Source organism: Thalassophryne amazonica, chromosome 5 (genome assembly GCF_902500255.1).
Source record: "Thalassophryne amazonica chromosome 5, fThaAma1.1, whole genome shotgun sequence".
Classification (NCBI taxonomy): Eukaryota; Metazoa; Chordata; class Actinopteri; order Batrachoidiformes; family Batrachoididae; genus Thalassophryne; species Thalassophryne amazonica.
The window spans coordinates 102,669,946-102,797,927 of NC_047107.1; the positions used below are offsets into that span (position 1 = coordinate 102,669,946).

The 127,982-nt window shown below is 40.0% G+C and overlaps 2 protein-coding genes and 1 long non-coding RNA gene across 4 annotated transcripts; 1 reads left to right on the forward strand and 2 right to left on the reverse strand.

The window, feature by feature from the left end:
- The first annotated feature begins 8,674 nt into the window (after window positions 1-8,674).
- oclnb (occludin b) lies at window positions 8,675-37,450 on the forward strand. Of its 2 annotated transcripts, none has more exons than XM_034171000.1 (9): window positions 8,675-8,767; window positions 14,214-14,278; window positions 19,367-20,066; window positions 25,715-25,876; window positions 33,081-33,196; window positions 33,765-33,860; window positions 34,910-35,081; window positions 36,532-36,571; window positions 36,694-37,450. In XM_034171000.1, the coding sequence occupies exons 2-9, from the start codon at window positions 14,226-14,228 to the stop codon at window positions 36,792-36,794; spliced, it is 1,440 nt and encodes a 479-aa protein (XP_034026891.1). In that variant the 5' UTR covers window positions 8,675-8,767; window positions 14,214-14,225; the 3' UTR covers window positions 36,795-37,450. The 2 variants fall into 2 exon arrangements, with proteins under 2 accessions (XP_034026891.1, XP_034026893.1); XM_034171002.1 differs by having other exon boundaries at window positions 8,682-8,767; window positions 19,370-20,066.
- Window positions 37,451-38,256: 806 nt separating this feature from the next.
- Window positions 38,257-39,218, reverse strand: LOC117509855. The gene is made up of 2 exons (XR_004560567.1): window positions 39,156-39,218; window positions 38,257-39,118 (listed from the first exon to the last, which is right to left on the reverse strand). It is a non-coding gene; the product is annotated as an uncharacterized LOC117509855 (long non-coding RNA).
- Window positions 39,219-48,491: 9,273 nt separating this feature from the next.
- zgc:162952 (PKc_LIMK_like_unk domain-containing protein) lies at window positions 48,492-111,468 on the reverse strand. Its single transcript, XM_034171003.1, has 9 exons — window positions 111,403-111,468; window positions 77,422-77,615; window positions 75,121-75,242; window positions 67,475-67,523; window positions 65,563-65,712; window positions 53,299-53,466; window positions 52,953-53,036; window positions 52,698-52,784; window positions 48,492-48,772 (listed from the first exon to the last, which is right to left on the reverse strand). The coding sequence occupies exons 1-9, from the start codon at window positions 111,431-111,433 to the stop codon at window positions 48,674-48,676; spliced, it is 984 nt and encodes a 327-aa protein (XP_034026894.1). The 5' UTR covers window positions 111,434-111,468; the 3' UTR covers window positions 48,492-48,673.
- Window positions 111,469-127,982: the final 16,514 nt, after the last annotated feature.

The window sequence follows — 127,982 nt, forward strand, 5'->3', positions numbered from 1 at the left end:
TTTACGCAATATCTCTAAAATCAGAAAGGTCTTGTCTCAGAGTGATGCTGAAAAACTAATTCATGCATTTATTTCCTCTAGGCTGGACTATTGTAATTCATTATTATCAGGTTGTCCTAAAAGTTCCCTAAAAAGCCTTCAGTTAATTCAAAATGCTGCAGCTAGAGTACTGACGGGGACTAGAAGGAGAGAGCATATCTCACCCATATTGGCCTCTCTTCATTGGCTTCCTGTTAATTCTAGAATAGAATTTAAAATTCTTCTTCTTACTTATAAGGTTTTGAATAATCAGGTCCCATCTTATCTTAGGGACCTCGTAGTACCATATCACCCCAATAGAGCGCTTCGCTCTCAGACTGCAGGCTTACTTGTAGTTCCTAGGGTTTGTAAGAGTAGAATGGGAGGCAGAGCCTTCAGCTTTCAGGCTCCTCTCCTGTGGAACCAGCTCCCAATTCAGATCAGGGAGACAGACACCCTCTCTACTTTTAAGATTAGGCTTAAAACTTTCCTTTTTGCTAAAGCTTATAGTTAGGGCTGGATCAGGTGACCCTGAACCATCCCTTAGTTATGCTGCTATAGACGTAGACTGCTGGGGGGTTCCCATGATGCACTGTTTCTTTCTCTTTTTGCTCTGTATGCACCACTCTGCATTTAATCATTAGTGATCGATCTCTGCTCCCCTCCACAGCATGTCTTTTTCTTGGTTCTCTCCCTCAGCCCCAACCAGTCCCAGCAGAAGACTGCCCCTCCCTGAGCCTGGTTCTGCTGGAGGTTTCTTCCTGTTAAAAGGGAGTTTTTCCTTCCCACTGTAGCCAAGTGCTTGCTCACAGGGGGTCGTTTTGACCGTTGGGGTTTTACATAATTGTTGTATGGCCTTGCCTTACAATATAAGGCGCCTTGGGGCAACTGTTTGTTGTGATTTGGCGCTATATAAAAAAATTGATTGATTGATTGATTTCTGCTTCTCTGTTTTTTTTTTTAAATGAATGAAATAAATATTGGAAAAAAAAAAGTTAGATGGTGATTGAACTTACAATGCATCCAAAAAGAATTCACAGTGCTTCACTTTTTTCAACAGCTTATGCGAGATTAAATAAAGTTGAGGCTGTGGCCTGCTCCATTTCCTAATTAAATGAATTTTAAAGAGTAAAAAGCATAGCAACATACTATGCCAGTATGCTAGCCATACGAAAGGGAAAATAAGCGCGTATTGTCTGGACTTGAAAGTCTCTGCAGACTCTGGCTGTTTTATTGATGCAGGGAGATTATTCCACAGAACAGGGGCACAATAAGAAAAAGCTCTATGACCTGCAGACTTCTTATTCACCCTAGGGACAGAAAGTAATCCTGCACCCTGAGAACGCAAATCCCGAGCCAGTACGTAAGGTTTAATTAGGTCAGCAAGGTAGGGAGGTGCCAGTCCATGAACAATTTTATAGTAGCAGACTAGCAGCAGAACCTTAAAACCTGATCTCACTGGGACAGGAAACCAGTGAAGAAATGCCAAAATTGGTGTAATGTGGTCGAACTTTCTGCTTTGTGTCAAAAGTCTGGCTGCAGCATTTTGAACCAATTGGAGAGCCCTAATGCTAGACTGCGGTAAACCAGAAAATAGAACACTGCAGTCCAATCTAGAAGAGATAAACGCATGGATCAGGGTCTCAGCACCAGCCATAGACAGGATGGGATGAATCTTCGCTATATTTCGCAGGTGGAAGAAAGCAGTCCTCATAATATTTATAATGTGGAGGTCAAAAGACAATGTAGGATCAAAAATTACTCCAAGGTTCCTCACTTTGTCAGTGTGATGGATGACACATGAGCCTAGGGCTGAGCGTTAACTGGTCAAATTGATGCCGATGTCTCACTGGACCAAGAACCATCATTTCAGTCTTATCAGAGTTTAAAAGTAGGAAGTTTCTATATATCCAACTTCTCACTGCTGCAAGGCAATCTTCTAAGGATTTATGTGAACGAGATTACCAGCAGTTATCGGCATGTATAACTGAGTATCATCTGCATAGCAGTGAAAGGTAATCCCAAAACGTCGCAATATGTGCCCAAGGGGTGCTATATAGAGGGAGAAAAGTAGGGGGCCTAAGACGGACCCCTGTGGAACCCCAATTTCATGTCACCAAGGTTAGAGGTAGTGTTTCTGTACAAAACAGTGAGAACGACTGGTTAAGTTTGACATCAGCCACGCAGGGGCATTCCCACTAATCCCAAAATGATTTTCCAGGCTATCAAGTAGAATATAATGATCCATGGTATTAAATGCAGCACTGAGATCTAACAGCAACAGAAGGTGACCAAGAACCTGATGGTCACTCTGTCGCTGCTCCAGCATTCCACTGTGGAGAGAGGAGAACCTTCCAGAAGGACAACCATCTCTGCAGCAATTCACCAATCAGGCCTGTATGGTAGAGTGGCCAGGTGGAAGCCACTCCTTAGTAAAAGGCACATGGCAGCCCACCTGGAGTTTGCCAAACAGCACCTGAAGGACTCTCAGACCATGAGAAACAAAATTCTCTGGTCTGATGAGACAAAGGTTGAACTCTTTGGCATGAATGCCAGGTGTCATGTTTGGAGGAAAGAGGTACCATCCATACAGTGAAGCATGGTGGTGGGAGCATCATGCTGTAGGGATGTTTTTCAGAGGCAAGAACTGGGAGACTAGTCAAGATTGAGGGAAAGATGAATGCAGCAATGTACAGAGACATTCTGGATGAAAACCTGCTCCAGAGAGCTCTTGACCTCAGACTGGGGCGAAGGTTCATTTTTCAGCAGGACAATGACCCTAAACACACAGCCAAGATATCAAAGAATTGGCTTCAGGACAACACTGTGAATGTCCTTGAGTGGCCCAGCCAGAGCCCAGGCCTGAATCTGATTGAACATTTTTGGAGAGATCTGAAAATGACTGTGCACCGACGCTCCCCATCCAACCTGATGGACCTTGAGAGATGCTGCAGAGATTAATGGACAAAACCTACCAAAGATAGGTGCACCAAGCTTGTGGCATCATATTCAAGAAGACTTGAGACCGTAATTGCTACCAAAGGTGTATCAACAAAGTATTGAGCAAAGGGTATGAATATTTATGGACGTGTGATTTGTTAGTTTTTTATTTTAATAAATTTGCACAATTAAAAAAAAAACATGTTCTCATTATGGGGTGTTGTGAGTAGAATTTTGAGGGGGAAAATATGAATTTGCTCCATTTGCAATAAGGCTGTAAAATAACAAAAAAGTGGAAAAAGTGAAGCACTGTGAATACTTTCTGGATGCACTGTATGTGCCTCAAACATTTATGAAAGGAAAAATAACCAAGTGCAATCCCCTCCCCTCCTTTTAGAAACATCTTGTAGTTTTCTCATTAAAAAAAATCAAACAAATTCAAAAAAAATTTTTCTTCTTCTTTAATGATTCATGCCATTACAAGTGTCATACTGCACAAAATACATTTTCTCTACTTCTAGCCATTTTGCTGTTTCCATAGAGGTGCAGGACCTGCAGGTGCAGTGAAAAATGACCTCACAAACCATAAAAATGTGACAATAAAAAACCTAGAAAACTGCTACAATGATTTTTTTTTTTTTTTTTTTTTTTTTTTTTTTTTTTTTTTTCTGTGCCACTGGTACAGCATTTACATTAAAATGTCTTTATAAAGGAAGATGAGTTGGCAGCATTAGCTTTACACATTAAGCTTCACTATACGTTCAGCAACAGAAACAGGCAGAGCAGTGTTCCCTTAATTTTCATCATTTACAGCATACTCTCCAAAGAGTTCATACCTGGCGAGCCTCCGGCTGTGCACCTATGACCCGCTGTGCTTGTATAATGGGAGTGGAAACCTTGCATCGAGTGCCACAACAAGCGTCTGATGAATGAGAACTAGTACATGTTGAAAGGCACAAGAACACCTCTTGTTGTCTTCCAAATTAAAGTAGCCAAACCCACGCACACACAGACACACACACGTCCTTTTGACCACAGATAATCTTTGTTACAGTGTGCAAAATCTGCTCTCATGTGTACCATTCATATAACAAAAAGAAGACGACATCCATCTCCTGATCTACGCCACATTCCTCCTCTGCACAATCTGCATTTTTAACGTCATACTTCTCCTTTTTTCCTCTAGTATCATGGTACTACTTGACTGTTATAGAAGATTATTTTTCTGTGTTGCAACGAAGCATCTTGTAACTTTGTGTTGAAAAGGTATTCTCAGCAGTTGTAGTAGGAGTAGCAGTCGTAGTACTGGTAAATAAAGGTGGAATGTCAGCTTTCCTCTGCCCTTACTGGGTGTGGCTTCCTCTTCCTGCTGACAGTGAAACTCTGTAAGCAAATAAAATATTTTAGTGTTTAAACACAGTTAAAATGAAGGACGACTGGACTGGCTGTACGTGTCCTGTTCTGGCTCCATGTCAATGAAACACTCTGTCGCCCTCGTGAAATGGCGGCCACGGTGTCACTCCAGACTGGTTTTGTCAGTTTTTCTTTTTTCCTCCCCCACAAACTCACACCTGTCCCTGGTGTCAGGTTTTATGACGCTGCAGGGAATCTGCTGTTCATTTAAGCATCATATGACCAGGAAGCCTGCGAGGCATCAGGTTACATTTTATTGACACAAAGACCTTTGCAAATTCATCCTGATTTTGAACATTTCATTATCTCCGCCAAGGAGGTTATGTTTTCGGTCGCGTGCGTTTGTTGGTTGGTTGGTTGGTTGGTTGGTTGGTTGGTTAGCAGGATTACTCAAAAAATCCTCAAGGAATTTTAATGAAATTTTTACCAGGGGTGTATCTTGGCCTAACTTAGAAGTCATTAAATTTTGGTAATGATCCGGAACATGATCCGGATCCAGTAATTTTTTTTAAAGGATTTTTTATCATTGCAGGATAGGACCATTTTCAATATTTTTGCATCTAACTTCATGAAGACGGGTCACAAAGGATGAACAAAAATTAAGTTATGACACAACAATAATTTAGCATTTGTTTCTCCTCATTGAATAAACTTATTAGAAAATTTAAAAAAAACTTGTGTAGTTCATGCAGTTTCTCTTTATAAATACATTTGCTGAAGATTTAAGGGTTTAACCACTGAATCTGAAACATGACGGTAGATTCGTGAAACGATGGAATAAGTCTCTTTGCCAAAGGGTATTCCATGTGACGTCAGTGACCCTATGGCCTTGGCGGAGGTTTGCGCTATCCGAGTGCTTCAGGTTCAAAATAAATGGGAACAGTAAATTGTAGACAACAATAACTTGAAGAAAACTATTTTAATGTTTGGAACATTTAGTTAATTAACTCAATAATGGGAAATAATGTTTGCTAATAATAGTTTTACACAAACCCTCTTTTAAAAACCTGAATTTAGTCAAAGGAGTTTATCTGCCCTGGAATACAAAACTATTATAAATAATAGTTTTGTAATTAGATACTACAAGATATTTTTTCTAACAGACTGATTTGCATCGACTATTTAGGGAATAACCCTGTTGTGTCTGATGATTTGCGGACGTTCATGCTGGAATTTTCGCAAATTGAGTTTTACGGTAAAACGGATATTTGCGACCATAATCCAGCATGAACGTTCGCAAATCATCAGACACAACAGGGTTATTCCCATTCTAATGCAATTCCATCTTTTGCACGATTTATTTTTCTGTAAGTAATTTGGTCGGCGAAGCTTACTGTAGCAACAGCATCTTCATGCCAAACTGGAAATTCTGTGAACAGACCACAGATTTTTCCATCTTGTCAGCTGCATTGAGTTAAATCCACACTAAATCCATCAATCAATCCAGTTAAATCCATTAAATCCAATTATTTCGGCGTCGTTGCTCCACCAGTTTCTGTCGCTCTCAGCTGAAAGCGGCATTATTGACACCTGCACAGCAACGCAGTCAGGGCACGGAGTTATACATCAAATGTGAAACGGTCGAATATTTTGCCCCCGTCTACTCGATATTTTATGTTCTGAAATCTCACACGATTAACCAATCAGATTTGCAGAACAAATGTAATTGGATTAGAATTAGCAATATTGATTGAACTGGGCCACAATGGAAACAAGCATTTTTGTGCGTTTTTGTGTTACCCTGTATTTTATTGTATTTATGTGTTTACTTAATACATTCTTGTAATATTTTATGCATGTTTACATTTTATATGAATTAAAATCAGTCAATCTATCAACTGCAGTAAAGTGAATTTTTTGTGATTTGTTTTTTTTTGGGGGGGGGGGGGGCAGGTAAAATAAATTCTTATGTGGATTAACTTCCTGAAGGATTACAATATCACACAAGGATCGTGGTCAGCTAACGATTAATAGCTGATGAAGAGGAAATCAAGTTCATCGAGCTGGGGACCCTAACCTCAAAAACCTCCTTCCCTCACTCCTAGAAAAAAATTGTTAAGAAGTCAATCCAGTCCCAGTCAAAGTAAGATCAGTCAGAATTATTGAATTAAAAACAAAAATCTCTGCCAATCATTATTCTAATTATATTTGAATTACTATTGTGAAATTATCACCATATAATCTATGTCGATTATCTTATTGGCACTTGCAAAACCTGCAATAAATTTCCAAGCATGCAGTTAAAGTGTTAAGGCTCGGATATTGGATTATTGATGCTTCTTCAGGTGTAAAAGTTAAAGTTTATTGGGTGTACAACATCAAAAGGCTCTAAAAGGTTAGTCTGGTTTTTTAATGAAAATAACACATCCTGGGGACTCGCTGTACGAGTCACTAAATTTAAAATCTAGCAACATTCCAAGAGCCCTGATCCATAAGAGGAGAGCTGCCGTTAATGGGCGTGGCCGGTTCGTATCCTGGTTCCTGAGAAGGCTATTCGACCAGGGTGCGAGATCAGCTTCAGCGGGGTGGACGTCCGGATGGAGACAGTGAGCAGCTAGACGAATCTCCTCGCCACCAGCTTGAACAGCCTTTGTGCAGCCCTGCCGGGTAATACCCGTGGAGACACGAAGGTCGGACCCCAGAGACGCAGAGCTGGTTTTGTACACAAACACACTCATCGGAGGGTGAGCGTGTGCCGCGTATCTAAAAAGCGGGATCTGACAGGGGCATACAAACTATAAATTCTATTTATTTTTTATTTATTATGTAGTTGTTGTAAAAGTTAATGTTAATGCTCTGTCAAATATATTTACCGATTATAATTGTCTTAGTAATTGATTGAACAATGGCATGGAAGAGGAAGTGTACAAAGGGCACAGATAAGATTGATAAGGTGAGACATTAGTTCATCAGTGCATGGTCAACAAGAAGGAAAGGACTATTCGTCTGATTGTTTTATGCTATGTGATGAGATGGGACATTATTTCATCAATGTATGATACATGATCGATCGGGAACGGACTTTGAGACTGACTGTCTTATACTATCAAATGATTTAATTGAATGGACTTTGGAACATCGTGGGACTGTATATAAGTGGCATGAAAACTGAATGTACTTGTATTTTGTCTTCAGACCTACACTCTGTATGACATGTACCTTTAAAGCTTTAAATGAAAAAAGATCTTAAAAACTGAAACCTGTTTCCTCTGGTGTCTCATTTGTTGTCTGTGTCAGAGAGTTTTTTTAAGTGATTTTCCTAAAGTGGTCTATGTTAGTTATTTAGTAGTATTTTTTTAAAGCCAAAAACCAAATAAAATCACCCTTAAAACACAGTTAGAGGTCATTTAAAGATAAAGATATACTTTACTGATCTCACAGAGGAGAAATTCACGTTATGTCAGCTCTTAAAAAACACACAAGATGGGTGCAAGTAGAGGAAAATGTTCATCAAACAGCATGTGCAAGGATAAGCAATAATAATAATAATACTTGTAACAGTACAAGACATAAGAAATGAGGTAGAAATAGAATATGCATGTATATATATACATACACACATACATACATACATACACACATATACACACACACCCACGTGCATACTTATATATATATATATATATATATATATATATATATATATATATATATATATATATATATATATATATATATATAAACAAGTGTCATTCTTAAAATGCAAATTAATAGAACTGACTGTCACCCATAATTATTTACAAAGCTGATTTTTTATAGAAATAATAAAGAAAAAATTGTAATCGCTATTATGTATATGCATGTATATGTTATGTTATGCATGTATATCAGTGTAATGTTTCATTATTTTTCTTCAGTCATTTTCTGTTTCAGTAAAGTAACTTACCAAGAATCAGGTTACAAACCTCCTCACTGACGAATGAAAACAAAGTCATTGATATAATGCATGTGTGCATATGCATGGCAGAAAAAAAAAACTACACACACTTGCTGATGAGATGAACAAAGTCAGTGTGAAACGTCAATGAAATATAAGCAGGTTTTCTGCTAAATTGCAGGAGACGACTTAAAACAAATTTGATCAAAGTCGCCTCACATATTATATTTTCGTGACAGTATCATGAATCGTAGATTAAAGTGGATTGTATCACAAACACAGTGTGCGTGTGCACGCGCGTTCTTGTCTGTACAGCCAGCCAGAAGAGAAAGAGGGAGAAAGAGAAATAGAGAGGAGGGAGGAAGGGAGGAGCTCACCTGGCCTGGACACACCTGTAGGTGCGTCTTGGCGGCGCGCCGCGCATTCCCGGGCTGGCGGAGGCGCGCCCGGGTGATGTTTTTCTGGTCACCTCATTAGTCGGTACGAGCTTCACCAGGATCACACGGATAATTCATCAAGGTGAGTCCATGTGAGATTTAAGTCCGGGTTTTGAGAGCAAAATTGATTTAGAAATAAAACTAAGCGTTTCTGTTTAATTACACTGTTGAATTTTAAATTTATGGGAAATGGATTTTTGTATTAATAAATGGTCGAACAAAAAACCCAAACAAACAGTTTTCTCCCCAAGGCTTATTATATTGAATACCATAAAACAAATTATATGATTGATTGAGTTTGTTGAGTAGGTTTATAAGCATTTATTTTAAAGACTGAAATAATAAGAGATGACAAGATGATTACGTCAGTTTCGACGAAACGTTTCCCCTGGTTGTGAAACGTGCTTCATGAAACTTAAGGTGAACCTCCACATTAAAAGGTGTGCCGTGTGTTGAAAGTGACGTAGACAGATGGAAGAGACAAGTTTACTGAGAGAAACGAGCTCAGCAGCCACCTGTCAGCTTGTCTCCACCCACAGCTGCTTTTTTTCAGACAAACAAACCTGTTGTCGTTTCACTTTGTCCTCTTGAATGTCACCTTTTACTTTGCTGCTCTCTGGTTAGTTCTGCCACTTTTTCGTTTCGGTGACTGCCCTTGTTTAGCTATTCTTGGGGATCTTGTGAAGCTGTCCACTTGGCCGTTCTTTTACTTTGTTGTTCATTCTACACTTCTTTAGCATATTTTGAGAGTTCACCACAGCCGGCCTGGCAAACAGGCTTAATATATAATTGTTTAGGGCCCGTAGCCTGGGCCGTGACCCCAAGGTTTCATTTCAAGGTGCCGCTCACGTAGGCCTGGGCGATTTGGCCTAAAAATAAAATCTCTGATTTTTTTTTTTTTTCCACAAAAAATTCCACTTTTGATTTTTTTTTTTTTTTTTTTTTTTTTTTTTACGATCCCCCTACCTTTTTTTTTTTTTTTTTTTTTTAAAGAAAACATTTAGTACAAATGACAGAGATAACTCAGAACAAGTTTTGCTTTTATTTTATCAAAAACAGGCCATACTAAAATGCGAAATGGGGACTGATAATCACGAAATGGGGGTAAAATGTAACGAAATGCAGCAGAGTGAACCAGACTAACTCCAAATAATTACTTTTATTTAATTGTTTAGCTTTTGTTTTTTGTGAGATGTGCTCAGTCCATGTAGTAGGTAGGGGCAGGTGCGCCATCTGGCATTCAACAGATGAAACTTCAATTAATGGGTCAGTCTTCTCCATTTCGTTAAGTTTTACCCCCATTTCATTATTATCAGTCCCCATTTCGTCCCATTTAGCTAAAAACAAACTTAATAAAAGTACTTAATTGAATCATATTTGGAGTCAGTCTGCTCCATTTTGTTACGTTTTACTCCCGTTTCGTTATTAAAAGTCCCCATTTTGCTCCATTTCGCTTAAAAATAATTAAATAAAAGTAATTAATTGAATCATATTTGGAGTCGGTTCATGATTATTAGGCTCCATTTCGTATTTTAGTATGGCTGCAATTGGGCAAATGATTCCATCAGAGTAAGCTGCTTTTTAGCAGAAGTTTGCACTCTTGTTCCCCTCATAAAATGGTATTTCTCCCAGGCAGCTGGATGCCTCTGTTTTAGATGCTGGAATAAGTTTATTGTGCGGCTGCGTTTTGTTGCAATGGGCTTTAGACAAACTTTGCAGCGTGCAGTCACTTGTTCCATGTCTGTCGCAGCAAACCAAACCACTGACGAAACTCGCTCTCCATTAGCGGTTAGCCATGTTTGTTATTGTGTGAAGGAAACGGGATGGGGAGCGGGGGGCTACAGAAGGTCCTGGGGACAAAAAGGTGCACCGCACCAAGAAGAGAAAAACTCAATTTTTTTTTTTTTTTTTAAATCGTCCGCAACAAAAAACTTGAATTAATCGATAAAATCGATATATCGCCCAGGCCTACGCTCACATTACACGCTATGGCTAGTACAACAGGATTGTCTAATGCAGTGGTTATTAAATAACCAGAGGCATTGTGGGGGACGTGGTAGGGCAAACAAACAATTTGTTGCTGTAGGATTTCTATGTATGCTACAGTTGCATTGTTTTTTTTATGATGCACTAAGTATACAAGACAGTAAAAATAAATAATTAACTAAGGCTCACTATAATGCAGTTAATGCATTCACTCCTTCATGGGGAGCCTTAGAACTTTTCAGCCTACCCTCGTATTTGTATAAGGTCATCCTTATTTTGCAATGTTTGAAATTTAATGCTCTGGCCCCCTGAATAGGTTCCAGTGAATGAGAAAACATGCTGTGTAAAATTTTGTTTGGATACATATTTAGAGGTAGCTCTAAAGCATTGAAATTTTGCTATTTTTATGCTATATAACACTGTACAAACTGAAGCTTGAAAATCACCTGTGGAAGCCATCTTGAGTGCCAGGAGGATTCATCAGGACCTTTTTGATATGTTGTTTAGGATGGGTTGGGCCACCATTTAGTTTGTATAGCATTATATAGCAGAAAATGTCAATGCTTTTGAGCTACCTCTAAAAATTAGTTTATACAAACTTTTGCACAGCATGTTTTTCATCAATTGGAACCTATTCAGGGGGTCAGAGTATTAAATTTCAAACCTTTGCCAAATAAGGACCACACTAATGTATAGTTGTATAGTTTTGTGTGAGGTTTGTCAATTTTTGAATAGGTTTTGAGCTGGAAACCATCAGCTATATCTGGCAACACTGATGATGCTCATGAACAAGTTTGTAAAAAATAAGATGCATTTTATATATATATATATATATATATATATATATATATATATATATATATATATATATATATATGAGTGCCTATCACGTCCACATCATGAACTAAAATAAGTTGTAGCGACTGCATACAGATTGGCCACGAATAAAGCGTTTGCATGACGTCTGCTTTGCATCCGATTTGCTGGCAATTTGCGAATGCATAACAAACACTTCACGTAAACCCAAAGTACTATATAAATGTGGCAGAAATCGACATACTTACCAGTCATTGCCAGTCCAGCTGTGGAGACGTACAGATGTAGTTATGGATCCCCAAAGACGTAGTGTGATAGTTGCTGCCATCCAACAACATACCAATCAACTTATCCAAGTCCAGCAATTGCTCCAGAGGTTGTGGTGTTGGTGTGAATAGTGATGCCGAAAGGCCCGAGTGCGCTTCTTTTATGACCGCAATGCAGATGCCGCGCACGCGCAATACAACCGCTGTTTCCGCAACGTGCGCAATGCATTCTCAATACATCCATAATACTTCCGTGATAATCGCAATGCATCTGATCCGTTTCCTCAATACATGCGTGATACATCCATGTTTGTTCATCATATATTAATATATCCGAACATCTGAAATTTGTATACTCAATTCATGCGCAGTTAATCCTCTCCCCAGTGGGACCAGGCCTTTAACGGTTCTTGTGTCTGCATTCTTGGCTGTCCATTTAGTTTTTCTCTTCACTCTTCTTTTACCTGCTTTCTTTAGTGTCCAGCTGCTGTCTTACTTGGCTCCTCTTGCCTGTTTTCATGGCTATGAACTCAGCTGTTCTCTTAAAATTTCTTTCACTTGCTTTCTTGGCTCTCCGTTTAGCTGTTCTTTCTCAGCTGCACACTTTCTTTTACCTGCTTTCTGAGCTCTCCACTCATCTCTTACTTAGCCATTCACTTAGTTGTTCCTTTGCCTCTTTTCGTCACTGTCTCTTCTGTTAGCTTTCCGTTTATGGCCATGTACGCTTGGCTGTTCTTTAGCTCTCATTCACCTGCTCTCTCACTTAGATTTCCTTTTTAGCTTTTTTTCTTGGCTGTTCACTTATTTATTTTTGGCAAAGGCTATACGCCCGACCATTGGGCAGATAAATATGTCTTATTCGCCCAACTGTGATCGTGTATTTGACATGTTTTGTGCATCTAAACTAAGTTTTTTACACCACGTTTTAAGGCTCTGTTGTGGCGTATGTTTGACACTGTCTTTAATTACTGCGAAAACACCGCAATGGATGAAAGCAGACAAACTTCATAAGCATTTTGAACGGAAGCCTGTTAACGATGATGAAACAGTTTTTGAACAAAATGCTGCTTGTTGGCTGTAAGATGGTGTTAGTTTGATACAGTTCCCTGGGTGTGATGAGCCAAACAGAACTACTTTAGATCACAGCCCCTCCTCGGGTTGCGAACCCTCCTGCAGCCGGCGAAAAAATATCCGCCTTTTTTCCCTCCCGCGTTGAAACTGAAGTGAGCTTACAAGCGCCCTCATTGGTCGGTTGTGGTTGGGCGTATATGCTCACATATTTACTTATTGAACCAACTGTTGGGCGTATAGCCACTCCGTTTATTTTTAGATACCGACATCTTTTTTTAACCTATCCTCTTCTTTTGCTGTCCTTTAGCCTTTTATGTAGCTGTTTACTTATTTGGCATGTTAATAACTTGACATCTGTGTTTTCTTTTGTACACACTGTTGTCATACAGTAAAAACACAGTGACTCATAATATAACACATCGCTGCTAACGTATTCTGAAGCATAAATCTGCAAACAGAAATCTAATCTACTATTTTCATATTTAATGTTTTACACAAAATAATGAATAACTCAAAATCAGAAGGGCTCTTCAGCATTTCGGTTTCATGACTCACAGGAAAACGATACAGGCCTTGATACTGGGCTTCCGCAGACATGCACCGAGGGCCCTCGGTACCAAACAGATCATCACTACCTCTTGCTTCGAAGCAAGAGTGTTAACCACAGAAATGCCCCAGTTTGAAACATCTTTACTCCAGAAACACAGGAATATATGTCAGAACTGTAATGTGCACTTGGAGAATATTCCTACACGTCGGTAATAATAGTGATAGAATAACTTGAAAACTTGCCACAGAGTAATAAAGAAAAAACTTGAGGGACATTTTTGTATCGCCACTAAACTTTGCTCAGGTCTTCCTTGAGCCAAGGAGCACCTATTAGATTTTAGCATCTACAGTGTTTTCGACATACAGATGAATGTGACTAAATGTCTAAACTAGTCTGTCAGTTGGTGAAGGTAACTAGGCAAACAGTTATCATTAAAATATTATTTTCTCTGACAAACGGTATTTCTACCAAGTAAGGTTGGCCAGTATCTCCTTAACTGGAAAATCATGATGTTTGCAGTAAATCATTGGGATGGGTGATGACAGTACAGATGTTGTACTTTGTACATACTTTATTTTGTGGTCTTTAACATTTCTACTCATAAATTAATTTATTTGCTAGTACTAATTTAGTTTAAGAAGCCCAGTCACAGTGGACCTCAGCTGATTTACCCCCCATCCTAAAAAGTTCCATTGCATGTCACACAAAAAAGCTAACCCCCTTGCTGGAAGTAGCAGTACTGATAGATGTGATAGTCACTGTGATGGTTATGATCTTAACTGTTTATCGTATTCAAAGGTCAGTTATGTTTTCCTAAAAAGTTTTTGTATTTGTTCCAGTTGGATTTCAACATGCCGCTCCATAATGACAGATATCCTAAATACCATCCAGATAGCAGCAAACCGTAAGTTCATCCACTTGTTTGTGTTTTAACGATTGATCTGATTGAGTCTGTGGAGCTTTGATGGAGTATTTTTCCTATTAAGGCTCCAGTTAGTTCTCACCAAAAGCATAAGTCTTACATTTCATGTTCCTTTTATACAACTTGTTGTTTCCTGTCAGCATTCGGTTTGATTTGAGTAAGACAGCAGAAGAGCTCAAAAAAAGATCAGCTGATGGACCTCGGTACCACCAGCTGAGAACATGTCCATCCATAATCTTCTATGACTTAAAAGTTGTGGGCATCTATCCCAGCATGCACTGGGTAGAGGACAGGTCATCAGTCCATCACAGTGCTAAGAACCATTCATTTGCACATTCACAAATTGTCATCTATTACCATAACCAACATTTTCATCCGCAAATGCCGTCTTATTTTTCTCTTCAGTTAACTCTTAGAATAACTTTTTACCTATAAACCAGGAACTGAATCTTGGATAAATATGATTTTCTTCATGTGAACATCAGGACACATTATGGTCAGATCATGAAGGCAGTTCATTTTATGTTTGATTCTCTGACCAATAAACTTATGAACACTTCCACTTTTGATTTACAGTGAAAAAAGTAGAGTACCATGTGCGCTTACAGAGCGCAAACCTCCACCAACACTAGTTTCCAATTTCACAAATTTTTACCTTGAAAAAAATTGTCAAGGCTAAAGTCCTATTAGAAGTGGCTTTTCATGAGCTAAAATATAATACAAAATATAGATCAAAAGGGCTTTTCAATGTTAAAATCAAATATCTGCTAAATCCACAATATGGATCAGATGCAGATCAAACTTAGTCCATTCACTGAGAGTGCCAGTTGTACCTCATCAAAAGTAAAAGTTTACATACCTTGGCAGATTTTTTTTATTTTTTGGGCCATTTTTCAGAGAATATGAATAACACAAAACTTTTTTCCCCACTCATGGCTAGCCATTTATTGTGAAACAACTGTGTTTTCTCTCTTTAAATCATAATGACATGAGAAACTAACCAAATGACCCCACTCAAAACTTTACATACCTTGGTGATTTTGGCCTGATAACATGCACACAAGTTGACACAAGTGGGTTTCAATGGCTACAAAAGGTAACCATCCTCACCTGTGATCTGTTTGTAATCAATACATGTGTATAAAAGGTCAGTGAGTTTCTGTGCTCCTGACAGACCCTTGGATCTTTCATCCAGTGCTTCAATGACGTTTCTGGTGTCTGAGTCATAGGAAAAGCAAAAGAATTGTCAAAGAAAAGGTAATTGAACTGTATTAAACAGAAAACTGATAGAACGAGATATCCAAGGGACTGAGAATGCCAATCAGCAGTGCTCAAACTCTAATTAAGAAGCGGAAAATGAGGGATTCTGTTGGAACCAAACCACAGGTAGACCAACAAAACATCTCAGCAACAACTACCAGAAAAAGTGTTTGGGATGCAAAGAAAACCCACAAATAACTTCAGCTCAAATACAGGACTCTCTGAAAAAAGTGGTGTGGCTGTTTCAAGATGTACAATAAGCATACACTTGAAGAAAAATGGGCTACATGGTTGACTCACCGGAAGAAAGTCATTATTGCGCAAATGCCACAAAGTATCCCGCTCACAATATGCCAAACAGCACAGAGAACAAAGTCATTTGGAGTGATGAGACCAAAAATGAACTTTTTGGCCACAACCATAAATATTACATTTGGAGAGGAGTCAACAAGGCCTATGATGAAAGGTACATCCTTCCTACTGTGAAACACGGAGGTGGATCGCTGATGTTTTGGAAATGTGTGCACTCCAAAGGCACAGGAAACTTGGTCAACATTGATGGCAGGATGAATGCAGTATGTTATCAGAAAATACTGGAGGAAATTTGCACTCATCAGCCCGCAAACTGCGCGTGGGACATACTTGGACGTTCCAACATGACAACAGTCCAAAACACAAGGCCAAGTTGACCTGTCATTGGCTACAGCAGAATAAAGTGAATGTTCTGTGGCCATCTCAGTCTCCTGACCTCAATATCATTGAGCCACTCTGGGGAGATCTCAAACTTGCAGTTCATGCAAGACAGCACAAGAATTTACAGGAACTGGAGGCTTTTTGCCACCTTTACCATCAGAGAAATAAAGAGCCTCAAAAGACTCCAAGCTGTCACTGATGTTAAAGGGGGCAATACATGTTATTAAGAACTGGTGTATGTAAACGTTTGATCAGGGTCATTTGGGTAGTTTCTGTTGTCATTATCATTTAAAAAGAGTAAACAGTTATTTGTCAATAAATGGCTCCACACAACCACTAACCATGAGTAAAAAAAAAAATAAAAATTTTGTGTTATCACTCATATTCTCTTGAAAAATGGCCAAAAAAAAAAAAATCAAAAATTCTGCCAGGGTATGTAAACTTTTGAGCACAACTGTATCTGAAACTGAGTTCAAATGCATGTACAGTTACATTTTTGCCAAAGTTCATACATTGTTTAAAAAATAACAATAACTAGCATGTTGCCCACGGGGCTCTACGGGTTCTCGATTGGGTAGTTTTTATGAAATAAGTAGCTGACATTTTTCAAGGGGAGTAATAAAGTATGCAAAGTTTCTATAATGATTTTAAATTCATTTGAAATTAAAATGAGAAACATTTGTGGATAATTGTATTTATTATTTGGTACATTTAGTTGATGTCATGCTTGCAGCCAACAAGAGCTTGTCTGGTTACCAGGAACTGATTACTGGTGATATCAACGTCCATTGTTCACTATTGTTACCTAATATCCCTATTTTCTCCAAAAATATTTTCACAGCCTTCATCCTTGACTCAAAATACATAAGCATACCAAACGGCAAATGTCAGCTCTCTCCAGTTCCTCTGTGGTTGAAGCCATACACGGACACAGACGCCACTTTGCTTTTAATATATAGATTATTAAAATTTGATTTGGATCCACATCTAGTTCAGAGTGTATTCAAGTCTTCACTGATCCAAGGCTAACGTCTCCCATAAATTTCACTAAAGTCTAAAGACTGTTATCTTGCATTGGGAATGCATGTCGCTGCATTCAGCACACTACAGAACCGGCTCAGGTCCTGGATGGTAACCACACAGCCAGACAACCAGTCTATCCCCAATTCTTGAAACTATGGATCTGCCACAACCAGGTGAAATGTGGGAATCCCCTTTGTCTTCTCCAGCCATTAGGGTCTTCTACAATGAGGCACCTGTGGGCTACATCATGTCCAGAAAAAGATGCCACATAGTCCAAATGTCACAGCTGATGTTCCTTCATGATGCAGTGATGTTCCTCATCTGAGGCTCCCTAAATAATACTTTGATTGGCACAAAGTCATTCCAGCAGTACCCAAGGATACTCTGAAGCAACCTTGTAGCAAATTCATTCAGTCATCCCCTTAGGTCACTGGTTGGCTCGAATTTTCAGAACTGTACAGTAAGACAGGAAGCACTAGGACCCTAAAGACTTGGACCTTTGTTCTTTTGCAAAGGTATTAGCAACTGTCTAGTGACCTCATGACTCCAAAGCACAAATGTCACTCCTGTACAAGTTCAACACTTTCATCCTAATCTGTAGTTCTCATAGTTTTGGTCCTTTGAACTCTCATGGCCCTTGCTTGAAGCAGTCGACATGGGCATAACTGGACTGCATAGTACACCTCCACTATATAAATCCAAATGTAATGTGACTTGTCAGTATAAAAGGTAAACGTTATTGTAAGGTATAACCATGTATTTTAGACTTGTCAGCTGTGTTTGACACAGCTGACCACACAACTCTTTTAAATTGCTTAGAAAACTGTGTAGGGGTTAGGGGGTCTGCCCTGGAGTGGTTCAGGTCTTATCTCAGTGGGAGGAGCTGCTCTGTCAAATTGGGGGATTTCACCTCTTCCTCTGCGTCTCTAAATTATGGAGTACCGCAGGGGTCAATCCTAGCGCCTGTTCTTTTTGCCCTCTACCTCCTCCCACTGAGTCAAATCTTTAAAAATCATGGCTTACAATATAATTTTTACGCAGATGACTGCCAGATTTACCTGCCACTCAAAAAACTTGCTTCTGCCCCTTTGGCGCCTCTTTTGAATTGTTTGAGTGATGTCAAGGCTTGGTTGGCCACAACTTTTTAAGTCTAAATGAGGATAAAACAGAGGTCATTTTATTTGGAAAGATTGACCCCCTCTTGGACCTGGGCCCTCTTACACAGTACATGAAACAGTCTGTCACCAACCTCGGCGTCATTATTGACAAAGATTTTAAATTTGACAAGCAGGTAAACGCCGTTGTCAAATCTGGATTTTGTCATTTGCGTCTTTTATCCAAAGTTAAACCTTTTTTTATCTTTTAATGCCTTTGAACAAGTCGTGCACGCTTTTGTGTCCTCTCGTTTAGACTACTGTAATGCACTTTTTATCGGCATCAGCCAAAATGCACTTTCTCGCTTACAGTTGGTCCAGAATTATGCTGCGCGTCTCTTAACTGGGAGCAGAAGGTGAGAGCACATTACTCCAGTTCTGGCGTCTCTGCACTGGCTTCCAGTTCGTTTTAGAGTTGATTTTAAGATTTTATTGTTTGTTTTTAAAGCTTTGAATGGACTGGCCCCAACGTACATTTCGGACCTCATCCAAATTTATCAGCCTCCCCGTGTTTTGCAGTCTGAGGGCCAGTTCCAGCTTGTGGTGCCTGTGACGAGACTTAAAACCAGGGGAGACAGGGCTTTTTCTGTGGTGGGCCCTCAGCTGTGGAATGATTTGCCCCTTAATATCCGAACAGCCCCCACTGTAGAGTTTTTTAAGTCTCGTCTAAAGACCCATTTTTATGCTTTGGGTTTTAGCACCGTGTGAGTGTGTGGTCCTCTGTGTTTTTTTTTTGTTTGTTTGTTTGTTTTGTGTGTGTGTACAGCACTTTGGAAACTGTGTTTGTGAAATGTGCTAGATAAATAAAGGGTATGGTATGGTATGTATGAACAAAATGTGGCCTTGCATGCTTTCCAGATGATATATGTAGGACACTCACCAGAATCCTTTAGGAAATGGATTAATCCATCCCAATCTTTTTTTTGTCTTTCATCCACAGCAGTCGACATAAACACAGTGAGCACATATCCAACCCGACGTTTTCCTACTACCCAGGAGACCAGATGCTTCACTTCTATCGCTGGACCTCACCACCAGGTGTCATGAAGATACTGTGCATCATCATCATTATCATGTGCGTGGCTGTGTTTGCCTGTGTGGCATCCACACTCGCCTGGGACTATGATATGAGCCTCATGGGTCTTGGCGGTGGTGGTTTGCTACCAGGTGTTGGTGGCTATGGAGGAACATATGGCGGCGCAATCGGGGGCGCATATGGCAGCTCTTTGAGTGGCGGTGGCATTTATGGAGGAGGCCTTGGTGGTTCCTATGGTGGTTACGGTTATGGTGACGGACAGTACATGGATCCTCGTGTGGGCAAAGGATTCATCATCGCCATTGCTGCCATTACCTTCTTAACTGTCCTCATCATTTTTGTGTTGGTTGTGTCAAGACAAAATGCTGCCCGCTCGCCGAAATTCTACCTAGCAGCTACCATCATTTGTGCAATTTTGGCATTTCTGATGCTCATTGCCACGATTGTGTACCTGGTATCAGTGAACCCAACAGCCCAAACTTCAGGATCTATGCTTTACAACCAAGTCCTCCAGCTGTGTGCCCAGTACCAGAATCAGAACCAAGCCCAGGGTATCTTCCTCAACCAGTATCTCTACCATTACTGTGTGGTTGAACCACAAGAGGTATGAATTTTGGTGATATTTGTGTGTGTTATCGGGCTTATTTCTGGAGTGCAAGTTTGGGGTATAAGTGCATCCTTAACTAAGAATATTCCAGTAACTGGTTTATATCATAGATATAATATTCAGTTTGCAGTGGTGGGCACAGTTCATCTAATTAGCATGTACGTCAGTGGGTTAGCTTTTTGGCTAACTTTTAAAATAATTAGTGGACCACCTGGCTTCCACTAAATTTAGTTCTGCTAACTTTAAGTCTGCAAATGTGTTTTTTCTTTCAAGTTTAATGGTCAAAAACATTTGTGAACTCTAAAATCAAATGGATGCATTTATATAGTACTTTTCCATCTGCATCAGAAGCTCAAAGTGCTTTACAATGATGCCTCACATTCACCCATTCACACTCATACATGTGAGAGTGCTGCCACGCAAGGTGCTCACTACACACCAGGAGCAACTAGGGGATTAAGAACCTTAGTGAGTTTCCAGTCTGGCTGGGTTTTGAACCAAAGATCCTCTGGTCTGAAGCCCAACACTTAACCACAAACCCATCACCTCCCAAACCATCAAACATGTTTATTCCTGTTGGAGCTTATACACTAATCAAATAACCAAAATTCATGCATTGCGTAAAATGCATAATACTTTATGTACTGAGAAAAAAATGAGATGGGCTTCATAAATAATTGGCAAAGCTTCTGGGGAAAACCTGGTCTTGTTAGGAGAGACGGCATCCATCCCACTTTGGATGGAGCAGCTCTCATTTCTATAAATCTGGCCAATTTTATTAAATCCTCCAAACCATGACTACCCAGGTTTGGGACCAGGAAGCAGAGTTGTAGTCTTACACACCTCTCTGCAGATTCTCTCCCCCTGCCATCCCCCCAATACCCCATCCCCGTAGAGACGGTGCCTGCTCCCAGACCACCAACAACCAGCAAAAATCAATTTAAGCATAAAAATTCAAAAAGAAAAAATAATATAGCACCTTCAACTGCACCACAGACTAAAACAGTTAAATGTGGTCTATTAAACATTAGATCTCTCTCTTCTAAGTCCCTGTTAGTAAATGATATAATAATTGATCAACATATTGATTTATTCTGCCTTACAGAAACCTGGTTACAGCAGGATGAATATGTAGTTTAAATGAGTCAACACCCCCGAGTCACACTAACTGCCAGAACGCTCGTAGCACGGGCCGAGGCGGAGGATTAGCAGCAATCTTCCATTCCAGCTTATTAATTAATCAAAAACCCAGACAGAGCTTTAATTCATTTGAAAGCTTGACTCTTAGTCTTGTCCATCCAAATTGGAAGTCCCAAAAAAAAAGTTTTATTTGTTATTATCTATCGTCGTCCTGGTCGTTACTGTGAGTTTCTCTGTGAATTTTTGGACCTTTTGTCTGACTTAGTGCTTAGCTCAGATAAGATAATTATAGTGGGCGATTTTAACATCCACACAGATGCTGAGAATGACAGTCTCAACACTGCATTTAATCTACTGTTAGACTCGATTGGCTTTGCTCAAAATGTAAATGAGTCCACCCACCACTTTAATCATACCTTAGATCTTGTTCTGACTTATGGTATGGAAATTTAAGACTTAACAGTATTCCCTGAAAACCCCCTTCTGTCTGATCATTTCTTAATAACATTTACATTTACTCTGATGGACTACCCAGCAGTGGGGAATAAGTTTCATTACAGTAGAAGTCTTTCAGAAAGCGCTGTAACTAGGTTTAAGGATATGATTCCTTCTTTATGTTCTCTAATGCCATATACCAACACGGTACAGAGTAGCTACCTAAACTCTGTAAGTGAGATAGAGTATCTCGTCAATAGTTTTACATCCTCATTGAGGACAACTTTTGATGCTGTAGCTCCTCTGAAAAAGAGAGCCTTAAATCAGAAGTGCCTGACTCTGTGGTATAACTCACAAACTCGCAGCTTAAAGCAGATAACCCGTAAGTTGGAGAGGAAATGGCATCTCACTAATTTAGAAGATCTTCACTTAGCCTGGAAAAAGAGTCTGTTGCTCTATAAAAAAGCCCTCTGTAAAGCTAGGACATCTTACTACTCATCACTAATTGAAGAAAATAAGAACAACCCCAGGTTTCTTTTCAGCACTGTAGCCAGGCTGACAGAGTCAGAGCTCTATTGAGCTGAGGATTCCTTTAACTTTAACTAGTAATGACTTCATGACTTTCTTTGCTAATAAAATTTGAACTATTAGAGAAAAAATTACTCAGAACCATCCCAAAGACATATCATTATCTTTGGCTGCTTTCAGTGATGCTGGTATTTGGTTAGACTCTTTCTCTCCGATTGTTCTGAGTTATTTTCATTAGTTACTTCCTCCAAACCATCAACATGTCTATTAGACCCCATTCCTACCAGGCTGCTCAAGGAAGCCCTACCATTAATTAATGCTTCGATCTTAAATATGATCAATCTATCTTTATTAGTTGGCTATGTACCACAGGCTTTTAAGGTGGCAGTAATTAAACCATTACTTAAAGCCATCACTTGACCCAGCTATCTTAGCTAATTATAGGCCAATCTCCAACCTTCCTTTTCTCTCAAAAATTCTTGAAAGGGTAGTTGTAAAACAGCTAACTGATCATCTGCAGAGGAATGGTCTATCTGAAGAGTTTCAGTCAGGTTTTAGAATTCATCATAGTACAGAAACAGCATTAGTGAAGGTTACAAATGATCTTCTTATGGCCTCAGACAGTGGACTCATCTCTGTGCTTGTTCTGTTAGACCTCAGTGCTGCTTTTGATACTGTTGACAATAAAATTTATTACAGAGATTAGAGCATGCCATAGGTATTAAAGGCACTGCGCTGCGGTGGTTTGAATCATATTTATCTAATAGATTACAATTTGTTCATGTAAATGGGGAATCTTCTTCACAGACTAAGGTTATTTATGGAGTTCAACAAGGTTCTGTGCTAGGACCAATTTTATTCACTTTATACATGCTTCCCTTAGGCAGTATTATTAGACGGCATTGCTTAAATTTTCATTGTTACGCAGATGATACCCAGCTTTATCTATCCATGAAGCCAGAGGACACACACCAATTAGCTAAACTGCAGGATTGTCTTACAGACATAAAGACATGGATGACCTCTAATTTCTTGCTTTTAAACTCAGATAAAACTGAATTTATTGTACTTGGCCCCACAAATCTTAGAAACATGGTGTCTAACCAGATCCTTACTCTGGATGGCATTACCCTGACCTCTAGTAATACTGTGAGAAATCTTGGAGTCATTTTTGATCAGGATATGTCATTCAATGCACATATTAAACAAATATGTAGGACTGCTTTTTTGCATTTGCGCAATGTCTCTAAAATTAGAAAGGTCTTGTCTCAGAGTGATGCTGAAAAACTAATTCATGCATTTATTTCCTCTAGGCTGGACTACTGTAATTCATTATTATCAGGTTGTCCTAAAAGTTCCCTGAAAAGCCTTCAGTTAATTCAAAATGCTGCAGCTAGAGTACTGACAGGGACTAGAAGGAGAGAGCATATCTCACCCATATTGGCCTCTCTTCATTGGCTTTCCTGTTAATTCTAGAATAGAATTTAAAATTCTTCTTCTTACTTATAAGGTTTTGAATAATCAGGTCCATCTTATCTAGGGACCTCCATAGTACCATATCACCCAATAGAGCGCTTCGCTCTCAGACTGCAGGCTTACTTGTAGTTCCTAGGGTTTGTAAGAGTAGAATGGGAGGCAGAGCCTTCAGCTTTCAGGCTCCTCTCCTCTGGAACCAGCTCCCAATTCGGATCAGGGAGACAGACACCCTCTCTACTTTTAAGATTAGGCTTAAAACTTTCCTTTTTGCTAAAGCTTATAGTTAGGGCTGGATCAGGTGACCCTGAACCATCCCTTAGTTATGCTGCTATAGACTTAGACTGCTGGGGGGTTCCCATGATGCACAGAGTGTTTCTTTCTCCTTTTGCTCTGTATGCACCACTCTGCATTTAATCATTAGTGATTGATCTCTGCTCCCCTCCACAGCATGTCTTTTTCCTGGTTCTCTCCCTCAGCCCCAACCAGTCCCAGCAGAAGACTGCCCCTCCCTGACCCTGGTTCTGGAGGTTTCTTCCTGTTAAAAGGGAGTTTTTCCTTCCCACTGTCGCCAAGTGCTTGCTCACAGGGGTCGTTTGACCGTTGGGGTTTTTCCGTAATTATTGTATGGCTTTGCCTTACAATATAAAGTGCCTTGGGGCAACTGTTTGTTGTGATTTGGCGCTATATAAATAAAATTGATTTGATTTACTGTGATTAAACATATGTTGAAGGGAAATTGTTTTTCATTCAATTGTTTATGTACATCATTATCATTATCGGGGAAACTCCATGTTGATGAGTCTACATTAAAATTTCAACTCTTATGTCAGTTTTTCAGGGTTTTAGAGGCCCCCCCCCAAAAATAACAAAAACAAAACTGAAGCCAAAGTCGAATTCATGCAATAAAAGTTAGCAGTAGCTTCAGCTAAATGTTAAAGCAGTGTATTGGTTTAGCTTGATCAGTTAATTTTTCATTTTGCAGCTTAGAGGTTGTCTTAGCTAACTGTTAGCTTAGCTGTGTCCACCGGTATAAGTTTTGTGGTTAGTTGCCATTGAATAAATAGTTACAACATAGTTTTGCATCTCTAAACTATTGTTATAGAGATGCTAATGCTGTTGCTGCCTCATGTTTATGGCTAAAATCTTGTAGATAATGGTACTCATTTATATAAATTTCCTGAAATAAGTTGAACTGCACCCAAAACAATGCCCTGCTGTGTCTGCGATGCTTTTACCTTTTACATTCTGAATTTGCATTTTGAAGGCTCCGTAAGGCTTTTGTTGACTTGGCTAACATGGCTACGCATGAAACTGTTAAAGACTGCAAGTATTGGACAGTTACATCCAAATTTGTACCGATTTACACACACTTTCAGTGCAACACAACTCAGTCCTGTATTAAATAAGTTCATAAAACAATTTAAAACTGTTGATTACACAGGCTGCAGCTTAGTCTTTTTTTTCCGTTTGCCAATATTGTGGTCCATTATGTCTGTACAAGTCAAGTGTTGATGAGATTCTCGTTCCTGTTGTAAGAAGAACATGTCTAATCTGTGAGGACAAGAAGCGGTTTACTGTGAGGTTTTTAGCTTGTCTTGCAGTTGTGGTGTCACACATAAACCAACTGAGCAAATTATTAGTATAAATATCATTCTACAAATGGATGAAAGTGATGACACTGCTACAAGTTTCACTGGATAAATGATGATTTGAATGTTTCCCATCTTTTAGCTCTGTTTAGTACAAATCACAGGTTTCACATATTGATGGACAAAATGAAGAAAGTTTCTCTGCGTTGAAATGTATATATAATTTTGTGCACATTTAGTTATTGGACAGGAATATCTGTTTTACACAACCCTGTGAATACATTGCTGCCATAAAGCAGTTTTGCTCTGTGCTTTGCAGTATCACTACACACCTACGGCTATTACGACGCTGACTGCTGTAATCTCATGCTGTGTTTTCATACTGATCAGCTCTGACTCATTTAATTACGGTCATGAATTGAATGTTTTCTGCCATGTGTTTTCACACACTGATGTTGAGTCCTCTGGTTGCTGCAGGCCATAGCCATCGTATTCGGTTTCCTGGTGTTTGTGGGCCTGATTATCCTGCTGGTTTTTGCAGTCAAAACTCGATCAAACATCAGACGCTGGGGCCACAACCGCATTCTGTGGGAGGAAGTGAAGGTCATCAATGAAGCACACAACAGCGTTGGGGAATGGGTGAGTTAAGTGAGGCTATCACCCAGTTGTAGGTTGAATATGGATAAAGTGTTCTGTTATATGAATATTCAGTATGTGTTATGTGCAGTGAACAAAAACGTAACTGAAAATATTTGGATTCAACAGCACCTAAGTTTGAATAAACCACACTAGGCAGGAGTAGTTATGGGCATGAGCACTCTAAGGGCTATGGCCACTGTAAAGTTGGACAAGTATGACATCTTTAAAGATGTAGTCAATGTGTTGAGGATAAAATTTCCTGCTAAACAACACAATTCATTACCTTACATGAGTGTAACCTTGGACTCCACTGACCTTGAACTTTACCTGAGTGATTGATGTTGGGCTGCCTAATGGTTACCAAGTATCGTAGAATTTGGCCAAAGCACCTGGGATGATTAACCAAACGAAGAAAGACATGATCTTGAGTTTGAATGAATGACTGAACTTTGCTAAATTCAATCTTATGGCTCACCTGGGCAATTTTGGAACCAATGGGTACCAAATTTGGTGCATATAGGAATAAAAAAAAATCAGTGTTTTACCATTGACACCAGTGACCTTGACCTTTGCCAAAATGAATACAGTGCTTGAACAATTTCAGGGCCGACCTTCATTGACACACCAAGTTTGGTAGAAATTGACCAAAGGACCTGCAAGGAATAAGGAACAAATAGACAAATTATAGCATGATACAGCAGCTTATTTCAACTACTTTTGAAGAGTAGTTTGTAGTTTCAAATCAAACTAAGTGTTTCAACAAAAAACAGATTACCAGTATGTATATTTTGTCTCCCGGCCTCCAGAAGCGGGGCATTAAAATGGGTTGCGTCCATTTGTATGTGCGTCCGTCACACCTCTCAAAGGCACTAAGTCATCATCACTTCCAGGTAGCAACAACATGCTCTGGACCAAAATCTTGGGCAACTTTGCAGATGATGCACTCTGATCCACATGACCTTCACGAACATTGTGACCCAGATAAAACTGGTTATGTTCAAAACCTTATTACTACAATAACTCATCAACTCTTCCAGGTATTGCTTTCATGTCAATCACTTTTGGTTTGTGGACCAAAATCTCAATGAATTTACACATGAGCACTCTGTGATCCATGCCACTTCTGTGACCTTTATGACCAAATAAAAAGTAGGTTAGAGTTGAGGCTTTTAGGTATTTGTTTCATATCACTCACATAGCACTCTTTGGACCTTGTGACCTAGTTAAAAGTAGGTCAAGTTTAGAGGATTTGTTTCATTTGGTGGTAGTGGATTTTTTTCCAATTATATTGTGTTGGTGTGCCAGTCTATACAGTAGTGTTCAGAATAATAGTAGTGCTATGTGACTAAAGATTAATCCAGGTTTTGAGTATATTTCTTATTGTTACATGGGAAACAAGGTACCAGTAGATTCTCACAAATCCAACAAGACCAAGCATTCATGATATGCACACACAAGGCTATGAAATTGGGCTATTGGTAAAAAAAAAAAGTAGAAAAGGGGGTGTTCACAATAATAGTAGTGTGTCATTCAGTCAGTGAGTTTGTCAATTTTGTGGAACAAACAGGTGTGACTCAGGTGTCCCCTATTTAAGGATGAAGCCAGCACCTGTTGAACATGCTTTTCTCTTTGAAAGCCTGAGGAAAATGGGACGTTCAAGACATTGTTCAGAAGAACAGCGTAGTTTGATTAAAAAGCTGATTGGAGAGGGGAAAACCTATACGCAGGTGCAAAAAATTATAGGCTGTTCATCTACAATACAAACAATACATCTACAGAAGACCAGAGACGTGTGGAAGAAAACGGAAAACATCCATCAAAATGGATAGAAGAATAACCAGAATGGCAAAGGCTCACCCATTGATCAGCTCCAGGATGATCAAAGACAGTCTGGAGTTACCTGTAAGTGCTGTGACAGTTAGAAGACGCCTGTGTGAAGCTAATTTATTTGCAAGAATCCCCTGCAAAGTCCCTCTGTTAAATAAAAGACGTGCAGAAGAGGTTACAATTTGCCAAAGAACACATCAACTGGCCTAAAGAGAAATAGAGGAATATTTTGTGGACTGATGAGAGTAAATTCTTTTTGGGTCCAAGGGCCGACAGTTTGTGAGACGACCCCCAAACTCTGAATTCAAGCCACAGTTCACAGTGAAGACAGCGAAGCATGGTGGTGCAAGCATCATGATATGGGCATGTTTCTCCTACTATGGTGTTGGGCCTATATATTGCATACCAGGTATCATGGATCAGTATGGATATGTCAAAATACTTGAAGAGGTCATGTTGCCTTATGCTGAAGAGGACATGCCCTTGAAATGAGTGTTTCAACAAGACAATGACCCCAAGCACACTAGTAAATGAGCAAAATCTTGGTTCCAAACCAACAAAATGAATGCCTCGCAGATGTGAAGAAATCATGAAAAACTGTGGTTATACAACTAAATACTAGTTTAGTGATTCACAGGATTGCTAAAAAAAGCAGTTTGAACATAGTAGTTTTGAGTTTGTAGCGTCAACAGCAGATGCTACTATTATTGTGAACACCCCCTTTTCTACTTTTTTTTTTTTTACTAACAGACCAATTTCATAGCCTTAAGAGTGTGCATATCATGAATGCTTGGTCTTGTTGGATTTGTGAGAATCTACTGAATCTACTGGTACCTTGTTTCCCATGTAACAATAAGAAATATACTCAAAACCTGGATTAATCTTTTTAGTCACATAGCACTACTATTATTCTGAACACTACTGTAGATAACATCAATATATGAGGTCTGTTAGAAAAGTAACGGACCTTTTTATTTTTTGCAAAAACTATATGGATTTGAATCATGTGTGATTGCATCAGCCAAGCTTGAACCTTCGTGCGCATGCGTGAGTTTTTTCACGCCTGTCGGTTGCATCATTTGCCTGTGAGCATGCCTTGTGGGAGGAGTGTTCCAGCCCCCTCATCGGATTTTTATTGTCAGGAAATTGGCTGATCGACTGCCGCTTTGCTTCATCAAAATTTTTTCAGAAAGTGTGAGAGACAGCCAAGTGGAAACCATTTGGAAAATTCAGAGGGCTTTCTGTGAAGATCTTATGGGGATCATACAGATTAAGGACAATTACAACTGGATTAAAGACGGCCCACAGCGGCAGATGGCGTGCCGCGCACCGAGCGGCAATCGACAGGCTCAAACGACCAGATTATTTCCAAAGTGAATGCTTTGTTGAGCCCGACGTCGTCTGACTACCAGAGAAATGGCAAGACAGCTGGACATAGCACTTTTTCGGCACATTCCAGTGTTACAGGAGTTTTCCTCATGGAAAGAGGAGCAGAGAAATTCGCCACGGAGCCGCTAATGGCGCGGGACGAAAGCACCTCTGTGTTGGTCTCACAGGACAAGCCCTAACATGCCCAGCTCTTGCACCATTCGGAAAATTCAGACGGCTTTCGGTGGCTTTTCAGTCGTGTGACTATCCGAGAAATTGTGGACGAGCTGGACATGCCATAACATGTCCTGTGAGGCTTCATCATGGCGTTGTTCTGTGCCCTGCGCCTCCGTTCCGATGCGCGAATCCCTCCGCACATCTTTTCATGACAAAAACTCTTGTCACAGTGGAATGTGCCGAAAAAGTGCTATGTCCAGCTGTCTTGCCATTTATTTGGTAGTCAGACGACGTCCCGGATCAACAAAGCGTTCACTTTGAAAATGATCTAGTCGTTTGAGCCTGTCGATCACCGCTCGGTGCGCGGCGCGCCATCCGCCACTGTGGGCCGTCTTTAATCCAGTTGTAATTGTCCTTAATCTGTGTGATCCCCATAAGATCTTCACTGAAAGCCATCTGAATTTTCCAAATGGTTTCCACTTGGCTGTCTCTCACACTTTCTGAAAAAATTTTGATGAAGCAAAGCGGCAGTCGATCAGCCAATTTCCTGACAATGAAAATCCGACGAGGGGGCTGGACCACTCCTCCCACAAGGCGTGCTCACAGGCGAATGACGCAACCGACAAGCGTGAAAAAACTCACGCATGTGCACGAAGGTTCAAGCTTGGCTGATGCAATCACACATGATTCAAATCCATATAGTTTTTGCAAAAAATAAAAAGGTCCGTTACTTTTCTAACAGACCTCGTAGATCATAATTTGTTTTCAAATGTTTGATTTTTTTTTTTAATGTAAGCTCTCATAGAGACCATTTCTGCATCATCAGTCTTCTGTTATAGTAAATTTTGTATTTATGAATACAAACATGTCAATAAGAAACCCACTTTTAAAGTCGTTGTCACTTTACCTCGTACCTTTTGAAACTTTGCATAATCCAAAAAAACCACAACGAAAAAAATTTGCATTATCAAAAATGTGTCAAAACTGGTAACATTTGTCAGTGCTTTGTTGTTGCCTAAAGCATTTTGTTTTTGCTGTAGTTAGTCTAATTTGTCAATTTTTTTTTTTATATACTCAGTTCAGAGTGGACTGTTCGTAGATTTTTTTTTTTTTTTTTTTTTTTTTTTTTTTTTTTTTACTTGTATACTTTGAAATTAATTTAAAGGTTTATGTTGTTCTGTGGAGATGCATGTTGTAAATATTCTGTTCAGTTGAAGACTTTTAGGGAAATAAAAATTATTTCTGTAGTTGTACATCACGTTATGTAGAACTTGATGTTAAGAGGAGCGTTCGTTTTGCTGAAACCAATCTCCCGAATGAAATTAACCATAAAAATGATTTATGCACAATTAAATGTGCAGCCTTTCTGTGATGTCATTGGGTGTTTTGCACCAATTATACCTTCATCCAGGTTAATGAAGCTTCCTGAAAAAGCTGGTTCTGGTAGATCTAGAGAGCACAGAATGTTTAGTTTTGGGAGATGAGCCGCCTACATTGTGCATGTGTGTTGTGCAAGACATCAGTGGTTTCCTTTCCGGTTTCTGGGTGTGACCCGTTGAACCACATTTAAGGGACGACGAGGCCTGCTCAAGTTATACGTGTTGGGTTCTATAAATGAAATGAAAATGTTGAGTGACTAGACTTGAACATTAGTACAAGGTTTGAAATTATCAGGCGAGAGTAAGAAAGAATTACCCTGAAACCGACTCTTTCACGCCAGCATAGTTTTCATTCCATGTTGTGTGAACAGATGCTATCATGCACAGCTGACAGAGTCGCTGTATCAGGCCTTGTGTTGATGTTGGTGGTGGTATTGTGGTGTTCAGGAATGTAGAGAGAAGTAGACGAACTGGTTGTACCTGGAGAACGGCACACAGCTCCTGTTTACTGTGTGGGAAGAACAGACTGCATAATAATGTTCAATTAGACAAATACGGAGAACATTTCTAATGATACTGTATGATAACTTCCATGGAAGAAAGGCAGGAGCTCAGGAAATTTTACAGAGTAAAATAAACTCTGCCGGGACTACATTTGGTCCCAGTTCAAGTGGAGTTAAATAAACTTTATCACAGTATAAACAACAATCATTTATGCTCTGATTGACTCTTATTGGAGTGGAAAAACTTGATTTGACAAGACGATAGAGCTGATTTCACACTGTAATAGTTTATTTAACTCTTGTTGGAGTGGGACCAAATGTAGTCCGCGCAGAATTTATTTTACTCTGCAAAATTTCCTGTGAAGAAATATGAAGTTGCAAGCTTTGATGGTTCCAAATGAAGCCACCTGGAAGAGGGAGGGACACAATTTGCAGTTCCTTGACTGGCCACTTGAGGCTAACTCCAAAAGTTAGAACCTTGTCCTACATGCCCATGTTAAAATGTCCGACTTCAGAGCAGAAATAAACATGTTTACAACCTAGTACAAATCTTGTTTTGCTTAATCCCCCCCTCCCCCCAATTTTTTTAGTTGAAGACATTTTAAGCCATAACATTATGAATAATTGGGGGCGTGACCGCTTTGACTTGACTCCCTCAGATGCCGTTAGCTGCAGTTGCTAGCTGTCGTGGAAGGCTGTGCCTGTCCTTTTGAACATTTTATTAAAAATATCTGGAATAATATGGCTTGTGGCAGGGTTAATTCTCCTGACTGATCATCTAAGATGTCTGTTCTGTAATATTTGCATAAAGGTGAAATTTTCATCTGGTTTCATTTAATGTTGTGTGCTCACGGTGTTAGCCTTTTTTTTTTTTTTTTTTTTTCCAGCCACCAGTAGCTTGATCTGTTAAGTCCCATTAATCGACTACTGAGAAAATAAGCGGGTCATATTTTTTAATGCCCACACCAAAGCAAACAATTATAGGAACCATTCCTCAGTCCCCAAAAATGATTTTAAGAAACATCTGAGCACAGATTAGCCTGTTAGCTTAGCTGGTCTGTAACTCAAATGGGCATGGTCAGGCTTCATTTGTGCCACTCAGGTCATGTAGGGTGTCACCCAAGCCCCACCTCTTTATCCAACTAAAGGGGATGTGTGACATAGGGAGAGAAAGTGCTACCAATGTGGCGACACCCAGAGCAGAAAATCCTGGGCTTCATATCTGCTCCTCTAGGTGTCTGTTGAAAACCTATGGGTGACATCACGTGAGGTTTGTTCAGTTATGTAGTCTATTGGAAATTTATAATGCAGCAACTGGAATTTAGAAATTTCCTACATTCATATGGCCCAATTAGAGGGGTCACCCCTTTGAGTCTGGTCTGCTTGAGGTTTCTTCCTAAAATCATCACAGGGATTTTTTTTTTCCTTACCACTGTCGCCTGTGTGTTTGCTCTAGGGGTTGGTAAGGTTAGACCATACTTGTGTGAAGCGCCTTGAGGCAGCTTTGCTGTGATTTGGCGCTATATAAATGAAATAAATTGAAATCGAAATGAAATTTTCTTTTTTATTTTTTGGTGAGGAAAAGTACAGTGAGCTTGACTTTGCAGGCAGTGCTGTGATCTTTGTGAAATCAATTTATACCGTGATTGCAGCATTCAAGAAGTGGAGTGAGGAGTAATATAATGCTGCTGCTTCTTTTCAGTCCATTTATTTTTATGTATTCGCAGCAACATAAAAAAAATCCCTGCAACATGTTATCATGATGCTTGTTTGATTGACAGTAAATCAGGCATGTTCAAAGTTTTACACAAAAGAACAAATGCACTGATACACATTGGTGTCATTTTCTTCTATTTCCACCTAAAACCAGTACTTCATATTTTTTTCTCTATTATTTATATTTTTGTGTGAACTAAACATGCATTATGCAAACCTTCTCTCTGGTTTCAGGTGACGAATGTGTCCGGTGAACCAGAAGTGCTATTGAATGACCCTAATGATAAAGTCAGGGGATCCAGGGACTATCTGGACAAACTAGACAACAAGCTGCCCCTGTACCTGCCAGGGTAACGAACACTTCAGTCACACAGCGATCTGTGTATTTCACAATTGCCTCAGTCGGGAAGAGGGAACTGTACTGTGAGACTCATTCAGAATAACAACATGAGATTAAACAATTTTCTAATTCCATCATGCAGTAGGGTGGTAATTCTAAAATTGGTCATATTCCGATATCTATCATGTGTCATAACAAGCATTGTTTATCTATTCATTAATTTAATTTATTTTTTAATTCCCGAGTGCCTGTGAAAACGAGTAGCATAGACTTGATGCTGGACGTAGAGGGTGTTGAGGAGACTGTGGCACCCTCTAATGGTGATGGGTTGTAGTTGCAGTGCAAAAAAAAGTTACATCAATTAAATAAAACCTTCAATTTTCTACTTTTGATTGTAATATAGTACTAGAGCTAACATCCAAAGTCTTTCAAATGTATTTTAAGCTTGTCAGTTCCATTCATTTCCAAAGCAGAGGTCACCATTGCTTGTGTGAATGTAACAGTATTTTAGTCTTATTGTGACGCATAAAAGCATTATACACACTACTCTAAACATGAATGGCGACTCCTGTTTGCAGGGACTCTGACATCAGCAACTTTGTGAAGCCCAAACCGAAGGACTATGACACTGGGGTGGAGTCTGCAGATGAACTGGAGGAGGAGGACCTCAATGTGTGAGTGATTAAAATCATCTGTTAATGATGTAATTATTAGTAAATCTCTTTTCTACTTGGTCCACATGACCAACCCGGTCAGACTGTTAATTCTGCAGATAAATTAGAATTCAGACGGCCTCTGCCGTCTGTGAAAACCAGTTAGAATTTGACAGCATGTTTGATTTAAACTTAATAGTAAGTTTTATTTACTATAAAGCACATTTAAAACTGAAGAGTTTTACGCCGGATGCTCTTCCTGATGAAACTCTACGTTACCTGGAAGGTTCCCAGTTTCAAGGCAGAGCTTCTCTTGAATCGGGAACCTGCACTGGAAGCAATCAGCTTTCTTTATAAAATAATCTGAAATGATATGCTCTTTAATCTCCAAAGTGAAAATCTCAACAAGATGAACTAAAAGAAATCTCTTAATGATAAACTAATGGATTGCACAAGTAAACTATCACCTTTACAGCCACTTGTTTTTAGATAGGTCAATGGATGGTACAAGAAAACGTTTGAGACTGAAAATCCCTTCAAGTTCCATCAGTTTTTGACAGGTGAAATGAATGGAATACCCAAACTGACAAATCTGAAATGAATTTGGCTCAAATGGTTTGAAAGTTGGACCAATGCCCCATCTTAGAGCATAGACTCAGTATACCTAGTGTGGTTTCTCTAGACCTTTTGCAGTCCCACATCCTGTCCAAAATATTTCCAGGCCCTCTTGTGCAACATATTTGAAATTCCTGTCAATATTTTAAGAGCAAGTCCTTTTTTTGAACTGCTGTCCAAATGGAAGCCCTGAGGTCTCCACATAAGCATTTTTTATTGCCCGTTGTCCCAAACGGATAAACAGGCAGTAACCTCATGGTACAGACAAACGGAGACTTGGAATACAAGTTAAATCTGGACTCCAGTGTCTCGAATGCTTTGATTTTAATGCAAATGGTTGTTGAGGAAGGATATCATAGCAGGACAATATGTGACACTGGGGAAAAAAAAAAAACCTCTCCTAGACTCATTTTAACAGTTGTAATGAACTAATTTCACTACGTTGTCCTTTGCAGTATGTTTCCTTCTATTATGGATGAGCAGGAGCGTCTAAGCTACAAACGAGAGTTTGACAGGGATCATCAGGAGTACAAGAGCCTGCAGACAGAGCTGGATGGCATTAATTTCAGCCTGGTTGACCTGGAGAGAGAGATGGACCGACATCATCAGGGCAGTCTACAGTTCCTGGTGAGTGCATCTTTAGCAGCATTAGTTTTTTTTTTGGTTTTTTTTGTTTAATCAGTGACTGATGGAACATTATTGTTTTTAGACATAAATATGAGGATAAGATCCAGGCGATTTCCTGGAAAATGGGTATTTGAATGGATTGGATGTTTGGCCCAATATCCAGAAGTATTCTTCATATTACTAGAAACCATTTTCTAAACCATAAACTAAAAAGTGATACTCCCACCCCTCCATATGTTTCAATAAACTGACTGATTGTATTACAGACAAAATAAATCACAAATAACTCATCCGTGTAATGCCAGATCTGTTCCACATTGTACACATCTCGCATACAGCAAACTCTCAAACTGACATCATTGTCCTGAGACTACTACCAGCGCACGCTGATATCATCATCACAGGTATAAAATAACATAATCCTTTAATAGTTCCACAACGGGGAAATTTACGATGTTACAGCAGCACAGACAGTCACAGAACAACAGTGCAAGTATGCAAAATAAGGTTAAAAATTTTTTTTTACCAAAATACGTAAGTCAACTTCTGTGCAGAATAACAATATACACAGTAGAATAGATTACACTGTATACAAGCAGAAAGAATGTTTCGTAATATTGCACGAGTATTAAAGTGATGTTGTACGTGAGTGTACAAGTATTATTGCACAGAATGTGTAGTATTATTGCAAATGGCTGAAAACGTGTTACTGAGTGGTCTACTCGGAACACTGCTGGTTGTGGGTCTAACAGCAGCAGGAAGGAAGTATCACTCGACGCACTTCCACGTAGAAGCAACGAGAAAAATGTCACATGCTTTTTTTTTTTTTTTTTTTTTTTTTTGCTTTTTACAGTGTCTTGATTATGACATCAATTTGTCAATCTGGATCAAGATTTCACTTCATATATGCTTTGAAGGATTATGTCAAAACTGCTTCACGGATTCTCGCTAAATTTTCACCACAAATAGATATTAGGCCATGGAAGACTCCACTGAATATTGGAGGTGATCCAGATTCGGATTGGTGGATGTCAGTAATCTCTGATTGCTCTTGTTTTAGTGCAAGTGTTTAACAAAGTTTCATTACAAAATGGGGTGAGCAGATGCTTGGGGGGGGGGGGGGGGCGCGGGCGCGTCTCAGGTGTCTGTCTGTCTATCAAAAATTTTAAAATAAACGGTTAACTAAACAACTTCACAATTTTGTATGTGCTTGCACATCAACCATGATAGTTTTGTCTGATTTAGATACTATGTCATATTGTATTTGGTATTTATGCGTATTTACACATAACATGAGTCAGTTTGAGGTGTGCTGTTAGTAAATGCTTTCCAGCAGCACTGTGCTGTTTGTGACACTCAAACCTCAAAATGACTGCACACAGTTTTGTTTTTTGTTATGTTTGTTGTTCAGTGGTCGCCTGATGTTGTGTAATGTTTCTTGTCAATGCAGGATGCCATGGATGAACACTCTAAAGTGATGAATCTTAAAAGGTAAACGGTATATAGAGTCTTTTTGACTTTATGGTTCTTCCTAATTCTCAGCACTTTGAAGTCACTGTAGTGATTTTGGAAGTGAGCGGTAATTATTTGGAATGTTTTTCTTTTTTGCTGTAGTCTGCAAACTATCAGATTAAGAAGAAGCGGTGCAAATATCTCAAGTCCAAACTGTCACACATCAAGAGGAGGATCAGTGAATATGACCGCCGACCATGAGCCGTGACCTTTGACCCTAACCTGGTGCAGGAAGGCACGCTGCGTTGTGCTGATTAGTAATCTGTCCCACAGCATACGACTGTGGGTTTAATGTTCGGTTGTCACTCGGTCTACATGTGAGATTCTTTTCCACAAAACAAAGGTGGAAATGTGATTTTTTTTTTATTTTTTTTTTTTATCATCTTTCTGCTTTTCAAACCTCTGTTTCCAGAACAACCGAGCTGTAAAAGTGTCTTTTGATGCGAGTTGTCTTAATTTTTAAGAGGTTTGACTTTTGTGAAACAGTTATTGTGCTTCTTTTGTAACTTAAATGGACTGTTTTGTATCATAAAAGCACAATCAAGTTTAAAAAGTCTCATCAGCTCATGTAAATCATTTTGACAATCAATTTGAAGGTTTTTGTAGTGATTTTGTTTTGTTTCAGAATTATGAAAACATTTTTGTGCAATGACGGAACTTCTGTTGACTTTCCGCAGTTTGCATTTTTAGCTCTTTTTACTCGAGAAGGCACAGCAGATCAGTCAGTTACTTCCACACAAAATTAAGTCAGTAAATTTTTAACTCCCTTAAAGGGATTTTATTACCTAGGCTCTATTGTTAGACACTTTGGGGGTCAATTTCAATTTACTTAATTTTATATATAGTGCAGCAGCTAAGAGAATATTTAGAGCAAAATCATGCAAATGGTGATACAAGCACCAAAGGTGGCACAAATACTCCTTAGACATTGCTCTTTTGAAAAAGCTGACTGGCCACTTGAAAATTCAAAGGTCAGTTTCAGTTTGTACAGGGGTCAAAAGTTAAAGTTGCTCCAGTTTTGCTAAATAAAAAAAAAAAGCAAATTATTAAACAGGGTTTTAAAAAGGAATAGTTTGGACCATGTATCATGCTTAGTTATCATGTTACGAGGTAACATATGTCCAAAATTGAAGGAACTTTAACTTTTGACCCAGGTACTGAAACTGACCTTTGTCACCATTTTTGCTCTTTTTACCCTATAACTCTTGATCATTCAGTCATAGATAGTCCAAACTATACCTTTTTGGAATCTTTACAATCAAATAATGTGCTGTAGTTCTCAAAATGATTTGAACATTTTTAATTTTGACCCCTGTGTAATTCAATTGACCTCAACCCGGCCGCCTATTGAAAATTCAAGTGGCCAGTTGATTTTTTTCAAAAGAGTAATGTCTAAGCAGTATTTGTGCCAACTTTGGTACTTGTATCACCATTTGCACGATTGTTTATCTGCTGCACGAATACTGCCAAATCACAACAAAGCTGCCTCAAGGTGCTTCACACAAGTAAGGGCTAACCTTACCAAACCGTAGAGCAAGCACACAGGCAACAGTGAGTCATCTTTTCACAGGGGATGAAAAAAATAAAAAATCTGTGAAATAATTTTGAAAGTAGATATCATGTGCTACATGTTTTACTGAGGTTGACCTTTTAAAGTCACAGATCATATGCTTAACCTCTCCAGTGCGGTTGGTTATCAAATGAATGCAAGCTGGAGGTGCATTTTACAGAACAAGCCCCTGACTGACAGTCTGTTACATGTTTTAATGATTTTGTTTTGTTTTGTTTTGTTTTTTTGCCTCGGGGGCAACAAGAAGCACTTTACTGTGTGTGTTTAACTTGCCCAACCTCATTACATTAATTACGTGATAAGTGTTTGCATTCTAGTAGATTTGTTGCATTATAATCATGCGCTCACTAATTGAATTTCTGTCAGGTAAAAAGATGACCACCCCCACCACCAAAATGTTTAAAATTAAGCATTTACCTGAAAATATCAAATTTTCTATTTCCAGCCTGTTGCATATTGATGTTTTTTCTCTAATGTACATTATTGTAAATTTGAAACATTTTTGCTTGTTTTTTTTGGGGGGGGGGGGGGGGGGGGGGGAGAGGAAACAAGCCATTTAAGATATTGCTTATAGCTCTGGAATTATAATGGCCTTTTATTATTTTTTTTTTTTTTGACATATAGATGACTAATTGAAGAATTCACACATGTGAAAATTTGCTATTGAATGAGCCACAGCATGCAAACATAGAACACTACCCCATCAGAATGGAATGCAGCCTGAGTCAGTCACACTCAAATGTTATTGTAATAAATTTCACCCACCATTCGTCTTTGTAATTCAAAAGCAAATGAACAACCAGATTATTGCCAGTATAGATTTTTTTTTTTTTTGTATTAAAAGTTGGTCTTGATTTGTTTTGTTATGTAATATATTTGCATTTATGTGTAAGAAGCAGGGATGTAAGCTTCCAATAAACATGTTGATCACTTTCCATGCCGTCACCGTTTCAACCTTACACACTCTCAGAATGTCTTCAGATTGTCATTACATCAAACAGCCAGTTTGAACTGAAGGCTGCAGTCTAACTGTAAAGTACCAAACTGTTTAAATATTGCACATAGCAGCTGACTGTTGCTATGGTAACCTCTTCTGGTTGCTATTCGTGTGTCGGGTCTGGGTCACAAATGCACATATCCACAAATAATGTCTTGTGGACACAGATATTTAGTTTGTATGACAGAGAAACATCCCTGAACATGAGATCAGTTCAGACTGTTCGTACTTTGCCTCAGGCTCACTCTGATTAAACACCAGGGGGGGTCTTTCATAATAATCCATTGTCCCATTTGGAATCAGTCTGAACTAGAGACCTAAAACGGCTGGACACATTCTCACCAAACCTGGTAGAAATATTAATTGGGCAGATATCTCAAGATGATTAACTTTTAGAGAGGATCAGACAAAAATCAAGGTTAATAAAATATGGTGCGAAAAATATTTACTGCTATATCTCTACAATTCAGAGGGCTAGAGAGATGATCTAGTTTATTGATTGGCAAAATGTGATTGATTGGTGTAAGTGGTGTCATAATGAAGTCATGTTGTTCAACAAATACAGTGGCTGTTCTCTTTGAGGACATTTTCCCTTCTTATGGTTTCAGCATGCGAGTGAGACTAAATGGTAAATGGACTGCATTTACATAGCGCTTTTCCAACTGCATCAAATGCTCAAAGCGCTTTACAGTAATGCCTCACATTCACCCCTATGTGAGGGTGTTGCCATACAAGGTACACACTACATAGCACTGGGAACAACTAGGGGATTAAGGACCTTGTCCAAGGACCCTTGGAGATTTTTAGGGTCAGGCTGGGATAAGTGTAATAAACAAAGAAAGCCATTACATTTCAACAAAAAAGTTGGAGAATTGTAAGAAACAAACTGGCAACACAGGTGTTTATAATTAAAACATTGTGCACGCTCAAAAACCTGCATGTCCTACTAATGTGAACTATCAGACATGGATATATCCCAGTGTGCAGAGTTTGCAACAGCCCTTTGATGCCTTTCGTTGCCCCTGTCAATGAAGTTGGGCAGAGGTAATGTTTTCACCCGTCTGTCTGTGAACAGCCTGTAACTCACAATTTTTCATATATTATGAAATTTTTACATGGGATTCTTGATAGGAAATAACTGATTCGATATTTAAGGTTAAAGGTCAATGTCAGGAAAAATCTTGGAATATTGGAAAAATCCCTGTCCTTTAACATGGAATGAATTTTCAAAAATTCATAACTGTCAAAAAAGATGGAATTTCTTTCATAACTGACATTATGTAGGATGGTATCCTTTGTCAACTGACAAGTTTGATCTGGATCTGATCCAATCAATCAATTCAATCAATTTTATTTATATAGCGCCAAATCACAACAAACAGTTGCCCCAAGGCGCTTTATATTGTAAGGCAAGGCCATACAATAATTACGTAAAAACCCCAATGGTCAAAACGACCCCCTGTGAGCAAGCACTTGGCGACAGTGGGAAGGAAAAACTCCCTTCTGTGAAGGCTCTTAGTTGTCCAGGTGGTTTCCATAGTAGAGAAGCTTGAATCTTCGACTGGACTGGGTTGCTTGACGCGAGGACACCCCCTGTGAGCAAGCACTTGGCAACAGTGGGAAGGAAAAACTCCCTTTTAACAGGAAGAAACCTCCAGCAGAACCAGGCTCAGGGAGGGGCAGTCTTCTGCTGGGACTGGTTGGGGCTGAGGGAGAGAACCAGGAAAAAGACATGCTGTGGAGGGGAGCAGAGATCAATCACTAATGATTAAATGCAGAGTGGTGCATACAGAGCAAAAAGAGAAAGAAACAGTGCATCATGGGAACCCCCCAGCAGTCTACGTCTATAGCAGCATAACTAAGGGATGGTTCAGGGTCACCTGATCCAGCCCTAACTATAAGCTTTAGCAAAAAGGAAAGTTTTAAGCCTAATCTTAAAAGTAGAGAGGGTGTCTGTCTCCCTGATCCGAATTGGGAGCTGGTTCTACAGGAGAGGAGCCTGAAAGCTGAAGGCTCTGCCTCCCATTCTACTCTTACAAACCCTAGGAACTACAAGTAAGCCTGCAGTCTGAGAGCGAAGCGCTCTATTGGGGTGATATGGTACTATGAGGTCCCTAAGATAAGAAGGGACCTGATTATTCAAAACCTTATAAGTAATCAATTAATCAATCAATTTTTTTATATAGCGCCAAATCACAACAAACAGTTGCCCCAAGGCGCTTTATATTGTAAGGCAAGGCCATACAATAATTATGTAAAACCCCAACGGTCAAAACGACCCCCTGTGAGCAAGCACTTGGCTACAGTGGGAAGGAAAAACTCCCTTTTAACAGGAAGAAACCTCCAGCAGAACCAGGCTCAGGGAGGGGCAGTCTTCTGCTGGGACTGGTTGGGGCTGAGGGAGAGAACCAGGAAAAAGACATGCTGTGGAGGGGAGCAGAGATCGATCACTAATGATTAAATGCAGAGTGGTGCATACAGAGCAAAAAGAGAAAGAAACAGTGCATCATGGGAACCCCCCAGCAGTCTACGTCTATAGCAGCATAACTAAGGGATGGTTCAGGGTCAAAAAGCAAAAAGGAAAGTTTTAAGCCTAATCTTAAAAGTAGAGAGGGTGTCTGTCTCCCTGATCTGAATTGGGAGCTGGTTCCACAGGAGAGGAGCCTGAAAGCTGAAGGCTCTGCCTCCCATTCTACTCTTACAAACCCTAGGAACTACAAGTAAGCCTGCAGTCTGAGAGCGAAGCGCTCTATTGGGGTGATATGGTACTACGAGGTCCCTAAGATAAGATGGGACCTGATTATTCAAAACCTTATAAGTAAGAAGAAGAATTTTAAATTCTATTCTAGAACTAACAGGAAGCCAATGAAGAGAGGCCAATATGGGTGAGATATGCTCTCTCCTTCTAGTCCCCGTCAGTACTCTAGCTGCAGCATTTTGAATTAACTGAAGGCTTTTTAGGGAACTTTTAGGACAACCTGATAATAATGAATTACAATAGTCCAGCCTAGAGGAAATAAATGCATGAATTAGTTTTTCAGCATCACTCTGAGACAAGACCTTTCTGATTTTAGAGATATTGCGTAAATGCAAAAAAGCAGTCCTACATATTTGTTTAATATGCGCTTTGAATGACATATCCTGATCAAAAATGACTCCAAGATTTCTCACAGTATTACTAGAGGTCAGGGTAATGCCATCCAGAGTAAGGATCTGGTTAGACACCATGTTTCTAAGATTTGTGGGGCCAAGTACAATAACTTCAGTTTTATCCGAGTTTAAAAGCAGGAAATTAGAGGTCATCCATGTCTTTATGTCTGTAAGACAATCCTGCAGTTTAGCTAATTGGTGTGTGTCCTCTGGCTTCATGGATAGATAAAGCTGGGTATCATCTGCGTAACAATGAAAATTTAAGCAATACCGTCTAATAATACTGCCTAAGGGAAGCATATATAAAGTGAATAAAATTGGTCCTAGCACAGAACCTTGTGGAACTCCATAATTAACTTTAGTCTGTGAAGAAGATTCCCCATTTACATGAACAAATTGTCATCTATTAGACAAATATGATTCAAACCACCGCAGCGCAGTGCCTTTAATACCTATGGCATGCTCTAATCTCTGTAATAAAATTTTATGGTCAACAGTATCAAAAGCAGCACTGAGGTCTAACAGAACAAGCACAGAGATGAGTCCACTGTCCGAGGCCATAAGAAGATCATTTGTAACCTTCACTAATGCTGTTTCTGTACTATGATGAATTCTAAAACCTGACTGAAACTCTTCAAATAGACCATTCCTCTGCAGATGATCAGTTAGCTGTTTTACAACTACCCTTTCAAGAATTTTTGAGAGAAAAGGAAGGTTGGAGATTGGCCTATAATTAGCTAAGATAGCTGGGTCAAGTGATGGCTTTTTAAGTAATGGTTTAATTACTGCCACCTTAAAAGCCTGTGGTACATAGCCAACTAACAAAGATAGATTGATCATATTTAAGATCGAAGCATTAAATAATGGTAGGGCTTCCTTGAGCAGCCTGGTAGGAATGGGGTCTAATAAACATGTTGATGGTTTGGATGAAGTAACTAATGAAAATAACTCAGACAGAACAATCGGAGAGAAAGAGTCTAACCAAATACCGGCATCACTGAAAGCAGCCAAAGATAACGATACGTCTTTGGGATGGTTATGAGTAATTTTTTCTCTAATAGTTAAAATTTTGTTAGCAAAGAAAGTCATGAAGTCATTACTAGTTAAAGTTAATGGAATACTCAGCTCAATAGAGCTCTGACTCTTTGTCAGCCTGGCTACAGTGCTGAAAAGAAACCTGGGGTTGTTCTTATTTTCTTCAATTAGTGATGAGTAGAAAGATGTCCTAGCTTTACGGAGGGCTTTTTTATAGAGCAACAGACTCTTTTTCCAGGCTAAGTGAAGATCTTCTAAATTAGTGAGACGCCATTTCCTCTCCAACTTACGGGTTATCTGCTTTAAGCTACGAGTTTGTGAGTTATACCACGGAGTCAGACACTTCTGATTTAAAGCTCTCTTTTTCAGAGGAGCTACAGCATCCAAAGTTGTCTTCAATGAGGATGTAAAACTATTGACGAGATACTCTATCTCCCTTACAGAGTTTAGGTAGCTACTCTGCACTGTGTTGTTATATGGCATTAGAGAACATAAAGAAGGAATCATATCCTTAAACCTAGTTACAGCACTTTCTGAAAGACTTCTAGTGTAATGAAACTTATTCCCTACTGCTGGGTAGTCCATCAGAGTAAATGTAAATGTTATTAAGAAATGATCAGACAGAAGGGAGTTTTCAGGGAATACTGTTAAGTCTTCTATTTCCATACCATAAGTCAGAACAAGATCTAAGATATGATTAAAGTGGTGGGTGGACTCATTTACTTTTTGAGCAAAGCCAATAGAGTCTAATAATAGATTAAATGCAGTGTTGAGGCTGTCATTCTCAGCATCTGTGTGGATGTTAAAATCGCCCACTATAATTATCTTATCTGAGCTAAGCACTAAGTCAGACAAAAGGTCTGAAAATTCACAGAGAAACTCACAGTAACGACCACGTGGACGATAGATAATAACAAATAAAACTGGTTTTTGGGACTTCCAATTTGGATGGACAAGACTAAGAGACAAGCTTTCAAATGAATTAAAGCTCTGTCTGGGTTTTTGATTAATTAATAAGCTGGAATGGAAGATTGCTGCTAATCCTCCGCCCCGGCCCGTGCTACGAGCATTCTGACAGTTAGTGTGACTCGGGGGTGTTGACTCATTTAAACTAACATATTCATCCTGCTGTAACCAGGTTTCTGTTAGGCAGAATAAATCAATATGTTGATCAATTATTATATCATTTACCAACAGGGACTTAGAAGAGAGAGACCTAATGTTTAATAGACCACATTTAACTGTTTTAGTCTGTGGTGCAGTTGAAGGTGCTGTATTATTTTTTCTTTTTGAATTTTTATGCTTAAATAGATTTTTGCTGGTTATTGGTAGTCTGGGAGCAGGCACCGTCTCTACGGGGATGGGGTAATGAGGGGATGGCAGGGGGAGAGAAGCTGCAGAGAGGTGTGTAAGACTACAACTCTGCTTCCTGGTCCCAACCCTGGATAGTCACGGTTTGGAGGATTTAAGAAAATTGGCCAGATTTCTAGAAATGAGAGCTGCTCCATCCAAAGTGGGATGGATGCCGTCTCTCCTAACAAGACCAGGTTTTCCCCAGAAGCTTTGCCAATTATCTATGAAGCCCACCTCATTTTTTGGACACCACTCAGACAGCCAGCAATTCAAGGAGAACATGCGGCTAAACATGTCACTCCCGGTCCGATTGGGGAGGGGCCCAGAGAAAACTACAGAGTCCGACATTGTTTTTGCAAAGTTACACACCGATTTAATGTTAATTTTAGTGACCTCCGATTGGCGTAACCGGGTGTCATTACTGCCGACGTGAATTACAATCTTACCAAATTTACGCTTAGCCTTAGCCAGCAGTTTCAAATTTCCTTCAATGTCGCCTGCTCTGGCCCCCGGAAGACAATTGACTATGGTTGCTGGTGTCGCTAACTTCACATTTCTCAAAACAGAGTCGCCAATAACCAGAGTTTGATCCTCGGCGGGTGTGTCGTCGAGTGGGGAAAAACGGTTAGAAATGTGAACGGGTTGGCGGTGTACACGGGGCTTCTGTTTAGGGCTACGCTTCCTCCTCACAGTCACCCACTCAGCCTGCTTTCCCGGCTGCTCGGGATCTGCCAGGGGGGAACTAACGGCGGCTAAGCTACCTTGGTCCGCACCGACTACAGGAGCCTGGCTAACTGTAGAATTTTCCACGGTGCGGAGCCGAGTCTCCAATTCACCCAGCCTGGCCTCCAAAGCTACGAATAAGCTACACTTATTACAAGTACCGTTACTGCTAAAGGAGGCCGAGGAATAACTAAACATTTCACACCCAGAGCAGAAAAGTGCGGGAGAGACAGGAGAAGCCGCCATGCTAAATCGGCTAAGAGCTAGTAGCTACGCTAAGCTAGCGGATTCCTAAAAACACGCAAAGTGAATAATGTGTAAATAATTTAGAGGTGATTCAGCAGAAGGAGTGCTTTAGTTAAGGCACATAAAGATTACACTGGGAAACAAATCGTAATCTAGATAACTAGATCAATCTAACTGCGCAGATTAAACAGCTAACAGATACAGAAAAACACCGCTGTGCTCCGGAACAGGAAGTGATACAATACCGCAGTGAGAGCCAACCACCAGTAGAGGTGAAGAAGAATTTTAAATTCTATTCTAGAACTAACAGGAAGCCAATGAAGAGAGGCCAATATGGGTGAGATATGCTCTCTCCTTCTAGTCCCTGTCAGTACTCTAGCTGCAGCATTTTGAATTAACTGAAGGCTTTTCAGGGAACTTTTAGGACAACCTGATAATAATGAATTACAATAGTCCAGCCTAGAGGAAATAAATGCATGAATTAGTTTTTCAGCATCACTCTGAGACAAGACCTTTCTAATTTTAGAGATATTGTGTAAATGCAAAAAAGCAGTCTTACATATTTGTTTAATATGCGCTTTGAATGACATATCCTGATCAAAAATGACTCCAAGATTTCTCACAGTATTACTAGAGGTCAGGGTAATGCCATCCAGAGTAAGGATCTGGTTAGACACCATGTTTCTAAGATTTGTGGGGCCAAGTACAATAACTTCAGTTTTATCTGAGTTTAAAAGCAGGAAATTAGAGGTCATCCATGTCCTTATGTCTGTAAGACAATCCTGCAGTTTAGCTAATTGGTGTGTGTCCTCTGGCTTCATGGATAGATAAAGCTGAGTATCATCTGCGTAACAATGAAAATTTAAGCAATGCTGTCTAATAATACTGCCTAAGGGAAGCATGTATAAAGTGAATAAAATTGGTCCTAGCACAGAACCTTGTGGAACTCCATAATTAACCTTAGTCTGTGAAGAAGATTCCCCATTTACATGAACAAATTGTAATCTATTAGATAAATATGATTCAAACCACCGCAGCACAGTGCCTTTAATACCTATGGCATGCTCTAATCTCTGTAATAAAATTTTATTGTCAACAGTATCAAAAGCAGCACTGAGGTCTAACAGAACAAGCACAGAGATGAGTCCACTGTCTGAGGCCATAAGAAGATCATTTGTAACCTTCACTAATGCTGTTTCTGTACTATGATGAATTCTAAATCCAGATGACAGATTTTGTGGTCATTTAAATTTAACATTGAAAACCCCATTCATTGTATATTTTACATTATATTTTCATCAAACATGCCCCGATCACTGTCAAATTTGAAAGTGAGGTGCAGACCGGCACTCACTATCACTTGACAAAGTTTGATCCAGATTGTGGATTTTGTGGCCATTTGAATTTAATATTGAAAATCCCATTTGAGGTACATTTTGCATTATAGCTCAAACAAAAGTGGCTCATTCACTTATTTGTGACAGTGAGGTGCAAAATGGCACGCAGTGAATAGAGTAAGTTTGATCTGCATCTGATCCGTATTGCAGATTTAGCAGATATTTCATTTTAACATTGAAAAGCCCTTTTGATCTATACTTTGCATTATATTTTAGTGTACAAAAAGCCACTTCTAACAGGACTTTGACATGTGTGCAAACAACCATGTTGACTTGAGCTCCACCCCCGTCATATTCCTTCTGAATTTGGCTCAGACATGGAGGACCAATGGCAGAAAGGGCAACTCACTGCAAATGTAGACCACATACTTCCACACAGACGATGGATTTATAGTCATTTATTTTTGATGTCTTCTAAATAGTCAAACTCAATGCCCAATCAGCTTGCTGTCCATCCAAAGTCCGTCACCTAGGATAATCTGGAGACAATACTCAGTAGTGGGTAGTGCATTTTACACCGAGGCCTTCTGGAGCCATTCTCCCATGAAAGAAAAAAAACAAAAACAAAAACAGGATGAAATGATGCAGCATCAGTCAGCAACAGTCAGCCACATTTACGACCACCAGAAGAGCAACACTGCATTCAGAACAATGTTACAGTGACAAATTTAAAACGACATAGTATTATGATAAATTTACAGGAATTTTTTTTTTAGCTCCCTGAAAAAAATTGACAAATGTAGTAAATGTAGGTGAACTTCGCAAAAAGTGTGAAAACATTTCATTCAGAAAGAGGGTGGAAAAAGTCTGAACAAAAAGTATAAATTATGCACACACATATAGCTTAGAGCAACTTAACTAAAAATAAAATGATTTTCAAGACTATGTAATAAAAAAAATCTCATTTTGAAATTTAATGCTGAGATCTTAATTTTTCTAAATTCACATCTTGAGAAATTTTGTGGGTTTTGTACAATAAATACAAATGCCACTGGATAAATCTTAAGACTTTTGTCAGTAGTTGTTGTTTTAGAGATGAAGGTTTCATGTATGATAGATGAATTAAAACTAAGAATTAAGAATTTGGATCAGAAACTGGGAACTGAACAAAGAATAAGGACATTTGTAAACCGCACGTTCATGACCGACAGCGACGCCATAACTCGGAAAAGTCTTGAAGGAGTCTTTGAAGAGACGTGTTTAAAAGTCTTCACTTCCTCTTTTATTTCTTTGTCTTTCTCACTTATATCCTTGAGTCGCTGCTTTATTGAACCACAAAGAAATCTTGAACCTTTAACTCCAGCTAGAAGCAGAAATGTTCTGTTTGGACAACGAAGGTCTTTTCATTCCGGAGAAGAGCTGAGCGAGAAGTTCAAATGGACAGACGAGCAGACAGAAGAATCAGAAAACAGATCGTCTCACTGAAACATCTGTCATTTATTACAAAACAAAGCACAGAGAGAACTGAAGAATAAGAATTAGCTTTCTGTCCAAACAGTCTATGAGCAGCACCTCAGTGTCCATGTGGTGTGCAGTGGAGGATGCCACAGCACCTGAAATGTTCACACCATCCTGTTCCAGGATCAAGCGGGCTCTCCAGATGACTCACTCAAGTCGCAGCCATGTCTGATTTTGTCTCCAGGCTTTCAGAAATTTCTCCTAATTCATCCAGTAACTCGCTGAAGGCTGGACGTCTGAAGGACTCCACCTTCAACACAAAGAGAAGAGAGAATAATGTGCGTGACCACTTTTTGATCCCCATGTAGCTTATGTCACATCTGTGTACTATACACAGTCAATCAATCAATCAATCAACTTTTTTCTTGTATAGCGCCAAATCACAACAAACAGTTGCCCCAAGGCGCTCCACATTGCAAGGCAAGGCCATACAATAATTATGAAACACAGTCTACGTCTAAAGCAACATAACCAAGGGATGGTCCAGGGTCACCCGATCCAGCCCTAACTATAAGCCTTAGCGAAAAGGAAAGTTTTAAGCCTAATCTTAAAAGTAGAGAGGGTATCTGTCTCCCTGATCTGAATTGGGAGCTGGTTCCACAGGAGAGGAGCCTGAAAGCTGAAGGCTCTGCCTCCCATTCTACTCTTACAAACCCTAGGAACTACAAGTAAGCCCGCAGTCTGAGAGCGAAGCGCTCTAATGGGGTAATATGGTACTACGAGATCCCTAAGATAAGATGGGACCTGATTATTCAAAACCTTATAAGTAAGAAGAAGAATTTTAAATTCTATTCTAGCATTAACAGGAAGCCAATGAAGGGAGGCCAACACGGGTGAGATATGCTCTCTCCTGCTAGTCCCCGTCAGTACTCTAGCTGCAGCATTCTGAACCAACTGAAGGCTTTTTAGGGAACTTTTAGGACAACCTGATAATAATGAATTACAATAGTCCAGCCTAGAGGAAATAAATGCATGAATTAGTTTTTCAGCATCACTCTGAGACAAGACCTTTCTGATTTTAGAGATATTGCGTAAATGCAAAAAGGCAGTCCTACATATTTGTTTAATATGCGCTTTGAATGACATATCCTGATCAAAAATAACTCCAAGATTTCTCACAGTATTACCAGAGATCAGGGAAATGCCATCCAGAGTAACGATCTGGTTAGACACCATGCTTCTAAGATTTGTGGGGCCAAGTACAATAACTTCAGTTTTATCTGAGTTTAAAAGCAGGAAATTAGAGGTCATCCATGTCTTTATGTCTGTAAGACAATCCTGCAGTTTAGCTAATTGGTGCGTATCCTCTGGCTTCATGGATAGATAAAGCTGGGTATCATCTGCGTAACAATGAAAATTTAAGCAATACCGTCTAATAATACTGCCCAAGGGAAGCATGTATAAAGTGAATAAAATTGGTCCTAGCACAGAACCTTGTGGAACTCCATAATTAACTTTAGTCTGTGAAGAAGATTCCCCATTTACATGAACAAACTGTAATCTATTAGACAAATATGATTCAAACCACCGCAGCGCAATGCCTTTAATACACAGTCACAGTCATACACAGAGATCACTGTACTGTATCAGCCCAAATATAAGACAACCCCAATTATAAGACTACACCCCCCCCACCACCCTTTTTGACACATTTTTGAAATACTTTCTGAAGAAAAAAAAAAAAAATCTGTTTTTCAAACTGGCCCACCTAGGCTCCTCAGGTCAACATGTTATGTACTCACTAAATTCACCAAGCATGCTTACTACTTGCGTAATTATGTAAAACTGATGACTTTTCAGATGGGTAACTTCCAAAAATGTCCTCAGAGATTCCAGTGAAGGGATGAGGAAAGTGGCTATGAAGATTTTAAAACACTTAAAATAAAATCTGTAATTGTTGATGGTCTGAAACAAATAGAAACAACAGTCCATGATAAGAGTCATGTAAGAAAGTAATTTTTTCAATTTAATTTTTCAATTTATTTTCATTTATATTGCATCAAATCACAACAAAGTTGCCTCAAGGCACTTCACACAAGTAAGGTCTAACCTTACCAACCCCCAGAGCAAAGCACACAGGCGACAGTGATAAGGAAAAACTCCCTCTGAGGAAGAAACCTCAAGCAGACCAGACTCAAAGGGGTGACCCTCTGCTTGGGCCATGCTACCGACACAAATTATGAAACGATTCACAAAACGAATATACAGGAAATGTTGCCGGTGCACAGGACAGGAGTGTTTCTAGAAGAGAAAGCCTGAAATACTGCTTCAGGCTTTCTTTGTCTGATGCCAAAGCACAACATGGGGTAATTTGGTTGCTCTTTTTATGAATCTGTCCTGATGCAGTTTGAGCAGCAAAAATGTGCCTCCATTGCTGAAATATAGTTGTGTCCAAAATAATAGTGTGTTTAAAAATGACTAAAGCTCCTTATAACTTTTATTTCCACACATGAAAATGCTTCGGGAACAGTGCATATTCAATTCCAAATCAAAACATGAAGAAAAATTTATCAAATTTATTACTTTACAGAAAGTGAAGACAATTGATTAGGCTGTTCACCCCTAACCTCAGACTGGGATGATGGATTATCTTTCAGCAGGACAATGACCCGAAGCACACAGCCAAGATATGAAAAGAGTGGTTTCAGGACAACTCTGTGAATGTCCCTGAGTGGCCCAGCCAGAGCCTAGACCTGAATCCGATTGAGCATCTCTGGAGAGATCTGAAAATGACTGTGCAACGATGCTACCCATCCAGCTTGATGGAGCTTGAGAGGTGCTGCAAAGAGAACTGGGCAAAACTGCCCAAAGATAGCTGCACCAAGCTTGTGGCATCATATTCAAGAAGACTTGAGGCTGTAATTGCTGCTAAAGGTGCATCAAAAACGTATTGAGCAAAGGGAGTGAATACGTATGTAGATGTGATTTCTTAGTTTTTTATTTTTAAGAAATTTGCAGAAATTAAAAAAAAGTTTTTTCATGTCATTATGGGGTGTTTGACAGAAAAATGTATTTACTCCATTTTGGACTAAAGCTGTAACCACAGAGATCAATATAAGAACTAGAGTCTGCAGTCGCACTGAGCTGTGTCCTGGCAAGGAGGTGTGGTCGCCACATTGGATCCGGGCAACTCAGTGGGCAGCATGCATAGACGCTCAATTAGTCTTGTCAAGAAACAAGTGGAATATGCCGGAAAGCTGCGCATGTTGGCAAAGCCACAAAGGGAGGAAGGAGGGAGGCAACATTTCCTTCCATAAGTAAGTGGTTTTGGTTATTCTTGTCATTTTGTCCAGGACCTTTGGTCAACAAACAGGGGTATGTTGCCTGCAATGCCTGTCCGAGGACATGAACTCTTATGTCTAGTTGATATTTTCCCCTGCTAGACCAATGTCTAGTTAAAATACTTTTCGTTAGTGATTAAAATTGTTTGACAAGACTGACGATTTTTTTTTTTAATTTTGCGCCTTAAATAACTGAGTCGCTGCTCACAGATTATAATAACCCCTGCTGTGCCACTTACAGTCACGGCCTCACACAGATGTACACCCACACCACTGATTTCATGAATGAAATTCGGTCAGTAAAGGATAATAGTGTAAAAATATATGTATTGTAATGGATTGATGAGTCGTGCAGTGCTGAACACAGCAGCAGCAGCAGGATGCTGCTGTTTTATCGCAGCTGGAACAGATCAGATCCGTGTAACTTTCAACACTAATATTTGGAAATGTGTGGGTGTCAAAGTAAGTTTACTTTCCTTACATCATTTAATGTAAATTCATTTTACCCACTCGATATCCAGGTCAGAATAGCATTTTAACACGTATTTTGCGAACGTTTTTCCGAGTGTGTTCAGTCGCATATTTGCATAACATGCGGGCACTTCGTCAATATTTTGCCTGGGTAGGAGGTGTCATATTGTTGTCCGTGAAGGGACATTCGCATTTAGTAGGCAGTACTGGGACTGCAGACTCTAGTATTCATTATTAACCTCTGTGGCTGCAACATAACAAAATGTGGAAAACGTGAAGCGCCGTAAATACTTTTCCAGATGCACTGTAGTAAATACAGAAGTCTTCTACCCAATTGTTTGTTTTTTTTTTTTTATTTTGCTCGCTGAGAACTCTACAGCGAGGTGATCTAGTTGTTTGGTGCTGTGCTTTCTGTCTTCCTACCATACAGCAGCTGGTGGCGAGCTCCAGGAGATGCTGAGGGCAGCCAGGCACCAGATCCCTGAACGAAGTCACATCCAGCCCAAAGTCCTAAGATACACACAAACACACTGCATGAACAATCAGCACATTACTTGTGTTTGCTGCTACAAATGTGTAACAGACAGCTCATATTAACTGTTGTGATACCCTTGCTATGAAGGATTTTGTCCACTAGATGTCACTAAAATGAGCTTCAAAATGCTTCCCAATGCCTACCTGTGTTCTGGGTAATATCTCTGGGTCGGCTGGAATCCTGGCCAGGATTTCACAAAGCACAATGCCAAAGGAAAAAACATCCACCTGTAACACATAACATTACATCATCACTTCAAATCCATTACTGCTTTTTCTTTCTGTTTTCAACCAACTTAGAGAGGTTTCTGCAAAATTCTTGAACGTGTGGAGAGACAAGAATCAACACTTCATATGTCCTGTTACTGCAAATGCAATCAGTAACGTGAAATATTAATAACCGACACACATCTTTAAAGACTTATACTTTTCCAACGTAGTCAAAACAACATAAATCTTTATCTTGCAGAGTCAGGGCATTGTTGCTGACCTTGCGATCGTACGGCTCCCCTCTGAGCATCTCAGGTGCCATCCAAAAGGCAGAACCCACGAGGGAGAGCTTCCGGTCTTTAACCGGCAGTTCCACCACTTCCCTGGCCAGGCCGAAGTCTGCCACCAGAGCTTCCCGACCCCGAGATGTCACCCGTATCAGGCAGTTCTGCAACAACACACACAACCACCAAAAAAAAGGTTAAAGAAATGGATCGCTCCACTTCCTCGTAATGACCCAACTCCAGATGTACATGTATATTGGTGCATCAGTGACCTTGAATCAGATACCTTACTGTTGAGAGACAAGGGCACTACCACTACACCCCCAAGACCCCCAAAAGAGCTAAAAAGGTAAAAATCTAACTATCATCAGTGCAGGTATTTGCACGTGCACGATGGTTTTCTTCTTCTACTTCATGTTTTCCCACTTCTGTGTGGGAACTGTGAGTTGCATAGTTTTGGTAAAGACTTGGGCTGTTAATATGTAGTCCTGGGTTCAATTCCTGGTCACGCTACCTGCCTGTATGCTTGGACAAGACACTTCATCTGCATTGGTCCAGACCACCCAGCTGTAAATGTGTACTGGTCTAAGCTAGGGAAGTAAGCAGCAGTAACGGCTTCCTTTAGGACGACGTTATGCTTCACCATTTGTAGAACCAACCGGTTTTTAAAGTCGCTTATTCTTTCGGCAATTCGACTTTTAAATGCTCCGTAGGTCTGCCATGTTTTTATTTATTTATTCTTGCTATTCATTTTAACTCCTTAAGTCTGTTTTTATTTGTTTTGTTGTTGTTATATATTATTTTATTGTGGGTTTTTTTTTAAACAGACTACTCAAATGAAATTGCCCCTTGTGGGATTAATAAAGTTGTTGACTGATTGATTGAGCAATGGACTTTTGTCCCATCCAGAGGGAGTCACAGACTCATCTGCATCATGTTACAAAATCTATGGATATCCACCAGCACCACTCCAAACTAGCCCATAGCCCACCTTGTTTTATTAAAAACTGACATCAATGTCTAAAAATCATCCACATTATACTATTAACAATGTAAGCAAGCAGACAAAGTCTGCAAAGGACACTAATTGGAGGCCATACATTTGCAAAGGTCCAAAATAATCAATCAATCAAATCCTTTATTTTACCAGATAGGCATCATTGAGATTAAAAATCTCTTTTCCAAGAGCGATCTGGCAAGGAGGGCAGCACAGTGTTACAACAATAAAACACACTACAACTCTAAAACAACACTAAATACAATAAAAGACATAACGTAAAAACAGAGTGAGTACCAGGCGTATAAACAAGCATTGATCAAACAATTATACAGTCCAAGAGAATTCCAATAAGTGACAATAAGTGAACGCTACCTTTTCTGCCCAGTCAAGCAAATCCAACATAAAACGGAAAAAAAAAAAAAAAATTCTTCTGTTATCCTGGCCTTTACTCCAAATGTCAAACATAACATCATTTGTTTTTCAGTAATCCCCACTATACTGAAACTTCACTTTTGTAATTAGCAACTGCAATATGGAATGTGTCCAGCAGGGGACAGTGTGACACTGACAGAGAAGAAACAGATATTGAGTAACAGAAACAACCATAATTGATTTCATTTATATAGTGCCAAATCACAACTAAGCTGCCTCAAGCCACTTCATATGAGTAAAGTCTAACCTTGCCAACCCCTAGCACAGAGGAGACAGTGGTAAAGAAAAACCTCAAGCAGACCAGACAGAGGAGACCCATTGCTCAGGCCATTCTAACAGTTACAAGGTTTTTACAAAGTTTTTATAAGCTGAAGAAACAGGAAACAGAAAAACCAGAGCATTATTGAGATGAGCACGCAGTCATTGTTGGTCAGTCTAGCGCCCTGCGGTGTGTAGCCGGTAGCCTTGCGCGACGTCATCCGTGCCCCGGACAGAGAGAAAAAGAGCAGAATCAATCCGTTGGAAATATCTACACCTAAGGTATGAGTTCACCAGCAGTAAATTGACAGGAAACAAAGCGAATACTAAGGAGATCACTGGCCGCTAGTCTTAAACTTCACTAGCAGACCCAGAATTTAGATGAAGTGAGGCCGAGACCTTTTCCGCTGCTAATACGAGTTAAAGGGATAGGAAGCATAGTTCCATACTGTGCCAGTATGCTAGCCATATGAGAGGGAGAATACATGCATCTTAAGTCTGGACTTGAAAGTCTCTACAGAATCTGTTTTGTCTCCATAGGGAGATCACCCTACAAAACAGGGGCACAATAAGAGAAGCCTCTGTGGCCTGCAGGCTTTTTATTCACCTTAGGGACACAAAGTAGTCCTGCACCCTGTGAACGCAGAGCCCAGGCCAGTACATAGGGTTTAATTAGGTCAGCTAAGTAGGGAGGGGCTAGTCTGCAAGTAATTTTATAGGTTAGTAAAAGAACCTTAAAATCTGATCTCACAGGGACAGGAAACCAGTGAAGAGAGGCCAAAATGTGTAATGTGGTCAAACTTTCTGCTTCTTGCCAAAAGTCTGGCAGCAGCATTTTGAACTAATTGAAGACCCCCAATGCTGGACTGCTGTAAACCAGAGAATAGAACATTGCAGTAGTCTAGTGTTGAAGAGACAAATGCATGAATCAGGGTCTCAGCATCAGCCATAGACAGGATGAGACGAATCTTTGCTATATTTCGCACGTGAAAGACCAGCTATTTCTGCCTGCTTTCTGTCAAACTAACCCAGTGGTTATCTATGGATAGAGCTACAGTCAATGTGTATCCACTGTAACAAAGTGGACATCCAGCAGACAAACAGACAGTCATTAGTCCCTCCACTTATCAGCGTCTCAATGGGCTCTGCTGTCAGCATCTTTTCACTAAATAATTCACCCTGCCCCCAGCTGGAGGTGGCCACTGTCTGTGGGTGTGCTCCTGTTCCACACTGATGGACGCTGCAATAAAAGCCTGAAATAAAGCCGAAGTGTTCAGCGTGGTGGAAGAGGCCGAGAGCAGGAGGTGTGAGGAGTGCTGCTCACACATGGTTTGTGCAGGTGTTGCATAACTGTTTGAGGCCCGAGGTGTTGTTTTGTGTCAGCATACACAACTCTGTTTCTCTGATACAGCAAGTGAAATAAATACTGAACACGTCACCATTTTTCTCAGTAAATACATTTCTAAAGGTGCTATGGACATTAGATTTTCACCAGGTGTCGGTGACAGCCTAAGTAATCCACACATACAAAGAAGCCACAACAAATATGTAGAGAAATAAATATTGAACACTCATCCTGAAATTTCATACTTTGTACAAAAGCCACGGTTGATAAGGACAGCTTCAAGCTTCATATGCCTCTTGTATGAAGAAACTGGATGCGTGCATTGCTCAGGTGTGATTTTGGCCCATTCTTCCACACAAGCTGTCTTCAAATGTTGAAGGTTCCGTAGACCTCTTCTATGAACTCTGATCTTTAGGTCCACAGATTTTCTATTGGATTCAAATCAGGTGACTGGCTGGGCCATTCTAGCAGCTTTATTTTCATTCTCTGAAACAAACTGAGTTTCCTTGGCTGTGTGTTTGGGATCATTGTCTTTCTCATTTCATTTTCATCATCCTTGTAGCAGATTTTTACCAAGAATGTCTTGGTACATTTTTCCATTCATCCTGAAAAACAGCCCAAAGCCACAATGTTGCCACTTGCAAATGTCACTGTTGGTATGCTGTTTTTGGGTTGATGTGCAGTGCGATTTATGTGTGTATTATGACATTCCATTTGTGGACCCTGAAAATTTAGACTACTGCATAATTGATAAGTTTTGTTTTTTGTTGTTTTTTTGGGTTTTTTGTTTTTTTTTGTCAATCTCATTAACTCGTGGTTTTAGATAACGCGCGGCCTGATTTTGTGGACTCCAACTTGCACAAGTTAAGGGGGTTCACTTGTATTCTCACAGTATTTCACAAACTTGTCCAAATGTTGTGCAGCAAACGTCAAACAAGCTTCAACATACTTTTTCTTCAGCAATGGAGTCTTGTGTGGTGAGCATGCATACATGGCAGTTGAGTGCATTACTTATTGTCGTCTTTGAAATAATTGTACCTACCGATTCCAGGTCTTTCTGAAGTGGTCTTTGGCACTTGGACAACTCTTGTGATAAATTCTATTCAAATCTTGCAAGGAGTACCTGGTTGTGGCAAGTTTATGGTGAAAGGATGCTACATTCACTTACAGATTTTGGCCCCAACAGTGCTCACTGGAACATTCAAAAGTTTAGAAATCCTTCAGTAAGCAATGCCATCAATATGTTTTGCAACAATCAGGTTGTGAAGATCTTGAGAGAGCACTTTGTGATATGGTTCTTGTGTGAAATCTTCGTAATGAGACATTTTTATAGGCTATAAGTTGGGACTGAACCAGCTGATATTAATTTGCACTGACAAGGGGCAGAACTAGGGATTGGTATCGAGAACCGGTTCCTTTCGGGTATCGTTAAGAAATTATTCGATCCACCGACATCAATAACCTTTTTACTTAACGATTCCCTTATTGGTCCTTCAGAGTGGCCATTGTTTTTGGGGGTGTTTGTCAGGAAAATGATCATTTCTCTACATTGATTACAAACCCTGCAGCGGGTCTGTAATCAACTTTTCTGCAGCGCGGCTTTGCTTTGAACCTTGAACCAATCGAAGCATTGATTCGCAGATCGAAGCAATGCTTTGATCATTGCTTCGTTGATTCATTTTTTTCTTTCGCTTTCCCCTGCTAAAACCCTAAAACATTTTCGTGCAGGTGGTGTTGGGGGGCAATTTTGGATTTCAGCTTTTTTGTTTTTCACCTCTTTCATCCCTGAGTATGTGAAATTGTGAGTCACTTTTGTGCGGATTAAAGTTACTAACTGGGACTCCTGTCTTGTTGAGAGAAAGAAACGAGAATCGTCCTCTGTTCTGTTCACACAGCTCCAAACGCTGCACGGCTCTCTGCCGAGTCAAGTTAGAACGATAGAATCCAGTCAGAATTAATAACTTCAAAGTGAAACACCGTTTTGTTTATTTTTATTTATGTCCAGAGATCAAGGATACAGTGACCAATTTCATATTTATTTACTTTAAGACTCAATGAAATACATAGAAAACCTGTAAAGCCTACTTTTAGTACAAAATTCACAAGAGGTATCGATAAGGGAATCGATAAGGAATCGGATCAATATGCAGAATCAATAATGGCATCGATATTGATAAAATCTTATCAATACCCATCCTTAGGCAGGATTGCTTTCTAATACTGGTACTGACAGATTCCAGCTGGTGTCTTTCCATGCTGTTTTGCACCTAACTTTCTTCAGGTGTTGAATACTTTTTCCTGTCATTTCACATTATTACACATAATTTATAGACATCTATGGTTTGATTTCTTTGTATGTGTGGATTATTTGGGTTGTTACTGACATCTCATGAAAATTTCATGTCAACAGCACTTGTAGAAATATATTTACTGAGAAAAATGGTGACGTGTTAAATACTTATTTTGCCTGGTGTAAGTACTGACCAGGTCAGTGTCAAAAGTATAAACATAGCTTAGCATGAATAAAAATAACCAGTTCCTTGACACGCAGTATCACATGAGTAAATTGCACCTTGACTTAAATTTACATGGTATCTATGTTTTCCCCACAATATGGAGCAATCTGAAGCACACAATAACACATTGTAAATACAAATTTTCACCAGCAGCTGTAACAGTGCGGATGAGCGTGATGTTTCCACATCTGGCAGCAATCGAACCAGAAACCTTTCCATTCAGTAGCCTGTCATTATGAGGCTCTCACGGGAGAATTTTAGCCACAGAATATTTAGCACTGGCTCCTCGACTCTCTGATAAGGAAAGTGACCGCTTTCACACAAAAATATGAAGTTTTCCAATAAATAAAGAAATGAAGAAAATAAAAAATGAAGAGTGAAAGATGAGCTGAGACAGATGTTGGCATGGCAGCCAGCTGACACAGCAACAAAAGTCCAACAATGCAAGCACAAAAAGCAGAAAGCTAAATGAAATGGTTGAATCCTTAAGTGACTTGGCGAGAGTTATTTTTGTGTAAAGACAAAAACTGATTTGTGTAAAACGAAGAGGCTTCAGTGGCTGCAGTCAAATCAAGGTTCTTTCCTTGAACATCATCTCCAGCACGTCTGGGAAAAAAAAAAAAAGAAAACCTCGCCGTGTTCTGAAGTCTGTCCACTTTCAGTTTTAAGGAAAAATGCTTTCCAATGGGGTTGGGCATTTGGATGAATCCATCATGCATCACTGACTGAATGCACTCAAAGTCTTCTGTTTTTCTCCCACCACTCCAGATCTCAATAGATGCCCAGACACTTCGGTTCTGCCCACATCTGGCTCAGAGAGCTCAGGTTGGTACAGGGAAAACACGTTGCAAAATCCATCCTCAGCTCCTGATATTTTAGAGCAATTCTTTCCATGCTTGGATCCCGATGTGCATTGAGGGCAAAGCAGCAAAGGCTGTCTGCTTTTAATGTACTCCATCCACATGAGTGCAAAACTCTGCTTTCACTGTCACTCTGCACTGACAGCTACATAATTATTACTTTAAAAATATTTCTCTGTGACAATAAAACTATTTCACACTACTATGAAAAGTCTGTATTTAATCCACAGTTCATAGGCATGTTAAACCAAGAGTGGAGGTCCATATGGATCAACTATGGTCCGTTACACCACAAATTTCTTCTAATATGCTGCTTTATACCAACCATGTGGTGTCAGAAAATAGTTTTAGCCAGTTTCATCAGCAGGGATGTTGCACTGCATCTAGATTCCCTACATTACATAAAATCTGTGGTTCTGGATTAATTTAGAGCTCGACTGCTGACGCCCTGTTGACACCAATTTACTTCCTTCTCAGCAATTTAAGGAAAAAATGATTTCTCTCATAAAATGCAATTGTTAAAGCTGAGTAGTGCCCTAATAATGTTTTAATTAGGCTCAGCACAATACCACTTTTCATGTAGGATACACCAATATTGGCACCTTCAGTATCTTAAAAAAACAAACCTAATAATGTCTGGTTGTAATTTGGCATAGACTCAACTGCACTGATCAGATTTATTTATTTTAACACTGGTAACTGATCTGCTAAATTTGGCCAATATTGGACTGATACTGGTCCAGAATATCACATCACTAGTTTAAATATGAGGGTGGCTGTAAAAAAGTGAACACACCCTTTGCTGTCACAGCCCTTCTTGATTGTAGACCAAATTGACTTGGTCACACGAGTAGCAAGAAACCAGAAAGAAGAGATATGGAGTGCATCCTGTCTGTGTGTGCGTGTGTGTGTGTGCGTGTGTGTGTGTGTGTGTGTGTGTGTGTGTGTGTGTGTGTGTGTGTGTGTGTGTGTGTGTGTGTGTGTGTGTGTGTGTGTGTGTGTGTAAAAAACAAGCCTAATGAAGTCAGTTATCTAGTCATTATTCCGAAAGAACGAGTCAGTCCATTTTTTTTTTTATTTTGTTGCTAAATCATGACGCAAACCATTTATGTTCACTGTGTGAATGAAGTGAATAGAGCCAAATGGGTTTTGCTCTGAAGTGACGCACGCACATGGGGGAAAAACAGAAAGTCCACCGCCTCTACCACTCCATTCTAAACAAACACCTCTGTGCATGCATGTGTGTCAATAAGTTCCATGTACAGCAGCAGCTATTGGTTAGTAATCTATTAACATGACAATAAACTGGCTGTCATGCTGCTTTCTCCTTCTGCATTACTGACGAGTTCTTCTGTGAAACCTGGCAACCAGCAGATAGACTGAACCTACACGGAGGCACCAGGATGCCCACGCACAAATGTGTGCGATGTGCAAGTCCATCAGCCAACACGCAAATCAAGCACACATGAATTTAGGCGTCTGTCTGCAAAATGTGGTTTTATTGAATTTCAATTTTATTTAATCTTTTCATTTCGTTTCATGATGTGAGACGCGTTCAGGTCCCCAGCACAAATGATGTAAGCCAGCCATTTCAGAGTGTCTGTGCAAACCGTGTGCCGCTCGTTCTGTTGTCCAAAGCCACAAAGACGGACCATTTTCGTGCAGCAGCTAATGCTACGTTTACACATAACGACAAGTCACAAATGCCACGAAGTACACATTCTTGGCAGCTGATCACGAATGTGATTATTCGGGGCAGAGGCGTCAGGTGTCCTCAGGAACTGCTGCAACCTGTTACGACACGTTACGATTAATGGCACGTGTTGCCGGAGAATTATCAGGAACCATTACGCACGGTCAAGAATAGTGTTCCGCGTTGTTCCGCGCTATCGCGCGCTATTGCGCGTAACAGCGCATTGTTAAGTTCTGTCACGTTGTGAACGAGGTGAATTGTCTCCACACACACCCCCATATTCATCCAACTGAATTCAGATCACTTCAGTTTTTCAGAAGAACTTTGTGACTGCATGGGTAATTGGACTCTGTGCCATGGAGTGGCGCAGAGAGGAGGAGCAGGACAGCGCCAGATGTGTGGCTTCATGCGGCTCTCGTCTGGCGCATTTTCCCAAACATCAGGCACATGCAGCAGGTGGAACACCTGCAGGAGCGCGCTGAAGAGCACTGAAATTTGACTTTTAGCCGACTTGGTATCAGCAATCAAACTGAATGCGATGCAGCAGGGTTTAATTGTGCGCGCGCTTCTTCCTCCGCCGGAATGGAGAAGGTGCAGAGATGTCTGGCTGCACGTGAGTCTCCTCTCGCTCCTCTGGTTCCTCTGGCTCAGACTCGTTCTCCCGCTCATCGGTTACTGAGGAGCTTCAGCAGGAACCGTGGAACGACATTTGGAGCCGAGTTTGTGCGCACGTGACAGAAAACCGATTCGTCGTGGCGCGCAGTGAAATGTGACGCCGCGTTACAAGTCATGTCAAAACTTGACAGTTTCCGTGTCACTTCGTAATAACGCGTGACAGTTTGGGCTCCAAGAACCATGACAGGAACCACTACGAACGTTGTCACGTTCTATTAAAGATCACTACTCATCAAGACGGATCAACACGCTCAGTTGCGACCTCCACGACGTGAGACGAAATAAGGGTGGTGTGTGACATTCGTGGAAGATTTTTTGACAGGCAAAAACATGCTCCACGAATATCAAGAATATCAGGCACCAACACGCACTATTAAGAAACCTATTCAGATGCGTTAAGTCACATTAAGAATGTCAGGAATGTGTCACGAATGACAGAAAAATGACATTCGTAACATGTAAACGCACCTTATGAGAATATTTAGAGCAAAATCGTGCAAATGGTGATACAAGCACCAAAGTCGGCACAAATACTCCTTAGACAAAAATGACTGGCCACTTGAATTTTCAATGGGCGGCCAGGTAGGGGTCAACTGGAGAATTACACAGGGGTCAAAATTAAAAATGCTCAAATCATTTTGAAAACTACACCACATTATTTGTCTGATCGTAAAGATTCCAAAAAGGTATAGTTTGGACCATCTATGACTGAATGTTCAGGAGTTATGGGGTAAAAACACCAAAAATGGTGACAAAGGTCAGTTTCAGTTTGTACAGGGGTCAAAAGTTAAAGTTGCTCCAATTTTGGTAAGAAATTATGCAAATTACTAGTTGAATTAACAGGGTTTTAAGAAAGAATAGTTTGGACCATGTATCATGCTTAGTTATCATGTTATGGGGTAACATATGCCACATGTTATAGAATCAAATGGACATTGACCTTGTTTGACCTTTACTTTGGAGACCAAACATTCAACACAGTCAAAACTATTCCATTTATTAATCCTATTAGCACAACCAATAATTTGCATCACTTTTTACCTTTTTTTTTGTCTAAAGAGTATTTGTGCCAACTTTGGTGCTTGTATCACCATTAGCATGATTGTTTCAGTTACCTGCTGCACTATTTGGAAGTTAGACTACAATCAAGTCACAAATTGCATTTACGGTAAAACTGTGACAGCCTCGGGGTTTCCTCAGCCACCAGCTGAGCCACCAGACCAAACATTGTGCACAGCTGCAGGGACAAATCCAGACTATAAACTGGTCACATCAATTAGCCACAAAACTAATTACACACATACAAAAGATAAACGAGCAGGTGTAGGAAACACAGTAAGTGTTAATATTTATAAGTTCAGGAGTTCAAGGACAGTAAAACATAAAAATTATGTTCATTTACAGTTACTTTCTCCCATAGCCTAAATGGGGGAAAAAAAAAGCAGGCTTACCAGTATTTACACATCGCTCCACTACACTCTGTAATGCACAATCTTCACCGGAACAGACAGTATTACTGCAAAAGTGTGACATATCCTTTAATCCAGTCTGTGAAGATGCTGTTTGTTATCCAACACTGAAATACAGATTTTAAACTGGGATTTGACCAAACCTGCGATTAACAATAGCATAGCATAGGACTGCATAGGACAACATCAGCATAGGACTGATGTTACCGATAGCCAGTGGTGGGCACAGCTAACCAAAAAGTTAGCTTCGATATCCATTAATCCAATAACTGAAAAGTTATCTTTTATGATGCTAAACCTATAAACTGCCAAAAAATTATCTTTATTATAGATAACCGATAACAGATAACTTTTAGTATCGATTCGAATGCAGCCACATCAGATTACACCGTCTGCTTCAGATAAACCAGTTTCACTTTCACTTTTTGCTGCTGGGTAAATTCAAGGATCATAAACACAAGAATGCACGAAAAATGAATGAATAATAAAAAAAAAAAAACCCAAACACTGTCATCATCTTTCAAAAGTGGTAAAACACAGTATTAGAAGTCACAGTTTATCTCGGTATTAGATACACTGTCATTTACAAACTAAAAAGCTGCTGCTTTTTTCACACGCTTTGAACCCTGCAACTTAAACAACCAAAATACATTCATTAATGCATTGATTGGCAGAGTAAAATACACGTAGTAAATATAAATTCTTACCTGTTAGTTTCAGTGGGATTCATCTGAATAAATAATCCACATAAAGCATCCTTTTTAAAAAAAATCCAAAACAGTGTCTAAACATGAAGAAAAGTCCCCCTGTACACATAGCTGCGCCGTGACATCACCTCTCCCCCATCAAGTCTTTCCGATTAAATTAGAGCTACAAAGAAAATAAAATAATGTTAAAATTAGTCCGTTTTGTTTTTGTGTTGAGCGGACTACTCACTGTAACGTCCAAAGTGAAGCTGAACAACACTACCAACAATACTCCCTGCGTTGACCAACCAATCACGTTTTGCGCTTAATGAAAAAAATGATGCAGCAAAGCTCCAAATCGTTCAGACATTTATTCGCAATAAAAAAACGACGAGAGGGGTGGACCACTGCTCACACAAAGCCTGCTCACGCAACCGACAGGCGTGAAAAAACTCACGCATGCGCACGAAGGTTCAAGCTTGGCTGATGCAATCACACGTGATTCAAATCCATATGGTTTTTGAAAAAATAAAAAGGTTGGATACTTTTCTAACAGACCTCATAGTTACCAAGCGGACAGGGTTTTCATTACATAACCAACCACAGACTCCAGTTAGGGTTCGCAGTGCAGTAACAACAGCCACACTACATGCAAATAATTAAAGCAGAATGTCTTCCTTTAAGATTCTACGCATCAGCTCCTCTGAAACAACCTCTGCTGGTATGTACAACAGCTAAAGGCCCTGTGATCAGTTTAGCCAAAGCTGCATGTCACATGACTCATGAATTACAGCAATTTGATTGCAAAACTACCACCACCAACAGAAGCAGGAGAACCTGAAACAAGATAGAAAAAGGAGGGAATTAAGCCTGCATTTCTGATGCATGCTTTATTTCTGCAATGTGAAGTTTTATATGATTACTATCCTCAGTCACGTTATTGGGCAGCATGGTGGTGTAAGCAATTAGAGTGCTTGTCTGCCCAAACAGAAGATATCTAGTTCAAGGTCACTCATATCCCATTCTCCATGTCCAGTATATCTGGAGATGGGTCAGGAAGCACCAAATTAACAGAGATCCAGACCACATACATAGTAGTGATTAGGAGCAGTCAAAGTCATACTGTAGTTGCTTGCTTCAGAAATCAAGTATCAATAACTGGTTCCCCGTGAAGTTAGGAGTAGCTATGACTCCAGGTGATAAGAGATAAGAACCGAAGACCCAACTTCATACTTATGAGTACTACCGGGACAGACTGGGATGGACACAGAGTGTCACATTTCATAGTTACAAGCATTAATGGGACAGACTGAGATGGGCACTTACTTTGGAGTTGAGGTCTCTGTGGTAAATGTTCTTGTAATGCAGGTAGAGCATTCCTCTACTGATGTCACAGGCCAAATCGACCTTCTCTCTCCAGCACAGCGGAACATCTTTCCTGGCCAGTAGCTCTTCCAGACAGCCACCGTTTACATACTGAAACATCCAGCACAACACCGTGTAAAAAAAGATGTTAAAGTAGGTAAAATTGCAAAAAAAAAAAAAAAGTTTAAATACATCCAATTTATTTAATGCTAATTTTTGCAAAGGATTTGATTTGATGGACTGGGTTGTGCTCTGGGACATCCTGAGAATGAGTCCTAGCCAGTTGCAGGACATCATAGCCAGCTTACACACATTTTGTGAGTGTTAGACAAAGTGCTGTACAAAGTGAAATCTGGTGTTCATCAGGGATGTGTTATGGGTCCAACAATGTTCAATGCTTGCATCAACTGAATGTGGAAACTGGAGGCTTAAGTGCCTTTGTTGGCGAGGGAGGTTTATGTCCCTTGACTTTATAGGTGATACTGTGGTCTATGTGGAAGGACTTTGTGTTACACAAATTCATTCATTCATTTTCAGTAACCGCTTAGAACTCTCAATGGTCATAGAGGAGCTGTTGCCTTAGGAGCTCTTGCCTTTCCTAACAGTCATTTGGCGAGAGCCAGGGTACACATCAGGCAGGCATCTATTGCAGGGCTGACACATGTACGTATATCTAAACTTATTCATAACCTCACTCAAACATAAGGTAAATTTAGAGTCACCAGTTCACCTAACCTGCATATCTTCGGAGGTGTAATGAAGTCGGAGCACCTAGAGGAAACCTATGCAGACACGGTAGAACACACTAAAGCCACACAGAAAGGACCTGTTCGAAGGGAACCAAGGACCGTCTCACTGTGAGGCTGCAGCGCCAATCACTAAGACGCCATGCTGCCCTTGGGAAGCTGCATTGGCGAGTGAGTGTCGTATGGCCCAGCACACGTCAGTGTGTAGGACCTCAAGAACCGGAGAAGGCCAAGGACACACCCATGTTTCATCTTACTGAAAAACAAAGATGGCTACCTTTGAGAAATCGGGAAGACTGGTTATCTGCCTAGGTGATTCCCAATCAAGGACCGAAGGCAGTTCAATAGTGTCGTAGATGTGGTGATGTGCAGCAGCAGCTTGCTGCCTGACCTGACCTTTTATATGAAGATAAGTCCAGATACTGTGTCAAATTGATGTTTTTATTTCCTTACAACTAAACGTAGATGCGCATGAAGCAGCGAGATGCTAAATCAATTTGCTAAACATCAATTTGCTAAATCTTAGACAATAGTAGTGCTTGGGGTCATTGTCTTGTTAAAACACCCATTTCAAGGGCATGTCCTCTTCAGCATAAGGCAACATGACCTCTTCAAGTATTTTGACATATCCAAACTGATCCATGATACCTGGTATGCGATATATAGGCCCAACACCATAGTAGGAGAAACATGCCCATATCATGATGCTTGCACCACCATGCTTCAGTGTCTTCACTGTGAACTGTGGCTTGAATTCAGAGTTTGGGGGTCGTCTCAAAAACTCTCTGCGGCCCTTGGACCCAAAAAGAACAATTTTACTCTCATCAGTCCACAAAATATTCCTCCATTTCTCTTTAGGCCAGTTGATGTGATCTTTGGCAAATTGTAACCTCTTCTGCACGTCTTTTATTTAACAGGGGGGCTTTGCGGGGGATTCTTGCAAATAAATTAGCTTCACACAGGCATCTTCTAACTGTCACAGCACTTACAGGTAACTCCAGACTGTCTTTGATCATTTGATCAGGATACATTTTCAGCAAATTTGAATATTGGAGGGGGGGCTGCCCCCCATATAAATTATGATTACAGCCTTTGGTTAAGTCATAGCTGACAATAAATAAACTCACCTCTAAGATTGGATACAGTTTGTCTTCCTTTACACAGATTCCCAGGTACCTACAAAAATATGAAGTTGTATTTTTATCCACTTGTATTTGTTTTTAAAGTCACATATCACACAAATTATGGTCAACACTAATGTATGTTAGACATTTTCAATCATTTGAGAATAATCTTAATGGTTCAAATAATCATTTTATACAGTAAGCCATTTTTTTTAACTTAGAAATTATGATGGGACTCTGACAAAATTTGTGAGCCTTTAAAAACTCACACAGCATAAATATAAACAGCTTTTTTACAAATTACACATCATTTGATTCACAGGAAAAGTGATCATTCAGAGCCTTTCTTGTCATTGCACAGCTACAAAATGAAATAAGGGAACTTCACTGGTAGAAAAATAACACAAGATTCAGACACACAAATGTATTATGACCAGTTAAAAACAACATAATAATAAAAAAAAGAAGCAAAAATAAGTATTAAACAAAGGTCATCAAATAGTACAATATACACTGATAAAAAACTGTGCATATTTGGGTATTTTTGCAACAGGATATTATTGCACATTTCTGATACTATTGCACAAAACAGGACACTACTATTAATAATAAAATAAGTAATAAGAACCCTTTATTACATTTTTCTAGTGTCATGTGTGAGGGTTAAGTTCTTTCCTGGCACTTGGGCAGAAGGTTTTTAGTAATCTGGAAGTGAGCATAGGAGCCTGTTGATGTCCAGAATGCAACATGGTTAAAAGGTGGTGACCTGGGTGATGTTTGTGGCCTTCTCCTCTTGTGAAGGTAAGTGATTGCTGATAATTCTTTATGCTGACTTCCTGACTCTCTGCAGAGCTTTCCTGTCAGCAGCAGGACAGCTGACAATAATATTTTCATTTTAACTAGTTTTGCCAATATCATTGTCTCAGTTAATATGGCACAAAATATGCAAATCAGCACAATGCAGAGTAAATTAATAGAATACCAAAAATATTCACCTTATGTTTCAACATATTATGACACAACATGCCATTCTGGAATTGTAGATTTTCTCATCCATATGTGAACGTATGACACCAGGGTAAGAAAAAAATAATCTATTGTCATAATGGCACAATCTGCTGTTAAAGATTTTGTATCTACACTATACTGGGATTATTTTGACTGTTTTCAAGGATATGCACAGATAAACATGTTAAAATACACATCCTCTATTTATCCATGGTTACTGGGGGAACCGGAGCTATACCCCAGCATACACTAGGGATAAATTGAGTGCAGAACACTTATCCAATCATCAGGGCTGACACTTACAAACTACAGGTGTGCAGATCTGATATTTTGGATTGTACTGGTTCAATACTGGCTAAAATTACAAGAAGAAATAGAAGGAGGACTGCATTTCTAAAGCACTTTTCCATCTAACAGATGCTCTTTGTGCTTTATAATGATGCCTCACATTTACCCCCTCAACCAAGGTCAGTACCCATTTTTACAACTCGGTGGACTGAAAATTAGTGGATCAGTTATCGAAAAACAGAAAAAAAAAATCAGATCGGAGACTTCTGTTGCTGAGCTTTGCATGTTTAAATTTAGGTGAGGCGAACATCTGCTTCACAGTTTTCCTTGATGCTTTGTTAGCTGGCTAGGTGAACCAAGTACATCCAAACAAATGTATGACTTAACACATTCACCGATTTAAGATGGAGAAAAGGGTATCAGATTGGTGTCGATATCAGTAGATACTGAAGGTTCCAGTATCGGGATCATATCAGAAATGAAAACGCGGTATCATGCCATCCCCAACACAAACAACCATTTACGCTTACCCTTATGTACTGTATATTTATGGACATCAATAAGAAGCAAATAAATAAAGAAATCCTGATAATAAATTAGTCTCAATTTAAACACTGAGTGACAATAATTTTCACTATTTTGTAAAATCAGTCACACTTTTAGAAATTCTAATTTAGAGGTTTAAGCACTCAGATCTGCTGACAAATCTGATGAAAGAAAATGAGCCGTTGGGCGACACCATGACGTTGGTTCTTGGGAGTGTTGACTTCAGCAAACACCATTTGTGTTTGCTTGCCGTTTTGTTGCGTGTGTGTGTTCGGTCCCGGCCACCGCTGTCAGCAGTAGCAGCCTCAGCAGATAAGCTGCACTGTGATAAGGTTAGTGCTGTGAACTTGCTCACTGGTTAAAATAAGATTGCTTAAGCAAACATTATGCCTGTGTGGCTTCACTCTTCATGTCACCACTGCAGACGGCACAGCCGGTGTTAAACAGATCCCAGGTCCGGTTTCATAGGTGCTTCCGCTGACTCCAACACTAACTCTGCAGTGACACTGGGCTTCGATCACAATCAAACAAGAGCCACCGGAGAACCTCACTCACCACATCAACTCCCAAAATTTATTAGCATCAGTACCACAAGAGGAAAAAAAAAAAAAATGCAACACGATGGCCTGTAACTCAATTATTTTAACTAATGTCTAAGATGTCTTGTAAATCATTTCTGAGGTGTTATCTGGTTATAAAAACAGCATTTTTACATTTAGAAGTGTTTATTTCTCGCTAACCTTTACAAATATCTGAAACATATTAGATTTATACAGAAAAAAAATGTTTCAGAGCATTTTCCACCATCTTGGTTTATTTTGCTTGAGGGAGCTGCCTTTCTTTACTCTGATTGGCTGTCACCATGTGCTTCCCAGTATCCCTCCTGCAAATCGGAGGAAGCCCCCACATGATCTATGACATCGCTACCAAATGTAAGATTGATGTTGTAAGTCTGATTACTTGAAGTTCTCCCTTTTGGGGGGGAAAAAAAAATTCTAAACTGTTTCCAGACAGCGTGGATTTTGATCATATTGGCAATATCATATTATGAATCCCTTATTTAAATTCTAAGGAATAAAATTACAGTGGTGCCAAAGAAAATTCTTATTATGACTTAAATCTTTAAAAATACAACAACTTTTCAATTTATTTTCTTTTACATAGCACCAAATCACAACAAGGTTGCCTCAAGGTGCTTCACACAAGTAAGGTCCAACCTTACCAACCCCCAGAGCAACAGTGGTAAGGAAAAACTCCCTCTGAGGAAGAAACCTCAAGCAGACCAGACTCAAAGGTGTGACCCTCTGATGACTCTGCTTGCCTACACAGTCACTTGCAACAGGGGGAGATAAAGCACACACATATATAAGCTCTCTTTCTCATTCATGGATTTTATTCATGCACGTCCATGAACGAACATGCATAAATAAAATCTACATTTTCTGGGAACTCATTCAGTAAATATTAAGGTTAAGATCACAACATATTATTTCAAAAGATGGAGCTTTATGGGATCAGAGGAGTGGCTTTGAATTGGATTAAAAGCTATTTACAAATCCGTAAACAGTTTGTTATACTTGGGGACTGCTGTTCTTCATATCTGGACATTGTTTGTGGGGTTCTTCAGGGTTCTGTGTTGGCACCAAAGTTATTCATATTGTATATCAATGTCTCGGATCTGTTTAAAGCAGTCATCTTTGCAGATGATACAAACTTATTTTGTTCAGGAGATAATTTGCAACAATTACTAGTTGATCTGGGATCAGAAATGATGAAGTTGAAGAGATGGTTCGATATGAACAAATTGTCACTAAATTGGTCTAAAACTAAAATAATGTTATTTGGAAACCATAAAAAGATGAACAAATACAATTAAACATACAGGGGGTAAATATAGAATCTATCAAAGAGACCAAGTTGTTAGGTGTGGTCATCGATGACAGAATCAACTGGAAAGCTCATATTCAACATATTCAAAAGAAAGTATCAAAAAGTACGGCAATATTAAGCAGGGCAAAGCACATTCTTGATGGTAAAGCACTACATACTCTACTGCACATTGCTTGCACCTTACTTGACTTATGGTGCTGAAGTATGGAGCAATAACTACAAAACTACAGTACAACCATTATTCAACCTTCAAAACGGAGCATTAAGAATAATTCATAATGCAGGTTATTGGGATCATACCAATCCACTGTTTATTAAATCAAAGATTTTAAAACTCCATGACATGATTTCATTTAAGACTGTTCAATTGATGTATAAAGTGAAAAATAAGCAAGTACCTCTCAGAATTCAAGGATATTTTATGCAAAGATAAGGAATATATAATTCAAGGGGTTTGTATCATTTTAAAATTGCTGGCACAAGGATGACCAGGAAATGCTTTTGTGTCTCTATTTGTGGCCCAAAAAAATTGAATAAGCTACCTGAGAAACTCCAACGATGTCCAAATATCAATCAGTTTAAATATTTATACAAAGAAATGGTGTTCACCAGATATGTATCTGATGGAAAATGTTGAGTTGTGTTGTATGATGAATGTGCTTCATTTAAATTCATACTATTGAATGTACTGGGGTAACTAGAACAAAATAGGAGCTGTTATGAAATACTCACTTCCCTCAGCAGTAGTTATGAGCTACTACTGTTCAGACTTTGTTGGAAATGAACATGTATGAACTGGCATCTAACCTGGGTTGATTTGACTGTACGAGTGGGTGTCGGCATTGATAAGCGTTGCTTACACCTTTCGGGCACCATGTTTATTGTTTTCTTGTTCTTTCTTTCCTGTAACTTTTGTTTTGTTTTATTTTATTTTTTGTAGTGATTTGTGGTCTGCAAATGAGTGTTTGTTTGTTTTTTTGCATTGGTGCCTAATAAATTCAAATTCAAAATTCAAATTCAAAATTCAAGATTTATATGCAGCTATGTCCAAAGCTGTTGCATGACACTGACATGCACATTTGACATCAACATCTGAGATGTGAGGCTGCACAGTACAAATATAAGGTCTAAAGAATGGGGAAATAGAAAAAAAAAAAAGAAAAAAAAAAGGTTACCTGTCCCGTTAAACGAGTGTCACGGGAATAGTTTAGATTTCAAAGTGTTTATCAGATCATCACAAAATTCTGAAGGGTTTGAGAGTGGGAATTTTTTATTTGGTTTTTGACTGATTTTAAAATTTTCTTTTTACATGCAACCTGTTAATCTGCATCTGTTACCGATGAAAGTTAAAAATACTACTTCTTTTTAAAATGAAAAGCTGTTTCAACATACTTATTTACAATAATAATTCATGCCAGCTTTGGCCAAAAAAGTCACATCAGCATATGCTGAAAAGCGAAACATTTTCAGTGCTCTAACAAAATGAAATGCAGCACATCCGGAAAGTATTCACAGCGCTTCACTTTCTCCACATTTTGTTATGTTATAGACTCATTCCAAAATGGAGAAAAAAAAAATTTCCCCCTCAAAGTTATACTCACAACACCCCATAATCGCATTAATTTTTTAAACATTTTTTTTATTTAGCAAATTTATTACAAACAAAAACGAAGTAGTCGCTCGTACTTACATACGAGCGACTACTTGCTCAAGACTTTGTTATTACACCTTTGGAAGCAATTACGGCCTCACCTTATCTTAGCCTCATCACTGAGTCGTGGCAGCTTGATTCCTGATGAGGGGCTCCGTCATACAAAAGGAGCCACTCATCACCCTTCATCACAGACAGAGAGACACACAGGACTGAAGACCATACACCTGACTATGCTCTGCCGAAATAAAGAAAAAAAAAGGGATGCCAAACATTGGACTTCATCTGCTTGAGGATTTTTTGATTTGATTTGATTTTGATGATTATTTCACTGACATTTACAAAATTTCATCTAATTTCTTGAATGCGTTTCATTTATAGTACAGTAATGTGATCATAGTGCATCTGGAAAGGATCTGCAGCAATTCACTTTTTCCACATTTTGTTATGTTACACCTTCATTCCAAAATGGAGTAAATTCATTTTCCTCTCAAAATTCTATTCACAACACCCCATAATGACAACATGAAAAAAAGTTTTTTTTTGTTAATTTTTGGAAATTTATTAAAAATAAAAACCTAAGATACCACATGCACATAAGTATTCACACCCTTTGCTCAATACTTTCTTTATGCATCTTTGGCAGCAATTACATCCTCAGGTCTTCTTGAATATGATGCCACAAGCTTGGTGCATCTATCTTTGGGCAGTTTTGCCCATTCCTCTTCGCAGCTCTTCTCTATCTCCATCAGGCTGGATGGGGAGCATTGAACAGCCATTTTCAGATCTCTCCAGAGATGTTCAATCAGATTCAGGTCTGGACTCTGGCTGGACCACTCAAGGACATTCACAGAGTTGTCCTGAAGCCACTCTGTTGATATCTTGGCTGTGTGCTTAGGGTCACTGTCCTGCTGAAAGATGAACTGCCGCCCCAGTCTGAGGTCAAGAGCGCTCTGGAGCAGGTTTTCATCCAGGATGTGTCTGTATATTCCTGCATTTATCTTTCCCTCAATCCTGACTAGTCTCCTAGTTCCTGCTGCTGAAAAACGTCCCCACAGCATGATGCTGACACCACCATGCTTCACTGTAGGGATGCTGGCGATTCCTCTATGACGCCTGGCACTCACGCCAAAGAGTTTAATCTTTTGTCACAGACCAGATAATTTTGTTTCTTTTGGTCTGAGAGTCCTTCAGGTGCCTTTTGGCAAATTCCAGGTGGGCTGCCATGTGCCTTTTACTAAGGAGTGGCTTCCATCTGGCCACTCTACCATACAGGCCTGATTGGTGGATTGCTGGAGAAATGGGTGTCCTTTTGGAAGGTTCTCCTCTCCCCACAGAGGAATGTTGTAGCGAGAACACTAACAGAATGACCATTGGGTTCTTGGACACCTCCCTGACTAAGGCCCTTCATCCCCGATCGTTCAGTTTAGACGGGCAGCCAGCTCTAGGAAGAGTCCTGGTGAATATGTACTTTTTTCATTTACAAATGATGGAGGCCACTGTGCTCACTGGGACCTTCAAAGCAGAAGAAATGTTTCTGTATCCTTTACCAGATTTGTGCATCGAGATAATCCTGTCTCAGAGATTCCTTTGACTTCATGCTTGGTTTGTGCTCTGACATGCACTGTCAACTGTGGGACCTTATATGTAGACAGGTGTGTGTCTTTCCAAATCATGTCCAATCAACTGAATTTACCCCAAGTGGACTCCAATTAAGATGTAGAAAAACTTCATTGGAAACAGGATGCACTTGAGCTCAATTTTGAGCTTCATGGCAAAGGCTGTGAATACTTATGAACGTGTGATTTCTTAGTTTTTATTATTTTTAATAAATCTGCAAAAATTTCTATCAACTTTTTTCACATTGTCATTATAAGGTATTTGTGGAATTTTGAGGACAATAAATAATTTAATCCATTTTGGAATAAGGCTGTAACATAAAATGTGGAAAAAGAGAAGCGCAGTGAATACTTTCTGGATGAACTGTAGGTACAAAAACCAAACAAATTCTGAAGCTGAGATGGAAAGGAAAAACGTGACAGTGAGAATGTGATATGTGGGAGGGTGAAGCTCCTGTAGGTGTGTTTCAACAATAGAGAAATCTTCAAGCAGCGTCTTTCTCTTCAAAGCCATTTTACTCGGACCAACATGAATCCAAGTATCTTATTTAAGGTTTGTTCACTTCAGCCAAGGCCCTGATCCTCTGCAGGAGAGTTTGGAACATGTGAAGAGCAGCGAGAGCATTAGAGGCCGAGTTGACTGATACCTGACGATGTTGGGATGAGAAAGTTTCTGCAGCAGGCTGATCTCTCGAACAATGCTGTCTTGGTCCACGTCATTCTTGTAGATCTTCACCACCATCACCTTCCGACTGGTGGTGTGTATCACCTGAAGGAGTCAGAGTGACATCGGAATCGCTGAGTTACACTGACCGTCACAGCAGTTTGTGTCAAATAGTAGGGGTGACTTAGTGGTTAGCCCTGTTTCTTCACAGCAAGAAGGTCATGGGATCGATTCCCACTTGTGGCCTTTCTGTGTGGAGTTTGCATGTTCTCCTCGTGTTTGCGTGGGTTCCCTCCGGGTGCTCCAGTTTCCTCTCCCATACACTAACTGTGTTTATTCCTTCCTATATCTCTATGTGTGTATACATGTCTGACTGTGTTGGATGAATGTCAATCTTTTTCTTAAAATAACTATTTACATGTCTATTCGTTTCTCAATGTAAACCATGTCTTAAACGTACGCTTTGTCTGTTAAAACCATGTAACAGCAAGTATACCTCTTTATACATCCCACCTTCAAATACAGCCTCATACGACCATCCATGAAAAAATTACTTAAGCTCCCAATTTCCTACAGGAATACAAACCTCCTACAGGCACTCAATTAGTTCTGTAAAAGTTAGCAAAAAATAAACATTTCTAAATCAAAAAACGCTGTTTTTGAAACCAAATAATACCTCTGAAGTGTTTTACAAGACATCTTACAGATGTTAGCGTGCACATCATAGACATTATATATGCAGACGCCTCATATCTTGGTGCAACGCCATCAAGCATCGCCACCATATTGGATGGGTCTCTTCACAACAGGCTTGCACCGGAGTCAATAGAGAGTGAGCAAATATGCCAGTAATTTGTGCTGCTTACGGTTGCAATAATGGGCACAGTATAGAAACCAGATTGTGTGGGATTACCTTTCACAAATAAGATTGAACAATAATTTTGATATTTTACAATTTGTAATATTATATCATCATAACAAACGGTACTTACGTGTAACGTTATTACAGCAGGAACTGGTACTCTCTCTGATTAGCTGTGTTTCCATCCAACTAGCATCGCAACTCTTAAGAGAATTTTTGTTAATGTAACAAAAGGAAGAGTGTATTTGTGCGCATTTCCATCCACTTCTTATGCACTTTTGTTTCACAATTCTTTGGAATTGAGAACCATCATTTCATGCTTCAATCATTTGTGGTGTCTGCATTTCACAAAGTAAGGCTGCACCATGTCGCAAAATTAACAACACTGGAGTTACAGAGTGCCAGCACACACAAGAAGCTGTGCAAAACTGTTCTTTTTCAAGGTTTTTAACTCTCCAGCCCCAGATGCAAGCCTAACAAGGTAGTTTAAGACCATGGAATGACCTGGAACATTCTTTTCCTGGCCTTGAAAAAAATGTTCATCTTTGTAACAAAACCTGATGAGCAAAGCAGAGGAAATTAAAGTGATGTCCTCTGTGTGTGAGTGAGTGAGAGAGAGAGAGAGAGAGAAATTCAAATGAACAATCCAAACTTGTTTCTTTACAAATTATAAAAATATTTTATACATTATTTTATCTATATGCCATAGCATGTCTTTGTTAAAGAGCATAAGTCTTTCAGCATGAAAGTACGTATTTTTAACGTGTGACAGCATCCTGTATCGAAACTGAATCTCTACTTCTAAGAAACCAAACCGTGGGAAAATCGGGTAAAAATTCGGGGAGTTATGGATTATTGTAGTTGGGGAAACACCTTCTGCAATACAAATAAATGCACTGGGGACACAATATGGACTCATCTAAGATGGCGGCCGGCTGATACATCGGCTCCAATAGGCAGCAACAGTCCATGAGGCGTCTACGTATATAATGTCTATGGTGCATGCCCCATGTAGGTGCATCATACAAGATCAAAGGTAATTTCCGGTCATTTCAAAACAATCTTGCATGTGCACACACACGTCCTCCTGAAGACGGCGTTAAAAGGAAAATAAAATATTCATTATGGAATTCCCTCCACATTAATATGTTCTCTTCATTGAACTGAGCACATTCCAAAAGCAAACCAACATTATCATGTTTGGATTTCAGTAGAAACTAAATTTTGTCAGTTTTGTGACCTTTGAAAGGCCATACTGTTTTAAGGATGAGTTATGCAAGTTGTCAGATGGGGATGATTATTGCGCCCCTATAGTCTCTAAGGGCGGTGGGCCAATCAAAGTGTTGCAAGAATGTCCCAATCAGCGTGTGGAACAAAGCAAGCTTTGAAGGCAGCACACATGCAGGCAGACTGAAGGAATACCTTATAGACTTTGGAGAAGAAGCCGCTCCCAATTAGCTCAGCGCTGAAGTTTTCCCAGAACTCCAGCTTGCGGACGGCGGTGCGGAGCTTCTGCCAGCGGTCCACATGGAAATACTGATCTGAGGACTCACCGTACAAAGTGGGACTCGTGGGTTCTGAGGAAACGTCCACGTCGCACATCGTGGAGATGTCAGCTGTGAGAGTGAACAAACCACAAACACGATCAGACTTTGACTGAAACTAAACAGTTGATAGTCTATTAATGACATTATACTCATTTCTGTGGAACCAATTAATAAGCTGTAGTCTACTCAGGGCAAGTCATAGCTTCCTCTTGTGGAACTTTGTTGCGTCATTGCTCCTGCTACAGCTCACCCTACGTTTTAACAGTCTTGACATTTATTTTTATTTATTGGGTGATAGCATGCACATCTGTTTGTTACTGATAAATATGTTCAGGACTTGGTTTTCAACATCCTGAGAATGCTACAATTGCCTGTAGGAACTCATTATCATAACTAGGTGGGAGTGAAGACATTTGACTCCAATGATCATTGAGCTCTAACCAACCTTGGCAAGGGAAATTCTGGAATACACCCAAGTGTGTGCCACATTTGGTCCAAATCTGATTGAAAATCATATTCCTTGACCCAAAATATTTATTATATAGGCAATTTCGGGGTCAACCTTCAATGACGTACTAAATATGGCAGAAATCAAGGAAAGGACCTGTGAGGAGCAGGCAAACATGACCTTGGCCAAATCTGACCACCTTAGGCAATTATGAAACCCTTCTTCATGCATGTGCCAGGTCTGTTACAAATCTGAGTAAAATCTTTAATTTTGCCGTTTGATCCCAATGACCTTGACTCTATTCATAGATATTTTGGCAAATTTGACCACATCAGACCAGTTCTACAACCTGATGACATACAGTGAGGCAAATAAGTATTTGATCCACTGTTGATTTTGCACATTTTCCCACCTACAAAGAATGGAGAGGTCTGTAATTTTTATCGTAGGTACACTTCAACTGTGAGAGACAGAATCTTAAAAACACAAAATCACACTGCATGATTTTAAAATAATTAATATTCATTTTATTGCATAGGTATTTGATACAATAGAAAACAGACCTTAATATTTGGTTACAGAACCCTTTGTTTGCAATTACAGAGGTCAGATGTTTCCTGTAGTTCTTGACCACGTTTGCACAAACTACAGCAGGGATTTTGGTCCATTCCTCCATACAGATCTTCTTCAGATCTTTCAGGTTTTGAGTTTCAGCTCCCTCCAAAGATCTTCTATTGAGTTCAGGTCTGGAGACTGGTTCGGTCACTCCAGGACCTTGAAATGCTTCTTATGGAGCCCCTCCTTAGTTGCTCTGGCTGTGTGTGTGGGGTCATTGTCATGCTGGAAGACCCAGCCACGACCCATCTTCAATGTTCTTACTGAAGGAAGGAGATTGTTTGCCAAAATCTCGCAGTCATCCTGTTACCTTTTGTAGAATAGCACTCCCAAAAATGATGTTTCCACCCCCATGCTTCACAGCTGGGACGGTGTTCTTGGGGTTGTTCTCATCCTCCAAACACAGCGAGTGTAGCTGATACCAAAAAACACTATTCTGGTCTCATCTGACCACATGACATTCTCCCATGCCTCCTCTGGATCATCCAGATGGTCACTGGTGAACTTCAAACAGGCCTGGACATGTGCTGGCTTGAGCAGGGGGACCTTGCTGCTGTTTAAACCATGACAGCATCATGTGTTACTAATGTAATCTTTGTAACTGTGGTCCCAGCTCTCTTCAGGTCACTGACCAGGTCCTCCTGTGTAGTTCTGTGCTTTGTCAGAATCATCCTTACCCCACGAGGTGAGATCTTGCATGGAGCCCCAGACTGAGGAAGATTGACAGTTATCTTGTGTTTCTTCCATTTTCTAATAATTACACCAACAGTAGTTGTCTTCTCACCAAGCTGCTGGCCCATCCCAGCTTTGTGCAGGTCTACAATTTTGTCCCTGGCATCCTTAGACAGCTCTTTGGTCTTGGGCATGGTGGACAGGTTGGAGTGTGATTGACTGAGTGTGTGAACAGGTGTATTTTATACAGGTAACAGGTTCAAACAAGTGCAATTAATACAGGTAAAGAGTGCAGAATAAGAGGGCTTCTTAAAGCAAAATTAACATGTCTGTGAGAGCCAGAATTCTTGCTGGTTGGTAGGTGTTCAAATACTTATTTGCAGCAGTAACATACAAATAAATTATTTTAAAAAAATCATACACTGCGATTTCCGGATTTTTGGTCTTGGGGATGTTGGATAGGTTGGAGTGTGATTGATTGAATGTGTAGACGGGTGTCTTTTATACAGGTAATGATTTCAAACAAGTGCAAATTATACAGATAAAGAGTGCAGAATAGGAGGACTTCTTAAAGAAAAATTAACAGGTCTGTAAGAGCCAGAATTCTTGCTGGTTGGGAGGTGATCAAATACTTATTTCATGCAACAAAATCCAAGTTAATTATTTAAAAATCATTTTATTTTTTTTATTTTTTTATTTATTTTTTTTAGATTCTGTCTCTCATAGTCGAAGTGTATCGACAATTAGAATTACAGACCTCTCCATTCTTTGTAGGTCGGAAAACTTGCAAAATCGACAGTGGATCAAATACTTACATGCCCCACTGTATGGGTCATGTTCACTGAGCTAGAGAGTGAAGAATCTAAAATTTGATCTTTGACCTCAATGACCTTGACCTCTTCCTAACCCTTTAAACCATTCACCCACCAACCACGTTTAGTTGAAAGAGCGAAGGACCTGGGAGGAGTAGGTGAACACACAAAAACTCAAATTACAGTGTGATGTCGGGCTGATCCTGATCATTAATATATATGTTTTAAGACACCTGATCCCTTATTTTCGCTTGCAGAAAGGTGTGTAATACCACCTCTTTAATGTTCTGCAGTTCATAATTCTGCTTCACCTGCTGAACCGAGCAAACAACACAAAAGACTGTATGACATCCAAAAGGGCAACTGAAGCATTTAAGAGCACGGATGAAAGAGACGCTCACAAAGGTTGTAATTTTCCTCTCCCACTTATTAGCTGCACATACGAGGCTGTGAAACAAAGACAGTGAATAATGTGAGGCTTAAAATACAGGCACAAAAGAGAGAAAACAGGCACGGTCACTCAACACAGACACTGCCCAGAATGGTCTAAAAGCCATTTGTTCCCAGGACATGTGCAGTATTAATGCAGATAAAATCTAATTTCTGGCAAGCAATAACACATGAAATATATTCTATTCTGTATAGTGAAAAGGGAATGGCCTGGCCTGACCTTTATAGGTCAAGCCTGATGCTTCCTTTCAGGTATGAATGTTGCAATATTTTTTATTTTAACATAATATGCAAGTAAGTAATTGAACACAAGAACCTTACTCATGTGAAGCGCCTTGGGCTTTGTTGTGATTTGGTGCTGTAGGAATAAGAAGTGATGGTTCCTCTCCGGGAACCATCACTTCTTATTGTGGTGGAGAGGTTTGTGTGCTGCTATGAACTTGAGAGCTGTGTTGTCTGGAGCCTTTGTGCTCCTGATAGGGTCTCCCATGGCAAAGTGGTCTCAGGCGAGAGGCCAGACTAAGAATGGTTCACAAGACACCATGAAAAAATGAGGTACAGGAAATGTAACCCGGCCTGGAGGAACCCTGTGGCCCCCCATCTAGAGCCAGGCCTGGATGGAGGGCCCATCAGCGAGTGTCTGGTGGCTGGGCTTGCCACGGAGTGCAGTTGGACACAGCCCAAAAAGGCAACGTGGACCTTTCATCTCCACCCTGTGGGCTCACCACCCACAGGGGGAACCACTAGTGTTGGGTGCACTGTCCCACGGGTGGCAGTGAAAGTCAAGGGCCTTGGAAGACCAGACCCACGTGGCAGGGGTAGCTCTGGAGGTGTGGAACATCACCTTGCTGTGGGGGAAGGAGCCGAAGCTTGTGCAGGAGATGGAGTGATACCAGTTATGTCTGGTGGGCCTCACCTCCACACACAGCCTCGGCTCCAGAACCACTCTCTTTGATAGGATTTGGACCTTATTCTTCTCTGGAGTTGCCCAGGCGGGTGTGGGGATACACAAGTCCCCGGCTGAGCGCTGCTACGTTAGGTTTGCCCCGGTGGATGACAGGATCGCCTCCATGCACCTTTAGGTGGCCGTGGGAAGACTGACTGTTGTTTGTGCGTATGCACCGAACAGCAATTTGGAATATTCTGCCTTCTTGGAGTCCCTGAATGGAGTCCTGTATGGGACCCCCATGGGGAACTCCACTGTTCTGCTAGGGAACTTCAACGCACACATGAGCAATGACAGAGACACCTGGAGAAGCGTGATTGAGAGGAACGGCCTCCCTGATCTAAACCTGAATGGTTGTTTGTTATTGGACTTCAGTGCTAGTCACGGACTGTCCATAACGAACACCATGTTCGAACAAAAGGATGCTCATAATTGTACATGATACCAGAGTACCCTAAACCAACGATCAATTTTGTAATTGATTTGAGGCCGCATGTTCTGGACACTCAGGTGAAGAGAGGGGCAGAACTGTCAACTGATCACCATCTGGTGGTGAGTTGGATCAGAGGATGGGGGATGACTTTGAACAGACCTGGTAAGCCCAAATGGATAGTGCAGGTGAACTGGGAACGTCTGGAGAAGCCCAGCAAAGGGGCTGATTACTTATTATAAAAAGCCAAGATGATGGGTTGCATTTCTCCAATCACAGCCACAGAAGCCTATAACTTCTTCTGGGTTGTCAAGGTGTCTTGGTGGCTGTCCTCACTCTTCTCCTTCTTGCACAGTCACTTAGTTTTTCAGAACTGTCTACTCCATACAGATTTACCATAGAGTGCCATACTGTTTGTATTTCTTCATAACTGATATAAAGATGAAATAAAGTTCAAGACATATTCAGTGACTTGGAAATGTTCATGTATCCAAACTGGTTATTTATAGCTATTATACCAAAGGGACCCATTACTTTTCCTCACCACAGTTGCCTAGTGCTCGCTCTGGGGGTTGGTAAGGTTAGTCCTTACTGGCGTAAAGTGCCTTGATTCGACTTTCTTATGATCTGGTACTATATAAATATAATTATAAGTGAATAGTATATTGATGTGTATGTCTGTGTGTCGACATGTAGTAGTGAATTTGTATTTATGTAAATATGACTGATTAGAATTGGTGGACTTGTACTAGCAGGGGTGGGCGCTAATAAGCTTTGCTTCAGCCCACACCCTTTCGGACTCACTAGTTTTGTCTGTGTTTGTTTGTGGAATTGTTCATTTTTTTCTATTTGAATATTTTGTGTGCCAAATAAAAAACTTTGTCACTTGTCACTTATGCAACCCATCCCCTTGGCTTTTATATTTTTAATTAATTTATATCAGGTTGTAGAGATTTACTTTCAGTTTAAGTTTAGAAAGTTTTATATTGAGAAGTCTGGTTTACTTTTTGTATTTGAAATGTCATAAACAAATTAAAATGTGTGAAATACCAAGGGGCTGAATACTTTTGCACCACTGTAAATTGATAAATTAAAATGAAATTCAACACATATTTCCAGATTATTTGCCGTCATTGCAGAAACAGCTCACGGTGATCATTCTGCCACCACACACACACACACACACTCAAAATCTTGTTATCCTGGAAATACCACGAGATTCTCTTGATTAACTTTTTAGTTTACACCCATTTCTGGTCTTGAGCTCAGCTCTTACCAACTTCTCCATGGTTTGATTTTTTTCATTTGTTTGTTTAAATATAAATATAGGACATAAAAATCTCTAAATTAGCAAGTTGCTGAAGGTTTTGTCACAAACTCACCAATAAAACTGTGTTTAACGTTACCTGTTTACCTGTTAACTTTACCACGCATACTTGTTTGTTATTCAGGCAAATATCTGAACTGTGGAAAAACAACAACAACCGCTCTGTTAAACTCCACATAAACTTAAGTTGGGCTGAAAAAAAAGCAGTTTTTCCACACTGATCAATAGATATTATATCATGATTAGGGATGTATCGAGAACCGGTTCCTTTCGGGTATCGTTAAGAAATGATTCGATCCACCGACATCAATAAGCTTTGTGCTTAACGATTCTGTTATCGGCCCTTCAGAGTGGCCGTTGTTTTGGCGGGTGTTTGTCAGGAAAACGATAATTTCTCTACACTGATTACAGACCCTGCAGTGGGTCCTTAATCAACTTTTCTGCAGCGCGGCTTTGCTTTGAACCTTGAACCAATCGAAGCGTGGTTCGCAGATTGAAGCAATGCTTCGGTCGATTGCTTCGTTTTTTCTTTCTTTCGCTTAATTTCCCCCCGCTAAAACCCTAAAGAGCATACGTCTGTGAGTATTATTTACCTTTTCTATGTTAAACCGACCTGTTATGGTCTTCTGAAACAGTTGATAGATGTATTTTATAACTTAAAAATGGGAGCAATGCTAACACGTTAGCATGTCTATGGCATTTTCAATGTTAAAGTTAGCGTTTAGCAATTGCAGCCGTCATCACGTTCGGGTGCATTTGTTTTCAAATTGTAATATTCCTTAAATTTATTTTTGCTTATATATTAATAATCTAATGATTATTATATACAATTTTAGAGAAAGAGACAAAAAGAACCTGAATAGAAACACAACAGAAAATATATAATAGCAACTAACATAAATAAATAAATACATACAGAAATAAATGTTTCCTGTGAACACCTAGTGACTCTCACACCTCCATTTCATCCCTGTCTTATTTAAGTTTAATGACAGTTTGTTTCGGTCAAACCATATGTTCAGTTTGTTAATTTCTTCAGTGATTTCCTCCAGAACTATCTGCCAAACTAGAAAACTGCTGCATCCTAGTAAGAGCAGAATACTACTGGAATGAATTTGAATAAGTTGTTTGTTTTTTTTCTCACCTAAATGGATTCAGCACTCACTCCAGTTTACTGTCTGGAATAGTTCCAGATTGCATTTCAGAGCTTCTAGAATTCAAACATTTTCGTGCAGGTGGTGTTGGGGGGTAATTTTGGGTTTCAGCTGTTTTTGTTTTTCACCACTTTCATCCCTCAATATGAGTTCTGATTCACTTTTGTGCGGATTAAAGTTACTAACTGGGACTCCTGTCTTGTTGCGAGAAAGAAACGAGAATCATCCTCCGTTCCGTTCACACAAAAACGTTGCGTGGTCAAGATAGAATGATAGAATTCAGTATGAATTAATAACTTCAAAGCGAAACACAGTTTTGTTTATTTTTATTTATGTCCAGAGATCAAGGATACAGTGTCTAATTTCATATTTATTTACTTTAAGACTGAAGGAAATACATAGAAAACCTGTAAAGCCTACTTTTAGTACAAAATTCACGAGGTATCGATAAGGGAATTGATAAGGAATCGGATCGATAAGCAGAATCGATAATGGCATCAATATCGATAAAACCTTATCAATACCCATCCCTAATCATGATATATAATTTAATAGTGACTAGTGAATAGTGATAGTCAATCTCTCTACTTTTAAGATTAGGCTTAAAACTTTCCTTTTTGCTAAAGCTTATAGTTAGGGCTGGATCAGGTGACCCTGAACCATCCCTTAGTTATGCTGCTATAGACTTAGACTGCTGGGGGGTTCCCATGATGCACTGAGTGTTTCTTTCTCTTTTTGCTCTGTATGCACCACTCTGTATTTAATCATTAGTGATTGATCTCTGCTGTCTTCCACAGCATGTCTTTTTCTTGATTCTCTCCCCTCAGCCCCAACCAGTACCAGCAGAAAACTGCCCCTCCCTGAGCCTGGTTCTGCTGAAGGTTTCTTCCTGTTAAAAGGGAGTTTTTCCTTCCCACCGTCGCCAAGTGCTTGCTCATAGGGGGTCGTTTTGACCGTTGTGGTTTTTCTATAATTATTGTATGGCCTTTGCCTTGCAATATAAAGCGCCTTGGGGCAACTGTTGTTGTGATTTGGTGCTATATAAATAGAATTGATTTGATTTGATAATGACTACAAACTAAAGATACTAATTAAACTTTTGTCTTTTGTTGTATTTTATTTTGGGAATCACTCTGTATGTACAGTGAGGAAAATAAGTATTTGAACACCCTGCGGTTTTGCAAGTTCTCCCACTTAGAAATCATGCAGGGGTCTGAAATTTTCATCTTAGGTGCACGTCCACTGTGAGAGACATAATCAAAAAAAAAAAAAAACACACAGACCTGTTAATTTTTCTTTAAGAAGCCCTCTTATTGTGCACTCTTTACCTGTATTAATTGCACCTGTTTGAACTTGTTACCTGTATAAATGACACCTGTTCACACACTCAATCAATCACACTGCAGCCTGTCCACCATAGCCAAGACCAAAGAGCTGTCTAAGGACACCAGGGACAAAACTGTAGACCTGCACAAGGCTGGGATGGACTACAGGACAACAGGCAAGCAGCTTGGTAGAAGACAACTGTTATGATTATTTATTAGAAAGTGGAAGAAACACAAGATGACTGTCAATCTCCCTCGGTCTGGGATTCCATTAGAAATCCTTAGAAATCATGGAGGGGTCTGAAATTTTCATCTTAGGTGCATGTCCACTGTGAGAGACATAATCTAAAAAAATTACAGAGGTTAAACATTTCCTGTAGTTTTTCACCAGGTTTGCACACACTGCAGCAGGGATTTTGGTCCACTCCTCCACACAGATCTTCTCTAGATCTTTCAGGTTTGGAGTTTCAGCTCCCTCCAAAGATTTTCTATTGAGTTCATGTCTGGAGACTGGCCAGGCCACTCCAGGACCTTGAAATGCTTCTTATGGAGCCCCTCCTTAGTTGCCCTGGCTATGTGTTTAGGGTCAGTGTCATGCTGGAAGACCCAGCCATGACGCATCTTCAAGGCTCTTACTGAGGGAAGGAGGTTGTTTGCCAAAATCTCGCAATACATGACCCCATCCATCCTCCCTTCAATACGGTGCAGTCGTCCTGTCTTCTTTGCAGCAGAACACCCCCAGAGTATGATGTTTCCACCCCTATGCTTCATGGTTGGGATGGTTTTCTTGGGGTTGTTCTCATCCTCTAAACATGGTAAGTGGAGTTGATTCCAAAAAGCTCTATTCTGGTCTCATCTGACCACATGACCTTCTCCCATGCCTCCTCTGGATCATCCGGATGGTCACTGGTGAACTTCAAACATGTGCTGGCTTGAGCAGGGGGACCTTGCTGCCCTGCAGGATTTTAAACCATGACAGCATCATATGTTACTAATGTAATCTTTGTGACTGTATTCCCAGCTCTCTTCAGGTCATTGACCAGGTCCTCCAGTGTAGTTCTGAGCTTTCTCAGAATCATCCTTACCCCACAAAGTGAGATCTTGCATGGAATCCCAGACCAAGGGAGACTGACAGCCATCTTGTGTTTCTTCCACTTTCTAATAAATAATCCTGACATTTGTTGTCTTCTACCAAGCTACTTGCCTGTTGTCCTGTAGTCCATCCCAGCCTTGTGCAGGTCTACAGTTTTGTCCCTGGTGTCCTTAGACAGCTCTTTGGTCTTGGCTATGGTGGACAGGTTGGAGTGTGATTGATTGAGTGTGTGAACAGGTGTCTTTTATACAGGTAAAAAGTTCAAACAGGTGCAATTAATACAGGTAAATTAACAGGTCTGTGAGAGCCAGAATTCTTGCTAGTTGGTAGGTGTTCAAATACTTATTTGCAGTAGTAACATACAAATAAATTATGTATAAAATCATACACTGTGATTTCCAGATTTTTTTTTTTTTTTTTTTTTTAGATTATGTCTCTCACAGTGGACGTGCAACTAAGATGAAAATTTCAGACCCCTCCATGATTTCTAAGTGGGAAAACTTGCAAAATCGCAGGGTGTTCAAATACTTATTTTCTTCACTGTATATTATAATAGCCAAGTGGCCTCTGTGTGCATCTGTGTGCGCACGCATGTGTATGGCCTCGATCACGCAAAAACCGGGGAGAGCTGACATTTGCCGTTTGGTATGCTTATGTATTTTGGGTCAAGGATGAATGCTACGAAAACAGAAAGTTGATAGAACAAATATTTTTGGAGAAATTAGCAATTTTAGCTAACCAAAAAAGACCAATGGATGCTGTGCTGCAATGCACCATGGGAGTTTGGGGTATTGAGGTTTTAAATGTTATTATGGTTTATGTTAGTTTAACAGTCTTGTTAGTGTTATTCATTAATTTGTTTTGTAGCTCAATTGGTTTAGTCAGTTTAGATAAGTCTCTTGTTGCTATTACCATGAGTGATTTAAGTTTCATGTTAGTATCTTGAGTGAAATGTTGGTTTTAATGTCTTCAGCCACCATCTGTCAACTTAAAACCACATACTTATCACAGCTGTGCGTGCGTTCGTGCTGCTAATTACTTTCTGGACTCACGCCATTCCAGCAGGGGGCAGTAAGTCATTTTTATATTAAAAGCGTGAGTGTGGTGAGTGATTTTAAGTTCAATGTAAGTACATAATATAATTGTAAATATGTTAAAAATACATGGATGACACTAGAAAGTGAAAACACATTTCTATTGTGGTCCATTTAAAAATCAAATGACAAAACAGAAGTAGAAATGAAACAATAATAGTGTACATGATAACAAGAACCTAAACAATTTGTAAATACATTAAGACAGTGAATTAACATTTAAAAATTACACAATTAACAGGAAAGAAAGGGGTTGAGTAGTTCTTCTAAAACTGCTGAAGTGTAATGTTCTAAAAACATTCAGGACTCACATGCCATTGCAACTCATACAAGCTTTGCTTAATTTAACACCACTCTTACCACAAAAATATCAGCTACCTATTTTATAAGCACTACCCAATCTAGAGCCCGTGGATCCCCATGGGAAACATGCTAGTATTTAGAATAAATTGCCCCGTCCCAACTTCTTCTGGAATGTGCTGCAGGCCTTAAATGCAGGAATGGATGTATATTAACAAATGAAATGAAGTTGATGACAAAAACATAGTATTTTGAGTTCATACTGTCCACAATAAAATAAAGGTCAAAGAAAATGTAAAGATCACTGCATTTTGATTGTATTTGCATTTTCCATATCACACCAACATTTTCTTATTAGGGGTTGTAGTTCATCAAGACCATTGCTATGTTTATTCCTGAAATAACAGGAGCGTTTTCCTTCACTCATGTCTCCCAAAGTGCTCTGTTTTGAACAATGCACAGAGAAACAGGCTTCTATAGTTGCTATATTTGCTATATTTGAGGTGACAGTGATGTATCAGATAGGGGATGTAGACAAGCTGCAGAAGTGGGAAACTAAAGATAAAGTGAGTGGATACAATTTTAAACTGCAGTTAAGGACCACCTCTACCACAACCCACAATATCAGTTCTCGCAGCATGAAAAATGTATCATGTTTCCTTTAAAAGTTTTTTTTTAATCCTTGTTCTGCCCCATTTTGTAGTTAGGAGGAGAAATGAGAAAAAGTTATATGAAAATGTTCCAACCCATGTTATTTAAATCAAGCAGTTCAAAAGCAATACCACCAAATAGTAACAAAATGTATGTAAAATTTGAACCCAAAGAAAATCCGATATAGAAAACAAAAGCTGAAATAAATCTGTCCAATAATATTTTCTCTAATTGACAACATAAATTGTTAATCAACATGAAATGTGTGGATTTGGGGAAAACTGAGTGACTTTAAGCAAAGTATGCAGTATACTCTGTGACCTCAATAGCTCATAAGAGTGAAGTACGGCTGAACTTAAAAGTATTGTGGAATGAATTCTACTCTGGACAGTTAGACTGCCTTTTCACAATGGGATGTCCTGACCTAATTTCTCAGAGCACTGGTGTGACTGCACTGAAGGTCAGAGTTTGTTTTTTCCATGACGACAGGCTCTTTGCTTTTCACAGTGACGCCAGTGGAAAGCACACGCTGACACGCTAACACAACTGGCACGGTTTTGTCAATCAATCTGGGAATCAACCCTGGCTATTCATGCTGCTTTCGTGCCTTTGACTCTGGATGAAAAAAAAGAAAAGAAAAATGGTGTTCTTTCAGCTCTGACAGGGTCACAGACGCTTACACTACAGCATTATAATCTCTTTCCTACTCTCTCTTTGTTCAGGCTTTCATTTTGAAGCGTTTATTCAAATTTAAAGCTGCAGTGTGAAGAATATAAAGGTGTTTATTAGCAGAAATCCAATATAGCAGTCATAACCATCTGGTTATTCATGTACAGTGCATCCAGAAAGGATTCACAGCGCTTCACTTTTTCCACATTTTGTTATGTTCCAGCCTTATTCCACAATGTATTTTTTTCCCTAAAAATTCTACACACAATATCCCATAATGACAATGTGAAAAAAGTTTTTTTTTTTTTTTTTTGGTAGATTTTTGCAAATTTATTTAAAAAAAATGGACAGGATATCGAGGCATAGTCGGGGGGAGGAGGATCTTCAGTTTGGTGGGTCTCATCACTGCTTTTTGCAGATGATGTGGTCCTGTTAGCTTCATCAGCCTGTGACCTCCAGCACTCACTGGATTGGTTCACAGCAGAGTGTGGAGCGGCTGGGATGCTTCAACAGGGTGCACAGCAGATTTATTGATGTGTCTTTTGAGGAAATCAGTGCAGAAAGGCTGCATTCTGCAGCCCCAAGAACATTGCTGCACCATGTTGCTACAGTAGCCCATAAGGGACATACTTCATCTTTCCTATTTTGTAGCGACTAAAGAAAAAAGAAGAGAAATCAGTGGTTGATCCCCTATTTACTGTGTACTGGTTGCTAGCTCAGGCTAGAATAAGTTTGAGAAAACTTATTCTTGTGAAATAGATGACCATACATATTGCTGAAGAGAAGGCAAGGAGGCATGAATCCCCATCGCCAAAGAATCAAAAATGTGAATGGAAACAAAACTGTGATGGAATAATGCAATCTGCAACCTTAACACTAGGTGACATTAAATCATATACACTGTAGTTTTATGGTTAATTAATATACATAAAAAGGTCTATAAAAAATACAACAAACTATAACACAGGTCTGCATTTCACATCCCACTAACATATAAACATTTTTATGACCTCATAATTGCTGTTTTTCTGTGTTTTCCCACATTTCATTATGTCTCTTTCTCATCCAATGATATTTCCATCCAAGCCGATACAATCCAAAAATGACTACATATGCATTAAAAAAAAAACATAGTTGTGGTATTTATGACTTCACATTTACATGTTTTGGCACCAGCAGGAGGAAATCCACAACTGATGTATTTATAATCCTTAGCTGCAGCACATACCACAACTGCAGAGGAGGAATTACACAAGAGGGTCCACAAGTGTTTGGACAGCAACACAATTTTTGTAATTTTGCTTCTGTAAACCAGAACAATGGAGTTGAAATAAAACCATCAAGATGTGTTTGTAGATTATGTGATCATTGTTGGTTTTGTATGAGATTACACAAAGAGCAGAGTTTAATGCAGAGACTGTTCATGGATGGAAAAGTAGGATGACATTTGGAGTCAGATCCAGATTTAATTAAAAAAAAACAACCTTTCCCTTTCAATTTTTTTTAATAACATTTTAAGATAGGGTGTATAATTTTACATTAAATGTAATGTCTCACTCTGTACTCAAATCTGTTCATGCGCTGAGGTACAAACTGACACATCTGACAAATGTGTCAGTAATCATCCAAGGCCATGACCCTTAGTGCAAGAAACAGAAACAAAATGTATGTGCAGTGTCCCTTCTGGCTCACACAAGTCAAGTTTTGTGTGTTTTACATGTGGGATGGAGAGGTCAGAAAAGCAAAAACACAGGAAATGTCAGTGTACGGTGAAGGGCACACATCACACACTGCTGGGACTCTGACTCGCATCTGACCACATGGTGCATCATAAACTATCCAGCACCGTGCTGACCTACACTGAGGAGATAAGGAATGCGTGCACATAAGAGTCAGCTGAGGGTGGGATTTATTTCCCCAAAGCTCTCTCTTTAAGGCTAAAGATCTGGTTTGGTTGGGAGGTTACCTGAACGCCGGGGAAAGACTCTCTGACCATGCACAAAGGGCGGTGACTTCTGATCAACGGCAACCTCTGCTGATGAAAAACAAAGCCAACAAGGAAGTGTCAAAACCTGCAGTTCTTTGAATGGCCACTTGAGGCTGACTTCAAAAACTAATCACTCGCCACAGAACCACATGTTTACAGCAGAAATAAATATGTTTACTGCATGGCACACACACACAGACACATAGGTGTGGAGAGGGAAGGTGATGGTATGGTGGTTAAGCGTTGGGCTTGAGACCAGAGGATCCTTGTTTCAAATCCCAGCGTGACTGGAAAAACCACTAAGGGGCCTTGGGCAAGGTCCTTAATCACCTAGTTGCTCCCGGTATGTCATGAGCGCCTTGTATGGCAGCATCCTGACATCGGGGTGAATGTGAGGCATTATTGTAAAGTGCTCTGAGCATCTGGTGCAGATGGAAAAGCGCTATATAAATGCAGCCCATTTACCATTTTACCATTCACAAAAAAACCCCAACAAAATACAGACAACAAAAAAGCTATACAGCCTTCCAAATTTCACAAAATGGACTAAATTTAGTTTCTACTGATATCTAAGCATTATAATGTAGGTTTATTTTTGCAATATGTTGCAAAATTACAGCTCATTTTAATGAAGAGAACATATTTATCTGGGGAATTCTATGGTTAGTGTGGTTAAATGCCAGTGATCATTTTTTAATACTTGCACCCAACAATGCCATTATGAAAACCACCACCCAGTCCGCAAAAGCATATGTCAACCACCAAGACCAAAATTAGGTAGCCTGTTAGCCTTAGCAAGCTTAGTAACTTTGAGATACTCGGGTAGGCCCTAGCTTCATTCACAGCAAAAAAATCTAAGAAAGTAAAAAAGACTTGTTTAAAGAAAGTTTGACTTAATTTTTGTCTAAATAGAAAAATAACTGTGTGAAGCATTTTTTACATGAGAAAAAAATGTCTTATTTTTGGAAAATGTACCTCACTTTTTCTTAAAACGTTTTTCCAGCTAATATCAAGAGGATATAACCAGTAACATGGAAAGGCAACGGATTTCAAATCATCAAGATTGCTTTCCTTATTTTAAGACAGAGGCTAATCTTAAAATATGAATTCTGTCTAGTTTTAAGGCACATTTTGATTATTCAGTGCCAAGACATTTTGCTGGTTTTGAGAATTCTAACCAAGTTACCCCACTGGCAGATTTTTTTTTTTTTTTTTGCTTAATCCAAGACAGTTTGGCTAGATTTCAGTTTATTTGTCTTATTTTGAGAGGGACAGTTTATGCAGTGTTCATCCTGCCCACAGTCCACCCCTTTACCAATTTATGGACTGGTTGGGAGATAGGCAACATCTCCAAAACCACCTCCTTTAGCATCAAACCCACTCTTCAGAAAAGCTATGCGTGACATCATGGAGGGTTTTCCATCATGTACACAGTCTAAGCTTCTGACAAGCTGATGAGGGTTAAACACAAAAATGCACATCATGATAATGGCTCAGTCAAGTCGTCACACGTGAGACAAAACAATAGAAGCTGCAACACCAATTGCTCAATCTGCTCTTCAACACAAAATGGGTGCCGCTAAAAGGTGCTGAACCTTGTGACACAGTATATCCTCCCAGAAAACACTTGAGGAGCTCAGCACCAATCACACGTCTACAGCACAACTTCCTGAGAGACGAGCGGCGAAAACAGCATCTCATCCTGTGACGTCAGTCATAAAGTGCGTCGACGATGTGGGTAAGTTACACCACAGCAGGACCAACGCTTAAATGAGCTGCAGCCAAACCATACTCAGTATAACCGCTTCATGGATTTTCCAAAGCAACGTGATGCCGAGTCTCAGCAGCACTAGACTTCTGCATTTGTATGCAGGTTTTTTTGTTTATTTTTTTACTGTCAGTGACAGCAAATCAATACGAGACCAGAATCTGATCGCACCCTCGAGGTTCTCCACCAGTGACAATTTTGTGATGGATAAATGCAGGAAGAAGTGTCTACACAACACAAACGCATAACGTTACTTAATTTCAGGCCAGTTTGAAGAGCATGTGTTGTTCTTCAACTAAACCATTACAAAACTGATCTAACAACAATTTCTATATAGATGACACCAAATTAAATTCATAATTACTGTATTTCCTGGACTATAAGTTGCAGCAGACTGCACCTTTGGTGGCTTAGTGGTTAGCGTTGTTGCTTCACAGGACGAAGGTCGTAGGTTTGATTCCCACCTGGGGCCTTTCTGTGTAAGGTGTGCATGTTCTCCCGTGTTGTGTGGGTTCCCTTCGGGTACTCCGGCTTCCTCCCACATCCAAAGACAAGCAGGCTGGGTGAACTTTAACTTGACCATAGGTGTGTGTGCAGGTGTGAATATGTTTGTCTGTCTATGTGACCCTGCGACAGACCTACTGTCTAGGGTGTACTCTGCCCCCTGACTGCTGGGATAGACTCCAGCCCCTCCATGACCCGTAGTAAGCAGGTATAGAAAATGGATGGATGGATTCTTTAATTATTGGAGTTTATTTTGTTTTGTGCTTGGATTCCTGGGAGAGTCTCGTATAAATATTTATTATAATTACTATTATTCATAAGTTTCAGGGCCTACCATCTAATAAAAATAAATAGATTAAACACAACATACGCTGCAAAATATGGTATACGACTCATTAGATGAGTAAAACAGTTGCATCAAATGGCAACTTTAATTTGCTCAAGTCTGTTTTTTAGTTTAGACTTTTTTTTTAAGTTTAGATTCCAAACTGATTTTCCCCAAAACAGGACAAAAGGTCAGGTCTGGAAGTGAAATCATCAAATTTTCAAATGGATCCACACCAACAGGTGTTGTCAGGGAATTATTAACACTAGTGCTTTTCTGGTTATATTCTTGCCAAATGATTAATTGTTGAGCCTGGGGTTGGGTACCAAAACCCAGTTCCAATAGGGCCCCAGTTCCTCCATCATTAGTATCGACTAGAAAGAATCCCAAAGCAGATTCTGGCACCATGTTAATGCCACAGTACTATGAATATTCCTACAAAGTTCACCCTTTCCAGAATTATTTTGTACACGGAAAAACAACACACACACACACGAGTGATGACAATACCATGCTCTACTGTGGGAGTGCAGAGGAATGAAGACCATAACCTGCTGAGAGGCACCTGTTCATCAATTAAGACATCAGAATAAATGCTCTAGCCTCCTTTCTGAAATTAGGTAGTAATCCAAAGGACACTGGATCAAGCCTGCTTGAAGCTTTGGAACACAGTAACCATAGACTGTAACTGTATATCCACTGAGGTCAGCCGGCCACATGGTGTCAGGTCCACCTCAGGGACAACAGACACCAAGCAGCTGGAGCTAAATGGCTCCAGCACCCACAATGGAAACTTACTGATGCTCACAGTTGTAAACATTGAAAATACTGCCTTTTCCCTCCTGTATACGGACAAACATACCACTTTTTTTCTGGTGAACCCCCCAACAAACCAGTCCGATTTAATCCCACAATATTGTGACACCCTAACTGCTTCTGCAAAGACAAATATTTAAATACTTTGTGAACAAAAACTCATTTTGAGAACAACACGCTGCTTACAGAGACAGATGAGTGGGATGCAAAGAGTGTTCTGGGTCATGCAAAATGTGGGCAAAAGAACAATGCAACTCTGTCCTTTTGTATGCCGCCTCTCACCAACAACACTGAACTCATCACGTCTTTAAACTGACCCTCAATGTTTGTCCAGTTGATGTTACGTGAGAAAAATGCTGCGCTGCATCCAACACCAGACCCGAGAGGAACCAACATTCCTGAATGGAAAAGTAAACAACCTAATGCAAGTAATCCAGTGCATGAAGTGTTATCATGTTTCAGCTGAAATTTGGACTATTCCATCCAGCTTAAATAACATTTTTAATAAAAGTGCATAGCAATCCTCAGGCCTCCACATTTTGTAATGTTAAAAGACTTTCACATTCACTTTTTAGTGCACATGCAGTTATTTATCCGAGGCTCCATTCTACTATTTCACCAAGGTTCAAAAATTCCAGGCTACACACCCTATATCCACATCTGCACCCACATTTTTTTTTTAATTCTAGTACAGTCAATGCTTTCACTTTTTTTTCAGATGGTTAATTAGTTTTTAAATAATTTTGCTTACAATGTAACAAATAGTTAAAATAAAATAACAGATGGGGTGACAATATGCATTGCTTTGAAATAGTATTCAGCCCCTTTTTAATCTGTTTATGCCATTTCAAATACAAAAAGTAATGCAGGCTTCTCAATATTAAAATTTCTAAAATGATCCTCCTTAAACTCAAACTCAAAGCAAATCTCTACAATTTCATATAAATGAAATAAAAATATAAAAGCTAAGATGATGGGTTGCATAAGTAATTACGGTAAGCATTCACAATGAAAACTAGGACAACAATTAGACTTAGTCGTCACCAAGACTGTGTTCTGATGTTTCACCATGTTAATCGTGTCAGGTCAGGGAGCATGGGCTGCTGCTGCACACTGATGCATCCGCCACACCATGGCAGCACCCCAAGTTCTGGACAGCAACCACCCAGGCAGACAACAGTCCATCCCACCTCTCTAAAGCAGCCATCTATGCATGTGCTCTACGCAGGTGAAGCGTGCACCCCCAGCACAGAGGAACGCATCAAACGGTCAAAATGTCTTAGCTGACACTACCTCATAATGCAAGTGACACTCCTCATTCGCATCTCCGAAAGTAAAGCTTGCAGTAAAGTCATTCTGTTGGTATCCAAGGACCCACCAAAGAAAAGTAGTTCCACATTTGGTCACTGGTTTGCATTCAATCCTCACAAACACACAAGAAGACAAGAAGCAACAGGACCCTAAAGGCTGGGATAGGAATGGGTATCAAAAACCGATTCTTGTTAAAAATCGATAAGAAATTATTCAATCCTCCAACATCAATAGTCTTTTTGTTTAACAATTATCGGTTCTTCAGTTCACATTACGCTGGAGATAGCTGGTGGTCGGCACTATGGCCAACATTAACCAATCATTAACCTCTCTCTTGAAACTGGAACGGTCCCAACCTCCCTCAAAACAGCTCTCATCAAACCACTTCTGAAAAAACCCACTCTTGACCCTGAATCCTCTTCAAATTACCGCCCCATCTCAAACTTTCCATTCATTTCCAAAATCCTTGAAAGAGTAGTTTCCCTTCAACTTCCCAATCATCTCAAATTAAACAGTTTGTATGAAAAAGTCCAATCTGGTTTCCGCCCCTCCCACAGCACCGAAACAGTTCTGATCAGAGTCACCAGCAACCTGCTGATGGCCTCTGACTCTGGTTCCACATCCTTCCTCATTCTTCACGACCTCTCTGCTGGGTTTGACACCATCAACAACCACATGTTCCTGCACCGCCTCCAGCATCACATTGGCCTCTCCGACACTGCCCTTCACTGGTTCCACTCCGACCTCACTGACAGGACCCAGCATGTGGTCCTGGGGGACACCAAATCCTTCCTCCACACTGTCACCTGTGGGGTCCCCCAGGGCTCCGTGCTTGATCCCACCCTCTTCATCCACATGCTTCCCCTCGGGTGTGTTGTCAGCAGGTATGGAGGTAATTTCCACTGCTATGCTGATGACACACAGCTCTACCTCAAGGTTACCCCCTCTGCCACTGTCACCCGCCTCAACTACTGCCTGGAGGAGATAGGGACACGGATGAGTCAGAACCTCCTGCAGCTGAATGGCTCAAAAACCGAAACATTCAAATCGGTGCTTCTCACCAACTTCACTCCTCTCCAATCACTTCCATTTCTCTCTTTGGCCACATCATTCCCTTTTCTCCCTCTGTTACAAACCTTGGGGTCAAGTTTGACCCCCACCTTTCTTTTAACAACCATGTCACCCACATCTGCAAAACGTCCTTCTTTCAGCTCTGTAATATTTCCAAACTCTTCTTCCCTTTCCCTCCCAGCCGCAGAGAAGCATGTCCATGCCATCGTCTCTTCCAGGTTGGACTACTGTAATGCACTCATCAGGATCCCTGGAAGGAGCATCCAAAAGCTCCAGTATGTTCAGAACAGCACTGCTAGGGTCCTGATGAGGGTGTGGAAACACGAGCACATCACCCCCATCCTCCACACCCTCTACTGGCTCCCCGTTCACCTCCGTATTGAGTACAAGGTCCTCCTGCAAACCCACCACTGTCTCCATGGTGATGCCCCCACCTACCTCACAGACCTGCTCACTCTGCACACCTCAGGCAGAATCCAGTCAGGCCAACAGCACCGTCTGCTCCTGCCCAGGACACGGCTCAAGACCATGGGGGACCAAGCCTTTGAGACCGCTGCTCCCCGTCTGTGGAACGTTCTACCAGACCACCTCAGGGCCCCACAGAAGGTTGATGCTTTTAAGAAAGGACTAAAAACCTATCTTTTTAGAAAAGGTTACAGCTAATGTTATTAATTGATGTGTATATTTTTATGATGTTTTTACTGTTATATTTTTGTCTTTGTAGCACTTTGAGATTTGGAATCAAATGTAAAGTGCAATATAAATAAAATTTATTATTATTATTATGTCCAACTACTGGCCATGACAAAAACACCTTTGTTTTTGTATCGCGCACACTCCGCTGAGGAAACGAGATTAGCTGCACAATCAGTGAGTCAGAGTCCAACGATTCACCCAGACAGACAACAAATATGAGTAAATTAAGTACTTTATGCATTTTTTGTGGTTTCTTGGGGCATTTTGCGAATGCGGAAATGCGCTCCGACCTCAAAACACGCTCCTGTGATATAAATCAAACACACCCTCTCTTCTTCTGTGGGGTTTAACGTCGGCCGGCATCCTTACTGTTGCATTGCTGCCACCTTCTGCATCAGTCTGTTATAGCAGTACTAAATCCTCTCGAGTCCAGTGTCTTTCAAGTATTTAGAAAGCCAACACTTCCCCCTCCCACTTTAATTTAATCTTTAATTAACCAGGTTCGTGCCATTGAGATCAAGATCTCTTTTACAAGTGAGCCCTGGATAATGAAAGTTTCCAATTCACCTAACCTGCTGATCTCATGTCTAAAATACTTCCAACAGAAACTTCATTCAGGTGTATTCTTCTAAATTCTGAGAGAAGTTCTTGCCTTTCTCTGGAATATTTATTACAATACATGAGGACATCCCTAATGATCAAAACAATGTCCTAAACAAGGTCTTAATGACTCCTGGATGAACCTGTTCCAGAGATCTAGGATCTAGTGACCATGTACAGATTTTTTTTTTTATTAATGTCCAGAGATCAAGGATCCAGTGGCCAATTTCATATTTATTTACTTTAAAACTCAATAAAATGTTTTTGACATAGAAAACTTGTAAAGCCTACTTTTTGGACACAGAAAATTTATGGTGTTGATAGGGGAATGGGTAAAGAATCGGATCAATAAACGGAATACTCATCCCTAGACTTGGACCTTTGTTCTGCTGTAACAAAGGTCCACAATGAAGGTAAATAAATGATTGTACTCATTTACAACTTTAAACGCATGACAGTTGAATTCCAACCCACAAAACATTTTTAACTGCTACCACCATCACCACCACACAAGAAGAAGCCACAAAAGTCTGAAGATGTGAAGTTTATCAGATTGGATGTTTTTCTCGACAACTTTATTCTGGGCACTTACCATCTGTAAGGCGCCGCTTCGAGGACAAAACACTGGTGTTGATCAGTGTGAGTTCTGGGCAGTGGGAATCCCTGACAAATCCCAAATTCAGTATCAATAGCAGGACAGGAATATCCAGAGGAATCATTAGATTCTCTCTCTATGCCTCACCACCCACACACACAACATAAATCCAACTGACTGTTCTTAGTGAGGAGTGGAGGTACACACAGATGGCTTTCTAAGAACAACTTTCAAAAGCCTGGTGCAGCCTACACACATCCAAGATACCCAACAGCATTACTGTGATGGAAAACAGAAACTGGGGAAAGAATAACACAATCATGCAGATAAATAATAATTCATAACAATTAAAAACTAGAACTATGATAAAATGCACAAAATGATAGTACCCCCTCCCCCTTGCCCCCATCTCAAATCCAGCGCCACCTGTACTAGTTGCTTGCTCCAAAATACCTTAACCCTCTGGGGTCCGAGGGCATTTTTTTGGACAGTTCACTCGCCTGGCATAAATGTTTTATTATTGCTGTTATCAGCTCTCCTTGCACCCCACAATCAAGTTTTATGTCTCTTTTTTTCAGGACAACCTGTGCTTTCATAATATATATGCTTTTGTTGTGTTTTAAAAGACTGTATAACAAAAAGGTTAAAACAAGAAACACAAATGCACATTTTGAATAATATATACAAAATGGTCTATGCGTTTTGTTTGTCTTCATCTCAAAGCAATTTCTGTCTGCTATTATACAAAGGTTACATCACAAACTTCTACTTCTACTGTGTTTTGGACTGTTCTGTGCTGCTCCTAAAGCAGCTTTCATTCATACTTTGGCCCACTTTGGCTCCTTACAGTCTGAGGAGCAGCCCCTCCCCCTCACTCTGATATGGTAAACAGTGCTTTACGTCGAGGAAAGCAACAGAGTTATCCAGTAACATTCACATGCAAACTAGTGGAGCAATCCTGATAGTTACACACTCTTTGTTTGAGCACGTGAGATTGTCATTAGAGGCCTTCATCTGCTCCATCTGCTTTCATAGATCGCTGTACTCAATGGCGCAGGGCGTACTGGAGCCCAATACTATTACTCATTGAAGCACCCAAGGGGCTATTCAAACGGGCCAGCTAGTAACATATCACTCCTGAAAACAATCTTTGGCTTTTCACGTGAGGTAAATCTGCCCTACAATTGGATTTTGGAAAACCATGTGACAGTGAACCTATTCCGATTGGGCACTCGCATTGCGCACGTCATCACACAGCTTCTATGAGGAGTACAAAGATGGCCAATGGTTGGCTCGAAAGTCTGCGGAGTTAACTTTTCAGCAAAATAAAAAGTTTCTATCTCATATCATTAAAAATATATTTAGAATTTAGTAAAGCTTGGTCTTAGCCGTTGTATACGACGGCGTCGGCCCCAGAGGGCTAATTAACAAAATGGTCAAATCGGACGTGGTCTGCATGTTAGATTGTGACACCGGTGATCCAGGTTTGTTTCCCAGTTACAGCCAAGTTCCCAGTTGACAGTTGTACTGTTTCCAGCAGTGTGAACGATTAACTGTGGTGCCGGGGAGGTGGAGAGACACATGCTGTCAGCCCTCTTCCGGAAATAAACTTACCACTTTCTTTGGCTACCCACGTTGAATATAAAATACCTTTTCCTAACATGTAACTGAAGAATATGATGTATAAAAAACAAAACAAAAGTCCAATTATGGCTCCTTGACGATGTGGAACAGAATTATTTTTTCTTCACACATATCTTCATATGATGTGCTACAAAAGTGTCACGCATCAGTTTAGGAAGAGTTGTGCATACAAGGTGAATATCATGTGATCCATCAATTAAATACAAAATTGCAAATATCTCACCTTGAATATATCTGACGACAATTATTTTCCTTCATGTACATGTTCAGATGATGTGCTACCGCTGTATGACGTTCAGGAAGAGTTGCACTTATAAGAGCTATTGACAGATACACGGATGGACAAGCCCACTGATGCTTATCCCCAGATTTCATAGTATGAAGCAGAAGAGAGTTTATGACTCCCCCTGGATGGAACACCAGTCTGACACAGAGGACTTCCTCCAATCAAGGCTGTTACCCGATTGCAGTAGGATAGACTGGGACAATGGAAATGAAATGTCTGCTCAATCCCACTCACCATGGCCAAGAATCGAACATCAGTCTGCATAACGGTAACCCAACAGTTTATCTCAATGAGGGTGGGATCAATGGACATATACCCACTCCCTCAAATTTCTGTTTGCAGAGGTTATACGAGGTCTATTAGAAAAGTATCCGACCTTATTATTTTTTTCCAAAACCATAAGGATTTGACTCATGTGTGACTGCGTCAGACAAGCTTGAACCCTCGTGCGCATGCGTGAGTTTTTCCACGCCTGTCGGTTGCATCATTCGCCTGTGAGCAGGCTTTGAGTGAGGAGTGGTCCAGCCCCCCTCGTCGGATTTCATTGTCAGGAAATGGCGGAATGATTTGGGCTTTTTTTTCCATCAGAATTTTTTCAGAAACTTATGGAAACCATTAGAAAAATGTATCTGGCTTTCGGTGAAAATGTTACGGGCTTGGTAGAGAATAAGGAGTGTTACTGTCGCTTTAAGGACGGCCCCCCAGCGGCTGTGGGCGCGCCGCGCTCCGAAGCTGCCATCGACAGGCTGAACGACCATTTCATTTCTAAACGGATGGCTGTCTGGATCCATGACCATCATGTGCCATTTCTCTGGTTATCACAAGAGCTGGACATCAACCATTTTCGGCAGATTTCACTTTTAACAAGACATTTTGTCATGGAAAGCCAAGCGGAGGCTTCGCGCGTCACAAGGATTTGCTACTGGAGCGAGACAAAACCACCTCCATTGTGGTCTCACAGGACGGCTTTGAGATGGCGTTCAGACAGCTGTCGGTGGTTTTTCCATCGAGTGATTATCCGAGAAATTGTGGATGTGCCTGGACATGCCAGAACATGTCCTGTGAGGCTTCATCACGGCGTTGCTGTGCGCCATGCGGCACCGCTGTGACGCGCGAAGCCTCCGCTCCTCTTTCCATGACAAAAACTCCTGTAACAGTGGAATGTGCCATTCATTTCCAAACTGGACGCTGTGTTTTATCCGGGACGTCATCTGACTAGCACAGGAATTGTGAAAAGACGTGGACATCAGCACTTTTTGTGCCGCATGGCGCAAAGCAACGCCATGATGAAGCAAAACTCACTCAAGCTTGTCTAACGCAATCACACGTGATTCAAATCCATATGGTTTTTGAAAAAAATAAGGTCGGATACTTTTCTAATAGACCTCGTACATATATCTATTTTTTCTATCCATACTTTATTTATGAATTGTTCTTAGTTTACTTGACATTAAAAAGCTGGGTCTAATGTACACCAGGGGTTCACGGTACTGCAAGAGAAGTGTGCATGACCAGCATAAGTACTGAGATGTGGAGATTACAAGCTACTGCATGTAGTTCTCCACAATAAATTCTGCTGGATGTACAGTATAACATACAAATGCTGAAAAGATGGTTAGTTAAAATAAAATGATTTATTCTGACTTATTATATAGGCACCAAGACCCTAGGATTAGATGGGTCATCTGGAATGTAGGAGTTTGTTTATCATGGGAAAAGCACAAACACGTAGGTGGGTGGGTGTAAAAGTTGGATCAGATTCTCAATATGATTCACTCCCTACAAAAATTTTATACTGTTCTTTTTTATAATTTAATCACATTTGACACTAATGAAACATGAAAGACAAAGAAGAAATAAAAATGGTCTACAAAGTAATCTAAATAAACTGTAAATATAAAATCCAAAATAATGGCTTGCATAAATACTGGGCCCTTTTTAACAGCGGAAATCTCAATTATTTGTAATTTTTTGTGGTTGGTCCCTTTTTGATCAGGGATCGCAGATCCCATATGGTTTTACACGGGATGCTCTTCCTCACACAATTCCAGATTGACATGGAGAACACAGCACTTCTAGTCTTAAAGACTCAAATGGTTTTATAGAGGTCATATTATTTCAGCTGAATGTAGTTTAAAACACATGTATTTGGACAGCCCAAGTTGTGTGGAATCAGAATCCTAAATGTTATAAAGACCAAAGAAAAGTCCAAGCACATCAAACAATAATATTTCCCTGTCAGTAAATATGTCTTACAGTCCATGTAAAAAAAAAGCCATATAGAGAAGAAAATAATGCAACACCGGTGTAAATATGGACTGTAAGATTAGAGACACCTTGCAGACAACCTATGCTGCCGCGATGTATCACCCATCACCACTTTATGTTGCAGTGATTAAAGTCACGAGACAGCGTTTACTATTAGACACAAAGGACATTCATTAGACACCTGGATGAATGTCGTTTGGTTTGATGGGAACAAAAACTGCAGCTATTCTGGCCATCACTCGAAACAGAAACACCAGGACTGGTGGAAGACAAACGTGTTACATCATCACAATCACACCACCCCGATTGTGAAGCATGGTGATGGCAGCATCATGCTTTTTAGAGGCCAATACTGCAGCTCTGAGAGGGATGGGGGTGTAAAACACAGCAAAGTACAGGGAAATCCTGGAAGAAATATGATGTAGGCTGGAAGAAATGTGAAATGTGGGAAGGGAAAAGTTTTCTTGCAAGGCACCGAGCCCAGCCATGAAGCCAAATCAACACAGGAACAGCTTTAAAAACAACAATATTAATGCCCTGAGTATGTCAGGCAAATTGGTTATTTATGGCGAGATTGAAAAGGGTTTTTCAATCATTGTGTAGTTGGACAGAGCTGAGCAGTTAACAAAAAAGTATTAGAACATTAACTAATGTAGTGATAGTTAACGTACAAATCAATACCTTAGTTAACATAAATCCCATTACAAAAGACAGTTACGTCTTAATTCAGCGTTATGACCATGATTATTACTGCATTAATTAGTGTACCCAAGTGTTGCTAATTAAACTGTGCTTTACAAATTCATTTAAATTACTTTGTAGATATCAGTTTTCACTTAGTCATAAAGGTTTTCTCAGCCTCTACAGATGTGTCAAACAAATGTGAAGAAATTATTCAGAAAGAGGAATCTTTTGAAAGGAAATCTTTATCTCAATACACAAGAATCCCGTCACCTGTCCAGATGTGTTCAACATTAAGGAAGTGTAACAATTACAGGATCAGTTGCAAGATGTACCCAGGAAGAAGAAAAAAAAAGCCCATTTGCACTGTCAAAAGTAACCTTTTGATGGTGGTCCATCAAATTTCAAGATTTACCAATTACAACAATGATCTGAGACTATCCGAAACAATTTTTTGGAATAATTTCATGAAATCAGTATCAAAATGATGCTAATAAATGACAAATCTTGATACAAAGATTATCACATTTATCCCATTTGAATTTTCCTTATAAATTCCATTAAATCCCAGTTTTGGGCTAACATTTCAATACTTATCTCATGCATTGTGAGAAATACAGAACAGGTCATTTAAATGTTAAACAACACTTAAATTATCCCCCATTACTGCCTGATGCTATCATGTCAATATTGAGCAACATCTCTGATGAATGCTTCCAATACATTGTTGAATCTATGCCATAAAGAATTAAGGCAGTTCTGAAGGCAAAAGGGAGGGTCCAACCCGGTGTCACCAACCAAACGGCCCCCTCTGAAAATTGCTCCGCCCTGCCTTCACTGCGCCCGTGTCTAAAACCGACTCAGATTCTGACTCTCTACACCCAAAGCGATCAAAGGGATAAAGTTATTATTAACCATCAAATGACATTAAACCTCCTAATCATTCCAAAGTCAGTTTCAAGCAGAAACAAGGCCGTTTTAAGCAGAAAGAGCCGATAATGTGGAATCGTACTGATGCTCTCAAATGACGTAGGCACAGCAGCACCACATCAGACTCAGACGTGGTACTGTGGCGCTTTCACTCCCCCATTTTATTATGAAATAATGCTGAATTTATGTGGAAATGATTGTTGTACAAAAGCTTCAGATAGCTGTCGCTGAGATAGATGATGACCGGAGTGCAGCTTGTAGCAGAAACGAGGTGATAATCAGTGAATCGCTGGTGACGCTCAGAAATGACACTGCTAACGCTCCAAAATGATACATGCGCAGTGAAGGCAGGGCGGACCGATTCTTAGGGGGGACCGTTCGGTCGGCGACACCGGTACTAGAGAGGTATACCTAATAAAGTGGCCAGTGAGAGTAATGGCCTTTCACACTGAATACTTCAGGCCAATCCGTCAACGCTTCCCAATCCGTCGGATGCGTGTCTGACGCGTCTGACGCTTGATGTCTCGCTTCGCTTCGGAAGTGGCAAGGGGGCGGAGACTGCTACGTCACACTCTGGCTGTTTCCACCATGATTTCCACAACCTGAAGTAAGTTCAGCGATCGCCATCTTGAATTTGCGTCGCATGAACCACAAAAAAGCTTTAAAAAACAGCAGTAGAACGATTCTCCCATCACCCTGCTGGGACAAGCTTTTTTTCAGCTACTTTTCGGAGTGACGCCGACCGAGGGAGGACTGATGACTTGCTGGGATATCGATCGAACCGCGACAGTGGGCCGACCCGCACGGACAAGCTGGCCTTCAGGCATCATCACTGGGCAGACCGAGGCAGGCAGCCGGGGGGATGGAGCAGACCACTCTGTCCGAAATCTCCCACTTTTTGGATATATGCAAAGTCCCAGTTTGCCCAACGGAGGTTAGTTCTGCAGCTTTATCAAGGTGAGGATAAAATAAAAGTAAACGTGATGTTTCTGCACTGCTGTGAAGGTTTATTGATCGGCTAACGTTAGCTTAGCCTTTTAGCACAGTTGATCTGAGTGAACAATTTCATTTGTAGATGGTTCAGTCTTTTTTTTTTTTTACCAAATAAAGCTACAGCTTTTTTCAGAGACCACAAATTTCAACTTTAACTAACTTTTTTTTTCTGGCATTTTTTTTTACATTTTTTTTTCTTTTTTTTATATATATATATATAAACTGTTTAGTGTTTCTTTATATTTAAAGAAATACCTTTATTTGTCCCAATCAGGAACATTTGCTGTGCAGACAACCAAACTTCCATTGATGAGCTGAACACCACGAAGTCCAGTCGAAAGAAAAACATCTCTGCTCTTCAAAATAGGACAAAAGTGTCTTCAGCAACACCACCAGAGTTCAAAGCTGCAGAAGAGACCTACATCTGGTCCAGAGAATCCAGCATAACATCACCTGCTTCTAAATAAAAGGCTCTTTGAACAGCAATTATTTTATTATTTTTAAAAAGCTGTTTTATATTTTAACAATAAATGAACGGATCATTAAAATGTCCATGAATCAAAGTCAAAAGACATTTGCACAGGTAGAAGCTCTCCACTTATTGTGCTCAAATTCATATTTTAGAAATGACTCTGTCCTGATAACAAAATTAAAGGCAATTACATATTTTGGCGAAATTACAAGTTGAAATGACTATAAAAAAATTCATCATGAGGTTTATGTCACAGAAATCCTACTTTACAATGACACTGCAGTCATTGTTAAATTATTTCCTGTTGCATTTATAATATTTTTTTTTTTTTTTTTTTACAGTGTCTGTTTTCTGGTTGAAATGAGATATAAATAATCTACCAGACTTTAAAAATGTACAAATTCCATGTTATTTTGTCTAAAAATAAATGTTCGAGGTTCCTTATGACAAACAAGAAATTATCTAATCTGAAATAACAGGTGGTTTTAATTTACAGATGAAAGTTTTCTAAAGAACATTTATTGATTTACTTAGCTATTTTAATTACAAGTGTTCTAAACTTTTTTTTTTAAATCAGTAATCAGTAATCAGAAATTCTGAGGTAACAAACAACAACAACAAAAAAACCATTTCCAAGGATTTTTCTTCAGAAAACTGCTCTATAAATGAGCAGTCCTGTGACACGTTTGTTTTGTAGAGATCAGTGGATTCTGCACCGATCCGTTTTGTAGAGATCAGTGGTTTCTGCACCGATCCTTTATGTACAGATCAGTGGTTTTTGCCCCGATCCATTTTGTACAGATCAGTGGTTTCTGCACCGATCCATTTTGTAGAGATCAGTGGTTTCTGCCACTAGTCTTCCATGTTTTGGCCTGACGCATCGTTCCTATTGGACGGCGCGAAGCTACATCACAGCTCAGAGCGTCGAAAGTTGGATTGGATTGATTTGGAATGATTTAAATTCCCAGGATTGGAACTTAATTTATTGTGAGAAAGAGGTGGACAGGGCTTATAGTAAGTTTATGGAGATATTTATGGAATTATATGACACACACTGTCCAATTAAGAAATATAGTTGTAAAAAAAGATTTGTGGAACGTCCTTGGATGACCAAAAGTCTACAGAATGCTTGTAGAATGAAAAATAGTCTTTACAAAATATTTATTAAATTGAAAACTAAGGAAGCTGAAAGAAAATATAAGTTATATAAGAATAAACTAACAGAGCTATTAAGAACTAGTAAAAAATTATATTATAGAAAACAACTGGAAAGGAATAAATGTGATACAAAAAAGGTTTGGGGAATATTAAAAGATCTTATGCAGCATGGAAGGAGAAAAACGATATATCCAGATTATTTTATTGAGAAGGAAAGATAACTATGAGATGAGTGAAACTGTAAATCATTTTAATGATTTTTTTGTTAATATTGGCCCGGATTTGGCCAATAAAATTTCTGGTAAAGGTCCTGATTCTCCAATACTTATTAAGAGAAATAGAAATTCATTTTTTCTCTCTCCTGTAGATGAACTTGAAATTATTACTATTGTTAGAAAATTTAAAAGTAAATCTTCAACTGATTTTCAAGATATTAATATGATACTGGTTAAAAAAGTAATAGAAAGTATTGTCAAACCACTTGTATATTTGTAATTTATCTTTTATAACGGGAAAATTTCCAAGCAAAATGAAAATGGCTAAAGTTGTCCCTCTATTTAAAAGTGGAGATAAACACATTTTTACAAACTATAGACCAGTTTCTTTACTCCCACAATTCTCTAAAATTTTGGAAAAGCTATATGATAATAGATTAGAGATTTATTGGAAAGTATGAAATTCTTAATGAATGCCAATATGGTTTTAGGAGTAAGCGGTCCACTTCAATGGCAGTAATTGAAACCATAGAGGAGATAACCAATACTATAGAGAGAAAGAAATATGCAGTTGGCATTTTTATAGACTTAAAGAAAGCTTTTGATACTCTTAATCATTCAATTTTGATTAAAAAATTAGAAATGTATGGTGTTAGGGAGTTGCACTGCAATGGATACAGAGTTACTTAACGGAGAGAAAGCAGTTTGTGAAAATGGGTGAGTTTACAAAATAACTTGGAGATTTTATGCGGAGTACCCCAAGGTTCAATTTTGGGAGCAAAGTTATTTAATTTATATATAAATGACATATTTAATATATCCAAAGTGATGAGAATGATTTTATTTGCGGATGACACAAACATATTTTATGCAAATGAAAATTATAGTGAACTTACCCGTATTATTAATGAGGAATTGAATAAACTAAAAAGTTGGATGGACACAAATAAATTATCTTTAAATCTAGATAAAACTAAAATAATGTTTTTGGAAATTACAAAGTAAACTCTGAGATAAAGATATGTATAAATGGTGTTCAAATTGAAAGAGTATCAGAATGTCAATTTCTTGGTGTAATAATAGATGAAAAAATAAGTTGGAAAAAGCACATTAGATATATACAGAGTAAAGTTTCCAAAAGTCTCGCAGTTATTAATAAAGTTAAATATTTGTTGGAGCATGATGCCCTTCGAGTGTTATATTGTACATTGATTTTGCCTTATTTAACTTACTGTATAGAAGTATGGGGTAACAACTATAAGAGTTCACTTCATCCCCTCGTTATATTACAAAAACGCGCAGTTAGAATTTTGCATAAAGTAGGATATCTAGACCACACAAATGAATTGTTTATCAGGTCAAAATTATTAAAAATGACTGATTTGGTAAAGTTTCATACTGCATTACTAATGTTTAAAGCCAATAAAAATGAACTGCCATGTAATATACAGAAACTGTTCTGTAAGAGAGAAGGACAGTATGGATTGAGGGGATGTGGTAACTTTATAGTAAATTATGTAAGAACTACTCTGAAAAGTTGGTGTGTGTCGGTATGTGGAGTTAAATTATGGAATCATTTGGATAACCACATTAAATTGTGTGGAAACATTTATAAGTTCAAAAAGAAATATAAAGAAATTATGTTAGCACAGTACACAAACGAGTAAAAATGTTATAGAGTTAGTAAGAAGTGTAGACGATTGCATAGACATTGAACAGTACTTGGTGTATGACATTATGTCAGTAATGATCAGGGTGCAAGACTATTTGTAATTGCTTAGAAGGTAAAAATGTGTTAAACTTTAAATGAATTGAAAATAATGGAATGCCATTGATGCAATTGTTAGTACCTAACTATATTCTAATGTAGATATAAAATGTAAATGTAAAATGTAAATATGAAATTGTTCTATTCTGTTTAGTTATGTTATTTTCTGATTTCTATCTTATTTGAGTGTATTTAACTGTGGATGGTAACGGGTGTACGGTGTACGGGGTGGGCGTTTACAAGCTTTTGCTTCAGCCCATGCCCTTTCGGCTGCACCTAATTTGAGAAACTGAGTTATTGTTTATTTTTCTTTGTTTGTTTTTTATGTATGTTAATAAGAGTTTATATTGGTATTTTGTTTATGTGCGTGCTGAATAAATTCATTCATTCAAAATTCATTCATTCATTCAAAGCGTCATTTTAGCTCGGCTTTTGACACAACGCTTCTGACGCATCTGAAAAGCAATGTGTCTCACTGAAAATAATGCTTTTTTAGACCAATTTAGACACGTCTGACGTATTCAGTGTGAAAGGCCCATAAGTCATCACTTTTGCAGACAGATTTATTTATTTGTTTAACAGGTTAAGCCTGGTTCACACGGCAAGATTTTCAAATTATCTGTTGGTTTCCAAAACCTGAGAGACCACAGACAGAGAGTAAAAATCATAGATCTAACAGTTTCGGTCATACAGTGTGTGGTGTGCAGCCACATGGTAAAGACAACACACACACAGATTTTACAATGAACATTCCCAGGTCAGACAGGAAATCTTGCAAAATCTCTCGTGATTAAACGTGACTGCAGAATAAATAAACAGAGACAGTTTGTGGACTATTTACAACACAGAAAATGATTTTAGATTCCGCGCCATGCGTCTGTCACCTTGCTTTCCGATTGGCTGCATGTCACATTCAGCAGGCTGAGTGCTTGTTTGTGGTCGAGGGACACCACACACACTGCAATATTAGGCCAAGACAATCCAACATGTTGAATATAGCCGATTTGCTGTCTGAACGCTCCTGACATCCTTCCGAGCAGATTAGAGCGCTCTTAACACACCACACGGCAGGAATATCTGATAAGATTATCTTTAGAGCCATCACGATAGTCGGGGCATCCTTAAGATTGTCGGAAGGGGAAGATAGGGTCATAAATCCGCCTAATTATCTTGCTGTGTGAAAGAGGCATTAGAGATGGATACAGAACATTTCCACATCACTGACCATCTTCCGGAGTTCGTTTGAACCAATCCATAATAAATAGACACAATATGATTCTGTAGGGGATTCTGTTTAGAGCAGGTGCTCTTCAAAAACAGAGTGATGATAAATCAGGCGGCCAAGTGAGGGAAGCTTCTAAACCAAGGACAACTCTGAAAGAGTTACAAGCTGCTGTGGATGCGATGGAAGAAACTGTTTGTTTCACCAGTTGCAGGTTGTGATTGATTGATTCACAGGGACATGCTCGCTTCTGCTCTATACTGTGGCTAACACGTTTTGTACAAGATTAAACAGAATAAAACAGCTGGAGGTTGAGGACTTCCTGATTAACAAGACTGCACATCTGCACAATCATTGGAACCAGGAAAGATGATGTCATGCATAACTGCTCTTAAAGATACGAGTCAAGACACCAGACTGTGCTTTGTGAATGAGTCTACATGAGCAAAAAGCTCTGTGGGTTTTATTCACTTCCTGTCACAACGTCAAACTGATTGTGCCCTAGAAATTACATGAGCACAGGAACACTGAAGAAGAAAAGAGAGTCTCTCAGTACTTACTCCGTTGATTTAACAAGCTACTCATATGCATCTTGTGGACGGGGGACAAACCCAGATGCTTCTGTGGAGACACTGGGGAGGAAAACATGCATGCAACAACATGAGCAACAGCACAGATACAGGAAAGTACACGACAACAAGAAACACGTATTTGTAGAGCAAGCAGCTGTTGAAGCAAGATAGACAGATAAGCGTCAGACATCAAAAAATGGTTTTGTGCCATTTTCAAAAACAGATGCATCTAATTCTTGCTGACAGATGACAAGTGGGCTGCAAAATTAATCACTGCAATCCTGATGTTGGCCTGTGGGATCATATAAACTGTGAAAGGGTGCAATATAAATTAGGGACGCACAGTACTGGATTTCTGACGATATTCGATATGCCGATATTTTCAAACTCCTTTTGGCCAACACTGATACCAAATGCATATAAACATTAGGGATTTTTTTCTCTTTAATTTCACTGACGAGCATCAAATCTATCAGGTACTAAACTGACCTGCATTATAAATGAATATAATGCAATGCTAAAATACCCTCAACCGTATGAGCATATAATAGGAAACAGAATGTGCCCTTTTAACCTTTTAAAATAGGTCAAGGTTAGCCATCTTTGAACTCGTTCAAGGTCTGTGTCCCAAGAATGGTCCCTGAGAATTTGAAGAACCTGGCAGTAATACGACTGGACATATGCTGAGCACAGACAGAAGGACAGATGGGTGCAAAGTCTTCACAATACACCATTGCCATATTTTGGCCTCGGGTAATAAATAAATAAATAGTCCTAATTTAACTGAAAATAAGTAAAACATTATAACAGTAAGGTGTATTTTCTCTCTCTTTTAAAAATTACTACATTTTTCCATCCCTTTCTTAAATTATGTACAAATTGATGTAAAATGACAATTATGATTGATAATTAAATATGCATCATTATACAGTATAGTAAATCTTTGGTGATGAAACATCTGAATAAACTGGTCCACCTAGGAAGCAGCAGGACGCTAAAGGAAGGCACAGCGCACGCCTAGGTTGGACAAGGCACGCTCAATGGCAGCACATGATGCAATGGTCACTGCAAAGTTTTGAGCATGTTCAAAACAAAAGCAGAAGGGACGCAGAGGCTGGAGGGTGATCAAAAGAAGCACAGCTGTGTTGGCCAATGGACGCTGGATAAACACACAATGATTTGGTCTGTTTTCTGTGATTTTTATGAATGAAGTTGATCAGAAAGTTGTTGTATTTATAATATAGGTTACCACAGGCGAATGCAATGCCCAACAAAATTCATCCATCCAATAAACTGTGAATAAGCTTTTGACACACAGGTGTTTCTTTTTTTTTTTTTTTTTTTTTAAGAGAGGATATGTGATCATATGTGAGTGTCCTCCATGGCAATGAGTGCTGGCACAGAGCCCTATAATGCAGCACAGACCCATAGTGGGCGTTTTCACTTGACTCTTTCAGCACCTTGGACAACGGTGCAGTTCGAGGCCAGTGTCTAAAATGAGCATATTTGTCAGAGTCCAACAAATCAGACGAGATGTTTCTTCTTTGACAGCAAGGCAAAGACACTTCTCAAAAACTGAGTGACTGTGCAAGAAGTAGAGGAGTGAGAAAGCCACCAAGACACCCAGACAACCCAGAAGAAGTTGTAGGCTTACGTGGCTGTGATTGGAGAAATTATGCACAGTGCAAGCTTTGCATTTATTGCATTGTGTATATATATATATATATATATATATATATATACACACACATATACACACACACACACACACACATACGAGGTCTGTTAGAAAAGTATCCAACCTTTTATTTTTTTCAAAAACCATATGGATTTGAATCACGTGTGATTGCATCAGACAAGCTTGAACCTTCGTGCGCATGCTTGAGTTTTTTCACGCCTGTCGGTTGCGTCATTCGCCTGTGAGAAGGCTTTGTGTAAGCACTGGTCTACCCCTCTCGTCGTTTTTTTTTATTGCGAATACATGTCTGAACGATTTGGAGCTTTGCTGCATCAATTTTTTTCCAGAAACTGTGAGAGACCTCCAGGTGGAAACCGTTCGAAAAACTTAATATGGCTTTCAGGGACGATTTTATGGGGATTATACAGATTAAGGAGTGTTACTGCCGCTTTAAGGACGCCGCGCTCCCTGCGCCGATCGACATGCTCAGACCCCGCTGAAACAACCAGATCATTTCCAACATGACGGCTTTGTTGATCCGGGACCTCGTCTGACTTTCACAAAAAGGCAGAAGTCATGGACATCAGCACTTTTTTGGCACATTCCACTGTTACAGGAGTTTTTTTTCATGGAACGAAAAGCGGAGGGATGCGCCACAGAGCCGTTCATTACGCGGCACAAAACCACCTCCGTGTTGGTCTCACAAGACGGCTTTCAGGTGGATTTCAGACGGCTGTCGGTTGCTTTTCAGTTGTGTGATTATCCGATTGTGATTGTGCATGAGCTGGACATGCCCAACATGTCCCGGAAGGCTTCATCACAGCGTTGCTTTGCGCCATGCGGCTCCACCGCAACGTGCGGAACTCCTCCGCACGTCTGTCTTAATGTGCTGATGTCCACGTCTTTCACAATTCCTGTGCTAGTCAGACGACATACCGGATCAAGACAGCGTCCAGTTTAGAAATGAACGGCACATTCCACTGTTACAGGAGTTTTTCATGGAAAGAGGAGCGGAATTCCACGCGTCATGGTGGAGCCGCATTTTTTCTCCAGCATGAATGGGCCCCACATATTTTTTCTGTTAAATGGTAAAATGGTCTGATTCAATTACATATTTTCTGCAAATCTGACTGGTTAATTGTGTGAGATTTCAGACTGTATAATTGGATGTAAGGTTGCAAAATATTCTACCATTTCACATTTAATGTATACTCAACAAAAATAAAACGCAACACTTTTAGTTTTGCTCACATTTTGTATGAGATGAACTCAAAGATCTAAAACTTTTTCCACATACACAATATCACCATTTCCCTCAAATATTGTTCACAAACCAGTCTAAATCTGTGATAGTGAGCACTTCTCCTTTGCTGAGATAATCCATCCCACCTCACAGGTGTGCCATACCAAGATGCTGATTAGACACCATGATTAGTGCACAGGTGTGCCTTAGACTGTCCACAATAAAAGGCCACTCTGAAAGGCGCAGTTCTGTTTTATTGGGGGGGGGGGGGATACCAGTCAGTATCTGGTGTGACCACCATTTGCCTCAAGCAGTGCAACACATCTCCTTCGCATAGAGTTGATCAGGTTGTCAGTTGTGGCCTGTGGAACGTTGGTCCACTCCTCTTCAATGGCTGTGCGAAGTTGCTGGATATTGGCAGGAACTGGTACACGCTGTCGTATACGCCGGTCCAGAGCATCCCAAACATGCTCAATGGGTGACATGTCCGCTGAGTATGCCGGCCATGCAAGAACTGGGACATTTTCAGCTTCCAAGAATTGTGTACAGATCCTTGCAACATGGGGCCGTGCATTATCCTGCTGCAACATGAGGTGATGTTCTTGGATGTATGGCACAACAATGGGCCTCAGGATCTCGTCACAGTATCTCTGTGCATTCAAAATGCCATCAATAAAATGCCCTGTGTTCTTCGTCCATAACAGACGCCTGCCCATACCATAACCCCACCAACACCATGGGCCACTCGATCCACAACATTGACATCAGAAAACCGCTCACCCACACAACGCCACACACGCTGTCTGCCATCTGCCCTGAACAGTGTGAACCGGGATTCATTCGTGAAGAGAACACCTCTCCAACATGCCAAATGCCAGCGAATGTGAGCATTTGCCCACTCAAGTCGGTTACGACGACGAACTGGAGTCAGGTCGAGACCCCGATGAGGACGACGAGCATGCAGATGAGCTTCCCTGAGACGGTTTCTGACAGTCTGTGCAGACATTTTTTGGTTATGCAAACCGATTGTTTCAGCAGCTGTCCGGGTGGCTGGTCTCAGACGATCTTGGAGGTGAACATGCTGGATGTGGAGGTCCTGGGCTGGTGTGGTTACACGTGGTCTGCGGTTGTGAGGCTGGTTGGATGTACTGCCAAATTCTCTGAAACACCTTTGGAGACGGCTTATGGTAGAGAAATGAACATTCAATACACAAGCAACGGCTCTGGTTGACATTCCTGCTGTCAGCATGCCAATTGCACGCTCCCTCAAATCGTGCGACATCTGTGGCATTGTGCTGTGTGATAAAACTGCACCTTTCAGTTTACATTTTGTTATGTTCCAGCCTTATTCCACAATGTATTTTTTTTCCCTAAAAATTCTACACACAATATCCCATAATGACAATGTGAAAAAAGTTTTTTTTTTTTTTTTTGGTAGATTTTTGCAAATTTATTTAAAAAAAAATGGACAGGATATCGAGGCATAGTCGGGGGGAGGAGGATCTTCAGTTTGGTGGGTCTCATCACTGCTTTTTGCAGATGATGTGGTCCTGTTAGCTTCATCAGCCTGTGACCTCCAGCACTCACTGGATTGGTTCACAGCAGAGTGTGGAGCGGCTGGGATGCTTCAACAGGGTGCACAGCAGATTTATTGATGTGTCTTTTGAGGAAATCAGTGCAGAAAGGCTGCATTCTGCAGCCCCAAGAACATTGCTGCACCATGTTGCTACAGTAGCCCATAAGGGACATACTTCATCTTTCCTATTTTGTAGCGACTAAAGAAAAGAAGAGAAATCAGTGGTTGATCCCCTATTTACTGTGTACTGGTTGCTAGCTCAGGCTAGAATAAGTTTGAGAAAACTTATTCTTGTGAAATAGATGACCATACATATTGCTGAAGAGAAGGCAAGGAGGCATGAATCCCCATCGCCAAAGAATCAAAAATGTGAATGGAAACAAAACTGTGATGGAATAATGCAATCTGCAACCTTAACACTAGGTGACATTAAATCATATACACTGTAGTTTTATGGTTAATTAATATACATAAAAAGGTCTATAAAAAATACAACAAACTATAACACAGGTCTGCATTTCACATCCCACTAACATATAAACATTTTTATGACCTCATAATTGCTGTTTTTCTGTGTTTTCCCACATTTCATTATGTCTCTTTCTCATCCAATGATATTTCCATCCAAGCCGATACAATCCAAAAATGACTACATATGCATTAAAAAAAAAACATAGTTGTGGTATTTATGACTTCACATTTACATGTTTTGGCACCAGCAGGAGGAAATCCACAACTGATGTATTTATAATCCTTAGCTGCAGCACATACCACAACTGCAGAGGAGGAATTACACAAGAGGGTCCACAAGTGTTTGGACAGCAACACAATTTTTGTAATTTTGCTTCTGTAAACCAGAACAATGGAGTTGAAATAAAACCATCAAGATGTGTTTGTAGATTATGTGATCATTGTTGGTTTTGTATGAGATTACACAAAGAGCAGAGTTTAATGCAGAGACTGTTCATGGATGGAAAAGTAGGATGACATTTGGAGTCAGATCCAGATTTAATTAAAAAAAAACAACCTTTCCCTTTCAATTTTTTTAATAACATTTTAAGATAGGGTGTATAATTTTACATTAAATGTAATGTCTCACTCTGTACTCAAATCTGTTCATGCGCTGAGGTACAAACTGACACATCTGACAAATGTGTCAGTAATCATCCAAGGCCATGACCCTTAGTGCAAGAAACAGAAACAAAATGTATGTGCAGTGTCCCTTCTGGCTCACACAAGTCAAGTTTTGTGTGTTTTACATGTGGGATGGAGAGGTCAGAAAACCAAAACACAGGAAATGTCAGTGTACGGTGAAGGGCACACATCACACACTGCTGGGACTCTGACTCGCATCTGACCACATGGTGCATCATAAACTATCCAGCACCGTGCTGACCTACACTGAGGAGATAAGGAATGCGTGCACATAAGAGTCAGCTGAGGGTGGGATTTATTTCCCCAAAGCTCTCTCTTTAAGGCTAAAGATCTGGTTTGGTTGGGAGGTTACCTGAACGCCGGGGAAAGACTCTCTGACCATGCACAAAGGGCGGTGACTTCTGATCAACGGCAACCTCTGCTGATGAAAAACAAAGCCAACAAGGAAGTGTCAAAACCTGCAGTTCTTTGAATGGCCACTTGAGGCTGACTTCAAAAACTAATCACTCGCCACAGAACCACATGTTTACAGCAGAAATAAATATGTTTACTGCATGGCACACACACAGACACATAGGTGTGGAGAGGGAAGGTGATGGTATGGTGGTTAAGCGTTGGGCTTGAGACCAGAGGATCCTTGTTTCAAATCCCAGCGTGACTGGAAAAACCACTAAGGGGCCTTGGGCAAGGTCCTTAATCACCTAGTTGCTCCCGGTATGTCATGAGCGCCTTGTATGGCAGCATCCTGACATCGGGGTGAATGTGAGGCATTATTGTAAAGTGCTCTGAGCATCTGGTGCAGATGGAAAAGCGCTATTAAATGCAGCCCATTTACCATTTTACCATTCACAAAAAAACCCCAACAAAATACAGAACAAAAAAGCTATACAGCCTTCCAAATTTCACAAAATGGACTAAATTTAGTTTCTACTGATATCTAAGCATTATAATGTAGGTTATTTTTGCAATATGTTGCAAAATTACAGCTCATTTTAATGAAGAGAACATATTTACTGGGGAATTCTATGGTTAGTGTGGTTAAATGCCAGTGATCATTTTTTAATACTTGCACCCAACAATGCCATTATGAAAACCACCACCCAGTCCGCAAAAGCATATGTCAACCACCAAGACCAAAATTAGGTAGCCTGTTAGCCTTAGCAAGCTTAGTAACTTTGAGATACTCGGGTAGGCCCTAGCTTCATTCACAGCAAAAAAATCTAAGAAAGTAAAAAGACTTGTTTAAAGAAAGTTTGACTTAATTTTTGTCTAAATAGAAAAATAACTGTGTGAAGCATTTTTTACATGAGAAAAAAATGTCTTATTTTTGGAAAATGTACCTCACTTTTTCTTAAAACGTTTTTCCAGCTAATATCAAGAGGATATAACCAGTAACATGGAAAGGCAACGGATTTCAAATCATCAAGTTGCTTTCCTTATTTTAAGACAGAGGCTATCTTAAAATATGAATTCTGTCTAGTTTTAAGGCACATTTTGATTATTCAGTGCCAAGACATTTTGCTGGGTTTTGAGAATTCTAACCAAGTTACCCCACTGGCAGATTTTTTTTTTTTTTTTGCTTAATCCAAGACAGTTGGCTAGATTTCAGTTTATTTGTCTTATTTTGAGAGGGACAGTTTATGCAGTTTCATCCTGCCCACAGTCCAACCCCTTTAACCAATTTATGGACTGGTTGGGAGATAGGCAACATCTCCAAAACCACCTCCTTTAGCATCAAACCCACTCTTCAGAAAAGCTATGCGTGACATCATGGAGGGTTTTCCATCATGTACACAGTCTAAGCTTCTGACAAGCTGATGAGGGTTAAACCAAAAATGCACATCATGATAATGGCTCAGTCAAGGTCGTCACACGTGAGACAAAACAATAGAAGCTGCAAACACCAATTGCTCAATCTGCTCTTCAACACAAAATGGGTGCCGCTAAAAGGTGCTGAACCTTGTGACACAGTATATCCTCCCAGAAAACACTTGAGGAGCTCAGCACCAATCACAAACACATCTACAGCACAACCTTCCTGAGAGACGAGCGGCGAAAACAGCATCTCAGCCTGTGACGTCAGTCATAAAGTGCGTCGACGATGTGGGTAAGTTACACCAACAGCAGGACCAACGCTTAAATGAGCTGCAAGGCCAAACCATACTCAGTATAACCGCTTCATGGATTTTCCAAAGCAACGTGATGCCGAGTCTCAGCAGCACTAGACTTCTGCATTTGTATGCAGGTTTTTTTGTTTATTTTTTTACTGTCAGTGACAGCAAATCAATACGAGACCAGAATCTGATCGCACCCTCGAGGTTCTCCACCAGTGACAATTTTGTGATGGATAAATGCAGGAAGAAGTGTCTACACAACACAAACGCATAACGTTACTTAATTTCAGGCCAGTTTGAAGAGCATGTGTTGTTCTTCAACTAAACCATTACAAAACTGATCTAACAACAATTTCTATAAGATGACACCAAATTAAATTCATAATTACTGTATTTCCTGGACTATAAGTTGCAGCAGACTGCACCTTTGGTGGCTTAGGTGGTTAGCGTTGTTGCTTCACAGGACGAAGGTCGTAGGTTTGATTCCCACCTGGGGCCTTTCTGTGTAAGGGTGTGCATGTTCTCCCCGTGTTGTGTGGGTTCCTTCGGTACTCCGGCTTCCTCCCACATCCAAAGACAAGCAGCTGGGTGAACTTAACTTGACCATAGGTGGGTGTGCAGGTGTGAATATGTTGTCTGTCTATGTGACCCTGCGACAGACCTACTGTCTAGGGTGTACTCTGCCCCCTGACTGCTGGGATAGACTCCAGCCCCTCCATGACCCTAGTAAGCAGGTTATAGAAAATGGATGGATGGATTCTTTAATTATTGGAGTTATATTTTGTTTTGTGCTTGGATTCCTGGGAGAGTCTCGTATAAATATTTATTATAATTACTATTATTCATAAGTTTCAGGGCCTACCATCTAATAAAAATAAATAGATTAACACAACATACGCTGCAAAATATGGTATACGACTCATTAGATGAGTAAAACATTGCATCAAATGGCAACTTTAATTTGCTCAAGTCTGTTTTTTAGTTTAGACTTTTTTTTAAGTTTAGATTCCAAACTGATTTTCCCCAAACAGGACAAAAGGTCAGGTCTGGAAGTGAAATCATCAATTTCAAATGGATCCACACCAACAGGTGTTGTCAGGGAATTATTACACTAGTTGCTTTTCTGGTTATATTCTTGCCAAGATTAATTGTTGAGCCTGGGGTTGGGTACCAAAAACCCAGTTCCAATAGGGCCCCAGTTCCTCCATCATTAGTATCGACTAGAAAGAATCCCAAGCAGATTCTGGCACCATGTTAATGCCACAGTACTATGAATATTCCTACAAAGTTCACCCTTCCAGAATTATTTTGTACACGGAAAAACAACACACACACACACGAGTGATGACAATACCATGGCTCTACTGTGGGAGTGCAGAGGAATGAAGACCATAACCTGCTGAGAGGCACCTGTTCATCAATTAAGACATCAGAATAAAGCTCTAGCCTCCTTTCTGAAATTAGGTAGTAATCCAAAGGACACTGGATCAAGCCTGCTTGAAGCTTTGGAACACAGTAACCATAGACTGTAACTGTATATCCACTGAGGTCAGCCGGCCACATGGTGTCAGGTCCACCTCAGGGACAACAGACACCAAGCAGCTGGAGCTAAATGGCTCCAGCACCCACAATGGAAACTTACTGATGCTCACAGTTGTAAACATTGAAAATACTGCCTTTTCCCTCCTGTATACGGACAAACATACCACTTTTTTTCTGGTGAACCCCCCAACAAACCAGTCCGATTTAATCCCACAATATTGTGACACCCTAACTGCTTCTGCAAGACAAATATTTAAATACTTTGTGAACAAAAACTCATTTTGAGAACAACACGCTGCTTACAGAGACAGATGAGTGGGATGCAAGAGTGTTCTGGGTCATGCAAAATGTGGGCAAAAGAACAATGCAACTCTGTCCTTTTGTATGCCGCCTCTCACCAACAACACTGAACTCATCACGTCTTTAAACTGACCCTCAATGTTTGTCCAGTTGATGTTACGTGAGAAAAATGCTGCGCTGCATCCAACACCAGACCCGAGAGGAACCAACATTCCTGAATGGAAAAGTAAACAACCTAATGCAAGTAATCCAGTGCATGAAGTGTTATCATGTTTCAGCTGAAATTTGGACTATTCCATCCAGCTTAAATAACATTTTTAATAAAAGTGCATAGCAATCCTCAGGCCTCCACATTTTGTAATGTTAAAAGACTTTCACATTCACTTTTTAGTGCACATGCAGTTATTTATCCGAGGCTCCATTCTACTATTTCACCAAGGTTCAAAAATTCCAGGCTACACACCCTATATCCACATCTGCACCCCACATTTTTTTTTAATTCTAGTACAGTCAATGCTTTCACTTTTTTTTCAGATGGTTAATTAGTTTTTAAATAATTTTGCTTACAATGTAACAAATAGTTAAAATAAAATAACAGATGGGGTGACAATATGCATTGCTTTGAAATAGTATTCAGCCCCTTTTTAATCTGTTTATGCCATTTCAAATACAAAAAGTAATGCAGGCTTCTCAATATTAAAATTTCTAAAATGATCCTCCTTAAACTCAAACTCAAAGCAAATCTCTACAATTTCATATAAATGAAATAAAAATATAAAAGCTAAGATGATGGGTTGCATAAGTAATTACGGTAAGCATTCACAATGAAAACTAGGACAACAATTAGACTTAGTCGTCACCAAGACTGTGTTCTGATGTTTCACCATGTTAATCGTGTCAGGTCAGGGAGCATGGGCTGCTGCTGCACACTGATGCATCCGCCACACCATGGCAGCACCCCAAGTTCTGGACAGCAACCACCCAGGCAGACAACAGTCCATCCCACCTCTCTAAAGCAGCATCTATGCATGTGCTCTACGCAGGTGAAAGCGTGCACCCCCAGCACAGAGGAACGCATCAAACGGTCAAATGTCTTAGCTGACACTACCTCATAATGCAAGTGACACTCCTCATTCGCATCTCCGAAAGTAAAGCTTGCAGTAAAGTCATTCTGTTGGTATCCAAGGACCCACCAAAGAAAAGTAGTTCCACATTGGTCACTGGTTTGCATTCAATCCTCACAAACACACAAGAAGACAAGAAGCAACAGGACCCTAAAGGCTGGGATAGGAATGGGTATCAAAACCGATTCTTGTTAAAAATCGATAAGAAATTATTCAATCCTCCAACATCAATAGTCTTTTTTGTTTAACAATTATCGGTTCTTCAGTTCACATTACGCTGGAGATAGCTGGTGGTCGGCACTATGGCCAACATTAACCAATCATTAACCTCTCTCTGAAACTGGAACGGTCCCAACCTCCCTCAAAACAGCTCTCATCAAACCACTTCTGAAAAACCCACTCTTGACCCCTGAATCCTCTTCAAATTACCGCCCCATCTCAAACTTTCCATTCATTTCCAAAATCCTTGAAAGAGTAGTTTCCCTTCAACTTCCCAATCATCTCAAATTAAACAGTTTGTATGAAAAAGTCCAATCTGGTTTCCGCCCCCTCCCACAGCACCGAAACAGTTCTGATCAGAGTCACCAGCAACTGCTGATGGCCTCTGACTCTGGTTCCACATCCTTCCTCATTCTTCACGACCTCTCTGCTGGGTTTGACACCATCAACAACCACATGTTCCTGCACCCGCCTCCAGCATCACATTGGCCTCTCCGACACTGCCCTTCACTGGTTCCACTCCGACCTCACTGACAGGACCCAGCATGTGGTCCTGGGGGACACCAAATCCTTCCTCCACACTGTCACCTGTGGGTCCCCCAGGGCTCCGTGCTTGATCCCACCCTCTTCATCCACATGCTTCCCCTCGGGTGTGTTGTCAGCAGGTATGGAGGTAATTTCCACTGCTATGCTGATGACACACAGCTCTACCTCAAGGTTACCCCCTCTGCCACTGTCACCCGCCTCAACTACTGCCTGGAGGAGATAGGGACACGGATGAGTCAGAACCTCCTGCAGCTGAATGGCTCAAAAACCGAAACATTCAAATCGGTGCTTCTCACCAACTTCACTCCTCTCCAATCACTTCCATTTCTCTCTTTGGCCACATCATTCCCTTTTCTCCCTCTGTTACAAACCTTGGGGTCAAGTTTGACCCCCACCTTTCTTTTAACAACCATGTCACCCACATCTGCAAAACGTCCTTCTTTCAGCTCTGTAATATTTCCAAACTCTTCTTCCCTTTCCCTCCCAGCCGCAGAGAAGCATGTCCATGCCATCGTCTCTTCCAGGTTGGACTACTGTAATGCACTCATCAGGATCCCTGGAAGGAGCATCCAAAAGCTCCAGTATGTTCAGAACAGCACTGCTAGGGTCCTGATGAGGGTGTGGAAACACGAGCACATCACCCCCATCCTCCACACCCTCTACTGGCTCCCCGTTCACCTCCGTATTGAGTACAAGGTCCTCCTGCAAACCCACCACTGTCTCCATGGTGATGCCCCCACCTACCTCACAGACCTGCTCACTCTGCACACCTCAGGCAGAATCCAGTCAGGCCAACAGCACCGTCTGCTCCTGCCCAGGACACGGCTCAAGACCATGGGGGACCAAGCCTTTGAGACCGCTGCTCCCCGTCTGTGGAACGTTCTACCAGACCACCTCAGGGCCCCACAGAAGGTTGATGCTTTTAAGAAAGGACTAAAAACCTATCTTTTTAGAAAAGGTTACAGCTAATGTTATTAATTGATGTGTATATTTTTATGATGTTTTTACTGTTATATTTTTGTCTTTGTAGCACTTTGAGATTTGGAATCAAATGTAAAGTGCAATATAAATAAAATTTATTATTATTATTATGTCCAACTACTGGCCATGACAAAAACACCTTTGTTTTTGTATCGCGCACACTCCGCTGAGGAAACGAGATTAGCTGCACAATCAGTGAGTCAGAGTCCAACGATTCACCCAGACAGACAACAAATATGAGTAAATTAAGTACTTTATGCATTTTTTGTGGTTTCTTGGGGCATTTTGCGAATGCGGAAATGCGCTCCGACCTCAAAACACGCTCCTGTGATATAAATCAAACACACCCTCTCTTCTTCTGTGGGGTTTAACGTCGGCCGGCATCCTTACTGTTGCATTGCTGCCACCTTCTGCATCAGTCTGTTATAGCAGTACTAAATCCTCTCGAGTCCAGTGTCTTTCAAGTATTTAGAAAGCCAACACTTCCCCCTCCCACTTTAATTTAATCTTTAATTAACCAGGTTCGTGCCATTGAGATCAAGATCTCTTTTACAAGTGAGCCCTGGATAATGAAAGTTTCCAATTCACCTAACCTGCTGATCTCATGTCTAAAATACTTCCAACAGAAACTTCATTCAGGTGTATTCTTCTAAATTCTGAGAGAAGTTCTTGCCTTTCTCTGGAATATTTATTACAATACATGAGGACATCCCTAATGATCAAAACAATGTCCTAAACAAGGTCTTAATGACTCCTGGATGAACCTGTTCCAGAGATCTAGGATCTAGTGACCATGTACAGATTTTTTTTTTTATTAATGTCCAGAGATCAAGGATCCAGTGGCCAATTTCATATTTATTTACTTTAAAACTCAATAAAATGTTTTTGACATAGAAAACTTGTAAAGCCTACTTTTTGGACACAGAAAATTGATGGTGTTGATAGGGGAATGGGTAAAGAATCGGATCAATAAACGGAATACTCATCCCTAGACTTGGACCTTTGTTCTGCTGTAACAAAGGTCCACAATGAAGGTAAATAAATGATTGTACTCATTTACAACTTTAAACGCATGACAGTTGAATTCCAACCCACAAAACATTTTTAACTGCTACCACCATCACCACCACACAAGAAGAAGCCACAAAAGTCTGAAGATGTGAAGTTTATCAGATTGGATGTTTTTCTCGACAACTTTATTCTGGGCACTTACCATCTGTAAGGCGCCGCTTCGAGGACAAAACACTGGTGTTGATCAGTGTGAGTTCTGGGCAGTGGGAATCCCTGACAAATCCCAAATTCAGTATCAATAGCAGGACAGGAATATCCAGAGGAATCATTAGATTCTCTCTCTATGCCTCACCACCCACACACACAACATAAATCCAACTGACTGTTCTTAGTGAGGAGTGGAGGTACACACAGATGGCTTTCTAAGAACAACTTTCAAAAGCCTGGTGCAGCCTACACACATCCAAGATACCCAACAGCATTACTGTGATGGAAAACAGAAACTGGGGAAAGAATAACACAATCATGCAGATAAATAATAATTCATAACAATTAAAAACTAGAACTATGATAAAATGCACAAAATGATAGTACCCCCTCCCCCTTGCCCCCATCTCAAATCCAGCGCCACCTGTTACTAGTTGCTTGCTCCAAAATACCTTAACCCTCTGGGGTCCGAGGGCATTTTTTTGGACAGTTCACTCGCCTGGCATAAATGTTTTATTATTGCTGTTATCAGCTCTCCTTGCACCCCACAATCAAGTTTTATGTCTCTTTTTTTCAGGACAACCTGTGCTTTCATAATATATATGCTTTTGTTGTGTTTTAAAAGACTGTATAACAAAAAGGTTAAAACAAGAAACACAAATGCACATTTTGAATAATATATACAAAATGGTCTATGCGTTTTGTTTGTCTTCATCTCAAAGCAATTTCTGTCTGCTATTATACAAAGGTTACATCACAAACTTCTACTTCTACTGTGTTTTGGACTGTTCTGTGCTGCTCCTAAAGCAGCTTTCATTCATACTTTGGCCCACTTTGGCTCCTTACAGTCTGAGGAGCAGCCCCTCCCCCTCACTCTGATATGGTAAACAGTGCTTTACGTCGAGAAAGCAACAGAGTTATCCAGTAACATTCACATGCAAACTAGTGGAGCAATCCTGATAGTTACACACTCTTTGTTTGAGCACGTGAGATTGTCATTAGAGGCCTTCATCTGCTCCATCTGCTTTCATAGATCGCTGTACTCAATGGCGCAGGGCGTACTGGAGCCCAATACTATTTACTCATTGAAGCACCCAAGGGGCTATTCAAACGGGCCAGCTAGTAACATATCACTCCTGAAAACAATCTTTGGCTTTTCACGTGAGGTAAATCTGCCCTACAATTGGATTTTGGAAAACCATGTGACAGTGAACCTATTCCGATTGGGCACTCGCATTGCGCACGTCATCACACAGCTTCTATGAGGAGTACAAAGATGGCCAATGGTTGGCTCGAAAGTCTGCGGAGTTAACTTTTCAGCAAAATAAAAAGTTTCTATCTCATATCATTAAAAATATATTTAGAATTTAGTAAAGCTTGGTCTTAGCCGTTGTATACGACGGCGTCGGCCCCAGAGGGCTAATTAACAAAATGGTCAAATCGGACGTGGTCTGCATGTTAGATTGTGACACCGGTGATCCAGGTTTGTTTCCCAGTTACAGCCAAGTTCCCAGTTGACAGTTGTACTGTTTCCAGCAGTGTGAACGATTAACTGTGGTGCCGGGGAGGTGGAGAGACACATGCTGTCAGCCCTCTTCCGGAAATAAACTTACCACTTTCTTTGGCTACCCACGTTGAATATAAAATACCTTTTCCTAACATGTAACTGAAGAATATGATGTATAAAAAACAAAACAAAAGTCCAATTATGGCTCCTTGACGATGTGGAACAGAATTATTTTTTCTTCACACATATCTTCATATGATGTGCTACAAAAGTGTCACGCATCAGTTTAGGAAGAGTTGTGCATACAAGGTGAATATCATGTGATCCATCAATTAAATACAAAATTGCAAATATCTCACCTTGAATATATCTGACGACAATTATTTTCCTTCATGTACATGTTCAGATGATGTGCTACCGCTGTATGACGTTCAGGAAGAGTTGCACTTATAAGAGCTATTGACAGATACACGGATGGACAAGCCCACTGATGCTTATCCCCAGATTTCATAGTATGAAGCAGAAGAGAGTTTATGACTCCCCCTGGATGGAACACCAGTCTGACACAGAGGACTTCCTCCAATCAAGGCTGTTACCCGATTGCAGTAGGATAGACTGGGACAATGGAAATGAAATGTCTGCTCAATCCCACTCACCATGGCCAAGAATCGAACATCAGTCTGCATAACGGTAACCCAACAGTTTATCTCAATGAGGGTGGGATCAATGGACATATACCCACTCCCTCAAATTTCTGTTTGCAGAGGTTATACGAGGTCTATTAGAAAAGTATCCGACCTTATTATTTTTTTCCAAAACCATAAGGATTTGACTCATGTGTGACTGCGTCAGACAAGCTTGAACCCTCGTGCGCATGCGTGAGTTTTTCCACGCCTGTCGGTTGCATCATTCGCCTGTGAGCAGGCTTTGAGTGAGGAGTGGTCCAGCCCCCTCGTCGGATTTTCATTGTCAGGAAATGGCGGAATGATTTGGGCTTTTTTTTCCATCAGAATTTTTTCAGAAACTTATGGAAACCATTAGAAAAATGTATCTGGCTTTCGGTGAAAATGTTACGGGCTTGGTAGAGAATAAGGAGTGTTACTGTCGCTTTAAGGACGGCCCCCAGCGGCTGTGGGGCGCGCCGCGCTCCGAAGCTGCCATCGACAGGCTGAACGACCATTTCATTTCTAAACGGATGGCTGTCTGGATCCATGACCATCATGTGCCATTTCTCTGGTTATCACAAGAGCTGGACATCAACCATTTTCCGGCAGATTTCACTTTTAACAAGACATTTTGTCATGGAAAGCCAAGCGGAGGCTTCGCGCGTCACAATGGATTTGCTACTGGAGCGAGACAAAACCA

Coding starts and splice junctions, on each gene's coding strand:
- zgc:162952 (XM_034171003.1), bottom strand. CDS start 111,433: ATGCATATGAGTAGCTTGTTAAATCAACGGA. Junction 65,713..67,474: donor AACTGTATCCAATCTTAGAG/GTGAGTTTATTT, acceptor TGGATGTTTCAG/TATGTAAACGGTGGCTGTCT. Junction 53,467..65,562: donor ACAGAGACCTCAACTCCAAA/GTAAGTGCCCAT, acceptor GTGTTGTTGCAG/AACTGCCTGATACGGGTGAC.
- oclnb (XM_034171000.1), top strand. CDS start 14,226: ATGCCGCTCCATAATGACAGATATCCTAAATACCATCCAGATAGCAGC. Junction 20,067..25,714: donor GTGTGGTTGAACCACAAGAG/GTATGAATTTTG, acceptor TGGTTGCTGCAG/GCCATAGCCATCGTATTCGG. Junction 25,877..33,080: donor ACAACAGCGTTGGGGAATGG/GTGAGTTAAGTG, acceptor CTCTGGTTTCAG/GTGACGAATGTGTCCGGTGA.